Source organism: Echeneis naucrates, chromosome 13 (genome assembly GCF_900963305.1).
Source record: "Echeneis naucrates chromosome 13, fEcheNa1.1, whole genome shotgun sequence".
Taxonomy (NCBI): domain Eukaryota; kingdom Metazoa; phylum Chordata; class Actinopteri; order Carangiformes; family Echeneidae; genus Echeneis; species Echeneis naucrates.
The window spans coordinates 21,717,836-21,825,923 of NC_042523.1; the positions used below are offsets into that span (position 1 = coordinate 21,717,836).

Consider the following 108,088-nt stretch of genomic DNA (forward strand, 5'->3'; position numbering starts at 1 on the left):
TGCCCTTGCTGTGAACTCGACAAGTCTGCAAGGGATGTGGCTAGTAAGGACTGGTCAGACTGATGCGTTACGAACTGAAATCCAGTTGCATTCGATTCAATTGTTTGCCAGATATGACTATGACTTGGATGAATAAGAATATGAACAGACACAAATGTATGTTGTTTTCTTGTAGCTAAGGAGGCACAACAAGGTTCTGTGCTCTGGCCGTTATGATTTACTTTCAACATAAACGGGAGTATCACTGCAGACGTTTCATGTCGATGACATAATTTGGCTCTCCTTCAGCTGAAGACACAGTTTGTCTGGATTACAGCCTGCTTTAAACATGTCGTGCATGTCTGCATAACCTCAGACTGGTAAAACATGCCGCTAAAAATAAAAAGCCTACAAATCTACAGTACCTACAAAGATCTAAAGAAGTGGCACAGAATCTGACATCTTACATCTCTAATATCAGAATAAAGTAACCAGTTTGCATGTGTTTGATTTTTTTAGTCACAGTTATAGAAAACTTGAAGCAATAATTCAAAATCCGAAGATGTTAAATGCATTTTACACATCAGACAACAAATGACAGCAAATCTTTACCAATGGGAACCTGGAAGTAGGTCACGATTGATGATTTTATCTAAATCAAACGAAAATAATAACTAAATTATTAACATAGTCCTCTAAAGTGACCATAGGAAACTTTTTACTGAGCTGATTAAAAAACATTATGTACACACAGTATGTGTTTTTGTAGACACTATAGAGGTCACTTTTCACAAGACCATTAAGGCTGAATTAAAAATGTATAAATATAAACAGATATATGAAGATATAAATACGGGGAATCAAAGCCCATGTTAACAACATGAATCAACGTCCCATGAATAATACAGTAAGGGGAATTTCACAGCTTTTGATCTGAAAAATGAATTTTATTAAGGGGGTTGGTATGAAAAATAAAAGGCAGTTTAAACCTGACAGACAAAGATGGATTGGTTTAGAACTGTTTCCACTTAAAGCTGCATGCAGAATACTAAACTTTTTAAAATGAGAGCCATCAGAATAATTTATGATGAATGTCAGTGGAGGGAAGACACACATGAAGACCCACAAACCCCAACCTGTGCACTCACACACAAACACACACATTCAATATACGTTTTCCAGGAACTGCATAAGGAGGATAGTACTGACAAAGATTTGGTATTCTGGTCCAGTAAGCCATCCATCCCCTGATCAATTCATTCATTCCTGCTGCCACTCACTCGTTACTCCTTACAGTGATCCACGTGTTCATTCAGCCAAGCCTTCAGTAATGTAATTTTCTCACGTTCACACAGACCACATCTCCTTCTCCCTTCTGCCTCATCTTTCCTTCCATTTGTCAGTCCCTCGAACTAAAACCCAAACTGTGATATTTGTACAAATACAAATCGTCACAGTTTTGTTCATGTTGGTCGCTGTTGCTTCTCGAGGACTCATCACTAATCTGGTATACCAAAATTCTTTCTTTGTCTCACTATCCATGCGTGAGCCACGATCTCATTTGCTCATTGCTCGTGTGAGCAGGCGTGAGCTGTTGGTCACACTACCTTTGAGGTCTATGCATGTGTGTGTGTGTGTGTAATAGTGACAGTAGGGTGTGGTGCTGGTATGCTTGTTTTTTCAGTGACACATCTGTCAGACGAGGGGTGTTTCAAGCTGTCTTCTCTCCTAGCAGTATTAAAAAGAAAATCCCCAGGCGATATCGACCTGTGTGGGCTTGCAAAGACTACATATATGAACAGCTGCAGGCTACCAGCTCGAGACAACTGATTCGCTGAGTACATTTTTCTTTTTACACCAAGCAGAATAAGTCCGTATAAATCTGTAATGTTAGCTTTGTCATTTTTGTGTGTACTTGGAGTGTGATTTTCAGGTCCAACGTAAATGATATCCCACTGTGCTCCAACAAACAGGCTGCCAGTTGCTGGATTTGCTCACCTTCATTTCTCTAAATGGACATTTTTCCAATAAAATCATGTGGCTGTGTTTTAATCCTTTCTCCTGATGTGACCTTCCACCTCTGCCTCACAGGGAAGACCTTATGCCAATAACTACAGCGAGCTGAAAAAGATCCTGCACAAATGTACCACAATCAAATTTTTTTTACTGATTGTCCCCTTGTAATAACAACAGATCCATTACATTTCCTTTAATCCAGCCTCGGCAGCAGCAGAGAGGCTCCCTCTGTCGCTGCTTTGTGCTGCAGGAACCTCTGTGGTAGACACTTTGTCCGTTTTGTGTTTATGTTTGTGAGTCCTCCTCTGAAGGTCACCTGGCCAAATAAGGCGCGTTCACGCAGCGCCACCGCGCGGCGGACACTGACGATCAGCAACGAAATGGGAGCGCGAACGCGCAACGTTTGTCCCTCACGACACCCCGTAGGTCCGCTCCATCATGTCGGCCCCCTTGACGGTAAATTACCCTTCAAATCCCGACTCGTTGTTACGATGATTACTCAGGTAAAAACACCGAATGGGTATTTTTTACTTGCTGTTTGATCGGCTTGTTCTCCCTCAGATTTTGAGTTAATTGGTAATATTGTTGTTTGTATTTTGCTAACAGACTGACGACATGCTGGATGGAGCTAAAGCTAGCTGTAACAGCCATTAACTTTGAGTGTTTGTACATAAATTATCCTGAATTCCTTCTTTTTAAAGCTTTAATTTAGTTTCTTCTGTCACATTAAAGTCAGCCTTTTTGGGGTGAATGTCTTTATTGTCTACCCGTAATGTGCTGTTGGTTCTTTAATAGCTTTATTTACAAAATGCAGATTACAACAGGTCACAAAGAGAAGTCGTTATAGAGGTAGTTCAAATTTTACAAGAAATAACACACTTCATCACACAAGGCACCACTTTTCGGATTTGTGCATAATTTTAGTGAGTCCAGATAAGAGGGGAGGTAGTAAATTTGTAAATTTGCTGCCATCTATCTGGAACTGAGGTTGGTAACATACATTTTTGCCAACATTAAGCCTAAGTTAAATCAATTTATTTTTTAATTTACAATGAAGATCCAATTTGGGTTAAGCTCAGACAATTTTTGTCTGACAGCTTTTTAGGTCATCGACAAATTGCATCTTTTCTGTTTCATAATTCAGACTTAACCTCGCAAGATTTGAATGTCCAGCAGTCACTGTTTTCTTTGTGTTTTTTGTGTTTTTAGTTTCTACAGAGATATTTCCGGCGGTCAGCGCTCCTCCTTGTTGCTAGACGACCATGGAGCTCCAGCTCACAGTCCTCGCTGCCTCCTTTTCACACGAGACTCCTCCTCTACCTCACCCAGCGGTTTTATGATGTGGAGATGCTCCTGAGCTGGAGGTCCAAGTTGAAGAGGAGAGGAGTTCAGAAGAAGAACGCGTAAGAGACTTTAGGTTGATGATCCATGCCAGCGCCAGCTTTTTGGTGTGATTGAGTTCTGTTCAAAGCTGCCGACAATATACATCATCACAACACACCATAAAATCTATCCTAATTTTAAGATTTCTCCCTGGTAAATTTACAAAATGAAAATGAATGGGTTATTGCCATAAAGAGCCAATACTTTTGGCTTAGAAAAAATGAATTTACTGTCATGACAAAGTGCTTCAAACCCATTTCACCATTGGCTTTTCCTCTCTTTCACAGTTATTACAGCTACACTGAGAGGTTTTATGGCTCAAACCTGGCAACAGCATATTTTATCCTGAATCTAAAAGGAGGATTTAGGTAAGTACCTCGTTCCCCAGGCCTTTACGTTGTTAGTTTTTGCAGTCTTGACATGTTTTATATGGTCAAACTCACACAGAACACAGTGAAATTAAATATCTTATGTGGAAATCAAACAAACCAAAACTTACAGCAGCAGCTGAGCTCAGAGAGTCTGGGCAGCTGTGAAGTGTACTGGCTCCTACTTAATACATCACTATATATTTATTTTATGTTTTTGGATGTCAAGTCCCAGCAGACTCACCAGATGCTTTATTTGGATTTGATCTCTTCAACTGAATTAAAATTCAAGGAACACACCCATGAATCTGGCGGTTATATACTTAACATACATTATTAATATACAACTTTAGTGTGATTTAGTGTCATGCCCAAAATGTGCTGCTGTGATCCACTTTTCATGTGGCCATCTGTCTTGTGTCCTTAGGTATGCTGGTCAGCCCGACTGGTTTAGGGCTGACAGGAAGGGCCGGTTCAGTTGGGATTTCATGAATCACAAAGACACACCCATAGAGGATGTAGACATGAGCTACACTGTGTTCAATTACACAGGACTAAACAACCTGGGTACTAAACTTCAGCTTTTCCACTTTCTTTTTCTCTCTTTCTTAATCCAATTTCTTCTGCTTTAACCTAGTTTTATATGTCTTACTCTGTCTAGCATATGAACTGATAATTCATTTTTCATCTGATTTGCCTTCCCTCAGAGGGGCAACAATCCTTGAGGACTTTGTCGTTACGAGGATGTCCTGAAGTGGATGACTGGTTCCTTGCCAGACTCCATATGTTCCAGGACTCTCTGGAGGAACTGGACATCTCTCACTGTCCACGTATCACCACCGGTGGCCTGGCTGCACTGAGGAACCTCAAGTAATAACCCAACAACATGTACTAGATATTTGATAGCTTTTCTGTATTTAAGACATAATTTTTGTGTACTGTGTGCATTTTTCAGGGGACTTAAGCGTCTGGACATGTCATCCCTTCCCAGAATTTCGACTCCTGGGTTGGTCATCATCCTGCTGGAGGAAATGTTACCACAGTGCAAAATTACCGCTACTGGCTACGACCACAGCCTGAGGGAGGAGGGAGGAGAGGAGGAGCAAAAGAACCACCTGCAAGGACAGCGGTAGTGGTTGGACAGGGACATAAATCAGGTAAAATAAGTGTTACAATGCAGAAAGGAAGAAGATGGGCTGGAGCCAATCCTGGCTCACTCTGGGCGAGGGCAGGGTACACTCTGGACAGGTCGCCAGTTGCTACACAACCATCAGGCTTATTTTTACCATCACACCAAGTTTAGGTCGATCACAGAGAGAATGTTGAATGCTACAGCTGACACGAGAGTTGATGGAACTGAAAGGATCATCACCGTATGGACTCAAATAGGAATTGACCAACACATCATATAATTGGATGTAACGTGTCTCTGTCAATTTGTGCTGTGTCTGCAAAGGTGGCAATGATTGTTGGTTAAATGTAAATACTGTAAATGTAATTAATAAAAATATTATGTATGATAAACTTTGCCTGTGTATTTCATATAGCACATTTAACAGACTGTGAAAACCACACGGCTGCATGTCGGAGTGGATTTCTAATCTTCCCTGTGCAAGCAAGGGTGTGGAAACTAAAGCCCATAATCCACACTGAGCCCTGTATCTGCAGCGGCATCAGACCTCACAGAGGGCTGAAGAAGACAGAAGGTGGAGTGGAAGAAGATGGTGAATTTGGGATGAAGAAGTCATTGGTAGCACATCTGCACCGATTTGGTCGCCAGGTTTGAGGTGTAAAGGTCTTATACAAGCGACTTCTCACTACATGTACAGAAACATGTCCTGCTTTAAAGATGGATAGAATGTGTCTTCATATCACATGTTACATGTGTTTATTAACTATTTTGTGTTGAGTATATAGAAGTATGGCTGACATTTAACGGAACATACGACAATTAGATATTAGGTAGGAACCTAAAAATCGACGGAAGCGCGTCACAAGAAGCCCGGACCACAACAGGACGGACCAGCTGATCGTTAGCAGTGTAGTGAAACTGTCACAATTTTGTTAAAATTTGGGCTGTAAATAAATTGTCATTCGTAACCTCGTGGTTAGAAGGTCTCAGCAGACGGATAAATGTCTGATGCTTCAGGTAGGATTTTCACCTGATGTTAAAATTTGTAGTAAAAATGAGTAGTTCCGCCGCGCTAGTTTAGTTAGCTTTGCGTGCTAACATCTTAGCATTTAAACGGAGAAATGCTCGCTGATGTTTACTTCGATTCACTTGGCATTTAATTTCCTTTTTGCAGAACTTCCCGAAAGAAAAGAAGAGGGGGAGGTTTCACCTGAAGCAGAGGTAATAGCAGCACAGTCTTTGCGCGGTGTCTGCTTTAGCTAGCGGATGCTAGCAGGCGTCAGCTTTTGTAAAAACCAAACAAAAATCCGTAAAAAGCAAAAAAAACAAAGCAAATCATGTGAATATCCTTTTATCGTTTGTAGGAACAATCTGACGACAGCAGCGAGGACGAGGCAGCAGGAGAGACAGACAGTATGTAAACAAGAAGATAATATATTATATTATATTATAGTATAATGTGGCATGTTTTGCATAGCTAAATATTCCCAGTTGAGAGCCATGTCAACAAACATATCTATTTAAATAAATGTTGCCTGCTGTGTTATATTGAGTTTAATCCAGTTTTCCTTCAACACACATTTGTTGTTCCTCTGTTTGCATTGATTGCCTTCATATGATTCTCCTCTGTGTTCTTTTCAGTGGACTTCTTGCGTAACCTCTTCTCCAGCACTTTAGGCCTCGGCTCGGCAGAAAAAGTCCTGGATGAGCTAACTCTGGATGGTGTGGCACAATACATAAAGAGTGGCAAATGTGAGTCCCTTTTTCCGTTAAGGGTGACCACAGTGGAGCGATGTGTAGCTTACAAGTCTGAAATCACAGTGCAATTTGTGGTTGGTTTGTTTTTTGTTTTTTTTAAACCTCAACAAACATTGTTCTTCATCCATGCAGGTAAAAACATCATCTGTATGGTGGGAGCAGGAATATCCACATGTGAGTATCTCAGCTCTAATCTTACAGAATAAGCATTCCGTAACATGAATAATATACTAATCATTGTTTACACACACACACCATTGTTTTCTGAGGATCCTTTTTAGACAAAATGATTGCTGTGGTCCATCATCCTCATCTTAACTATCATAAGTCAAATCCTAACAGCCAGGTGATGCTATTTGGTGTCCACAAAGCTGTTAGACCCCAGAAGTACAGGCCCTTTGAGTATAGTCTAATATAATAACTCCCGCCCGCACACACACACAGGCATGTATAAATGTCTGTAACACGCTTTCTCTGCAGCGGCTGGAATCCCTGATTTTCGTTCACCAGGAACAGGCCTGTACGCAAACCTGCAGAAATACAACCTGCCTTACCCCGAAGCCATCTTCCAGATTGATTACTTTAAGGTGCGTTATCGATCACGTTGCACAATGTTGAGGCATTGTGCAGTACAGTGCACAATAACAGGGCTTAGTTTTTGAATCCTGAGCAATTTTGATTTCAATATCAGTTTAAACTACTTGCCTACCAAGGCGAGTTGCTCATTATATCCTCATCTGATAACAATTACACAAACAAAAAGAAATGATTATATTTTTTTAATTGAGAAATTCCTTCAACAACTGTCTCTTCTTTTAGTATAATAAAATTCAATGTTTGTCACTAATTTGTGTCTCAGAAACATCCAGAGCCCTTCTTTGCTTTGGCCAAAGAGCTTTACCCAGGACAGTTCAAGGTACACCGCACTTCCTGCTGCAAATCCACTGATGCTACATCCCTTTGTTATTTAGAAAACTGCGAACTGCCTCATATCCATTTCTTCCATTCTGTTTAGCCAACAATCTGTCACTACTTCATGAAGATGCTGAAGGACAAGGGGCTGCTCAAACGCTGCTACACACAGGTAGGAAAACACACTCATCTTAACGTCAGTGAAGCCCCCGCCCCCCTTTTTTTTTTTTTTTAATGTACTGACATTTATTGTGTGTGTTCATTCAGAATATCGACACTCTGGAACGAGTTGCCGGGCTTGAAGGAGACGATCTGATTGAAGCTCATGGAACTTTTTACACATCCCACTGTGTCAGCTTTTGTTGCCGCAAAGAGTACAACCTAGACTGGATGAAAGGTATCTTTGGTTTTCCTTTACATAAATCAATAAATATCCAAAGACTTACTGTATGAGCGGTGTTTTGAAGGACATGTGGAATTTTTAACTTCTGTTTCTGCCTTGTAGAAAAAATCTTTTCTGATGATATTCCCAGATGTGACAAGTGCAGCAGTTTGGTTAAGCCAGGTCAGTTGATCTTTGTCCCCATTTCTTTTTTATTTTTGAATTGTTGATTTTAATTGAAGCATATTTCTTATGTGTATAGTTTAAATCTTCATTCCTCACAATGAAAGCCATTGACAGTCTTTCTCAATCTTAAAGAATGATGACGGTGTCATCATATATCTCAGTATCTCATCATTCCTTTTTGTTTCTCTTCACTCAGATATAGTATTCTTTGGTGAGAATCTCCCTGTCCGGTTCTTCACTTCAATGAAAATGGTAAGGACACAGTGGCGGTGGTGGTTGCAAAGTCTGCACACATTGTTTGGAGAGGATGTGAAGTAATGTCTCTTCAGGAGTAAACAGTGTCTTATTTTATTAATGCTGTCTTTATTTACCTGTTAGGACTTTCCTCGCTGCGATCTTCTGATTGTCATGGGAACATCCTTACAGGTCCAACCTTTTGCAGGTCTCGTCAGCAGGTACAACAGATCAGGTTTCCAGTTACTGGAATAAAGTGCAGAATGCAGACACAGCTTCAGTAATAGGCTTGCACTACAATGTTAGACTGTCCTGCAGCATTAAAGATGAAGGGCAATGCAGAGCCTTCATTCTCTTAGTTTACTGCAGATTTTTCTGTTTGCCAAAATACTTTATGACAGAAAGTTGTTGTTTGTCCCCTTTTTTATGCATGCATCTTTCTGTCTTCATTCAGGGTTTCAAAAAGTTGCCCCAGACTGCTCATTAACATGGAGAAGGCAGGGCAGGTTAGCCACAACACCACTATTAATTCTTTTCTGCTTTTTATGTGCATCTTATTTCTCCTTTAAGTGTGTTTCATGGACACTTTATGCATTCTTTATGTTTCTCTGTGCAGGCCGACCCTCTGTTAGGATTGCTTGGTTTTGGAGGAGGGATGGACTTTGACTCAGACAAGGCTTACAGGTTATACAGAGATGGTGCAACTTCACTCCAACTATTTCACTGTATTAGCTTCGTCCCTCCACTGCAATGTAGATCGGAGCAGATCTGATGGGAACGGATACAATAATGACGAGTCAGAGCAGCTTACAGAATAGGATGATGAGAAGTCTTTCAATTGAATCAACTGGGCCAAAAGGATTTACAGTCATCTTTATAAAACAGACATTCATTTTGCATATCAGTTAAATAGGACATCTTTATGTTTGCACCACCAGAGGGTACTAAATGGTCAAAAGTGATGATGGCATGATGAGACACTTTGTCTTAATCAACGTTTGAAAACATTTTTACACCTCACTTAATCTAGCTACTCAGTAATTAGCCAGTTGCTTGTAGCAGCCATAAATATTTTAAATTTGTTGTTGACATAACTACATACATTTTAATTGACTCAGAAACTATCTAGTAATTTCTTACAGAGAGTTGGCAAAATCTGAAAAATCTATTTACCTGCAGCAGTCGTGCTAGTTTTAGCACCTTTGCTGTTCAGTAGTAGAATAGAATATGTATTCACTACAGTAAATGAACTAGAAAGTAAAGCTGCAGAATGTTGCATTCAAGTCCAACAGCACACACAGGACAGCAATGATGAAAAATAATCAAATCAGTAATGAATCACATTTTTAAATGCCTATTTATTGTAGTGTGTGTGAGACGGATTTATCTACAGCTGAGCAAATTTTAAAGACTAAAATAGGATTTGTATTTATTTTTTTGATATCCAGTGTTGTTATATTGGTGAAGTGCATCAGTGCTGGATATAAAGGAGGGGTTTGGATGCTGGTCCACTTTCTAATAATGACCTTTCCCATTCCCTCCAGAGACGTAGCTCACATCAGTACATGCGATGACGGCTGTTTAGCTCTGGCTGACCTGCTGGGATGGAAGGCAAGTACAGCATGTGCAGCAGTTCCTGTGCTCATTTAGGGTTACACTTTTTGTTTCAGCACCAGCCTTTTACCACAGACCAATGACACATGAATGTAAGGTAAAAATAGCGTTAGCCTGTAGTATGATTAATACTCTACTCCAGTCTTGAGATAATTAGGTCAATGTATTATCTCCAGTTTCCCTCTTAGGGATAATTAAACTTTAAAGCAGTCTCATCAACTTCAGAAGAGCAAAAAGAGTTGGCGCTTTCATAATGTGGAGGTAGCCTATTTATGATGTTCCTGTGTAATATTGTGGTTGAAAGCTCTGACTGTGAAAGGACTTCTCGCTAAACGGAAAGCAAGCGAGTTGTCGCTGTGTCTGGTTCTTCTGCATCACATGAAGTCACTGCTCCGTCCTCTGTGTCTTCACACATTACATCTTGATTAACTTAAGGTTTCGTTTCTCACCAGGCACAGCTAGAAGAACTGGTGAAGCAGGAGCACACCAGGATTGACAGTCAGGACAAAAAGTCCAGTGAGAAGAGCGAGGCCTCAGCCAAGGCGAGCTCTGCATCGGTGGCACCAGAAACTAAAAAGGAAGAATAATTCAGAAGTTCCCTTTTTATTGAAGCAACTGTAGTGATGTCACAGTTCAGAGTTGATCCTTGAAGGCAGATTACGAGACCAGGATTTCTATTTGAAAGGGAGTTTTATGAGAGCCTGTCACCCTTTGGGTTTTAATCTGCCGACATTCAATCCCTCACATCTCATCCGACATCCCTGTAGTTTACGCTTTTTACGTTTTTATATCTGCTATTTGCACTTCACTTACATGAATAATATTTTCCAGTTCTTTTTGCATCAGCTCACTAGTCTTGCATGTATATATTTTTTTTTTAGGCAGGTGATTCTATGCACTTTATTGCAATAGACAGTGGCATTGTTGCAAAATGCCTACATTTGATTAATAGGTGGTTGATAATCTCTAACTGCTCACAGCTGATCTATGAAAAAGCTTAAACGGTGTGCCCAGACCAACTGCTTTAACGTTACTGATTAACTAATTTGGGCCACAATACCAACTCTCTTCACAGTTTTTAGTCAGTAATTCCTCAAAAGGCATTGTGTGTTTTATCTGCCATCTTTTTGCCACAGCCCAAAGTGACTTTATACACTGTGCATTAGGAATGTTTTCAGCCCCTTCACTTTTTCAACCTTTAATTATGTTTCAGCTTATTTAAATTATTATTATTATTATTATTAGAAGTAGTAGTAATATGATTATTAGTATTATTTTACTTCAACAAACATTAAAATGTTTGAATAATAATTTAAAAAAGACACAGAAATATCACACAGACAGGCAGAAAGTGAGCACGAGGAGAAGCACTTAAAGTTTTGCACATATCTGAATTTGGAGATTTTCTACCATTTTCTAATGATTATCTAACGATCTGTCAGCTTGAATTCATTTTTTCAAGTCTGAGGAACATTTAAGTGCTACAACTTTCATGTCTTTCACTGAGGAGAAGTTTCAGTCTGGGCACTCTGCCGTAAAGTCCAGCTTAGTGGTGTCCTGCAGGGATGGTTGTCCTCCAGGAAGTTTCTCCCATCTCCACCCAGGATCTCTGGACTGACCATCAGTCGCCTCCACCAGGTCTGAGCCTTGACACAAACTTACATTGCTGAGTGAAATTAAATTAAATGATTTAAAATGAAATGTGGCCCAATGTGGAAAAGGTGAAAGGGTCTGAACACTTTCTGAATATCATCTATATCTGAAGAAAAACTTCTTGAAAGACTATCTGAGGAAGTTTGATCTAAGACAGCAGTTATCCTGGTTATGTGGAACTTTAATGTCCGTTTAACTAACAAGCTTTTCATTATAACCATCTGCGCCTGAAATGATTTCTGTGATATGTTTTAGCATAGTGTTTTCAGACATCAATTTAAAACTGCAAACTGTGCACGATGCACATAATATAATCATAACTCTTAGCTGACTTTGCCTTTTAAATCTTTGGAGATAAATGAAGTGCAACAGAAAAACAAAAACAGATAGTTTCAGGTGATTCTCTGGGTTAGCTTTAAGAGCATGAGATTTTGCATCATGAAATGTAAAAAAACAAATAAATAAAAAATGGACAAAACAACATGAACATCTCTACAATATCATGGAAGCAATACAAAATTCCCCAATAAAAATTACCTTTGTAATGCTGATCATGTTATTTTTTGTTGTGTGTCAAACGAGTATTTTCAAAAATGAGATCTTTTTTTTTTTTTTTTTGTCTTTAGTTAGTTAAATTGCTATAAATAATCATGACCTAATAAGCATTCATAAAAGATGACGTTTGCAAAAAAAACTACACACATAGGCCATTATTCATTTAATTGCTGGTCTAGTTTTACCACACAGTGACCTAGAAACACGCATGCAACTGACTCATTTTGATTCACATGTTCATTCAGAAATCGAGTACTTAACGTCTCTCAGAGCCCCCAAAGATTTATGGAGATTTATTTATTTTAATTTATTTATTTTTTTACAGATCGTGATTGGGGCAGGTGGGGTGGTCTGAACACGGTCTGACTGTGTTGCACGGAAATAATGACCAGTAAGCAACACCTTTGGTTTCCTTCAGCAGCACCAAAGAAATGCTTGAACCCCCCCCCCCGCCCCCATGTCAACTCAAGAGAACTCATATCTGACTGCATGTGTCTTTCACACATGCAAGATTAAATCTGAAACATTGAAGAATGCAGATCCTCTGAGACCTGTGGGGAAGTATTGTCAGACCCGTCTGTTCTCCTCTTTCAAGCTTTTATCATCTACTGCACATAAGCAGAAGTCAGACTGTTGTGAAGAGCAAAAAATAGACAGTTGCTGCTTCTTAGAGACTTTCTATCATCTTTTTAATGTTCGGGCTGTGCGCGGAGCTGGGTTAACCACATGCTGGCTTGTAGGAAGGGGAGGGCTAAACCGGTGCAGCCATTTTCGTACAAAAACTGAAAGTTTGTTCATTAAACGCCGTCATGGGCTGAGTGCCGAAAAAGGCAAATGTGCCAGATGTACAACGGTTATTGGAACTTTGAAAGACAAACTATCTCAGCACATTCTAGCAGGAAGCTTCTTGAGGATCTATTTTGGAGGCACATCCAAGCCCATGTTACTATTTTGATCTCTTAAGCAACATCTCTGCGGTGTGTAAAAAGGAAGAGCTCAAGACTGAAGGTTTCAACATGTGGAGAAATTCGCAATAGTGCAGAGGAGAGTGAGTACATGAACTAACTGAACCAGCCCAAAACATGTAAGTATAAACATTTTCTTTCCTTAAAATCTTTTTTTGTACTCATTTTCCATTGGAGAGCTTAGACGTAAATCAAAACTGGAAAAATCAACCTAATTTTGCTGCAATCTCAGAGCAAGATGGCTCTTCAGTAGATTTATTGTACGCTGCTGGGGTTAACCCCAACGCTAACCCTCACCCAGCTCTGATCTGTCCCCAGTCCACGCAGTCCACGTGGTTAGAAACCTGCTTATGCTTATGTCCAGGGCAGTTCACAGTCAAGTTAACGGGACGACAGCCATCCCGTGGAGGAGCAGCAGGAGGAGGCTGTCGCTGCTGGAGCAGCTGAAGGGCTGTCAGGAGGCCTGGTGTCCCGGGGCACCCTGGGACAGAGAGGGGGCCCACGCCGCTATCTGTGGGGCACCTGCCGGGGTGAGCTGCCCATCCTATTTAATACAAAAACCAACGAATCAATCAGTTTTCAATAGGATGTTCGACCAGCACAGAGAAATTCTTAACTTTTCCAATATTTTAAAAAGTCCTTGACACTTCAAACACAGATTTACTTGTTAGAGGAATACAGATCTTGCGTTTACGTTAATATATTCTCACACACGTGAGGGCATTTGGTCGAGAGCAACCATTGAATGAAATATGAAGTGGTTGTTGTTTTACCATCATTAAACAAAGTCACAGATTTTGGGTCTGAAATTTACAATATCATGAGAAAATTTCAAAATGTAGATCATCTGAGTTGATTGAAATTAGCTTTTTGTTTATTCTGTTCTCTCTGGTCATCTTACCCGTCTCATACTTTGCCCATCACTGCATGCCCCTTTCAAGATCCTCTCCTGTCTTTCCTCTCATTGTTTCCCTCATCTGCATGTACTTTAACTGACATCATCCTGTCGGCTCTGGCTTTGTTTTCCTGCTCATGTCTTCTAAAAACAAGTAGCTTTGAGACTCAAACAAGCAAGCCAAACATATTGTGAGGAGCCTGTAATTTTCTCTAACAGCAGACGTGTTCTTAACCACCTTGAACGCTGACATGCACCCCTCAGTAAGAGAAATGTAGTTCCTTTTTTTTTTCCTATTTGTGTAATATCCGATAGCATATCAAACAGCGTTTTGGGGCTCAGTGCAGAAGTACAGTGTCTACACTTCAGGGGAAATGACTGTATAAATGGATTTTTCTGCTGAAATGTGAGTAAAACAAATTAATGTGATGTGTTTTTCTTTTGAAACAAGACAAGCAAATAATTTCTCAGAAGTGTAAAACTCAAACTGGCAGTTGCAATTAATTGACTGTTTGATTGTTTTGTGCTTTGGAGGATATGCATATGTAAATTTTTTTTCCCCTGCTTTAAGTGGAAAATTAACCCTTACCCTTTCAGAGATTAGTAAACAAAAGTGCCATAATGTGAAACTTTGCATGTCATGGGGATTATATTCCAACCAGTTCTGTGACGTTCATCCGTTAATCTTTGCTCGACGGGTTTCATGAATGACTAATAGTTGCTGTTCTGCATCAACACAGACTTATTTATTCAAATAATATCTGCTTGTCTGTGTGTTCAAAGTTGGTGACTTCTCATAACCTTTTCTTTTTCTCAATTCTTATGCACACTGAACATGAAAGCCACTTCCTCTGTGTGTCTCTGTGTGCTGCTGTATGAGAGCATCTCTGAGTTTAGTTGTGGTGTCTCTTGTTCGTTGTAACGGGGATTGCATGTGCATGTGTTTGCCCAAGTAATTATTTCTCAACCAGCAGCTTTGCTCTGTTCTAGTCAAAAACAGTCAGTGTGTTTCTTTTTTCTCTCTACATTAGAATTTCTATGCTGACAAAACTAAGCCAGTTTTAGTTGTTTATATGGTGTTGTGGTGTTTTCACATTTTTCAAACTGAAACCTGTCAATGCAAACACTACAGGCAAGAAACCTTTAACAACTTGTCATCATTATCATTGCTAATTCAAGATTAAATCAATCTAATCCTGTTATAGAAAACCTGACATGATTTTTTTTTTTCTTTTCCACCCTCAGTTATGCTTTTTTTGAAGTCCATGTGCTTGTGTGTCCTTTTCCACTGATCTCTCCTTTCTGCGTTGTTGCCATGTAGCTCAGTAAACTTTTAAAAGCAGACGTCTACCTGTTCAGCAGCCTTCCTAAACACACCACTTAAATGAGTCACCACGTGCGTGCATGCTTCTGTGTGTGTGTGTATTTATGTGTGGGTGGGTGTCCTTCCCTCCAGAGTTTCCTGGTTGTGCGGGACTCCGTGACATCGCAGCCCAGTGTGTTGTGTGTTTCTGCCGGAGAGGAGAATGGAGCCATTGTTGATTACACCATCAAGAGCACCGGCAAAGGTATGGACCAACAAGTACCTTTTTTTTTTTTTTTTGGAGGGTGTGTGTGTGTGTATGCGTGTGTGTGTGCGTGCATGCGTGCCTGCCCGCCCGCCTGCCCGTCTTCTACTTCCCTGTGTGCTACGAAGTGGTAATTTCATGACTCATTACTTCTGCTAAAACTGAACAGTTTCAGTTGCACAATGAAGTAATTTATGGGGCACTTAGATTTAATATTATTGACTTACAGGTGAGAGCAGGACATACTCTGTCACACCCTCAAACTGCAAATTCTGGTTTTTTAAAACTATTAACTTCATTAACGAGCCGATCAGACTCACACCCATCTGTGCTACTTTATGCCACTGCTGCATATTCATGTTGTATATCTAAAAATAAAAGCAACACATCCTGCAGCAACCCTGCTCAACATTAGACAGTAATACCATTTATGGCCAAGTGATGAAGCTGCCACACCAGCTCATCTTCACTTGCTTTGTTAGTTCCCAGGAATGTGTTTAGGTGTTTTTGTTTTTTTTGTCAAAACATTTCTGAATGATTCTAATACAACCCCCCTTGTCTGTCTCTATTTAAGCGTTCCAGTTGTCTGAGTCTCGTCTCTCCTTCTCTGACTTGGCTCAGCTGGTGTTCTTCTACTCACTGACCAGGTAAGAACCTGCTCTGTCAGCACATCCTTTTAATATCTGTTGTGTGTTTAAACTTGGGCTGTGTGACATTTTATTGCTGCTGTGCATCCTGGCACGGCTCTGCTAAAAATCATCTGTGCATTCCTTTGTCTTAAAGATTCACTGATGCATCATAACACTTTTGCAAGTTTTTAGCTCCGAGTTCAGTTAAAAAAAGCTGAATCCACGGTCCGTTCAGGTGCAACCTTAAGAGAGGGGGCCCATTTTAACAAATGTCTCGTGCTGGTGTCACTTGTTCGTCTGAATCAGGGATGTGCTGGCTGTTTGTCTGTCAATTCCCCGGTGGATCTACGGTGTAACTGACAAGAACAAAGATCGTCTGTCTCAACTTGAACCCAGTGAGTCCTTTCTTGGGAATTTCTGTCACATCCTTCCCCAGAAGACAAATAACAAAAGAGCAAAGTATTTTTTAATCAGTACACCTTTTTTGCCAACAGTAAAGAAATGACAGCTAAGCATTTCTGGGAAGAATGTCAGACAACGGAATTTGTGATATATTTTTTTTGACACCTCCTAATACAGAAACTTGGCTCTGCTCATCAGCCGACCAATGCACTGACGAAATGACCCAAAGGGAGCCAGAAACCGTCATGTGCTCCATACAGGTATGTGTCTATTACTGTATTATCATTCAGGCTTGTATTGTGTGTACAGAGGATATTATGTGGGAATGTACTCGGAAGTCAAACTGCTTCCCCATTTACTTGTTTGCAAATGAGGCAAGCCATATCAACACTTTAAAGCAGCATGAGTCAATATTTTCACAGCGTAGTCTGTTGTCGTGAGTGTTTTCAGACGTAGCTTTGTTCGGGGAAAATGCCCACCACACCAGCTGGTGAACATAATGAAGCATTTAGAGTCATTCTGCTATTGTTGCTCTACGTCTGTCTGATGTTTAAATAAAGAACCTAGGCAGAGGGTATCAAACAGTTGCTTTCTTTTAAACCTAAGTTGTGGTATTCAACATGTCACACCACGTCTTCACAGTTTGTGTGTGTGTGTATTTCTGTGTCTCCAGCTGACATCCACTAACGGGGCCCTGTGCATCATAAATCCGCTCTACCTTCATGAGCACGGAGATGATTGGCTTACCCAGAGGGTGAGCATGGCACCGGCTGCAAAACAGCCAACAAATTACAGGCGAGAGCGACGCCTCAGCACCACACGAACATGGGCCGGCTCTGGGCTGACGAAACGGGCCGTCTCATTGGACCAGGAACCCTCTGCTACCCTCATGGAGAGTTCTGGTGAGGACCTGCGTACTGTGTGTTAATTTGGAAACTGGCTGCTCTCACTTCAGAGGCAAAATATAAAAAATATACTGTGGTAATGTTTGACCATACCCAGGTTTTAAGATTGGGTTATTTGATGGGAGGTTGTGTGAGGTAGTAATGTATGCTATTTGAAAAATATTTAAGATGTCTGCAATCTCCATTTAAATGTGCGTGTACAATATTTCCAGCTTTTAAAAATAGCTCTCTCTGACTCACTCAGCCATAAGCCATGAGCCATAAGTGTGTTTGTGTGTAGGAGCCCAGTCAGTTAGTGGTGGAAAAACATCGCAATATCAAAGGAAAGTGCGGTTTTTATGATAGATCTCTGGTTAGACAGGATCACTTCAAGACGTTAATTAGATGAGGTCACTGCAGGGCAGTTTCATAATCCAGCTCTCCTTGTCCAGGTCTAACCAGAGCCAAGTCAGCTGATTCACCACATTGCCCCCAAATCCCGTTAACAGCAGATACCCCAGGCGGGGTGGTCCTCAGGAGGCCCAGCCAAGATTCTGCCATTAGTTTGCCACACAGGGGAAGCACCGGGAGTCTGCCACCATCTACTCCCACCACCCCCAGAAACTCACTTGGTGCAGCTCTTGATCTGCAGCGCCAAGGCAGCCCCGTGCCTCAGTCTCCTCACAGGGTTTCCTGGATTGAAGATGGAGTCTGGCTGCCCCCACCCAGGCCCTCCTCCTTGCTCCAACCCCCGTCTCTGGAGCTTGACTCATTGTCGATCAGCAGCATAGAGGAAGAGCAGGAGTCCCAAATGCCAAGTCCCTCACCCCACCACCCGTCAGCACACCGCTTGGCCGACAAAGTCAAGAATCGTCTCTCGGCGGTCAGCCAGGCGCTCGGAGGCCTGGTGTGTCAGAAGAAACGGCTGACCAATCGTGTGCAAGAGCTGAGCGACCGGAAAGGAGGCTTGTTTGCAGAGGCCGTGAAAGGTTTTGTGGAGATGACGCTGAAGAGGGGAGCTGATCCTGATGGGGTCACGGGGTCAGAGTTCTTACAGGAAGTGAGAGCATTACTTACATCACTGAGGGAGACACTGCTGGACTTTCCAGAAATCCAGATGCTGCTTGACAGCATCACTGACCTAAGTGACGCAGAGATCGGTGAGTGTGTTGACGAATAGACTTACCACTGATGATGTACGTTTCAGCACTGTTTGTTAATATAACTCACGTGACCTGTGACCTTCCTGTAGACTCATTGGTGGAGCTCTCCCTCCACAAGGTGGCGCTGAAGCCCGTCTCTGTCCATATTTACTCCTGCATCCGCACCTCCCGGACCAATGATGGCACCTTCAAGCGTCTCCAGAGCAACCTGAGTTTGCTGGAGAAAAACGGCATGGAGGAGCTGGGGGGGTCAGCAGGAGTAGGAATTCCTGACAGCGCCAGCCTGGAGCGGATCCAGCAGAGGTGGACTACAATGCACGAAGCTTATTCCCCCAACAAGAAGGTCCAGATCTTGCTCAAAGTCTGCAAGAGCATCTATCACAGCATGACTGCTAATGCTAGCTCAGGTAACCTGGTATTCTGATCATTACCGCTTCTCGAGCTCTAGCTCCATCTGAACCCCTTAAAATTCCCGTTCTCCTCTCGTCTGCTGCAGGTCAAATATTTGGAGCAGATGATTTTCTGCCCTGCCTGACGTGGGTGCTGCTTCGTAGTGACGTGTTGACTTTACAGTTGGACACAGATTACATGATGGAGCTGCTGGACCCCACACAGCTCCAGGGGGAGGGTAAGGCAGATGTCACCTTTTCACGCTTTAAATTCCCACGACGGCACCGCAGACTGTCGTGGACAAGCTATCTGACTCTCAGCTTTCTGTGTTTCCTTCACTTCAACAGAGATTAGTGATCACAATTCAAACTTCTGTCAGACAAAAATGTACACATCACTGATAGGTTTCGTTTTTTTAATCCCAGCTTTAATGTGATAACCTTTGGCCACAGCTTGTGATGCCACAGTGATTATTAATACAACACACACACTGATATTTAAGCATTTCCTCATAGTGATTAAATTTTATTAAAAGTGCAGGTTTAATTCAAACTCATCTGGTAGATGGTTTCACTCCGGAAAATTACAAACTAAAGTCACTGATTGTCTTCCTTTGCATATTCTCCACATCAACAGGTGGCTACTATCTTACGACTCTATATGCTGCTCTGTACTACATCAGCAGCTTCCAACCACGGCTGGCGGCCCGTCAGCTCAGTGTGGAAGCCCAACACTCCCTTAACCAATGGCACCGCAGGCGCACCCTGCACTGCAACCAATCCCGTCGCAGCATGCATCGGCGGACCATCCGCAGGCAGACGTGTCGGGAGAGGGGGCCGCAGAACTCCGAGACAGAGACTGAAAACAAAGGAGAAAGTGGAAGAGAAACTGATCCTGATGAGTCACAGCAGCAGACCGAGAGCAGCAGCTCAGAGGCTCTGCAGCCGCTGAGAGAGGAGATGGAGAGGGAACAAGAAGGCGAGCACCAATCAGAGACGGCTCACCAGGAAGAGGTAATGAGGAACGAACAGGCAGACAGACAAACTCTGTGTAGAGCTGAAGAAGAGGATAAAAGAGGATTGGAATGGATAAAAGAGGAATAAAAAGCCTGAAGTTAACAAACATGTCTCCTCCTGGTCAAAATCCTCTTCTGAAGAAGTCACTGTAAGCTTTTATTATTAACACACGTGGTGTCAAGAAATTTCACACGTTGCCAAGCTGGGATGTGGGCCACCGCTGGTGGGTATCGCAACAGATCTGAAGGGTCAAAATATGATTAAAGGGATAAAGTGTTATTTTTATACAACATTTTAGCACTTTTCTTCCAAAACACTGGACACCAAGGTCTTCAAGCTTTAAACCGATATAACATTTTTGTTGAATTGGCCTAAATGAATCCTAGTTTGTCTTGTAAAGAAGAAAATCAACACAATCAGCTGATACTTCTTATTTATATTGGATTACTGATTTGAATTCATTATAATTTGTTACGTAGCAGCACGTAGAAGTATGTTAAACATACACCAGTGGAGGTTGTATTTGTCCCACACTTTATCGTTTCATTCATGTTTGAAGCTATTAAATGTTGTCAGGTGCCACAATATTTGGAAATATTTTATATTTTGTTAATTTAAGTTAATGCCATTTTAAATGTGTAAATACATTAATATAAAAATAGGACTTTGCTGAAAAGTGCTATTGTTGTACATCTTTTCAAAACTATTTCCGGCAGCCTTTTTTTTCTGGCCTCCGGTCAGTGCTTTCCATTTATTACAGACACAGAAGCTGCTTAAAGTTAATATTCAACTTGATTGAGTTCAGATAAATATTTAAAAATCACCTTCCTTACATGGAGTGCGTTACACCTTCATACTGCTCTATACGTTTTGTCTGTTTCTACCTATTGTGAGTCTCTTTCCAAAAATCCTTTTTCTCACCTTTACACTTTATATTGGGTTTAATTTTCGACAAGACAAGAAAAACAGCTGTTGAATCACAACACAAAAGAGTCAGCTCAAAGTGAACCCTGAGCAGAGGTGTGTTTTAGGACCACGAGAGGGCAGCATTTGACCTACGGTGACTCTAACAGCTCTTTGAATTTGATTAATTTACACAAGTCTGATCTTTAATTTGGATTAAAAATAAATGTAATTAATGACAGTATTGTTATTAGGGAATATCTTACACAGAGGAAAATATGGATTAGTTTTCAAAAACCCTGAGAAACCATATCAGTGCATGTGCTGATATTGTCCAGCTGCTGAGACAGAGCAGGTTGGTCTGCTCTGACCCATGAAGCCTAAACACAAACACATTCACAAGGACATTATTTTTTTTAAAAATCATAACCTAAAGTGCAGCACGTGTCTTGAGGAGACATTTCAAATATCAGCATCACAGTGACTGAACAGGTTAAAGCACCAAAATGAGCTGAAGCAGCCAGAAAGTGGCAAGTTAAAGCCTCAACAGGGTTACATGTAGGAGAAGCAGAGGAAGAGCTGGAAGAAGTAGAACTGGCAGGTGAAAATGAATCTAAAAGATGAAGCGCTGGAAGAGGAAGTCAATACTGACAGAAGTTTAACAGCTGAACAGTAAAAATAAAAATAAAAAGGAGGTGTCAGAGTAAAACTTTCAAAAGTGCTAATTAAGGCAAGTAGCTGAAGTCAAAACATTTTAAATGGTTTGAGTTTCACTTTTTTTATTTTAACTCTGCACATCAGCTGCACAACTCACATTGCTGCCTTTTCAGAGTCAGAGCTAATTTATTATCCTCCAGGGGAAATTTGGCTGACCAGCATTCATGCATTCAAATGGTTTTCTGCAGCGGATGAAGGCGACAGAAAATAATGAGCACTTTAAAGTAGCTGAAGCTGAGGTTCAAGAAACTGAAGCGCCTGTTGGAGTTGAGATTGAACCGCCAAAACTGCTATTTTAAACTGTTAGTGATAGAGCGACACAAATCACACAAAACAGATGTTCACAGTTGTTTGTGCCTAAGTGAGCTGAACAGCACTAAAGTTACAGGAAAAACTGTTAAAAAAAAAAAAAAAAAAAAAAAGGAAATGAAAGAATTTGGCCAAAAAAAAAAAGTTGAAGCGGTTGTGGCAAATAAAGCAGCATCATCTCCCCTTTTCATTTGTTTTACCTGATTACTTTTTCTTCTGGTAATTCCTAATACCTTTTTTGTTATTGATTTTTTTTTTTTTTTTTCATCGATTGAAATATTCAGATATTACCGGAATAGTTAATGGATGCACATACATTGAGCATGTCCACATGTAAATAGTTATACAGGGGGGCCTCTTATGTAAATGTACACACACATATGGAACCGTCTCATCGCTGCATCCTAAATGACCGAGCCAATCAAATTTGCCTAATGAGACATCTGGCATTCTGCCTGCATGTGGATGTCAAGCCTAGAAACAGCTGGGGCCATCACACACACACACACACACACACACACACACACACACACACACTCCCTTTCTCTTCTCACAGTTTATCAGTGCTGTCAGATCAGGTGAGACAAAGAAACACAGTGCAACACACTGAATCTCACACACACACACACACAGCAAAGTTTAGGAAGTGTGGAGGAATGAGTTGTGTTCAGGACCATACTGGCCACTGAACAGTGTCACCAACTCTCTCTGCTACACACAGTTTCTTCACACATGTGATATATTATGCATACATGAGTGTGTGTAACGCTCTCACCACGGCCATAAATTAGATATATAGCAGGGAGTGGTGGCTGTGTGGGTTGGGGGAAGGAGGGGGGGGGGGGTACAAGGAAAGAGAGGAGAGGAGTGTGGTTGTGTGTGTGTGTGTGTGTGTGGGTGGGTGTGTTTGGGGGGGCACAGATGGCCATGGCCTGAGGCATTCGAAGTACTGCAGCTAAACACAGAGACTGCAACACACACGCACATACACAAGGAAGATTAAATGGGTGTGTGTGTGTGTGTGTGTGCGTGTGTGTGTTGGGGAGGGTGCTCATATATACAAACTCTTAAACATACACTGTATAGATGGAGGAATCAGAGACAAAGAGCCGCGTGTAGAACAAACACACTGCGGCGGTATTTCATTGGTGCCCAAGAAATCCTTTGAACATTCATGACTGACATATATAAATCTAAAAGAAAGGGCCACAGTATTTATATTCTGGTTAAAAAAAATATCTGCGAAAGTTTAAAATATTAGAAAAATAGATTTTTGATAAACGCCTCTACGTTTACTCAATCACCTGAGCACAAACTTGAGGTTTTGCTCTCCAGTTATGTTATAATTCACCACCATTCAGATAAATACCGTGTTTTTTGTCATAACAATGATTTAACAGAAACTGCAGCACAATCAGACCATGTAAACACTTTCCGTTCTTCATTTGTGTGTCAGCTGTATTTATTTCCAAATGACCCCACTGAGGGACTAATACAAGATTATCTTACCTTATTTTATTTAAGGAAAGCATTTTTTTAATGAAGAATGAAGCTTACTGCAGAAAACTCAATGGAAATGAGTGAGCACATTATATTAATATTATGGTATTAATTATGGTAAGAGATGAGAAACAATCAATACCTCAGCTCATGGTCCAAAAATACAGACAGTGCGGCACAAAGTAGCACAACAATACTGCTGAGTTTGCATTGACATTTGTGTTAAAATGTCAAAGGACCTTGTAGAGTTATAAATTCATTAAAATCTTCGTCCACGGTGAACAATATTGATATTCACTGTGCCTGCAGATGCCCTGCGTTGCTCAGTGATTGTCTTCAGTTTACTGTCCTGTCCTGCCTTGTCCTCATCTGCCACTTGTCCCCTGTAATGCATGTATGTGTCATTGTGTTGGCTGCGGCCTTTCAGTGCCTGTCACAATCAAACAGCTTCATTCTGTCGCGGCTCGTTCACACACCCACAATAAAACTTTCCCTCTTTCTCCGCACGACCATGCTGGAGCTTTTTCCTTCCCTCTGTGTCATTCAGCCCCCTTTTCTGCTCTTCCTCCTTTTCCCCCCACTGCATTCCACCCCCCCACCCCCCTTTATGCCCTCCCCACCCCTCTTTTACCCCCCTCTCCCTCCCACTTGTCTGAACTCTGACAGGTGTGTAATTGAATGATTAATGACTGCTAGACTAACCCCCCCAACACTCCCACACATGGACGCACACTTTATGTTAAAATGAAACTGTACATATTTATGCACACACATATTCATGCACTCACTCACACACACACACACACACACACACACACACACACAGCCAAAAACATTTGCACATTACACACGTGCATTCAGTTTGCTTCAACAGGGCAAATGCTCAAATTCAAACCAGTAGGAGGAATGATGGAAACGTTGTAGGGAATGTAGCAGCACACTCGGTTCATGTGAAACATCCTGCACATGACGGCCAACCCTGTGTGAGCTCATGACAACCACGCCGCTGTCGTTTCAACGACACATCTCAACTTTCTCGTATCTCAACTCCACCATCAAAGATTTGTTTGTTTCGCCTCATTCAAGCCTTCAAATTTCAGTGAAATCCCTGATTTGTGGAGCTCCGTGGCTAAATGAGCGGCCGCAGAGCAACACACACCACCCTCTCCATAGCATGCAAGCCGCACACTGGAACACAAACACATCCAAGCACTTTCTCTCTGCCGCCTCCTTTCCATTTGTCAACATAAAGGCAGATTTTATGCAGTGTAATTCACACCATCTAATGGAGCCGGTGTTGGAGAGGGACAGGGGCAGCCAGTCACAATCTGAGGCTATGACTGTGAATTACGTTGTGTGACTGAAGGCCGTACACTGATATATGAGTAAATATTGTGAATATGTGCTCTTTTCTGGTTGTGATATGGAAGGGTTTATGCATTTCATAATACTTTTTTTTTTTTTTTTTTTTTTGTAAATAGCTGGAGAGAAAAAAAAATCCAGAAGGTTGATATTAATACATAATGAATAGAGTCTGCAGTTGTACAATAGATTGACACATTCAGTGGCTGCAGGATAGAACACGCACATTTCATAGCTGGAAAAAAATAGTCCAACATTTTCTGCAGCACAACTAACATTTTAGCCCGTATCTGTGAAAATATAACGATTACAATAATTCCAACTGGCACACGTAAAACTTCTTAGGTACAAATTAAATGGGATATTTTTTGGTTTCTGCTAATTTACTTCTAGACTGGTGTGTAAGTCTTTAATAGTGTTAATTCTGGGTATGTGGAAGTAGCAGAACTTAGTTCCCTTTAAAAAAAAACAACAAAGGTATAAACTATTTTTTGCCTGACAACAAGACACATAATGGAAAACTGGACTAATTTAGGACACATTTAGCTTAACATAAAAATTAGACGCAGTTCGCTGCACTGTATTGGCAGTAAAATGTTGTGTTGTCCCACAGAGAGGTTTGTAGGTTTTCAGATGTTAAAACACGTTACAGTTCATCTGAAGCTCCAGCTGCCAGCTGGCACAAGAGAGAAAACAGCTTTGTAAATCTGCAAAGATGAAAAGATTCTACCAATTAACATTTAACTATTTATTGATTGTCTGAAGTGTGGAGACAACTCTTGATGAATACAGGAACTACATTTGATGCTAATTATGTCTGTCAGACTGGTAGCTGTAGTGTTTGTAAGCTATGCAGCAGCAAATAGCTCCTTTTATAAAACATCTAAGTTTAATTGATTTACAGGCGTCTGTATCGCTCGTCTCACAAACACACCTCGACAGTGAAGAATCACTTTGGGAAATGCCAATTTGTCGTCCGTAGTGACCATGAAGCTGAGCCAGGAGACAGTTAGCTTAGCAGAAAAATACAGCCGTATACATGGCAAGCTCACTATCTGGATGGCAGATTTGGTGTAATGCACCCAAATGGCCCCACACGGAGGTTTGTGGTAAACCGGAGCTCGCTGTCGAAACAGTTCAGATGGAAACAAAAAATGGTTTTAAGTGACAGTTTGAGAACAGCGAGCCGGCGGGGAGGTGAAAGAGTAAAAGTGAAGAGCTTGTCCTGAACCACATGGCTGAGGACGGACAAAGACAAATGAAAAGTGGAGGGGTGCTGAGGTCAGGACCTGGGTGCCAGGGACAACAGCCATTTCCTGTTGACCTCTGTCTGAACTCTGGCCCCTGACCCTCCCCCCTGCCCTGGGCTAAATGGGGGCAGGGAGAGGAGAGGGGGGTATTCTGTGTTTGTTGTGCGTTTGGGGGTGTAGGGTGGCGAAAAGCTGGAATTTTGTATGAATGTTTGCCGGATGAAAGGACGTAGAGTAGAAGAGGGGTGAAGGTTATGGATGGGAAAAGTTCAGGGTGACGACGCAGAGGTTTGTTTAAGTTTTGGGTGTTTGTAACTGGGTGACACATTATCCTTAATTCAGGTGATAAACAAGCAGAAAAGAAGAAAGCGAGGGCTGAAAAAGATCTACAGAAGGCCACACAGAGGTCTGGTCAGAACTATAAAACACTGAAAGACGTGGAACTTCTTCGCTCTCTGTGAAAATCCGGTCCGTGTGACAGATCGCTGCAGCTGCAGCCTGAGGCCTCCGTCAGAGTTAAACAGATAGTCAGAGGAAGGGACAGAGTGACGTGACTTATGGTTGGAAAAGAGCAGGAAGATTGCACTATTTTTCAAGAACATGTCCTGTGACAGTGTAGGTGGTTTATTGTGAGTGTGTTGAACATTAGTATAAATCAGGAACACATGAGCGGCTTGGGCTTTGTTTAAAATTTGTGCAGCGTGTTTTTAACTTTGCTTCGGAAATCAACAAAAAAAAAAAAAAAAAAAAAAAAGGAGAGTGCTTAAATTACACATCTGTACACCATTTATATTTTATTGGTGTTTATTCGATTAAAATAAGTTGAATAAATCCAACATTAAGAGACTGTGAATAAAAAAGCTCAGCGTAATGACTGCATCCAGAGCTGTTGGATTTATGAAATGTTCTTTTTGTTTGGCAGAAAAGTGCAAATCTGCAAAATGACGTGGGGTTTTTTTTTTTTATGAGCTGTTTTTGAACTGAACTGACTTTATAGGTTATAAGGTTTCAGCAAACATGTTTGGTGTGTCCTCATTACATACTGAATACTGAACAGTACAAAACGCCGAAATGAACAAGCTTGCATTTATTTTGGTCATTAATTCTTCAAGTTTACTGAAAGTCTGGCTTGTTTGAGGTGTTAAAAGATGTCAGCAGAAGAAATTTGTCTTCAGGAGGTTGTTAAAGGTAGAGAAGGATCGCTGACATTGATAAACAATATTCTTCGGAGAAACGCGGCCTTGGACCGGTCAGTCCAAGTAGACGAGCGGAGAAATAATCTTGATTTTCTACAACTGATGTAGTTTTTATTTATCAAAAACAGGTTACAGGCCAATAATTATTGTATATGAGGAAATGTTCATGTCCATGTTTGGTGCAAACCCAAATTACATTACAAACACATTTCATGAACACAGCAGTGTAAAGCTTTAGATGGAACCAAAAGTCAGAACACATTGCAGGTTCAATGCTTCCCAGTGAGGGAAAACAAATTTGATTCAAGTGATTTAAAGACGAAGCTTTTTTGATACAAAAGTGATATTTTCTTGAAGGTCCATTACTAACAAACTGTTATACTGTTGATGTTTTTGCAGTTAGTCAATAACAAATTACTGCTCTGACTGACCTGCAGTTTCACCTTTTCGGTTTTTAATACTGGCCCACTATCTCTGATTACAACCTGTGTATTTAAAAATAAATTGTCCAGAAGTGGAATCAAAATCACACCACACACACAGAAACAGATGACCAAGACCAAGTCATAGAAAAAAAACAACATTTTAATACTTTTAATACTAATAACGATATTTGCCATCATCATTCAAAACAGAAATGTTTCAGCGGGCCGAGCGGGCGGAGAGCGAGCTGAATGTTTAAAGAGTCCTTTGGCTGCAGCTCCTCTCACACACCGTCGGCTGTGACACAAACATGTACTAGAAATGCTTACAGAAGTTTGTTTGTGTATGTATGTGTATGTTTATCTGTGTGTATAAATGGCTTTCGGTGTAGTGTGTGTGTGTGTGCGCGCGTGTGTTGTTCATGTGTGTAGGAAGAGATCCTAAGGTAACGGACGCCGGCGTGTTGGCGCCTTAAGGAGGTCAGTGGTACGAGAGCGAGGCAGACTGGAAGTCATTCATAGTGTTTAGCTTCATGCTGAGGAAGAGCACTAACATTTCAACAAGCTCATGTGAAGCTGCGTCTGCCTGGAGTGGCACACATAAATAGAAAAATAGAATAAGAAAAAACTCAAAACAGCTTTAAATAAAGTACGTGTGATGTTGTGAGTCTGTAAGTGTGTGTGTGTGTTTGTATCTTTGACAGTCAACGAGTGCAGGAAGACAGGGAGTAGTGAAGGCGTGTTTACGGGATCAGGTCCCAGCCAGTAATGTCTGTGTGCTGTGTTAAAAAGTCTGGATATGAATATTCAGCTGTCTCTATGATCCAACCGAGTGTCAGCAGGCATGATGGGAAGTGTAGTTTAAAGCATGTGTCTAACCCACAGGACACAGTGGAAACATTTGGAGAGGAGGAAGCACTTCTACTCTGAAAGAGGTATGGCTTAAACCTGTGGGTCCAGACTGTGTGTGTGTGTGTGTGTGTGTGTGTGTGTGTGTGTGTGTGTGTGTGTGTGTGCGCGCGTGTGTGTAATGTTTATGTCTATGTGTGTGTTAGCGCGTGGAACAGCTACATTGAGGTCAGTGTCTTTCAGTGGGGAATGTAAACTTTCGGAGCAATGTGTCTTTTTTCTTTAAATAGTGTACTGTGTGCGTCATTACACTTACGCAGCCACACACACACACACACACACGCACACGCACACATATCTCATCACACACACACTGGTATGCACATTCGTACAGTAAATTTCCATCACACACACACACCCCAACGACTCCTGCAGCTAATGTGCATGGATGTCCAGTCCCTGCGCCAGAAGCGGCTCTGCGGGATGTGCGTGCGGCGGCGGGTGGAGCAGCATGGCGGGGTGGGGGTGTGGGCCCGGGTACGGGTGGAGGGAAGGTCCCGGGTGGGGAGGGTAGCCTGGCTGGGACAGGAGGGCACTGGGATAGTCACCCTGCAGAGAAGACATCCCCTGGAGACCTGGCGGGGGCAGAAACGGCGTTGAAATGTGAATTTAATGGAATCAGCTTTAGGATTTGGCTCCATTAATGTGGAGGAGGTCCATTTTTAAAAAGTTTAAATGACTTCTCCTCAGTCAAGTGAGTTAGTAACAGTGGCAGAGGGCATTTTTGATTCTTAAATCAGTAACTGCTCCGCAGTGCAGAGCAGGAACTGACGACAACATAACTCTCAATAAGCGGAGGCTGCTGTGGAGGTAGATAATAAACACTAACACATCACAAAATACTACTGTGCATGTAAATATTCAAATTCATAGCATCTAAAGAAAAAGCACAAGAAGTCAAAATATTAATATTAAAATATGAATTCACCAAATCTTTTAAAAAGACCAACAGCAGCTTAAACAGGCTAAATAAAATACGAATGCTTTTAAAAAAAAAAAAAAACAAAAACAGTTTGATGTGCCTGTGCACGTGTTGGGGACTATTTGCAGTGGCGGATTAATTACACGTTTGGCACTCCAGTGAGCGTCATGTGTGGGGTTAAGTGTGTGTTTTTGAAGGCTGGTTCATGTTTGCTCCTTACAGGCTGCCGTACCTGCCGTCCGAAGACCGAGATGGGCCTGTCCTTCAAGCCCGTAGCCTCCAAGCGCTGCTCCTTCTGGGCTGTAGGGTCCACCCTGACCTGTGAGACAACGCATGCTATGAGATACAAATACACACACACACTTTGCTTTACACACTGAGAGCTTGAAAACACCAAACCTGAGCGATTTGACTGGTCGATCATCGGCTGGACTATTCTCCTCCTGGCGTTGATAAACCTTTAGAAGGGTGGGAAACATAAAGAAAGGGTGTGTTTGGGCAGAGAGAGAGAGGGAGAGAGAGAGAGAGAGAGAGAGAGAGTTCACCAGTTAATGGAGAAGAAGGCTGACCGGGAGACCGCTAACCTTTTCCCTTTTACAACCACTTAACCCTTCCAGAGGTCGGAGTAAATCAGCGTTAGGCCAGAGCAGCTATCGATCGCCCCTGTGATAACTGATTGATCTGCATTGATTGCAGTACTTGGTGTACGTGTGTGTGTGTGTGTGTGTGTGTGTGTGTGTGTGTGTGTGCTGTAGCAGTGGTACAAATACAAACAAGCAATTTATCCGATTACACAATATAAAATTTGGCCTGTAATACAGATTCTTTCAAATTAGAGCCTATGTGTGTTTATTTGTAACTGAGGAGGATCGAGCATGAAGAAAGAGCTAATTGATCAGCAGCATGGAAACGCTCCGTATCAGTTTTTATATGTGTTTTTGGCCTCCGAGGAAATGAGCATGAGGAGTGAAAAGGGAATGGGGGAGCTGCAAATCATCCGATTATTGGATATTGATTTGCGATCCGGTTTTATGAACATGAAGCTAGTAGATTTTACGGCGCTGCAGCTTCAGAAAAATGCTTAGCGGGACATTTCTCCTTCTGTTACAAGCTTTTCTCTAATAAAGTAGATTACAGTCTTCTGTATAAGCCTTGTAACGGTGTTACCTTTTATTTAGTTAACATTTATTAACGCAACACTTCCACAATAAAGAATCACAGAGCGAACAGACGCGACTTCAGAGAGTGATAACGTTTCATTTCTGTCGCGCCAACGTGTAATCGACGCAGTAACGGCCACGTAGTCAAATTGAAAGTTGATGCTTTCCATTTAAACGGGACAGTTTAACTGATTATTGATAGGCCGTAGGGTGAGAGTTAGTGTATTGATTTGTTGTGCACTGACCAGTTGTTGACCTGTAAGATGGTCAGCCCCGTGTCCTGCGACAGCTGCTTCTTCTGCTCCTCAGAGGGGTATGGGTGCTGGGGAGGGACACACAGAACAAGGGTTAAAGAAATCCAATGTGATGTGATGATGGACTTTCTTGCTACGTGAATAAACACATGTGGCTCGACAGCAGTACGAGGCCGAGATGGAGAATAAAATGTGAACTCTCACAGTGAATATTAGCGAACTTCCATCTGAGTTCGCGTCCTCCTCGCCCTCAATCTCTGTCCCTATCGCTCCCCCACACACACATACTGTCATTTTTGGAGTAGAGCAGCATTTGGCCTGCCTCATTTAATAGCTAATTACTAACCTAAGCACCTCACCAACAATTATTCACTCCATTTCTACGACTTCCACAATTATTCACTAGTGAGTATTTGCATAATCGCTTAATCCCCTGATTTTTCATTTAATTTAATTGACCTCCATTATACAGTCGCCTCACCTCTCATTCCGTTCATGCCTGTGACGTTTCTTCCTCTAAATCCTCTCATTCTGCAATAATTCTCTCATCTGGAGCTGCTTTGTCTCGGCTGCACAGGGCAGTTTTAATCATCGTCAGAATTGAATATTTCCTCTCACCGACAGGTGCTGGAAGAGCCACGCTCTCATGATGTTCGTGGCCACTTTGGGGAAGATCCCTCTCTTTTTGTTGTTCCTCCTGTCTCTGTCAGACTCATCCTCCTCTCCTGTACTGGGGGAGGCCACGCCGCCATCCAGACCATCACCTGCAGGGAGACCGTGGGCGCACTCTGTTAGAGCCCAGCTGATTAAAGCGCTCACTGTCATTTGATATGTGCTAAAATATGTTTTTCATCACATCTGACCCTTTTAAAGCCAAATCATCTCCGTATTCCCAAACCAATGCAACGGTGATCATAAAAAAAAGAGGTTCCATGACTTGTGTCCTCGTACTCGGTGCATGTGTGCGAGTGGTGTTGCAGATGTGGCATTTGTGTACGTGCACGATTGTATTCCTCTGCAGTGTTTTTCTCTTGCATGCAGTATTTCAACTTTGTGTGTGTCTGTGTGTACCTGTGTCGCTGCAGTTGTCTGCTGTGCTGTGTGAAGGCAGGCCACAGGTGCCTGGTGTCCCCAGAGGAGTAGAGGCACATTCATCTGGCTCCCGAAGCCATGATGCATTCTGCAGAGAGAGAGAGAGAGATGCTGAGTTGGAGCCGGAGTGATGGGAAGTTGGGGAATTTCCAGCGAGAGCAGCGGCGGCCATTAATCATGCCGGTGGATGCAGCTGGACAGGTGAGCAGTGTGTTCCTGTTCAACAAGGGGCGTCTCACCTGCTCTGACAGACTGGTGCAGGATCCGGTGAAGTCCTCCATGTCGGACTTGGAGCCGCCCTCTCGCTCATCCAGGACCAGGTCTGTGGGCATTTTGCCCTTCAGACAGGTGATGTAGCGATGGCAGAAGTTGTCACACAGGTCGTGCACCTTTAGAAACAGGATTGCAGTTGTTAACAGCGCACGCTGTGAAAATCACGTGTCTTCAAACAATATGCACACGTTTATGTCAGGCTGATGTGAACTTATCCTCACATGCTTGGTTTCATTATTCAAATGCAAAAATGTCTTCAAATTCCTCAACATCAGGTATTAAGACCCCCTCGATTTATTATTTTTGCTATGTTGCAGCCTCGTGCTAAAAGCATAATTTTTCTCTCATCAATCAACGTTCAACATCCTCAAGGACAACGCAGAAGGATTTTTGCTCATTGATTTAAAAGGGCAAACTAAATTATCACACTGACATTAATATTCAGCTCTATTGATGACTCATTCTCTGGATCATCTTTGACATGTTTTGACACCTTGACTGGATTAATTAACTTTGAAACTGTTTATTTCCTTTCATGACAGTGTGATTAATTTTAGTGTTGTTTTGTAATTGAAATATAAATCCTGGATGTCTGATTTTCCCACAGGCAAATTAACATAATCCCCCTTCATCAAAAAAGTCTAGAAATATAAAAATAACCAAAATGAAACCACCAACCTTCTCTAACTCCAGTAAATGAAAGCGGAGCACCTGTATGGCCTGAATCATCTGTGTGGAGGACACTGCAGGTTAATTACTGATACATAATCCACAATGTGTTTGTGAAAATGTGCATTTCATTTTAGTGCGACGTCTGCGTGTGTCCTACCAAGTTGTCCAGCTCTGGATTGGATGAGAATATGGGTTTCTCCGAACGAATCTGCAACACAGATGTTCAACAAATCATCAGAAAAACTGAAGAGTCAGAGACGTTATTTGGCATCTGGTCTGCGATTGGCTCCCTCAGCTGCGGCTCACCTGCTTCGCAAAGGCGGCGATGTCATCGTTGAAGGATTCGGAGGAGCAGACGTCGCTGTGGTTGGTCATGCCGGGTAGGTGGGAGGTGGCTGAGAGGGAGGCGGAGTCTCGAGGCGAGCAGGTGGCCAGTTCGCACTTCTCAAACACTAAGGCCAGCAGTGGAAACAGTGGGTGACTGCACACACACACACACACACACACAGACATATCGACAGTTAACATACTGTACTGTACATAAACACAGTAACAGTTGACACAGTATAGACATGATACATTCACAGAAGGTGTGACAGGGAACTCAGTATTTATGAAACAGACGCCCGTTAACGCCTCACATGTATTTTCACATTCAGGACACAAATATGTCCTGCATGTTAATCTGCTCGGCCGTGCATGTGTAGTTTAGACCGTTTCTTTGGCCACTGACAGGAAACATAAATCACGGTTTCCACCACATCTTGGGTTTCAAACAGACTCACACCCACACATTTATACTCACCCATAGATCTGGTCTTTGTGGTGTTTGAGGGAGTCGGGGATGGTGGGTCCGTACTGTGGGGGAGGAAGCGGCCTGACATCATCCCCGTACCCCCCCACCGACATGCCCTCCGACCCTGAGTAGTGCACCAGCTCTTCATACTGAAACACAATTAGACGGAAAGACAGAAAACATGAGACACATTCGACATCTGCGGCCGCCTGACATCAAATCTTATTGTGATTTTATTATGTGGCTGAGCTGTCAGGCAGCTTCAGGGCCGCAGCTTACTGGACCAGCCCTGGTTAGAAGAGCTGATTCGGTCTGAACGGCTGCAGATATATTTGCTATAATATCAGAATTTACTGCATTGTCGTTCATTTACATAATCTGGCTGTGTATTTTTGAAAACTTCTTTTTCACTAGTGAATAACCAGATGATCGTTTTTCGTGATTAATGGACTAATAAATGCCCAAACAGACAAATTAATTTTACTTATTTTATCTGACTAACAGCTCAGCACCCAAAAAGCTTCAGTTTACTGCCGTGAAAGATTAAGAAAACGAGTTTGGACCAGTTCATCTTGAACATGAAAAAAAATATCTGCAATATCAAAATTGTTGCGAATGAATTCTCTGTTGATCAGTTAAGAGGACTAATTGTGTTAGTTTTTATGCGTGCACATGCAAATGTATTCGTTCGATTTAGTGATAGATGGAGTGCAGTTGGCAAACGGGAATAAATCGGTCGACTTCATCCAGAAATTAATCATTAAATAAGAAAAAAAATAACACAGATATGAACAAAATCTGAGAGTCTAACGCCCTTTTACTTCTGTTTAATACTTCCAATCATATACTGTGATGTGTGTGTGTGTGTGTTTGTCTGTGTATATCCGTAACGATCTGCGGTGAAGGTTACATGCTGCTGAATATTCTCCCTCTCTCAGGAGTGTGAATAAGAGCTTCCTAAAGCAGTTGGATAACCTTAAAAATGCAGAGCAAGTCAGGATGAAACAGCTGCTTTTTCTTTTTTTTTTTTTTTGGGGTGGTGGGGGGGGTTCTTAAATAGTGTAGTGTCTGGTGTTTAAAGGGAAAGACAGAGAAAGAGAGATGAGCTCCCAGGAGCCTGGAGTTCTTTCTATCGTCTCCTGCCTCCTTTGACTGGAGACCAGACGGGAGCCGTGCTGAGACGTCCCTCACGACCTGCTGTGACAGCCTCACTGGGCCCAGCCTGACGCACACTGACATGGGATGGATCAGACACACATATGGCACGCTCGCACACACACACAGATCCAGTACACGCCGCCTCACATACGTGTCTGGCTGCCTTCTTTCCTCCCCAGTCTCTCTCTGTTATGTGGAGCTAATTTGTGCTTCACTGCAGCTTCTGCCTCTGAGGCGACGTTGCTGTGGTCAGCAGATCTGCCTCTGTTTCTCCTGCTGCTGGATTAAAAGGGACTCCCGGTTCAGTCCCACGGGGGCCACAGGGATCACAGGGGGTCAGCACCTGCTCTGTGATCTGGCCCCGAACACCTTTCACTCCTGTGCTATTTTAACCGAGCCATAAAAATGATCATTTGCTTAGCCTCGGTTGTTTTTTGTCTTGTGGGCACGACTCACCAGGCAGGCAACCACGAGATGTTATAATTTACCCCAGAGGTGTCTGACATCAGTTCAGTTTCTTCTTCTCTCAGATTAAAAGTCATTCCTGCTTATTTGTATCACCATCAGGGCTCCTTTAAAGAGACTTTCCCCCAAAGTGTCCAATTTGGGATGTTTTTGTTGCTATTTGCAGAAAGGAGAGAGCCCAACAGTGAAAGCTGACACAATTATTCATTCGTATCTCCTCTATCTCGACCTCTGGGAATTAAATAAAAGATAAATGAAATTATTCCTCTTCATGTGCCAACGCTGCCCTCCAGGAAACCCTTCTGCAGGACCCCTGGAGGTCTCTGGACCCCTCTTTGGGAACCACTGTCCTAAATGCCTTATCAAATTATTGTATGTCAGAGTCCCATATGGCCATCGGGATCACAGAAAGCACCTGCTCAGAGGCCCTGGCCCGGGACACCTTCTAGTTTTTATGGAGGCTGGCTATTAACACAATCACCGATATCGGATTGCGCGTCTCTCTTTACGCACGGCGCATATCGAGTTTCCCCGCGTCAGGCGGATCAAAGCGCACAAGTCGAGATGACAAATTCCGCGAATTTTCACTTTTAACAGTCACGGAGGTGGTCAACAGGCTTCAGATGGCAGGACAGCGTCTCCACGGCAACTTTTCATAGTGTTACTCCAACAGAAAAGTTATCAGTCATGTTTGGGTTACTTCGGTCAAACCCCAGGGCGTCAAAAAAAAAAAAAAAAGAGAAAAGAAATAATAAATAAATTAATTTAAAAAAATCACGAACGACAGGGGTATCATAGAATAGTTTGGAAGAACTGGAATTAAATTGTCTCAGATACATAGAAAGAGTCTGAAATTAGGCCCCTAATTAGGTTTGGTCACATTTTTCAGACGTACTAAAAAGTCACAACTCAATTAATAAACCTCCATTACAGTTAAGAATGACGAGTCTCTTTTAGCTTTGTAAACATTTAAATTGTAATATAATATAATATAATGGTTAATATATAAAAAGAGGTTAATTTAACTGAACTGGATTGAAAATAGTAATGCAGTAATAAAAATCAAATCTAATATTTTCTTTTCTCAGTGCAACAATTCAGCTAAAAGTGAATTTGTTTGAGATTTATTTTATGCTGAGAAATTCTTGAAGTATCCAAAAACACTTTGATGGATTTGATGGTGAGTTCTTCTGCATTTTTTAATAAACTAGGCATTCAAATTTAGGGATACAAAGACATAGCCAAATTGTTGATTTGTTTGAGTTGCCCTAATAATAGTCAGGCAGATTTCGAAAAAAGAACCACAACAGTATTTTTAGCAGGTGAAACAACAAAACGAAACAGCTGCTGCAAATCCAGCTTCTGCCTGAACATCAGAAACTTTTTGAAACACACATTTTTTTTTTTTTATAAATTAACACTTTGTCTGCCTTTTATTCATGCAAGAAAGTCATCGTTGTAAAGAAACTGAACACAACAATATATGTTAGTTAATTCCTCTCTTCAGTACACAAGTCCATCTTATTCAGGAAGTGAATGACTATAATTCATTTTGAATAACTTTATTGCAACTTTATTTTAAGCGGCTGTTGCACTTTAGTTGTGGTGTGTGTGTGTGTGTGAGCTGTCTGTTTTCATACAACAGTGATTTTCTGTCTTCACACTGTACAACCCTAATTGCTCTCTTCCACTCAAGTCTCAATCCGCCTGCTGCCCGTCAGCCTCTGTCTGCCTCTCCTCCACCACCACCATGCCTCTGAATCACTGTAGCAAAAACACTGACCTACTTACCGAGTTGAAGAGCTGCATCTCCTCCTTTTTCTGCCTCTTAATGACCTACACTTCTCTCTAACCCTCATGTCCCATTATAACGCCTGAGTGGCATCACACAACAATAAATCCACACTATCTAAAGGAGGACGTGAATATCAGACCCGAATCAACAGAGTGTTTTAGGATATTGCTGACATCTGCTTTTGTAAGTTGTAAATAACCTGCCAGTGAACTGCATTTCACCTTTTCAATAGGGGATTATTGGAGGGAGGAGGGGAGGGAGTGTGTGTGTGTGTGTGTGTGTGTGTGGGGGGGGGGGGGGGGGGGGGGGGGGTAAAAGTTGTTTGTCACTGTTTCTCTGCAGCATCATGCTGAAAAACCATTATGTTAGTTACTTCTCTGCTGGCACATTTCTCTGCTGTTTTCCCCTAAACACTCAGCCCATGCCAGCACAGTCCACCAGGCTGTTTCCAAAGGGCCTCCTGTTTTTTGTGCGTGATTACTAAACCCGAGCAGAGACTGGCCAGTGCAAAGAGGATTCCCAACCATATGCTCCCATTATGCTTTTCTCATTTCCCTAATTAACTCTTCCTCCCCAGTAGTAAATAAATCTGCTCTGGTCTGAGCCATTCACATAGTTAAGGATGAATAATAATAATAAGAAGAAGAAAGGAAAAGAAAGGGAAAGAGAGAGGGAAATAAAAAGACCTACCCTCTTCTCCATGCGACTCGACAGCCAGTCCCACACCGGAGATGATGATGCGCTGCTCGGCTAGTCCAGCGAGCTTTGCTCCCTTCCTTCCTTCTGTCCCTGGAGTCCTGGAAATAAAAGTGCATGTGTTTTGTTTGGGGTTTTTTTTTTTTTTTTTGTTCTTGTTGTTTGTTTGTTTGTTTGTTTTCTTTCCTTATTTTTGTTGTTGTTGTTGCTGTTTTTTTTATGTGCATTAGCAAGTTGTAAACAAAATTATCACGAAGCACAAACGACCTTTGAGGTCTCAACAACAACAACAACAACAACAAAAACAACGACAGCAGCAGCAGGACCTGTGTGTGTCTGTATGTGTGTGTGTGTGTGTCTGTGTGTGTGTTTACTCCAAGCCCATCTCGGTTTATATTACAACATGATGGGACTGGAGATTTTATAGCTGTCTGATATCCTGATGCCGTCTTGCCCCCGTCAGCTTAATGCTTCATAACGCGGAGAGAGGCAGCCTAATAAACGCTCCAGTAAAGCTCGCAGCCTATTAAAAGCTATTGGAAACGCTGTTTCACTGCTGATTATGTTGAGTAGTAGACGGCTCCGGTAAACGGTGTGAAATGTCCCACCGAGACGTAAAATACGCTGCCGGATCCAGTCCAGTCCTGCCCGGGGCCGGGTCCGGGTCCGGGTCCGGTGTAGTCCAAGAAAGCGCAGCGGCGTAGAAAAAAAAAAAAAAAATTCACAAAAAAGAAAAAGGAGGAAGGAGGAGAGAGAGAGAGAGAGAGAGAGAGAGAGAGAGACAGAGAGAGCAGCGGCTTCCTGCAGCGCCTCGTCTCCGACTGGTGCGCCTCTTCTCCGGCTGGCAGAGCCTCGGGATGCTCGGTGCTGCTGGAGGTGGGGGGTGGTGGGGGGGGTGGTGGTGGTTGGAGGAGGGAGGTAAGGGGGGAGGAGAGGGAGAGGGAGGGGGGGTCAGAAAGCGTCTCTTTCCCTTTTTGGCTCCTTGTGCTCGCTGTCCGCGCAGCACACGGCGACAGGCTGGAAAATGTCACGGCTGGGAATGAGCGATGGTGTTTTCAGACTCCAGAGGAGCGAAGAAGAAGAAGAAGGAGGAGGAGGAGGAGGAGGAGGAGGAGGAAGAGGAGGAGGAGGAGGAGTGATGGTGCTGTTGGTTGTGGCCGTGTGTGGGGAGGCTTCGGAGGGTCAAAACGCGACGGGGTTCTTGCCCCCCTCCCTCCCTCCTCCTCTTCCTCTTTTACTCCTCCTCCTCCTCCTCCTCCTCCTTATCACCAACACAAACGCCAGAGCAGCAGAAGAAGAAGAAGCCGGAGAAGAAGAAGAGGACCCCCTCTCGGTCGTTTTATCTCTGCTCTGTGAGCTGATATCACTCCTCCGTCACCCACCCACCCTTCCTTCCTTCCTTCCTTCCTTCCTTCCTTCCCTCCTTCCTCCCCTCCTTCCCTCCTCGTCCTCGCTGCAGCTGCGCTGTTCTCATCCCGGGATGGACAGTTTCGGTCTCAGCGCCGACCTGGACGGTTAAAAAAGTCTGAATAATAAAGACAGTGGCCCGCAAAACAGCTTCCTCTTAAAGTGAACTTGAATTGAATCAAAAGTCGACACAGTCAGATAACAAACGCAGCTAATGTTGTATATTATAAGATAATTAAAATAAATCAAAGTTTCGGCTCATTTCAGTTAAAAAAAAAAAAAAAAAAAAAAAAGAATAATAATTAGTTTCCCTTCACGCAGGATCATAAATAAGTTAGAAGCGTGCTCGATGACAAAGAATCTACAGGCTGATAATGGCTTTCAAAGTGTTTTATTGTCTTTGTCAGGCTTTTAGAAGCAGCATAAATACCGCCCTTTGGCCCCCTTTTTGTTGGCTGACTCAAGTGAGAAAAACAAAAAACAAAACAAAAACCCCAAAACCATTATAGTGAGAAAGTTTAATTTTAACCAGAGAGAAAGAAAACTTTCACATGTGGGTGCAGGAGCCCCCACACACACTCCCAGTCTTGTGTTGTAAATGACACCGGAGTAACATAATAATTATTCCAAACGCTCCTCTCCCTCCGGCCCCGCTGAGAGGGGGCCAACAGGCGGCCGCACTTCAATCAGCTGCGGCTTTGCGGGGAGCAGCAGGCCGGGGCAGGCGTCTCCGTGGGCGGCACGGCGTTTGACCGTAGGGCCGGGCCGTGAGGGCCCCGCACCGGCCGAGCAGCTACAGGGGTCTTTCAACTCCGCAGGGCGCCGGTTCCCCTGCTGGGGGTGATCACAGTGTCCCCCCCCCCCCCCCCCCCCCCCCCCCCTCCATCCTCCTCCTCCTCCTCCTCAGACACTGAGCCGGTGGTTCGGCCGTGCAGCGCTGTCAATGGGCTGCAAACGGCGACCCCAGGCTTGTTTTCACTTTGTTAACAGGCTGAATGAAAAGGATTAAGGTTTAAAGTGAGCATCATCTGAGGAATTCATGTTCACAGAGGTTTAGTTTCTTTTTATCTCCTCATGACCCCCCCCCACCCACCCCCTCACAAAAAAAAGGCTCCACTTTAATGTTGGCTTCTTAACTCCAGCACACTTTGACCATCGGTCCATAAATCTTCAACTTTCTGCGACATTTATCTAACAGACTATTATCTTAACTCGTAGATTACACTCATTTACATTACAGACACTAAAGGATGTGTCGTTTTTAACACTTTGTGTCTGCGGGCCTGACACCTGCTTTTAAGGTAATTTATGTGTTAACACAACACATGTTGTTCAGTTGCTGCTGAAAGGTAGCTTCATTGTGTTGACTGCTCCCAGAGACACACAGACTTTACAGTAGTACTGATCGTGATCTAAGACATAAGATGAAGAATGAAACAGTTTAAAAAAGCCTCAATTATCAGAAAATCAGATCAACGGGTATCATAAAATCATTGAGTTAACCCTTTTTTTGTGTTGTTTTAAGGAGACATTAGTGTTTAACGACTTAAAACACAAAGTAACTTTGTTTTATCAGTTTAACAGTTCTGCTTTTTTCTTTAAATATTTTCTTACATATATCATTTTTAATTGGAGATGTGTTGGAGGCCATGCTGCATGATTTTTGTTGTCATTATTTGTTGTAATAACTCTTTGTGGTCGTTTCTGTTTATCAGCCGTTGGTGTCTCGGGTGTTGCTTAATTTCTCTACAATCAAAGCTTTAATAAGGTCAGAGGCCTTTTACAGTTAATATTATTGTTGTTATGGATTTTGCACGTCCAGCGGTGGGAGCAGTAGCAGGAAGTCGAGTCAATGAAACACTAAATTTCAGTTACGTGCAGCAGAATATTTTCCTCTCGACTCTTTAACGTTGTCAGTGTAATTATTGGAAATCTAAAAGTTTGACCGTGGTGTCATGCTTCAGGGGAAACTTGTTTTCAACGTGTACAGAAAATATACATGTTGAAAGGATCAATGTGTTTGTGATGGTTGATTGAAAAATTGCATGTTTCTTCCTGTTGCAGCTCTCCTGCACCACAGAGTCAGGCATTCTGCATGTCAGTGCTGCTGCAGTTATTTGTCACTGACTGTCGGAGCCGAAGTGCTCCCTCCTCTGCACTCAACAAAGCCTGTTGAGTGTATACACGCGTGTGTGTGTGTGTGTATGCTTGTTAGTTTGTGTGCATTCTGGAGGTGTCAGTGTCAAGGTGCTCCCCCTTGTAAGTGCTGCCTGAGTGCAGGTGCTGCCCACAGCTAGAAAACAGGAAGGTGTGTTTCTGAGAGGATGTGCGTGGAGCTGTGGCAGTTTACCTGCGGGACGGCACGTGGCTGGTGTCTTTGCATCCTTCTGTAAGGCGTGAGAAACACAGACGGTCACTCTCTGCTCATTAAAGTCCGAATAATCTGCAAACAGACGATGTCAGACTTTACTCCACTGCAGTTTTTCTTTCTGACCCCAACGTGCCGCAGTTACTGCAAAACAAAATATAATTCATCATCTGCAAGGTGAAAAGCAGCAACCTGCAGTGACTGCTGCTGCCTTCACCTTGCCACTAAAGTCACATTTACTTGACTTGGCCAAGGAGAGAGAGACAGAGGTTAGGCTGGAGGGCCGCCCAGCCTCGTTGACTCCAGTGACTCTGCCATTAAGAAAATATGGCTGTTGCTGTGACCTCTGGTAACCACACACAAGCAGCCAAAACATCAGAGAGCTGGGAGCCTCCACCGCCCCGCAAGAGGGAGGAAGAGAGGGAGCGTAGAGATGGAGGGAAGTTAAGGAAGAAAGAGAGGATGAAGGAAAGAAAGCAAAGGGTAAAAGTAGAGGTGGGGGGGCGGGGGGGGTGCAGAGTGAATTTTTATGAGCCTGTGCCTCTCCAGTTTCTGGGTCGTCTGGTTACATACACATAAATCCCCCCCCCCACCACCACCACCACCTCCTCCCTTCCCCCATCTCTCCTATTTTCTTCTGGCACACTCTCCAAGCAAATCCACCCTTATCGACCTGCTCTTGCTGCCTGTTTGCAAACTTTGCCTCCAGTTTCGCTTGTTGTGTCCCACCTGGGTCATTCCTCTTCCTTTATACTCCCACCGTTTCCACCCATCTGAGCTCTCACCATCCTTCCCTCCTTCCTTCCATCTCCCCTCCCCTCTCTCCATCTCTTTTTGTTTAAAATAAGCCAGCACTACCTCTATCCCTTCTGTTATTCTCTCCCTCGCCTTCTTCATCCATCCATCCCTCCCTCCCCCCTCCCTTCCTCTCCCCTCCCCTCCTCCCCCATATAGATGGAGATTAACTGTGGAGCGCAGCACCATCCGTCCTCGTGACTGTTTGTTGTTAAGGAGATGGATGGAGGCTCCCTCTGCCAGCCCCACGCAGCCACAATTACACCAGCCGCCATGATGGATGGAGGGGAGGGAAAGGAGGGGAGATGGAGAGAGGGAGATACAGAGAGGGGCATCTATCACGCCCCTTAATCTACCTGTCACTGCAGCGGCTCGGATGGAGGAGGGGGTTGGCAGCTTTACCTTGACTGGTGGTCAAAGGTTTATTTTCTTTAAAGTGAATTTGTGTTTCGGTTTCTTCTTTTTTGGGGGGGATAATTGGGCCTGTGAGGACTGGACTCATTAAATGTCTTGATCTTTCCAATTGATTTCCCAGAGGTTATTGGATTCTGTTAAACATGTTCTGTACGTGTGTGCGCGTTTGACAGGCATCAACAGGTGATGACATACAGTTACTATTGGCCTTTTGCAGATACGCAGGCTTTGCATAAGTTCAGATGTTTTTGTTTTTTTTTTTTTTGCACAGGCTCCATTACGGCAGACCTACACTATCAAGCACTACATAAACATGCAAACAACGCTCACGGCACTCGCGCACTGCCATGTACAGTTGTTTATCATCATTTGTGGCTATTGCCTCTGCACCTCACCAACCCGCACACACTCACTCATGCAGAATCCTCAGTTCATCCTGATACCTGTTGAAGGAATCAACACGGTGACCTATCATCCAGTGAATCTGCATATATTACCCATAATATCACTCCATTTTCCCCACAATGCTACAGAAATATTATGGAAAGTAATCTGAGGTCGCCGAGCCTCTTGCCCTCCTCCCCCTCTTCCCCAAACCCCATCTCCCTCCTCCATCTCCTCATCTGTCCAGAGGAGTGAGAGATGGCAAGGAGGGATTAATACTCTTCCGCCCAAGCCAACCCTGGGAATGATGGATGGACAGATGCAGGAAGGGAGCGGTGGAGGAGAGAGGGAGAGATTAAAGGAGAGAAGTCTGAGGGTTCATAAATCCAAAGTGGGAGACCTGGTCCGCATCACACACTAACAAGATCTGCAAGAAATCCATGATGAGGCAGAGAGAGAGAGGGAGAGGGAGGTTGAGCGAGAGATGGGAGCGGTGTAATAGCATTAGATGTAATCCAATCATGGCAATAAGATGTGAATGGATGAGGGTGAGCATGGTGATTATGCAGAAGAGGGATGGTGGTGTGTTGATGAAGCTTTGAGGCGTGAGGACAGGCCTCGTTATTGGACAACAGATCAACAGGGCTATAGTTGTCACGGTGGAGCAGCAAAGTCTCCATAAAAGAGCACAGTTTGGGAGTTTCTCTGAAACCGAAACCGAGTGAAGTCGATGGCGACGCAGCAGGGATGTTAAATGTCTCAGTTTGAAGTAAATGAGATCGGGACAAAGGAGGCCGATTAAATTCATGTGTTCTGCATCTATCAATATAAAACATGCACCTGTGCACGCGTGATGTTCAGAATGAACTGTAAAAAGTGTATAGCTGTGATCAGCCTTGGATCAGATCGAGTGCTCTTTCACCTCCGTGACCCTGCCACCAGCCTCCCGCCCCCAACTAATGTCCCCAGCCTCCCCTCCATCCACCAGGCCACATTTTTCATGGTCCAGCTGTCGGAGGGCCGTGATTGGTTGGCCCGGCAGACAGATAGCCGATAGGTTCTGATTAATAGTTGAGGCCCAAGACCTTCCTCATTGATCAACAGGACAGGAGGAGGAGGAGGGGAGGAGAGAGAAAAAGCATGCCCTGTCGCTCTGCAAATGCTTCGCTGATAACCATGATAGTGGCTTTTCAGAGTGTGTGTGTGTGTGTGTGTGTGTGTGTGTCTGTCTCTGTGTCTATATGTGGGTTGTTTACTACAGTAAAGAAACAAAGGGGGCTGTTAGATTCAAAAAATGGAGGCAGTCTGGTGAAAAAGTGCTCAGGGTTCACACACTTTCTCTCTCTCTCTCTCTCTCTCTCTCCCTCTCTCTCCTTGTGTGTGTGTGTGATAACATCTGTGAGTTTCAATGAATGAGAAAGGATGTATGTTATCAAACAAAACACACATGGCCTATTTAGCCAACAGCAAATGTCTCAGAAGGCTGTATGCATGTAACCTAGTGTGCATGTGTGTGTGTGTGTGTGTGTGTGTGTGTGTGTGTGGTGGGGGAGGTCAGCCGGTCTTTGATATTTAGATGTCATCAGCTCCCCACGAGATAAATTTCTATTCCTTTTTTATTCCATTCTGCTCATGATGTGTTTGATTAATGTGGTCTTTAATGCATGTTACAGTCCGAGTGTGTGTGTGTGTGTGTCACAGTGTGTGTGTGTCTCACTGTGTGTGTTACAGTATCTATCTAGGTATGTGTGCTGGTGTGTGTCCCCTCCTGCTGCTCTGTCCAGCCTCCAGTTGATTGATGATCTCCCACTCCCACAGGGTCATGGGGTCATGACCTCCCACTTTTGACCCCCCTACTGAGAAGGTCTCGCACACACACACACACACACACACACACACACACACACACACACACACACGCGCACACACACACAGCCCATACAGAAACAGATGGCCTCAGGACAACTGGTGCTTCCTCACCTTTCATTATTTACAACAATTCAACACATTCACTTATTCACTGCGACACCACACAACACAACACAACACAAGCACACAAACAACCAGCCCCTTAATGACAAAAAATAAATCTGTGCTAAAAGATATTTACATCTACAGATTAATGCCAGTGTGGCAAACTGTACTGAGGATGAAGAGCAACAAATGAGTCTGATCACATGTAACAACAGCACGTCCTAGTGGTGTGATGAGGTTATTAAAACCGATGAATAATGTAAAAAAAAAAGCAAAACAAAACACCACTAAATAAATCAGACAAGACATAAGACTATATTTTACCAGCCACACACAAAAAAACTAATAAATGGGAAACAGCCGTGGAGTCAACACACAAACTTATAAGTAAACCTTCAACATCTACATAAATATCATATTGAAGAAAAAGAAAAAAATCTAAATCATCATCCCTCTGGCTGCTGCATTAAAAGCTCATCTAAAAAAGAATCTGCAATGGAGCACAGTCTGCAGAAAAATAAAACACAAAGCCCAAAAAAACGCACACATGAAGCACACGGCTGAGCGAGATGGTTACAGATGGAGTGTGAGGAGGTGGAGGACAGGACACAGGAAATGGAGGATGAGGAGGATGAGGCCGAGCAGGCGGGCACAGCGGCTTATTAACTGCTTCTTATCACTTTCAGGGGACGGCGATAAGAGCTGATCAGGTTATAATGTGATGTGATCAGCCTCCTCTTTTCTCCATCTTTTCCTGGGCGGCCGTCTTCAGCCAGCCGGCCACATGCTTCTCAATCTCCTGAGGTGGCGAGGAGGAAGAACAACAACAAGTTAAAGGTCATCAGGACAACGATGAGGAATGTGAAGTATTCAGACTGAGACACACTCTGAGCGGATCTGTTATTGGATGGAAATAGTTTTTTCATTTAAAATAACCTGAATTTTACTGTCATGTTTTTTTTCAAGTGCATCCTAAAAAACAGATGCAGATTTTAATAGTTGTTCCTGCTCTTCCCAACGTGATCCCCGTGTAATAACAGTTATTGGTGTTTCCAGCTGCAGCTAATGTGAGTTTGAATTCTTATCAGATGATAAAAACTGACTGAATAGTTGGTGACAGTTTATAAAATTTAATCCGATTATCTTCCATTGCAAAAATCACAAGGTTGACAATTCTGCTATTTCTGTAACACTTCCAATATTTTTGGTGAAATGAAAAGCATCATATTAACTCTGAGTTCATTTTTAATTAGCATTTTTTGAGGGTGTAAGATTTTTCCTTAAACTGAAGTGGATTGAACAGACGATCGCTGGCTTTTATACCATCAGGATCCGTTTGAGACAGATGTGGCCTAAAGTTAGTGTGAAAAACAAAACTGACTGATGTCAGATCACATCAGTCACATCAGGATGGAACTTGAGGAAAATGGCCATCCGTGGACGGATCGTGTTCAGGTAAATGTACGAACCCCTCCTGGTCTGTGTTCTACAGATGAATAATTCACAGAGGTGCAACTACCTTCCTTGCTTTCTTGAGTGAGCAGCGGTCTGTGACTCTTCTGCTCATCATGTCAGCGCAGTGAGCGGTGTCTTCAATGAAAATGGTGCCAGCCTCCCCGTCTTCCGCCAGAGTCTTATCCGAGACCACTGACAGCTCCTGCCACGGGTCAATTCCACCTGTAGAAATGACGATATGGATTTTTCTGAGGCGTCGCCTCACTACACTGTTCCCTTACTGGAGTTTACTCTTTCAGTCATTAGTTCTTTTTTCTGTCTGGTGTCTGGTGGAACCAATCTCACCGTTGATGTAAAGAACCCTGTGTGTGTGAGCTTTGGCTCCTCCATAGTAGGCATTGGTAAAGGCGACGCGTGCAGGCAGGGAATGCTGGGAAATGCCAAACAGCAGGGGACAAAGCTGAGTATCATCCTGCAGGGTCAGCATCCCGGAGAACGGACAAGTGGCGTCCTCACAAGTCTGGTCTGCACACACATGAAAAAAGTGGTTCAGGAGAGGGAGAGAGTGATTTCATGCGTATTGTGTGTGTGCGTTTGTGTGTGTGTGTTGTACAGAAGCCGAACTCGGTGCAGGTCTGGTAGGTCCACTGTCTCGCTGCTCTCCTGCCTGAACGGAGGGACGTGTCCATCAGATCCTTCACTGCTTTCTCATGGGAGACCTCCAGACAGGGCTCTTCGTTAGTGGAGCGGTAAATCTGCACACACACACACACACACACGTGTAAACAAACAAACAAACAAACACAAAGGAAACTCAGGAATCAGAAAACAGCTGTTTGGACTTCCTGATTCCTTCTCTTTCATGAAAGATCCGCAAATATAGTGCAACAGTGACATCTGGAGGTTCAACACTGTGTGTGACGGTCTTTGTACCTGTGTGAGTTTAACGAGGCGGCTGTAGGCCTCCATCTCCGCCCCACAGGCCTCGCTGGTGTTGGTCATGAAACCGCACAGCTCAGCGATGGACATGAGGACGCCCTCCTCATTGTACTGTACAGCTCCCATGAAGATGTCAGCCAGGTTTTGCATCAGCTCGATCTGCAGACAAGATGACGGGTTAAAAAAAGAAAAAGAAAAGTTTTCCACTCAGAGGCATTTAGAGGCAGAGTTTGAAAAAAATTTCATTTGAGGAGATTAGGAAGTAATGATTGCATTTTAATATATATTGTGTTCGCTGTGACATATATCAGAGTTGGGGATGAGTGAAAATCACATTCATCCATGGCTGAAACTGTCAAAATCAATGAAATAATTATTTGAAAGTAAGTATCATAAAGCTGGGATAGTTCTAAAGGTGATGGATGGGTGAAATAGTTAAATGTGACACCTTAATGCTTGAAAAGTGACATCTGCAGCAGGGGTTGTTTTACAGCTACGCCACCTCCAGCTCAGGGAACGGCCGACAACCTGCTCCACCACCTGAGCCGCAACTCCACCAGCAATATTTCCAACTCACATCACTTTTAAACACATTTTAACAGTTGGCGTTAATAAAGAGGATGAATTGATGGGACTCTCGAGGTCCGGCTGAAGAACAAGCACATCCCCCCCCCCCCAACAAAAAGAACAGGAATAGTCGAACAAAAGTGGACAGATGGTTTTCTGCCCCCCTTTGTCAGACCTCACAGCCACGGACTAAAGCATCAAAGCGGTCACCTGATCATCGGGATCCTTGGGGATCTGACAGCAGCCAAAGTCTGCAGCCACCTGGCTGGTATTGCCGCCCATCAGCGCAGCCTCCACGGTGGAAAAGGCGTCCCGGACGGCTGCCAGACACTGCAGGAAGAGGCCGAGCGTGAGTTTAACACACCGATGTAATGTCTGTCACATGCTTCACTTCAGACAGCTGTCTGCCTTCACACCTTGGCTGAACCGCCGACTGCTTCGTTCATGAGACTCAAGCCGACGACCTGAAACGAAGAAAGTGACAGATGTGAGTGTGTGAATGTGGTTGTTTTAAATGAGGCATGTTTAACCAGGCTAATTAGTGATAATTAGCATTTCTGTTGCTGCAGCACAAAGGGCCGTGGTATAATTCAGGACTGAGGCCTTTGAGGAAATTTGGAGGAGGTTGAAGACCTTAAGTTTGAACTCTTTGAATACAAAACAGCCTAATTACAATGAGAATACATTCTCCACCGCAATATCACATGGAGACAGATTTAAATCAGCATTAGGTCCATTGTATGGGAAATTAACCCCTTCCTCCCGTGTATTAGACAGCTCCCGTCTACAGCCCTGATGATGTGTCAGCTTACATCATTGTAGGCAGAAAAGTCCAGCTTCGCCTTCACAGGAGCCGAGGAGGCCACGGCTGCGTACACTAGATGGGGAAACTGCAAGAGATTCAGAGAGAGAGACAACAACAAATTAAGATATAGGTCACTGCATTCGTGCATTCTGTAGTGTTTTATCTATAGTGCTCCGTTTCTCTATATTTATATCTCAAAGGGCCCGTCTGATAAAGTGAGTGAAGAATCTGTCCGCGCTCAGAAAGCCCAGTTTATCTTGTTCCTCTGCACCATGTCAGAATCTAATGAATCACTGAATCTTTAATTAATGGTTCTGTCACTCACACACGCACATTTATGCTGGAAATAATCTAATGTTGCATCCTGACGTTAAGGAGCACTAATGCTACCTTACCAAAGTTTTGGTTTGAAAGATTTACTCCCCGAGACAACATGGACATAAGGAGGTGGACAGCCAGTCACGACTGTTATTGTTAGAGATGGCGCTGAATAAATCCTAAAATCCATTTCAGTAATTATAAGATGTGCTCATCAATCTTACACTAAAGTCAGATCAGACAATAAATTGTCAAAACACCAGAGCAGAATACAGGAAATGATATTTACTCTGTTTGAAATGTCCCCCAGTTAGATTTTCCCACGCAGATTGTGAACATGAGGAGGATGTTATATTTGAGTCTGAATTCACTAAAGAGCAGGACAGGAGCTTCAGTACAGACTCACTTATCTCTTTTAGGCCAAATATTAACCTTATCATATATGAATCATTTCCTCTCCATCCATCTACAGAAATTTTCACTGTGTTTTCATGAGAAAGACTCAGGTTTGCAGTGTTTCTGTGAAAGGACACAGAACTACAGTAAGAGAAATGTCTTCCTACGTGTTCTCATCATGATGGCTGTGACTCAAAACGCTCTCTGCTTTCACGTCAAGGAGCTCAGAGAAGATTTATGCGTCAGGTTCATATCCATGACCGGTCCTTCACCTTTCCTCTGAACCAGGCGGACAGAGCTCCAGAGTAAGAGCCTCCAAAGCTGATCCAGATGTTCCTGCAGCTCAGGTTGAAGCTTTGCTGGATGTACTGGTGGAATACAGCCAAGTCAGCCAGGCTGGACCAAAGACACAGAAATACAGCCGTTCAGCATTCGCCTTCACAGAAATGTGAGGATACAAACAAAGACACGCTTAAGTGAAGACACGGAGTGCAGAGAGACAGATTTGCGTGTTTCATGGAAACGATAACCGTCCTGGTTTTCCCTTCAGTGTCCTTATTTTTGATTATTTGTCCTTAAAAAATGCTTTTTGACGATTTTCCAGACAGAAAAATTCTGTCTTCTTAAAATTTGATCTATTTTTAAAGAGCGCTGGCCCGTTAGTGAGAAGGATACTGAAGTCTGACTGGAAAACACTTGATCCAGGAGTATGACTGTTATTCTGCTTTTATCATTTTGACATTAGAGTACGTTACAGCCAACCAAATACACACAAACAGAAACGTACCCACCGACCGATGAGGAGTGGAGGGAAAACTAAACAAACATAAATAACCTAAAAAGAGACATATGCACATACATATGCAATGAAGTGGAGGGTGTGAGGAAGACACCAGGGTGCAGCGCACACATGCACATACGAATACAAAACGGCAGGGACCCGACACTAACGCCTGCTGGCTGCTCAGGTCTGCCAGGTTCTCAGTTTCAAGGCCGTCAGGGTTGATGCTGTCGCCATAGAAACGGTGCTCCACAGCCAATAGCAGAGCCCCGTGCTCTCCGGCCATGTCGACGTGGTGACCTGGGAAAACGTGGACGAAGCAGAAAAGGTTCGATGTGTCGCAAATGTTTAACTGTAACTAAAGCAAAGGAGGGGTTTTAAAGTTAAACGCTTTAACTAACAGGTGTAATCTGTACAGTAAAACGTTTACGTACGTTCATATTCGTTATATTCAAAGTATTTTTGAAATCATCGTGTCGACTGTACCTGCCAAAACATCAAACTTGTAGATGGGCCCTTCGCCCCCGATGAAGAGGAACACCGGGCCATCGGGACGCTGCCAGTAGGCCTCATTCACAAAGAACCTCTGGAAGAAGGACAGACAGACAAAAGGGATGTGCAACAAAAAGGAGAATTTTATTTAACTTCGCCCAAACCAGCAGCAGAGCTCATTCAGGGCCTCAGTGTGATAATCCTTTACTTTACGCTGCAGTGGACAAATTTGCACATTGGCAGCCTCAAATGGCAGCGACGGCTAAATGAAGCTGTACATTTCAATTCAGGTTGTCAGAAAACATCGTCTTTAGTGTTGAGGAGGTGAAAAGGTTCGACTTCTTTGTGCGGAGAGCTCACTCATCGCTGCGTCACAGCTTCTATTGGATTGGAGTTCAGCTAGAGCAGCAATTCTCAGAAATTCAGGAGACTCTTTTGTCTGTTCTATCAGAAATACATCCTGTGAAATAAGTATATTATATTATTTTCGATTTTTAGACAGGTCAAGTCAAGTGCACAGCTGCTTTTTATGTCTCAAATGTCAGACCTTGTGATGTGATCAATACCTGAAACTGAAATCTAAATAAAGCACAGTTTGATCTCGCTCTACCTGAGCGAAGGTCCCAACGCGCCGTCGGTTGAAGTGGTCCAGCGGCTGGCGAAGCCGCCCCTCCCTCACATGCCGGAGGGGCTGATGGCCACCGACTGAGTCCATCAGGAGACGCTGTTTGGCTTTCTGCAGCTGGAGATCACGCACCCGCTCCTTGATCTCCCTCAGGACTCGTCCTGCCATTCAAAAAGACACAAAGAGGTGCAGTCAGGGAAACTAAATAACGCTGATTGGGTCGAGTCTGTCTCTTAGACTTCCACACTCAGCCTTGAGTGGGGAGGGCCTTTTTTTGCAGCAGCAGCTTCCCTGACCTGCTGGTCTCCCACTTGATCCAGCTTGAAGGCTCCTGGCTGATAAAAATAAACTGAATAAACTGAGAGAATGGTGGACAAACATCTATGTTCTATTTTAGAATCAGTCGCCATCCAACAGCAGCTTCTCGGGGGATTCATCACCAGCACTAGTGCGGTTTGTCTTTTCTTTTGCTTCAATCTTGACAGCTACAAACATTTAAAAGAGTCCCGTCAGCCCAGCAGAGCTCACACCCAGAGGAGGATTTAACCAAGGGGATCAATAAGTCACTGATTCATGGATAAAAACATCAGAAAAAAATAATGCTTTGTGAAAAGATTTGTCAACGCCTGAAATGAAGTATAAAGTCCAGCCGCTGCCGTGGAAATCAGTCTATATCTTAAGAGCTGAGAGCAACTTTAGTTTAGTTTTAGGATGAATACGTCTTGATCAGGTCGTTGATCAACTTACCACCGTCAGCACAGTTCAGGAGGAGTGGAAGGATGAGAAAACGGACTAATGGCAAAAGCATCTTCATTGCTGAATCACTGCGTTTAAAACGAACCGGCCGGACTCAGGGTCTGCTCCCCTTTTATTCCCTGGAAGAGGCTGCAGTGATCTGACCTGTGCATTGTTATGACGGAAATCTGATCTGTGGCGATAAACGCGTGTGTGTGTATCATATATGAACCGCTCAGCAAAACAGAGCGTCAGCTTGATGATGTAATGTGATCTTTCTGCCCTGTAATGGCTTTTTTTTTTTTTTTTTTTTTTTGGATGGTTGAGTTACAGGAGCAGTTTTGGCCTTTTTCCTCTTCCTGGTGTGCCACATCTGTGTATGTAAGCAGTGACACACACACACACACACACTTTTTTTTAATTATTTAAAGGGCATATTGCAGGTTAAAGACCACTTTGGATCAATGTTTCTTTTTTTTCAAAATATATTAGTAAACACATTAATTAGGCTTCTAGAGTTGTTTTATTGTCACAGACATATATAGATAGACGTCACACTGGGCTGAGCTGTACGTCAACGTTGCTGCCATAGTGGAAGAGTCCAGAGTGAATGAATAAAGAGGCATTAAGGTAAAATTTCTTTGTGAAAAGGCGCTTTATGAAATTAAGTCTATTTGCTTCTATTAGTTTACAGCGCAGCTTTGACTCATGACGTCGGCTGCACCATGCGGCGACTTCCGCATCTGAAAAAGCTAAAGCGGAAGTGACGTAGGCAGAGGGAGAGCAGTGGAGCCCGATCTCCGTTTTGACACAGAGGATTTGTAGAATTACACACAAGACGGACGAGCCTGTTATCCACCACAGAGAGCAGAGAGAGAGGAGAGCGGGGCAGGTGGCGTTAGCTTATGTAATATTGTGTTCACCTCATAATATTGCAGATTGCCATAATATGTCCGGCAATAGCAAAATTATTAATGGTCATCTAGTACAGGCAGGAGTGTTGATGCTTAACAAATAATCAAAATGAATTATCTTGATGTAGTGTGTCATACTCGTCATATCCATCAACACTAGCGAGGTTTAGCGCTGCACCACTGCTCGGCCATGACCACAGCCGAGGAGAGGCAGATGCCTCCTGGGCCTGAGTGGAGGATGTCCCCCCCCCAGGCTCCAAGTGCAGGGCTTCACACAGCACCCGGATTTGATGGTTGTTGTCTGAATCCCTCCGTGCCTCTGACGGCTTTTTTATGTACTCAATAAAGTACATAAAAAAGCAGAATGTTCAGCAGATTTGTAAAACTACATTTTTCATGTTGAACTCCATCAGATGGCTTGGTTGATAATCCTCCGGTCTAAACGGTCGCTTGTCATCGCTGATGCAGCCGTGAAGTCTCTTCAGCTGCACAAAACGCACCCATGCACGGAGGATAGCGGCCTTTTCTTCCTGTTAGGAAACCTGTGGACTCGACGTCCTGACAGGCTGGAGTTTGTCCAACTCCACAAACACAATAATTTGCCATGATAACGATAAATGAATTCACTACTGATAACTACCTCCTCCCACGCTGACTGATGGCAGTTTAGCATTTAGCTCCCTCTGCTCCCTCTGCCTACGTCATGTGACACGGTGTCAAAAAAAAAGAGCCTTTTTAGAGGCTTAGCTCAAAAAATACATAATAATCAATAATACATGTTAATATAATGCCATTGAGCTTAATATAAAACCACAGCCAGCAGGTTATCAGCTACAGGTCGGACAGGCAGAACATCATGGGGCCACAAATCTCTGCAGAAACTCAGTGCAAGCTGTGCAGCTTCAAAATGTTTTACATTTGGGAATTTTTGGGGCTTCATGAAATGAGTTGCTCTTTGTTGTCTACACAGAAAAGAAATACTGAGTCGAGCAAAAAAGGAACTCAGAGCTCACAGCCACAGCCACACAGTTATGATGTGCAGTTGGTACATTGGCTATCTGGGATAAGTAGAAACAGACGGCCCAAACAGTCCAACAATCCAATTTACATAAATTATACAAGCAGAAAATGAGCTTTTTTTTTTCCTGAGTGAATAAAACTGAAGCCTGGAAAAGGAGGAAACAGTAAGGAAGTTTCTGCACTCAGAGAAAAACAATCCTGGTTTTTACATTTGTGTTTCTTGTACAGATTAAATTTAAACGTGCACTGGATGCAGATTTTTCAGCTTTGAATTACTTTTTCACGTCTTTATGTGAAGCTTACTGTTTCCTGACTGTTTCGTTTAGTGAACAGAGAGCCAAAGTGACGATGCCTCTGTTTAATAACACCTTGAGAACTCTTCTTCTGTGCCTCCACTTTTATATTCAAGCACAAACAATTTTAACTAAAATAGTGAACACAGAAAAGCTCCAGCCGGTGCAGGTTAGTCTGCTTCATTTCACAACAGGCCATAACCATCACTTCAATAAAATCTAACACTCTGCATGAGATTTATTAAGTCCATCCAAAGTACTGATACCTTTTTACACATTCTACATAAATGGGATTTTTTTTATTCATATATTGGCATAAATCCTCGATCACAATAAAACAATAGAAAATTAAATTCAAATGAAAATAAAATTCATAAGCCGCAGCAGAATTATCCTCATCATTATCCTTTACTTTATCTTTATATTTATGCATAAAATATATTTACAAAATCAATCAATATGTTAATTTCAACTTCCAAATCATTTAATGTGAAAATTAGATACACACAAGCTCCAGTGATCATGAACGTTGCAGTAACCACAGTGAGCTTCCTGTCACGTTCTTTTTATCAGCTTTCAGCATCCATAAGACATTTTTTGAAGCAAGTGTGATGTGTCACGCTGATAAAAGACAGAAGGAGGACCTAATGTGTCATTTGCCTCGCTGCTGTATTAACAACAGCATTTCTCTTCTCATTATACAGCCATGAACAACACTCCTGAGGGAAAAGTGGAGCCACATCCGTTTTATGCCGCGACCTTTGGCTGCATTTTGCTGCTGGGCCTGCCTCTGAACGCCGTGTCGCTGTGGATTCTGCTCCGCCGCCACAGCCTCAAATCCCCCAGCGCCGTCTTCATGGTCAACCTGGCCCTCTCAGACATGCTGCTCGCCACCTCCCTGCCCATGAGGGTCTATTTTTATGCCACGGGCACCTGGCCGCTGGGCATCAAGGCCTGCAACTGTATCACGATGTTCTTTCGCAACAACATCCGCTCCAGCTCCATCTTCATCACCTTCATCAGCGTGGACCGGCTGCTGGCTGTGGTCTATCCTCTGAGGTCGCGCCACGTACGGACCTCGGCCAACGCCTGGAGAGCTGCCGTGCTCGTCTGGTTGATTTTGTTGGCGGTGAACGTCCCAGAGAGCATGAACTTTTCGAAGCGCTTACACAACTACAACAAATCCCTCTGCTTTGAATTTGCTCAAGCTGGTCCTGCTCCTTCAGTCCCCGTCATTTGCTTTCAGGCTGTGTTATGGTTGGTCCTGCTGGTAGTCCTCATCGTGTGCACTGCTGTTGTGTCGTGGACTCTACACAAACACCTGAACCAAACCACAAGAATCAGCAACAGGATGAATGTGATGCTGATCTTCGTCCTGAACTTGGCCATGTTCGCCGTATGCTTCACGCCTCTGACCATCAGCGCCTTTACCACTCATCCAGAATCTGTGAAGAGAGCTTTGATTTGTCTTGCAACTGCTAACTGCTGCCTGGATCCGCTGTTGTATTACTTTTCTATGGACGCCTTCTGGAAGAAAAAACAAGATGTGGATCCTACAAAAGAAGAGTCACCTGACCAACAATGATTGTATCTTCAGCGAAATGTTTGTGAAACTGTAGCAAAGTGTATTTTTGTACTTTTACCTGCAACGAAGAGTTGAAGCTGTTTTAGGAGAAATCGTAAATCTTTGGGAAATAGTTTGACATCTGACCTCTTACACTTCTTCACGTTTAGTTAGAGGAGGAACACAGTCAGCAGTGAGATTCACAAAACCAGAATCTAAAAATAACAGAAATCGTTTAGCGTTTTGAGTGCAATTTTATTTTTATTTTTAATTTTTTTTTTTGGATGGTTAGATGGTAAGACAAACACCAGTATGAGAGCATCTTTGAGGTGAGATGCAGCCAGGAAGTGGTAACATAAAGAAGGCAACTTTCAGGAAACAGTTTGATTCAAAATCAAAACCACAAATTCATACTTGTTACATTTTTATTTGTATGCATATTATTCTTCTGTTATTTAAAACTTTCCCTCCTTATACTGGCCTTTTTTAAAACATGGGTTAACCACCCTCAGCTGTATCTGGGTTAAAAAAAAAAAAAAAAGTCAATGTTCTTGATAAATACAAGTACTTTGTGGCTGACTGAAACATGTTTGCCTGCCAATTAAACACAATGTGATGCTTCCATATGCTTTAGGTAAAAAAAGAGACTTTTACATGGCATCGTCTGTTTCCTCTCACGTCTTTTTATGCTGCATGTTCCACAGTATAAATCCTTTTCAGTCACTCAGGCTTTTGTCATAGTTGAGTGTCTCAGAAGTGGAGACAGCAGATGTCCAGTCCTATCCCCAGCAGATTGAAGGGCGTCTGTAAGGATCTAGATTACCTCATCTGCAGATATAAAAGATCCAAAAGTAATCACTGCTAACGTGACTGGGCACGGAGCTCGGACATAACGGCCCATTTCTGACTGGCTTTATATTAACCTAATAATACCACTCCTAGGCTAATATCTCCTCCGTTATTTATAATGATTGATGTTGTCGTTGCCATAAAACGTCAAATAAGGTAACTGGTGTTATGTTGGGCAGATAATAAAGATGGAAATCATCCACCTTTATTATCTGTCCAACATCACACAGTAGCAATGTTGAAAGAGGAAATGTTCAGATGACGCCCTTACCACTTTCAACCAGAATAGATGGTTGTGGTAATGTTGGCTCATGTGTTGACTGCATCAGCTTGTAGCAGAAACAAAATGTACAAACAAACATTTATATAAAAGACCCACTTTAATGAATTAGTGCTACAAGTGTGCGGCTCATCCTGCAGATTATAATGTATAATGTACAGATGAAAGTATCATTGAAGGCAGCTGTACTATTTTACAGATGCTTCCTATAATGTTATACTAGTGAATAATGTATCTTGAGTCTTCTCTGCATTTCCTACTCTTAACTGTCACACAACCATTGAATGTATTTTGATATCAAATACATTTTCAGGCTGTTCTTTTAAAAAAAAAAAAAAAAAAAGCTGGTGTTGTGTTGCATTCACTGTCTTCCTTATTTATTTATTCATACATGTCTCAAGCTACTGGACACCCGAATGTCCCCGAGGGGATGAATAAATTATCTATCCTTCTTATATTTAAGAATATTAATATACAAAGTGATGGCATCTCCTTGCAGAATCATGCTGTCTGGTTCTTTGATTAAATAACACATTAATGGCTGCTACATTTTTAATGACTTTATTCACAGACAGATTTCATTGGCAGACAAAATATACAGATCGGAGTTGTTGTTTTTTTGTTTTTTTTTTAAACTAACATATCACACTATAGGCTCCCTCTCAGGTGTATTGACTTTAGTCCCGTCTCTGACTCCGGACTAAGGCTTTAAACGTTGGTCTACAAAACATTCTAACAGTGCTGTTTTTCTCTTATAGATAAACACATGCGAGGAAAAACGAAGACATTACTGTGAAGTGATTCACAAATGCAGCGATAAGGAGCTTTTGAAGATATTAAAAAAAAAAAAAAAAAAAAAAAAACGACATCAAAAATATATATGGGTCTCCACCAGTTGCAATTATGATGGAATAGAAGAGCAGTCTTAACACTCAATGTGACTTTCTCTGCTATGAACTGATGCTTTTTAAGAAGGAAATGAAAAGCAGGAAGGAAGCAACAGGCAAGAGGATTAAGATGCAAGCGACTAGTCATCAACAGTTACATGTTCACATTTCTGAGAATGATAAAAAAGAAAACAAAACAACAAGAAACAAAAACAGATTAGATCTGAAAGTACGGTTTGGGGTTCTGCAGAGATGACTGTGTTTGTAGACGTGAGAGGCACAAACTCACCTCAAGGAAAGAAAAGAAAGCACAGTCACCTCCCCCCAAACAACAACAACCATCATGCAAATCCCAAAAGAGCGAGAGGTCTTGAAAGAATAATTGATTACTGGCTTAAGGACTTTGCTACATGGAAAATCCTGTGATGGAACCAACAGCTTAGTATTGCATCACGCTTCAGCGCAACTACTACCTATGGGATATATAAAAAAAAATAAAAAGACAAAACAGGCAGGTATTGAAATTCAAAAGGAAAAACAAAGATCATCAAACCGAAAATCACAAGTAAAGTGCAACTCAGACATGATCTGATCCACCGGAGGGTGCTACAGCGGCTGGAGAACTGACTGGAGACGGAGCTTTGGGTGGGCGGGATGGCGTTGCGTTTACGCTTCATCGCAGATAACAGTCTCCACCACAAATGTATTCTCAAAGTGACGGATGTGGTGGCAGTCCTTCGCCTCGCGCTTGTTGATGCCTGTGGGAAGAACAGGATGAGACGGGGAACAATGTGACTTTGTTAAGTGTGCTGAACTTCACATCTAATCACAGACGTTTAAAACAATGAAGCTCGGCATCAGATGACTAAGAGCTTTTATTTATTTTTTTTTTCTTCATTAACTCTAACTCACGTCTGTGGGTGACTCTGCGATTGAGGCGGTACGTGTCCTTCCCGTTGCAGAGGCGGTAAATGAAGGGTCCCAGCTGACGCATGTTGTGCACTTTTCCAGACACCACCATGTCCTCGTGGATGATGTAGGTCTGGGGCAAGTATGTTCCTTTCTGCAAGGCAAGAAGAGGCAAGTGCAGCATAAAAACAATGACAACAAGCTCACTGGGATAATGTTTTCCAACACTGACGGGTCATTGGAAAAAAAACAAAAAAAAACAAAAAAAAAAAAACGCTGTGTCCGTGTTCTCACACACTCCTCAGCTTTAATGGCTTGTCACACTTGCAGCTAAAAACAGCATCGCTCTGCAGTGAAGTGGAATCGCAGCGATGAAGGGAATTTACTGCTGGGAGTTAGTTTAATAAATCTCAGGGCAAGTCCAGATTTGCAATTTGACACAGGAATTTGCACCAATGCTCAGCAGCCAGCCGGCTCGACAGAGCTGACCTTTAAGGTGCTGAGGCCCAGAGAATCCATAAAGAACAATATTGTGCTGCAGCTTATTGGCTCTGTGGCACCATCTGCCTTTTTGTTGTTGTTGTTGTTGTTGTTCAATGAAATCAAATAAGGGATGAAGTTTGATCTTAAACTCACAACATTTTTCCAAGGCTGGTAAGTAAACAGATGCTAATACCAATGCTAAAACTTACAAATGGCTTCTTTAACATCCTCTGATGGAGGAAAAGTCTCAAGATAGGAGCCAATGGCGCTTATATGTCTTAAATTAGAGAATTAAACCACCAAATTCACAGGCGAGCTCACAGGGATTCTTTTCCCCCCTCAAGCATTAAAATGGAGTGTCTAGACATTTTTTGTTTTGTATCCCATATTTTTGTTTTTAAATTTAGGTTTAGTTTTGTAGCTTCTTTTTTTTTACCTTGACGTTGATAAGAAGTTCCCACAGGTTGCGTGGAGGCATCACAATGGTGGTGTTGAGTTCGATCACGTAGCACTTGTCCAGAGCAATGTCATGGTAGGCGGTCAGTCCCTGGAAAAGAGAGCCGGCTCTTGAGGACAAACTAAAGACTGTTACTGGTTTGCAGTTCCTGTCAAGTCAACACAAACTGCAAACTACTGATTGCAATTAAAACCTTGTATTTTCCCCAAAGGAGGAATTGTAACAGCTTGGGTAATCGTCCGGCTTTTCCTCCAGCATCCTAATGAAGTGTCCAATATTTGACTTTTGATGAGTATCTGAAAATCAAATGCCAACGCTGATGTTGTGCTCTTCAGTAAAGTTTGAGACTTTGAGCATGGTGAACATTATAGCTACTTAAAAATCTGCATGTTAGCATTGTTTTGGCAATTATGTTCAGATCTGTGTCTATGTGTCTCCCACTTGTGTTTCATAGTCTGTCTTTTCACATTCTTTTTCTGTGATTTGTTTAATGTGAGCTACTAAAAAAAAAAAAAAAAAAAAGCTGAGAGGCCAGTTACTGTGGTTGGGGTTTAACTGTGCTCATCCGTACTCAGATTATGTGAATTAAGTGAAATACGTGTGCGTTTGTCCTCACTCTGTGGAAGTCGTGGATTATGTCGGCAGGATCGCTGCCTCCAAAATGAGGCACGGGAACGGAGATCTTCTCATAGTTGTCAGCCAAGTAGATGCCGACATTTTCCTCCAACTCCTGACGCCCACGCAGCGGGGCGTACACGGAGTCTTCATAAAGCACCCGGCAGTGGAACAGGTTGTCCTCGGGGATCTACACAAACACACAAATCAGCACCTATTTCAACACGCCAGCTGGGACATTCGGAGATGAGTCAGGCAGCAAGAATGGCCTTCTAGTACAGCAATGAAAGGCAACACTTCATTCATGAATTTGTGTGTTTGATGCAAAGCCCAACCTGACTGACACACAGGTCTTACATGAGGTATGAAGTAGTAGCGGTAGACATAGATGGAGGCAAGAACCAGACCGGCCATGAACACAACCAGGCCAAAAGTCAGGCAGCACAGGCCGTTGAGGAGAGACTTCTTGGGCCGCAGCGGCAGGACCAGCTCCTCCTCATCCTGGAAAACACACACACACTTATTAAAACTTCAAAGGGGCACAGAATAGGCTTTCTAGGCAATTTCATCCCAACTTTCAGCTTACTCATCATCACCGTGACGAGAGGCAGAAAATGACCCGAACTGACCGAATTTTAAAATAAGGAAGCTCGTGAAAATGGCAACGCTGCCTTCCCAGCAGGAATCAGCAGGCACGATGGAGTGCTTGGTAATGAAAACTTGACAGAGATGGTGAGTAATCCATCCAGACGCCTCCAGTCTCACAGCCCATCTGCTGGGGCCACGCGCCCAACCTGCGTTGGCAGGGTGGCACTACAACAGAAGATAGTATATCCACTCACTGCACGGTGCCGTTTACAACGATAACGAGGCGGCTCATACTTGCTGTAGCTGCAAGTCCATGTGCTTATGAGAAGTAAAGAACAAAAAAAAAAAAAAAAAAAAAAAAGGTCCTATTCTTAGCCAGAGCTGTTATAGAAAGAGAAAAATAATGATTAAAAAAAGAAAAGATTGTGTGCAAAGGAAATGGCTCTCAGGAGAAACTTCAGAGAAAAACAATGACAATCATTTCAAAAAGGCAATTACACAAACAGCTTGAAAGCAGTCGTTTGCATGTTCGTGTTTGCAGCTCGGTGTCTGTGCAGAATTGTGTTCTTCAGTTCAGTGTGCTGTTGCTTGAGGAAACATTTGGAGACAGAGGGTGCAGAAGTACAAGGCGACAATTGTGCGAACACACAGTGCAGTGAGACTGAGTTCTTTGTGTTCTCCCTCCCCACTGAGAAAGATAGAGGCTCTTTAACACCAGCTAAGTGTGAGACACACCAGGAGGCCTGTCTCCGTCCTGTCCAGTGCATTCGGATGAGCACATCTCAAAGTCAAACAGCAACTTCACTCCTGCACTCCTGCAATATTCCCTTTATGTGCCCGCCGAACGTCGCACACAGATTCCACGACGCCTCACCAATGTAAATGTAATGGAGCCTGAGCTGAAGCCGCACTTGGATGCACCTACAGCAAAGTTGAGGACTCTCTTGCTCTGTCTCCTCAAGAGCAGTTAAAATGATCTTGCATGTGCTGCAAGCCAAGAAGGGAAAAAAAAAAAAAAAAAAACATCTGCCATTTTGTCAGCTAAAGCTTTTGCATTTCATGCACTCTCTCTTCTTTTTTTTTTCCCCACACAGAGCTGGGGAGTTGTTCCTCCCTAAAAGCCCCAGTGGCAGCTCTGTCACTTAGAAATTAAAATCCCATACAAGAGCTCCTTTGTTTTAACAGCCTTTTATTTTGTGTGTGTGTGTGTGTGTGGGGGGGGGGGGGGGGGGGGGGGGGGTTATAATCATCTATATATTCCCAAACAAAGAGCGTTTGCACATTATGGTAACAACTTGCAACGAAGCCTGCAATGAGCGCACTGGCGCAGCGGAAACCATCACAGCAATGACATGATTTTATTTCCAACCGAATGGCGGTGCATGCTGCCCAATAAAAAAATAAAATAAAATAAAAAAAAAAAAAATAGATGTGCAGGTGCAGCCGCAGCAGCGTGAGGACAACAATGACAGGCAGTAATGACAAGAATGACAATAAACAGGACGCGACGCTCACCATCGGATGAGGGATGAGGATCTCGGTCTTGTCGCCATCGTTCTCCTTTTCCACTTTCTGTCCGGCGACAGACTGGAAGCTGATCTTCACCATGTCTCGGTGTTTTCTGGAGGGATCCGGACTCTCTCTGAAACTCGTCAGCTCGACGGGCCGCCCCTCTTCTCACCGCTGAGCTGCTTCTCCGTCCGTTTTTGTCTTTATCCACCGGAAGTGAGCCTTTTTTTTAATTTTTTTTTTTTAAATATTTATATATTTATTATTTTAAACCTGCCCTTAAAGGAACAGTCTGTCGTTCTCTCCCTGCAGCAGACGACCTCCATTCAAAAACTGGTTCTTTTAGAAAAGACACCAGTCCATCAAATATTATTGATGAAACAACTTCCTCTTCCTCTTCCTGAATTTTTTTAAATGCCGATGAATAATTTGCTCTGATCACATACCAAATACAAAACAAGTGAATAAATAAAAATAAATAAACTTTAATAAGGAGCTGCTGCAACATAACCTCTCCCTTCTGATATCTATTGGAGGTGCAGTTCATTCATATGTTTAATGTATATACTTTTTTTTTTGATAGATTTTTGATTTTGAGGCAGCTTTGATTAATATTTTTTCTACAGCAGTTACATGTTTTTTTATTTATTTACTGATTTATTTTTTGACAGTGTGGTGCTGTCCCTGTTGTTTCCTAAAAGCTGAACTGCAGGTACCCAAAGATGGCCTAGTGCGAGCTTTTCCGTGACTTCATTTTCTTATTCTCATAAAAAGCAATTGTTGCCATTAACTCTCAATGAGAAATGTCACAGAAGACGGTGAAAGGGGTTTCAAAGGCCTCCATAATAAAACGCACTTGGTCCAATGGTCTGTAAAATTAGCTATTGGCATCACTGTTGTGAATGTGTCTGCTGGGAGAGGAGACGAGGTGAATTAGATATTCAGCAGACTGTATTACTATACAACTGCTAGCTGCTAATGACTTTTTTTAATGTACCACACAAACAAGAAGGAAAGGAAAGGAAAAATGACCACAGCTTTATTTTATTCCAAATGTGTTATTTTTTTCCTTTATTTCCATTGTAGGGCCCAGGCCTTTGACACTTCTGAAAGCACCCACACACTCTATGCTGAAACTGGAGTCAAAGTCGGCATCGAGCCACACAGCCAAGAGTTCAATGCTAAATATCTGGAAAAAAGAAACAATTCCAGTACAACATCTTTAGTACAGCATCATGCACAGCCAGTGGAGGAACATGCATGTTCAATGCGCATGGAGGAAGTGTGGGCTGTCTGAGTCGTGGTGCTGGTTTGTCTTTTTCAAGATGTAAATATGTCTCATTGCACACAGCGAGTCAACAAAGCTGTGTTTTCATCAGTTTTGGTCAGCACCTTGAGCACAATCAAACATGCCCAAAGTACTCCGCTACCCACAATGCTTTACACTTATAATTGTACTGGAATTATAAACCCTTTGAAAGAGGATGGCTCAAAATGAGGTGAAGGGGTAAAAAAAAAAAAAAATACGTTTGCCAGTGTCCTGATGAGCTCACCCTCTGAAACGCACTCACTGTGGGGCCACACAGCACTCCCAGGCCACCAGCCAAGTGGTGAGAATGAAAAAAAAAACAAAAACAGGTTAATGAAAACTGAGGGGAGGGGGAGGGGGGTGTCCAGTCCTCGACTTGTTGGGTGATCTTGATCGCTCAGCACCCCACAAAGTGCACAAACACACAGGCTTTAATTTTTCAGTTAATACTCTCCGAATTCCCTCCCTCCCTCCCCTCCTGCAGTCTGAGACACTCAAAGTGTAGATGGAGAATAAAAAGAGGATTAACAGATCCAGAGCTAATACCATGACATTCCTCCGCTGTACAAATTGTTAATATCCTATAGGTTAGCTAAATGTGAGCTGGCCCTTTAAGTTATTTACAAGAAACCCACCAGCAACCATTTCAGCAGTAAAATGAAATGCAAAAAACAATGTCACTTAACTTGTTTGTTGTTTCTTTTATGGTTTAGAAAGTAATTTGATTACAATTAACCAAAAACATGATGTTTAAGGTAATATATATATAATATATATTCATATGTCAAGGTTAAGCAAAAATCTACAAAGCAAAAAAAAGGCATATGTACATGTTCACCCTGTCCCAGAAAACAATAAAGAGTCCCAACTCTCAGGCTCTGACAAACTCATACCTTGCACCCCTCCCTCCTTTCGTCACGTGCTTCAAGTGCTGTGTCACAACAAAGCGCACGGGAGGTAAATGGTTCTGTGTGATGGCATCTGAGAGCTCGTTCCCCACGAATTGGTAAAATGAGCCGCTGTTGCTTTATCGGATGAAGGCATAGATGCGAACTGCAGCGGTTGCTGAGATGCATGTGTGTTTCCGAGTCTGTGGCACTAAACATGGGAGCCAGACTGGGCAGGCCATCACAGAGCTGACGCCGGGTACAGCCTTGGATCTGTTACATTTCAAGGCATGCAACAAACACACCAATGTTCAACTTGCTCGTACCATTTGTGTCACAAGGTTTTAGCTGATATTCTTGCAGTATGTGTGTATGCATGTTTTTCTTTAATGTAATACATATATGCGTGTAAACTTGTCTATTTTGATCCTTGGTGTCAATCAGGAAGTCTGCCTTACTTTAAATGCACCGACATTTTCTGTCACTATGTTTGATGGACTGTTGTTTCATTATAATATACTTTAAATGTCTCAATGTGCAAGAAAGCAGCAGCATCTATTATTTTCTCTTATTTCATTGAAGAAGAAAGACTGAAAAGGGAAAAAAAAAAATTAATCAAAAGTTCTGAGGAGCAGAGGAGCTGGCGACTTCCTGATATGGATACGTTTGCATTTCGTTGGTTTTTCAATTGTTTCCTCGATTTTTGTTCAGAAACCAGAACAGCGGCTGCTGATGGCTCCATTAAGCAGGCGTTGTCTGGATGCGTTCCAGACATGGTCCTGGTGGCTCCTCCCCCCCACCTCTGCACTTCCCTCAGGCTTCCTGCGGGGCAGGCCTCTTGAGGTCCCTGATCTGTTTGACCAGGTAAGTCTTTTCGTCATTGAACTGTTCGTCCTCTGTTCTGTCGTTCTGGAACTTGCTGAGAAACTCGATGAGTTTCGTCTGGTTTTTCAGCAGGATGTCCAGGATGGGCTGAGTCTTGTTGGGGTTGGCCACAAAGACCTGGTTGTGGAGGACGAGGACAAGAAGATCAACACGTGAAGACAATGTGCCCTATTTTTAATGCCAAAGACATGTTTGGTACAACTGCAAGGATGCCTGTCAACTAGACATCTGCGTTAAGTAGATTTACAGTCGTTGCATCAGCTTTTCATGAAATTGCACTCAAATGCTGTTAAAATTACTTGTTCTTTTGCTTGCTCCATTAATCATCATTTATAAATTTAACCATATATATCATCATCATATGAACAGAAACTGAGCTATGATTTCTTTATTTTACCTTAAAAACATGGAAAGCCTCAAACTGGATGTTGCGGCTTTTGTCCCGTAGCAGATTCATCATTAGTTTGAGATTCTCTGGCTTGCTGATGTATTTCGTCATTATGGTGAAATTGTGCCGATCAAGAAGCAACTCCCCCAGTAACTGGATCATTTCAGAGAGAAATAGGAATGTTTAGTTAATTAATTACTTGAATCAAAAGTTATTTTTCAAAATTTACAAAGTGCTTCCAAATTTAAAGCTATAATATAGCTTATATCCACATTAAAGTCTACTTTGATGGATAATTCTGTATCATAATTGACGATAAAGACCCGTTCTCAAAGTAAAACAGAACATCAGAAAAAACAAACAACTGACAGTTTGAAAGTGTGGAAGGTTTCAATCTTTGGTACCAATTTGTGACACCAGGAGAGCTCTTAACATCAGAGGTTCAATTATGCACCAGTCTAAACCTGAGGCAGAATTTAGGGCATCATTTTTTTCCCTTCCTGCCACTAGATGGCAGTCATGACAAGTTGATGAGGACAGACGATGCAGAGAAACCCAACTCTGACAAGACCAATCTTTAAATAGCTCCCTGAAGGCAGTTTTACTACTCGATGGGGCCTATTTGCAGGCACAAATCGGGGTCCTTACCTTGAGGGACTGCCTTTTAGTCACGTAGTTTTCTGAGTGGAGTAACTTCTCATATTCACTAAAGAACTACAGAGACAAAGAGGGAAAGAGGTAGTGAGAGAGGAGAAGACAGTAAAAATAGATGCAGTTGGGTATAAGGGGGGAGATGGTCATCTGATTTGCTGTCTATTGTGGTTTTCTTTTTTTCTTTTTTTTAATCTGTGTTGTATCAAAACAGAGTGACAGGAAAATTTGAGATTTTCACACACGTTTTAACTGTTGTTAGGAGAAGCACTGAAAACATGTCAAACACGCTGATTGCTACAGTTTTAATATGATTGTAACAGTCAAAAGGAAGCAGGCTGGTTCCGCTGAAGATTTTAGAAAAACTCATCTCAGACTTGTTGAATTCCAGAAAAAAGATTGCACAAAAGCTGCAGATAAACAGCTTTTAGGTTAAGACTGATTTATGAAAAATCTTTTCACCGGCCATTTTTCATGATGAACTCTATACTGATACCTATTTTTGTAAAAATAAAAATGTTGATCTCACTTTGGGTAAATCCCTTCCCCAGTACATTCAGTGTGGACTTACTCTGTCATAATGTTGCTCCAGAAACTCTGCACTCAGTAGCTTGTGTCTTGTGAGGAGGTCCTAGAAATAGACAATGTTGAAAATTAGAAATTGATTCGGACAAATGGTTTTGACTTTTTCCGTCCCATTTGTCTATTTGGAAAAGGCAAGAACAAACTCAGATGAAGATATAATCTTTAGAAATGCATTGTAATTAATAATAATAAATAAAAAAAAAACAAAAAGACATCTAATCCCATAATTGCACAGAAAAATTGCTTTGGGTCAGTGTGATTAGTGATATTTCTGGACTTAATCCTTTTCAAAGACATAAGAACACTGCTTCATCTGGGGCAAATGAATCCTTTTTTTGTATGGAGCAAAAATCCTCTGTATTAAAAGAAATCCTGCCTTAATGCATGGGATTATAATCTGACCACTGGCATTCATTTAGCAGTGTTTAGTTTGTTAGAAAAGCCTTAAATTACGGTTTAAACTAACCCCCTTTTGATAGAAGCCTCAATCAGCAAACCAACACCGTTTTAAAACATCACTGTGATTAAAAACAAACTTTTAATTCATCTAAACCGTACATGAATTTAAACCAGACTTTACAACATTGTCTTCTGTTTGTACTCTAAATCAGAAACTAAATTTAAGCATAATATTTCAGAGAGTTTTCACACAGGCCACTTTGACTTTCTGGTTTGAAACTTAAGAGGCCAATTCACGACAGTTAAAGGGGTTTGTTCAACATCTCAAAATCATAACTGAAAATTATGTTTTCCAGTTTAACTGTTCCAATTGACTTTCTCCAAGACCTTGTGTCAAAGTGTTGTTTTAAATGCAATATCATCAGTAGCAGCAGCTGCTACTTGCCAGCAGCTCATCAAACATGCCGTGTGAGCTGTCAAATCAGTTATAATGTTTCAAATGATATAATGTACAAACCCCCACTAACTTACTTTGAAAGTGGCAAACGCGTCTGAAGCGATGTCAAACGTGGACATCTCCACATATCTGAAGAAGTCATAGAACTGCTCTGACCAAAGCGTGATTTTGGCCAACGGTTCATGTCTGATGCACTCCCTCAACATGATACCGCAGTTTAGGGCGATCTCTGGAGACTCATACCTGGGTGGAACAGTGACACAAGCACATTAATCCATGAATCAGTAAACCGAAACAAGTTGTGCATGAGGTGTTAATGACACATACACACATCAGCAGTTGTACAAATTAGGTCACGAACAAAGTAATAAATTACTTTGTAAATATAATATTCCTGGAAACACGTGTTTGTCAATGTGTCTCAGGACAGTAGTGCAATAGCACATTAACATTTGCCAAATATATGTTTTGCATTGTAAGGTTTTCTTTCCATTAAAAATGGATTAGGGATGTTTGGGGAAGACTTGTGCAGCACAGGAACAACTGGTAAAAAATGATGAACAATGGTTGGCACTTTTATCATGCAAAGCTTTGCACAAACATTTGAGTCCACTTTCATTCTTCTTTAGGCACAAGCAGACCGTTTGAAAACATGCTCTTGTTTCATTTTATGCTGGGAAGTTGTTTAGGAAGTTGCTCTGACAAAAACTGAACTAACCAAGGCAACATGACATGTGCGTGTGTGTCTTTACCCTTTAAGTAACATAAAGAGGATATTCTGCTGGGTGCAGAGGTATTCAACTGTGGGCGTCCGAGTACCAATCTGACGCCTCAGGATGTTGTTGAAGATCTGAGCAACATCTTTCTTTCCCTGTAGGTAACAAATAAGTAAACAACAAAAGGTTTGATGGAGCTCAAGTTAATGCATAAGATACAGAAAACAACACAGAGACCAGGTCAGGGTATTTAACCATAGAAGAAGATCTCTTACAAAAACAAGATATCAGTGACAAAAAGTCAGCAGACACTGGGTGACTGATGACATTTTCTTGAATATCTTTTGATTCAAATTTATACATTCAGCCATGTCTTTTTTGCACTCGTTACCTTCTTCAGTGCTTTGTTATTTTAAACAGGGAGTAAGGATGAGAGGATAAAAGAGGAAGAGAGAGAGAATACACAACACAATGAGTCATGTGGTGATAAAAAGAGTCAGGGAAGCCTGCAGCAGCAGTTACCACACAACACCAGTCTGACACGTTGCAGAGACGCGAGTTCACACACATCAACATAAGCAGCACTGCCACATATATCCAACTGTCGTCACAACTCGAGGATACACCATTAAAATACATGCATCCCTTTTTCTAATAAGATGTATTCTTGCTGTGTGTTCATACCTTCGTTAAACTAATGCAACTTTACTGCAAACCCTTAGTATTAAATCTTTAATAATTTGTTTCTCACTCTTTCGCCATCATTTACTCAATATTTCCTTCCTTCTTTTGTTTTATTCCTACAAAGGACATATTAAGTCTCACCTCAAAGTCAATGAGCTGCAGGTCAGCTATGAGGGTGCTAAGTAAGCCACTGTTGTAGAGCTCCTGGGCTAGTTGGGCCACTGCTTCTGTCTGGGGCTCTTTTTCATTAGTCCCATATAGGATCTCTTTCATGGCGACCAGACTCTTTGACACCTCTTCTGTGGCCTGAATAAGTATAAATACACATACACACAGATATATACATACTATCAAGCAGACAACATAATTTCAAGCTTTAACAGGATATATGGCATTTCACAGGTGATGAATCCCAAAAGTGAAGTTAATGTGAAAGTTGCCATACCTTCTCTGCCTTTTTGTCAGAGATGTCATGCTTCTCAAGCACTGTCATGCTGTCCTTAAGGTGTTTGACGATGTCCGCCGGCGACTTGTGGGACTTGCCAAAGGGGAAAGGCATGGTGGAAAGTTACCACGAGCAACCAGGCAGCGGACTGTCCACCTGCGGAAAGAAATGTAAAACAGAGTCAGAGCCCAGTTGAGGACCTATGGCAATGGTGCTCAAGCTAGTCCTAGAGAAGTACAGAATGGGAGGTGTGTTAGGTGGGGAAATTGATTAAGAATATAAAGCCTGTGACTAACAAATGATTTGGAAGTCACAGTCAAGCAGACAACGTCACCATGCAAGTCTGGACAAATTGAACAAGAGATCACCAAGATTGTGACAGTAGATTCGGGCCAACTATATGTGCAGTTTTGTTTATATGAACTTCATACACAGATGGGAGTTATGTCAGGTCAGAGTGAAGTATCATTTACGTGACAACATAAAAATAGAGCTGCTTTGACATTGTATTCAGACAACATAAATTAGCCAAACTTATCTGTTAAAACATTACATTACATAACTGGATCCTGAGTTAAACTATCACTGCTCATGGGGTGAGACAAGTCATCTCTATTGCATTATAATATTACACCATCTTTTGCAAGATGTTATTTATAAATCAGAACCAGTGCTGTGTGCCTTTCTTGTCTTCCTGTTGTTTTCAGTCTTTTCAACTAAGTCTGAACATCTAGACAATCAAAATCATTCCAACCATTTCTTAGACTCTGTAACCTGAAAACTTAACGAAAAGAGAAACAAGTGTACTGTCAGAGGCCAAAGTCCAGTTTCAACAACTTGTGTACAGTTGTTGCCCTGGTGTGGCCATCTGAAGCAAGAAGAGCTACATTCCAAGTATCCCAATGAAAAGTACCACTAGCTCCCACTGTAAAAACATACTATATTGGCAGGTAGCCCTGATGTCAAACTGTGAATGAAATCTCATCAACGTCCCATTGCTGGTGTTTATTACTAAGAGAATTTCAAAACAGCCAAATATTTAAATTTCTAGCACAGTGGATTGATTTGTGTGTTTGGCACAGGTGAACATCATATCTAGAACTGACTACTAATGTGTTCTTGTAAAGCAGCAGTCATCTGGATCTTCTGGTTCTTTGATCTTTACAGAGATACAGGCCTCACTATAACCAACCTGGATTCAGACCTTTGTATTACTCACTCCCTGTACAGAGCTTAGTATATCTAAGTAAACACATTACTAAACAGAATGCTCTTCAGCATGTCTCACTAAAAAAGTCTGAATTAAAATTAACCATGTGACTAAAACTAGGGCAATGACGTGGGCGATGCAGCTGGCAGACATGACAACGATATCTCACTGCTGCTATTATTTAACCGAGTTACTTAACAAGGACCTTTATCTACTCAACTCACTGACACACCCAACCACCTAGCATACACTACAGGGTAAAAGCTGAAGTTTTCTGAACAGATAAGAAATGAGCTGAGAAAGCCTGGGCTACCACAAGAAGTAATTAGCAACACAGCAGTTTACAAGTGCTTCTTTGCAAATGGACTGGGTCACAGGAGATGGCTACCTATTTATTCTGAGTGAAGACGAACAAACCCATCAGTAAAACTTAACCCCAGTCCAAAGATCATTTGAACTAAAAAGATTCATATTGAGCATACTGCACTGTCAGACATTAATTTCCAGTACAATATTAAAGTGTACCACAGTACATAAACACAATTTCTTAGAGGTGCAAATCTAATACCAAGTATAGTATGAAACCAACCTGTTGTCCTCCCGGGATCCTCTAAGCTCTAAACACAAACCCTCCAACAGTCACATGCTTAGGTCTTGGCAGGGAATCCACATTTAGAAAGCAACGCTGAGGCCAAGAATATAAACCAAGCAGCACCGAAGTGGGAGGTGCAGGTCACCATTCATATATGATGTGTCATGAGTGACTTGGCTGAAATAGTACACCAGTTCCCAGTTTCACCGGTGAAACAAGCACTTAAGTTTAGCTTGCTAACATCTTTTTTAATCTAGACACACCTCAGCTTTGCCAGGTGGCCAAATCCTTCTTTCGTACAGGTTAATGCTGGTTAATGTAGGCAGTAGAGCCGGCCCTCTGCTCCATGACCTGCTTCACCAACAGTGACGCAAATAGGGAGGCCACACATATGGCAGGTTCACAATCAGCTGATCACAGTGAACCCACAAAACCTTCTTAACTAAACAGGTAATGTGTGCAAACGTCAGGCTGCACACATTACCACGCACATTGACCCAACATGGCCCTGCAGGCGGAAACCGGTCCAAATACCTGCCGTACTATATTAATGAGAAAACCGTCTCACCGTCGTGTTAGCCACACCAGGCCTTAAATATCAACCATTAGCTCCACTCGACATGTGGTTAGCCAAACAGAAAACCAATAAAAGGGTATTAAACAAAAGACTCCTCAAAAGTCAAAGTCACTCTCAGCCTTCAGTCCAAACAGCAGCAGATGCTCTGCTATCATCAAAGCTAGCGAGCAGCTAGCTAATGCTAACCCAGTCATCTAGCTAAATTATTTACATGTGTCGCTCAGATATTTCTGTTTTTCTTACTATCTAATGTTAAAAAAAAATAATAATAATTGTCACACTTGCAAACCTACTGCCCTGTAAACTGGGGCAACACGAACCTGACAGTGAGCACCGCCCATCTGTGTTGTCCATGCCCGGTTTGTGATGGTGTAAAGACTGCCAACTTTGCGCAATGCTAACAAAATGGACACTTTGATCATTGAGTAATTCTATGTTTAGCAGATGCATAACTGACGCAGATCCGTATGCACACACACACGTGTGTGTGTGTGTGTGCGTGTGTGTGTAATTATACTGCGTTTACTCTTTACTGCACAGCTTTCTGTATGTTTGCAGGCTAACGTGGCCTATAATATTTCAATCACTGTTCACCCAACAACAGTGCAGCTGCTTTTCTTGTGAAAGTGTGTGTGTAAATTGTCGACACACACGAAGTTCCCACGACAGGCCTGTAGCTTAAAAACCCCTTATATATCTGCTTTTGCTTTATTTACGTGGAAATAGAAAGCGCAGGGCAAGTTCACGATAGTCGTTTAAAAAAAACGGAATATCCGTAGCGTTAGCTAGCTAGCTTAGCATATCCTTAGCCAGGCCTGCCAGCGGCTCCTCGCCTCGGTGCCATCAAGCCCATGCCTGCCTTTAGCTGCAGCCCTGTCCAGCAAGCTAGCGTTAGCAAGTGCGGCTAACCAGCTAACCTGATAAGGCAGACGTTGGAGCTAAAGAAGCCCCACACTTCGGAGGGTATCCTGCATTTATAACAATAGACATCGTACCTTTCGTAGCGGCGCTTCCACTAATTCCTCCTTCCTTTTCCCCCCCACCTCCGCCGGGTTTGTCAAGACAGCAGCAGGCGGCTCCGGGGGTGCACCTCGGAACAAAAAACAAAAGTGCTTTGTTTCCCTCGTTCGTCGCCTCCTCTTGTTTGTGCTGTCGTTAATTGTGCGGCCTCTCGTCTCCTGGTTCTTTCTCCGTCGGACTGGGAACGGGAACCGGAGCGGAGCGGCGCGGCGATCACGGCGTCTACCGCCTCCTCTGGCCGTCCGATGTCATGGCAACAGCGGCCGTTGGCCTGCGCGAGGACGGGCAGGTGATCGGAGGAGGGCGCGCGCACTCCGAATGTGACGAATGTTTGTTTTTGTGTATAAAGCTTTATTGAGAAACACAACTTTACAACCACACACACGCACACACGCAACAAAAAAGGAAGCTGCGGGAGTCAATACGTGACAAACTCGGATTCATTTATTCGACATCTTAATGACTCTGAAAATTCATCTTGGGTTCATCAAACTTAAGGTTTATTACACACAGCTGTGGAGACATTGGTACAGTTGTCTCTTTGTGGGACACTGATTCAGAAAATAGTTTAGGACAGAATTGTTTATTATGTCTTTGCATGTTATTTATTTTTACGCAATGTCTTGTCTTTTATTTGTACCTTGAGTCTGGATCAAAGTTTGTTTGATTGATTGGATTTGATTTGGTTGATTAATAGATTGATTGGAAGCTAGAAGAAAAAAGAGGTATTTCCGCACGTAAATGCATTTCTACAGCTATACATATCTCCATAACAGATATTTGAAGACAATGGCCAAGACTCAGCTGCATTATAGCTGCTTAAAGGGTTCATTATATATTATAGTATTTTTTTAAATTCTCTTCTTTGTGTGAATAAGCTTGAAGGACTTGAAATACTCTTTCAAGTCACATAGCAAAGCAGTGAATTAGATAAATAAACACTTTGCCGTTCTCCACTATGTCTGTGGAATTTAACATACAAAATAAAGAAGTAAACAAATAATTTAAACTATCAACTAAACTAATAGTAAGCTAACAATTAAAGGTTAAAATATGTAATGCCACTTTTACATTCAATTTAAATAGTTTTGTTAGTTTCAAACGGAATAGAATCTTTTATTTGGGACCAGAAAGTGAGTGAATATGTATAATCGTCAAATAAATGCGGCAGGTTTGTGTTGGGAGCTGCGGGTGGTAGATGCCAGTGTAGATTACTTCTTTAAATTGATGAGATGTCAGGTTGGGAAATATTTAGGTGAACGCTGAAACCTTCTGCCAGAAGTTGCAGGTTCAGGCTCCGTCTTAAGCTTACAGACAGCACTTTCAGATAGAATTTGAGTCAAAGATCTTACCCCATCAATGTGGCTAAATCTGGAAGCTGCTGATGTAATGTTGCAGTTGCTAGTTGGCAAAGTCTGTAAGTGCAACTGTATGCTGAAATTGCACCGACTGCCTACACAGAAGTGCAGCAGACTGACAGAAGTTAATGGCTGATGCACCATTTTTAGAGGCTGAGCTGCAGGATGCACAGAGTCCTTCATTCTCTTATTTTGTTTCCCCTTAAATGCTGAAATTGAGTCAACACTTTGTCTAGCAGCTGCTTCAAAATGACGCAGCAAGACCTCACTTCATTCTTTATCAAGGAACTTTATTCATTTTTAAAGTGCTGAATAGGCTGGCACTGGGTCACATTTATGAACTGCTCAGCTTTTTCCCACCTCCAAAACAATAATGGCTCTCCATTCCAGATCCACTTGTTTCCTCTTACTGTGGAATATTTTTCAACCAACAACTAAATGAAGCATTCAACTTGCAATGCTGAATCACTCATTTCACCGGATAGGTGAAGAGAACCATTTCTGGGTCACATATTAGTTAATTATGGCAATTTCCCTTAATCATTCAAAGACACTGATGTCGCACATTTTCATTCACCCAATCCGGCACAACTAACTTTGCATATTTCTCCTAGATGTCTTTTGGTTTGCTACTTATACAGGAGCCAGGCTATGACAATGTGGGCCTTGTTCAGGTTCCCATTTCTTACAGCCCTCCTCTATTTATTTCTAAAAGTTTTATTAAACCAAACAAAGACGTAGATTGGAGGGATCTGTAAAATCTGCCATCTTATGCTCCATCCCATAGTAGTGATAGAACTCCATTCGTCTGGAGACACCATTACAGCACAATGACCGAGCAGAGGAGCCATGGCAGCCTCATCTACCATATGGTTTCTTTACAAGTGTGGCTTTACAACTAGACTTTAATTTTCTGGTCCATTGCATTTTTCGTCTATTCGTTCTTATTTTTGACTTTCAAACACTAAATCATTTTCGTAGTTGTCAAGTAAAACTAAAGCTATGCTTGCATGTTGCATGTCATTGATTGACCCGTGAGACTTTAATATTTACATTCACAGAAAAGAAATAATATTTCTGACTACTCCACTCTGGTGTTGACTGTGCAACTTGTTATGATGGCAGTTAAGTGTCTGGTTTTTTTCTTGATTTAGTCCCAAAAACCTGATATTAAAGATACTGACAGTGGACTCCAGCAGTTTCTAAAGGAGCCACTGCCCACACACTTCCTCGTTTCACGCTTTTGATGATGTCATAATTACGTAATGGGTCATACCATGACTGTGGAGGTGGTCATAAATTTAATATACATTGTTAAAAAGTATTATCTCATTTGGAGTGATTATAAAGTTATTGGGGTTTTTTTTGTTTTTGTTTTTGTTTTTTTTTTACAAATGCTGTTTGTTTTTATATTGTTTAATGATAAAAAAAATATATCATGTTTTTTCTAAATTATTTATTTAGGTCATTTGGAATAACACCCCCCATGGGTGGAGTTTGGTTCAGTCCAGGCTGATTGTGCAGGAGAGAGTCAAACTTTAAAAGCAGCTGCACTTTCTTACAAAGCAGAGAAGGATATTAAATCTAACTCCTGATATTATTTATTTGCTCTTGGCTTATGTGAGATATTCCTCAATATTTTCATACACATGGCTGGTTCCATTGGTTCTAAAAAAAAAAAAAAAAAAAAAAAACTGTTAAGAAAACCTTGGAGCACTTTCAAATTGCAGGAATTATCTTATAGAGGGTTAAAATAAACTTGCTTTACTTTCACCTTGGCATTGAAACTTAGTGAGCAGTAGAAATAGGCCTGATTAACGCGTTAATTAAATGCTGATTGGTTCATTTCGCTTTAATTGTCGTAGTATGCTTGGTTGGTTGGGCACACTATCCATTACACCCAAGGCCCTGCTCATTCCCCTGGTCACCTGCCTCCTCCTCCTCCTCCGGACAGGACAGGAGGTTATTACTCTCTTCATGCTGATTAGGTTCGGATGAATAGCTGCCTTTGTTTGGCTCCGGTTCCCACGACCCGGCATTCGCCTGGTAGTCGCGTGTCTCCAGCCCCCACCCACCTCCAACCATAATGGACCAAAGGTGAAGGGACATCTGGTCAATCTGACATCTGCTCGCCGACAATTAACAGCCAATTTGAAAACAGGGAGTGTGATCAAGACGGCCTCAATGCGGGACAAGTTATTTTCACCGTGGCTCCAATTAGTCTGATAACACAACCAGCACTATTAAAGATGACACAGCCACATATGAGCAGGTATTTCCTCTGGTGATTTGTCGGTCCGTTGTACCCCCCCCTGAGGTCTGAGGAAACAGGTCTGGCTGTTTTTTTTTTGTTTTTTTTTTTTTTGTTTTGCAGGTAGTGTAATGTTGCCCTTGAGAAGAATGGGCGAGGGGCTCCCTGGAGCAAAGCTGGGTAACTGCACACTCTTGTTCATCCCTGGGAGAAGCGGAAAGTGCAGCTTTTTTGTTGTTGGTGGGGTGGGAGAGGGGGTGGTGCATGGTTTCAGGCTAGACATCTGTCGCTTTTGAGTTTTGTTTTGTTTTGGAGTTTTTTTTTTTTTTTTTTTCTAGGCCGGGTCTCTGAGTTATTGAATGGAGCCAGTGACCTGTCAGTCTTGACTGATGGGACCCCGTGTGTGGGAAAATCCCGCAGCCAAAGAGCTGGAGCATTCACATGCTAATGGGGCCCTATAAATACCAGGGCCGTGCCGCGCCGAGGGCCCTAGAGACGCGCCGAGATTCAGAGGAGGAGAGCCCCCGAGAAATAAACATGACTGCTTCGGCTCTGGCGAACAACGTGGGGAAACATCCGAGCGCCAAAGAGGAGAGAAAGGTATTTTACACTTGGAGATACTAAAGCCCAGTCTGCCAGAAGGATTTTACCACCGAGCTGGTCTCTAACCGACTCTGCTTCTTTACCTCCCTGCAGCTGAGGAAGCCGCTCATTGAGAGGAAACGACGCGAGAGGATAAATAATTGTCTAAACCAGCTGAAAGAAACTGTGATCGGAGCCTTCAGACTCGATGTGAGTATTTTCCTCATGCAGTCCAAAATAACGAATAGACAGCTGAGGCCGAATCGAGTTGACTCAAGGGCTGCTTATTTCTCAACAGCAATCCAAGCTGGAGAAGGCTGATATTCTTGAGATGACGGTGAAGCATTTGCAGAACATCCAGAGCAATAAATTCAACGGTGAGGCGCATGCGCACTTGTATTTTGGGATGGGTTTGGTGTTGGTGTTTATTGATCCCTGTGAAGCTTCCTGATATGTGACCCCTGAGGGTGAAGCTGGCTGCCTTTTCAATGAAACCTCTTGACTTCGTTGACATTAGGCAGCAGGGGGCAGCACCAGCACACGCAACGCCTGGTGCTGCAGGCTGCATCTGCTCAGAGTGAACCCGTTGAGCTGTGAGGTGACAGTTCACCTGAGCAGTGTTTACACAGTTAAATGGGTGTGTGGGTCAGCTGGGTAAACGCTGAGGAGCAGTGGTCCAAGCTGATTTACTGGACACAAGCGTGTCTCCACCACCAGGGGGTGATCTAACCTCTGTCCCATTTTTCCTAATGCAGACCCCACAGCAGGCCTGGAGGCCCAGCAGAAATACAGCACCGGGTACATCCAGTGCATGCACGAGGTCCACAACATGCTCCTCACTTGCGACTGGATGGACAAAACTCTGGGCTCGCGCCTCCTCAACCACCTCCTCAAGTCCCTGCCCAGGTCCACCAACGAGCACCCCGCCTCCCAGCCCACATCCACGCACGGCGTCCTTCCTGCCGCCGGCCAAGGAAACCCCGGTACTCCCCTCAGAGGAGAACCCCTGCCTGGGAGGCAGCTCCAGAGAGAGGGACCGTCCTGCCACCTAGCTGGACATCAGGAGAGAGCCGCCCTACACAACTCTCACCTGGGGATGCTGGAGATGTGGAGGCCCTGGTGAACTGGTGGATTAATGATCTTGGTTCTCCATTTTGTTAGCCCATCCTCTGTTATGTATCTTATAGATATGCTGCTCAGAAGACAAACGTGGGGCAGTTTTGTTCCAGTGACTATTATTGTAGGTGTGCTATAATGATTCTATACAGACCTTTTCTCAGTACTTCCCTTCAGAAGTTGACTTCTTGTAGCCTGCATTATAGAAGGCTCTTATTAATCTTTCATGTATTTATTGTATTAACAGCTTTATTTATTTGATATTATAAGACATGACTTTGCTTCTTAGACTTTGTTTGCCATTGCATAGATTTTCATGTCTTCCTCTATTGCTGTATAATTAACCTAAACATTAATAATAATAAAACATATCACATTTTATTAACCTTTATGAATGATAATGTTCATGTGTTTGAACATTACCCTGATGCATCACAGCTTACTTTATTTTTATCAGGTTATTTCAGACAATAATCATAAAAATATCTATGGAAATGTTATGGAAATTACTTGAATATATATTCATCCTCAATTTTGACCATCAAAGGATTAAGATTAGTGTGAACATTTCAAAAGCAGCATTGATCAATATCTGTATACATTTCAAACCAAATATCACAAAGTCACCGTGAACTTGTCGCTTTCATTGACTGCAGAGTTTGTCAAACATAACAAGATGTTTTCAGTAAATATGCTCACGCAAACACATACAGTAACCCGCCCAGCAACAAGTGTCAGCCACCAGCTGTTGAATTTCCTTAGGGATGAATAAAATATCTATCTTGGCATGAAAAGCTAACATGTTATCACTACAAAACAAACCTCCATGAAGGTTTGAAGAATAAACTCTACATAATGATAATGATGATAACCGTAAGACTACAAAGTTAAAGTGGATCTATTTTAATGTGCAAGATAAAGATGGAAAGTAAACCCCACTGAGTAACAACTGAGGCTTGTCTTACATCTACAGAATTTATAGATTTTGCAGAGAACTTCCAGGGAACGTTACAGGATCCGTAAAAACCATCACAGTCTTTAAAGTGGCTGGAGCAGGAAGTCAGTGCAGGGAATCTAAACTAACTAAGGTGTTCTCTCCTCTTGGTTCTCAGCTGAGCTGCACAGTTTTGAAGTTTTCTCAGTATTCTGTGAAAAATGTGTATAATACAAACGAAGTTCTTTAACTTACAACACTCTTTAGTCTAAAATTGAAAATGATGTTTCTCTCATCTTGATGTCCAACTTGTATGTTAGACTCTTGAATCTGAACCCAAGACAAACCCGGACCTGAAACCTCAGATTTAAAGGTCCAGACATTTTAGATCCACTTTCATGAACTGAATAAAAGATGCGTTTGAGAGGGACTGGATTGTTTATGTTTCTCCGGTGGAGATACTGATAATCTGTATAAGGACTGCAGGTTTCATTTGGCATCTGGCAGATTACCAAAATGTTTAAAACATGGAACATTTATGTTCAAGAGCCTTTTAAAGCATCAGTCACCCCCATCTGTGCGCACTAAGATACAGTGGCTCTGGTCAAAGCGGGCGTCTCGGTACATTCACGCTACGTTTTACATAAAGATGTAATTCATCCTTTGTGAAACAGCAAGTAGAGAAGTGCATATGGCCAACTCTCCAGCTATTATTGCCGTTATGATTGGTCGCCACATGGCGCCAGTCGGCGGGTTGGGAAGAGGGGGAGCCGGTCCCTCAGCGAGCTCTCCAACAAAAGCGAGCCAAGACAGCTGCTCTCTCCACAGTCCACACCATTAGAGATCTGGAACTGGGATCTGGGGGTGGCGAGGTGCCAAAAAATCCTCCACTTCAAAGGTCTGAAACTCTTCCTTTATTTGGGGCACTAGAGTTTAGTGGTGCTTTCTGAGGCAACACGGTGCGTAAAAGAGAGTCCAAAGGCAGGAGAAGTCTTTGCGTCTACCTGGAAGGTGGCTCAGATGCCTGCACGGCCCGTTTTTGGAGCAGACAGAGCTGCTCTATTGTACATGTGATTTGCATGATAACACCACGTACAAAACACGTAGAATAACAGAATAACCAGGCCAGAGGGCTGAGCTCTCTCATTAGACATAAACAAATAGACATTGTGCGCAAAGGACTGAACCAGCACATCCCACCAATACTGATACTGATATCACAGACCAGCATCAATTCACTGGATTAAAGCCTCTTTGTTGTGAAAGATACCTCCATCGAAATAAAAATAACATGCACAACTATAAGTTGTCCACAAGTCCTCATCTAAATATGATCGACTCTCGCAGCAGAGCAAGCGACGTGAGAATGCAGTTGCACACAAATCAGAAGTCACAAAACAACGGGCAGAACAAACGAGGCGACACAGGGCAACACCTGTCGCTTTCTTTGGAGAAGGGCCCTTAATTCCCCCTGGCTGATTCAGTTCGGGTCGAGGGGCCGCCAGCAGCAGCTGCCAACTGAAGGCATCGCGTTACATCCGCCAAACAGCCGGGTAGATCTGCTGAGGACCGGACACAAAGGCAGGCAGAAAGAGGAAGAGGTCGGGCAGAGAGTGTGGAGGAAAAGTTTGGATGGAAGAGATCAGGAAATAGCATGGCAGGGAATTTACAGAAGACAGGTTATAAAATATAAATGAAAGGACCCCGATCAGAAATCCCTTCTGAGTTATAATAGTTATATTCTAATAGATATAGAAAAAAAAATATTTCGGTGATAATGAATTTTAAAGTGCAGCTGAATGGAAGTGCACGCAGCTCATTAGTACCAATGGAGGGGGGGTGGTGGTGGTGGTGGTGGTGGGGGGGCAGCGGGGTTGCCCCCCCTCTAACAAACCGTCTGATTAAAGCCCGTCCGGCCCTGCCAGGCGCAGACCGGGGCCGGCCGGAGACAAAAGCGGAGGACGCTCATTGGCTCAGGCCGTGTGCGCTCTGTTGTCCCTCCGCAGGAGCAGCTCGGCCCCCATTCACATGCTAATCAGCCCCTATAAATACTAACAACAGCCACTCAGCGCCAGCAGCACGTCTCAATAGGATTGCACAATAAACACAGGGCGCCTCGCCTCGGCTGCGAGTTTGTTGATTTTTTTTTTTTTTTTTTTTTTTTTTCTCCTGTAACCGGTTCCGTTTGCCAGCTGCTCCTCTCTGAAGACGCCCGGAGAGGAAGAACCAGCAGCGGGGAGAAGCCACAGCAGCGGCCATCCGACAAAACATGGCTCCCTCGGCTCGGCCCAGCAGCACCGGACTCGGGTTGGAAGAAGATGAGTCCTACTATGGGATCCAGAAAGCGGACAGGAAGGTATAGACACACCGGGGGGGGGGTTGAAGGAGTGAGGAGGTGGAGGTGGATACACCTGACAATGACCTGGTTTTTTAAGTTTCCTGCACAAAGAGGGATTTACTGATTCATAAATACCCCTCTAACCTTATACCCCCCCCCCCCTCCCGTAGTGTCGATTTTTCTCTCTCTTACTGAAGTGGGATCTTTGTGCCCCCGCAGATCAGGAAACCTCTGGTGGAGAAGAAGAGGAGAGCTCGCATCAATGAGAGCTTGCAGGAGCTGCGGACTCTGCTGGCGGACTCAGATGTGAGTACTGCACCGGAGGCACGGAGGAGCTGAGGGGTGGGGGTGGGGGGGCACACATGCACCTGAGAGGAGGTAGACTCAGACTCTGGTTGTTTCCACAGCTTCACTCCAAAATGGAGAACGCAGAGGTGCTGGAGATGACGGTGAAGAAGGTGGAGGACATCCTGAAGAACCGAAGCCAAGGTATGTACACATTTGGTCCAACTGTTCACTCTGAGACAGGAGAGCTGAGCAGGCGATTATTTTACTGGGTCAGGATTCAAAGTGGACTTTAGGTCCTCTTTGACCTCAGTGATCTGTCCAAGAACCAAACAGAACCAACATGTTCACTCTTGTCGTAGCATATCCCTCTATAGGCCACAGGTAACATCCTAATATTATATTTTAGTGATAACTATTCGCTGTTAAAAATATATTTTGGAACAAACACAAGATGTTCAGAGGCCAACAGAGTCAGAGACTTTGAACTCTTCGATTGATGAACTAAAAGCTTGCACAACGCCCACTTTGATATTATAATGATGTATCAGCCTGAGGCTTACTGGAAGAAACTACAAACTACAAATGAAACCCATGCAGGGTAAAAACTTGAAGAAGTGAGATTCGGAGCCATCAGTGGTGAGGAGCAAGCATTAAGATGTTATCTTAAAGCACCAACGGACAAAGTTAACGTAAAAGGACTCCTGTGTTGTGTTTAAACCGTCACAACTGTAACCAACTAAAAGTTCTTAACGTGTACGACACACTAATGTAGGCTGGACTTTAAAATATGTTGTATGAGTGCGTTATTATTAATGCTGACTAAGTTACGTTTTAACCATGTAGTATGTGTATCCAGTGTTGTGTAGTGTAGTGACTTTTTCCATCGATAGCATTGCATCTTGTTTTAGGAGATGATGATGAATTTCAACTCTCAAATGTTTGTAGTGCAATAAAAACTCCAATATTTCCACCAGAAATGAAGCGCGACAGCACGAAATGCAAAGTTTTCTGTGATTGCGTTGTTGTGGACAGTCGGTGGTTTCACATCTTTCTGTCTCCTCCTGCAGAAACAGACGCACTCAACCGAGAAGCCAGTGAGAGGTATGCAGCCGGCTACATCCAGTGCATGCACGAGGTCCACATGTTTGTGTCCAGTTGTCCGGGGATCGATGCCACGGTGGCGGCGGAGCTCCTCAACCACCTCCTGGAGTGCATGCCCCTGAATGAGGACCACCTCCAGGACGTGCTGATGGATCTAATCACAGACACTTCTGGGAGCAACGGCAGCACTTGGCACGGAGGCGGCGAGGCGCTCTGCGCGAGCCTGGGCTCTCCGGGGGGAAGGAGCCTGTCCCCGGGCTCGTCCTCGGCCCTCTCCCCGGCGCCTTCCGCCACGTCCAGCGAGGACCTGTGCTCCGACCTGGACGAGACCGACAGCGAGCACAACCAGAGCTCCACAGAGGGCATAGAGAACAGGGAGGCCCTGAGCATGCCCACCTTGACCTATCCCCGGTCCATGTGGAGACCCTGGTAGGTCCACCCTGTGAACAGATCACCTCCCCCTGCGGACAGCTGTCCACGTGCATGGATTTTTCTCCTGGACTCAATAATCAAATGTGTTCAATAAGACACAAAGAGACCGATTACAGTCCTGACAGCAGCTTCGCTCGACCGACATATAAAGCAACCGAGGACTTTGCGTTTGGAGGGACCATGACTGCGGCTTTTCTCTTCACTCCTGACTGGTGCACCGCGTTTACAGTCGTTATCTGGAACCCTGGGAAATGTAGGAAACCACTAATCCAAGCAGGAAAAAAAATATAGTGCAAGCTAAAGAAACAGCATTTCATCAGGAAAAGAATCCTTTTGGACATCACGGAAAAATGTGTAAATCTAAGTGTTAAAAAGTGGAGTTCGTCTCATCAGAGGGGCCTCAGTAGTGACACCATGGCTTGTGATCCCCCCCCCCCCCAAAAAAAAAAAAAAAAAAAAAACACCTGATGAAACCCAACACTTAAAACCAAACAAAGGGCAGAAAAGGAACAGTTCACGCTTCTTCTTTTGTCAATAACTCTGTATATAGAGGGATTTGTATGAGGAAAAAAGCTCTTTTTTTTTTTTAGAAGATTGGCAATGCCTCTGATTAATATAAATATTTCTATTGTATGTCATAAAGGTGTGTAGTTTATTGGACCAGTAGCCTCTTTCAGAATGACCACTTTATGTTGTGATGATGTTTAGAAATGTTTTGCCAGTAATAATGTCTGAATTTGACAAATAAAGTAATGTAACTGTGAAAATCTTTTTCGGTCTGATGTGAATCAGTGCTGCGGATGATTGAAACAGGCAACAGAACAAAACGTGAGAGCTAATATTCAGGACTTAATAATAATAATCAATAATCACCCTGAGCAGAGGTGTCCTCCTGCCGGCGTCCCACCTCCACGCCGCGAGGACGCGCGCGCGCGTGCACAGATGAAAGAGTCGCACCTCGGATACGTCGGGCTGATTCACAAAAGGCTGTTAGATCCTGTCTGGACTGTCTGGACCGGCGGCGGCTCCTTCTTCCTGCTGTAAGATGGAATAATTACCCCCCACACACCCAATTTAAAGAAAGAAAGAAGGAAAAAGAATCAAGATAATACGCTTTTCTCTGGTTTCATCACATTTGTGGGACTGTTAGAAAATCGTTAATTGTCTGCTGTCAAATGATTGTGGAGGAATCATAAACACGGCCGGGTGGAGGAGGAGGTGGAGGAGGAGGAGGAGGAGGGTGATGAAGGTGTGAACGTCGGAGGAAACGCATTGAAATGGGAGCGGAGGAGACAAGCTGATCAAAGCTTCAGCCATTTGACAGAGACGCGTCAAAGCCCGCAGAGTTGAAAAGACACCACAAGAGGATACAAGCGGGCTCGGATTCTTCAAAGGGGCCATCCAGCACACACCTAGACACACACACAAACACACAAACACACACACACACACACACACACACATCAAGTTCTGAGTGAAATCTGCAGCTTCAGAGTAAAACTGATGGCTCCTGTCAGAGCAGGATATTAAAAATGTGTTCTACAACCTGGCAACCCAATTTAACTCCTTTAATCCAAAGCTCCGCTTTCATTTTAACCACGTTGTACTGACTTTAATGTCTAATAATGTTCCAAAAGCAAACTACCAGGCCTGTTGGCCACCACACACACACACACACACACACACACACACATCCTGGAGGTTTCCCTGATTGAAATGATCAGTTTTGGGTAATTATTCCCATCAGCTGTTGCCAAGTTTCACCAGTGCGGGCCCAGAGTTTTAACTTTTCCACGTGACGCGACAGCTGTCTTTTACTGGAACAATTACTTTTTTCAGTAGCTCTGCCATTGTTTCGGTGCCAAGACCTGCTTCAAACAGAGTAAATCAAATTACAGTCTTTAAAGTGCTTAAACACAGGCCTGGACTCAAACACAGCGCTCATTGTGCAGAGTGGATGTTTAGGTATATGAGAGGAAGCAGGCGGCTGACTGGGTGGGATGTAGGTTTTTAAGGACCACAGGCCAAATTAAATTACAGTCACACCCTCGTCTGTCTGGCCAGCGCAACACAAAAAACGTATTCTTTCCTGAGAGCTTATATGCACACATGCACGCACGCACGCACAAACGTATCTACATATATGTATACACAAAAACTAGGAGTAATGACTGTGGGAATAGTTCCTGCGTGCCACCACAATCTGCTACCCGGAAATGACATATGACAGACCGACCACATCAGCACATTCAGTTTCAGGAGGGAACAAAAAGAGAGAAAGAGTACAGCATCCAGATACATCAGCTGTGTGTTTGTGACCGCGCGTATGAATTCTGAGGTTAAAGGTCACTGAAATGCAACAGTTGGCGTGAGAGAGATTCAACGGCGGAGGCGAGCATATGGCGCTGAAATAGATCCCCCCCCCCCCCCCCCCCCCCCCCGCTGCCATCCCTGACTGCCTCTCAACTGTCTTTGACTGTGAGGGAACAATCGCATTGTATTAACCGGCGGCAGCAGCAGCAGGTCAGATCTGCTGCACGCACAAATAAATACACAACGTCACACCCAGAGGACTGACTGGAGTTAGAGCGAAACAAGAGATTTACTGTTACGTTGTTATTAGGAAAGTAAAGGCTTTTTTTTTTTTTTTTTTGCTGTGTGGAAACAGTTCAATAACTGACTGTGAAATAAGAAAATAAGTGATTTGACGGTTCAGACATCACAGCAAGTGTTATCCAGACAGAGAAGCTCAAACAGTAAGATGCTGTTTATGTCGCTCTAATTTTCAGCTCAGCATTGACAGGACGCTGGATTACAAAGCAGCACTTCATGTTCCTGTGAGTTTTTGTGTCGAAATCAAAGGTCAAATCAATTCCTTTACATTCTTTATCTAGTTCATCCTAATTTTCTGTCTTCAGTTATTTACGGTTTAATGTTTGAACAAGTGCAGAACTCACTTGGCCAAGTGTCCCCCTCGAACCGCTTACAAAAACAAAACGTCCTGTCTGACGGAGACTCGTGGAGACACGATGGCCTTTGGTCCAGGGCGGAGGGGCCCTGCCAATCCGAGGCATTCACTCCAACACTGAAACATAATGGGACAGTTTCCTTCACAGTCACAAACTGCTGTCATGATATCGGAGCGCTTTGATTCATTTGCATTCTTTTTCACACTTTGTGGCGAATTGTGTTACATCAGAAGTATTTACACTTTTCTGCACTGTGTAAGGAAGCAGGGTTTAACAGAATGGATGGATGTAAATAGAATTAAGTTTTCATTTAGAATGCGACTGCTTCAAGAATTTACGAAGAGAACAGGTGACTTGATGGGTGAAGTGTCCGGCAGAGTCTCCTGAAGTGATGAGCAGGTAAACAAACGAGTCACGCTGGTTATATTTCTGTAGTTTTATATCAACTTTTCTCAAACACAACATAACTACAAAAATGCACACAACTGTGCTAGTTTAATACACCATAAACTCAGACAGTTGCAAATTTAACAAATTTACATGATCACGCACACAACATCAGCGCTGTATGTATACATCGACAGGTCAGGGTGCTTTCAACAGCCCACCAGTGTTGCATTTAAAATGAAAATGTCTCCCCCTCGTTGTGAGGCCTCGGAGGGGAGGGGGTGGGGGGCACAAGAGGTCAAAGCACCAGTTCGGAAACGACTGCTGTGCGACTGTCGGCATTCATGACAGTTTATTTCCAAGTTGTGACATCAATAAATGACGTTTTTTTGTTCAGGACAGAGATACCCTGCAGTCGATAAAGGTGGTGACAGGTGCATTCATTCAGCCAGGCAGAGACTTTGTCCTTGTCCACCACGCACCAGAACCACACTGGTATCTAACCTTTCTGTCCGCTGCGCTTTGCCGACTTGCATACAACGTGCTGCGTTCTGCTTAGAGTCACATGACCTGGGATTTATTAGAGGTAGGGTCCGTTCCCAATAAAGCGCAGAAACTCATTCCTTTGTTAAACAGATAAAACACCCAGGAGAGAAATAAAAACATAGAAAAATAGAACAATAAAAAATGTTTTGACATGTGAGCAGGAAATACTGATAAAAAAAAAGAAAAAAAGAAAATGATGAACAAACAAACAAACCCAAATGCTCTTGGTCCAGTCTGTGTTGCGTTCACAAGCCCCAACCCAGCAGTTTCAGCACCATAGTTGTTCCGAGTTCTCATACTGTTTGCATCAAATACAAGAGGATCACAGTTTTTTAAATACTTCATGTCAAATGAAGGCGAGGGGCTGACACAGCTGCTATTACACCACCATTATTTCCTGTGTGAACCCCCCCACCCCCAAACAAATTTCTTCAGAAGCTGACTGACATGGTCCCCCTTACTTGCTACAATTGTGAAAATGTTTTTCCCATCAAACTGCAGATTTTGAGGAAACTGTACACAAACCTGCAGAGTGACAGGTGGAACCTGGACGGTGCCAGCATTGTTTTTTTTTTGTTTTTTTTTTGTTTTTTTTTTTTGTTATATGATTGAAAAGCAGTTCAGGGAGCGCTTGTTTCTATTTTTGATGTTTGAGAAAATGAAATGACTGACATATCTCTAAAAAGAAAAAAAAAGGAGGTAATGAGATTTTGCATAATGTATAAATCCATAAAATTCTAGTCATTTGTCCAAAATGTGACATTTTGGATTAGAGATGCACCATCCTGACAGGAAAAAAAAAAAAAAAATTAATAACTTCATTTACTCAGCTTTCATTTGCAGCCTTGACCTCCCTTTCAGTCTCCTGATGCTGATTGTTTTCTTGCAACAAAAATTATTGTGCAGCCTCAGCAACCGCGATGTCTCCCACCCGTCCTATTTTAATAAATACCCCATAGTGTTACCAACACTTGTAAACTGTCACTATGAGCACTGTGTTTTAGCTGAATGGATTTGGCTTGTGCTTATAAAAACTATGCAATATATATTATCTGAGAGGAAATAAATAAGCTACATGAACATCAAGCGTTTGATGATCACTGCTGGGGAAAGTTGGGTGCTACAACTGATGTGCCGTTCACCAGCAATATTTCAAATACTCAGGTCTGAGTAAAAAAAAAAAAAACAAACAAACACACCCCAGCGAACATGAAAATGGCAGTCGCCAACCTTTGACCCGGCCTACATCATCTAATGAGTACCACAGTCAGTCTACAGAGCTCCTGATGGAGAGCAGAGCGGATCTTGGGAATTGTGGGGCTTAATGTCTGGCAGTAATTTAACAGCACTACTGGGCTGGTTGTTAATGACACTTTAAAAAAGTTAAATGATTTTGTCAAAATATCATTTTTAAATCACAAATATTTATAATTTATGATATTTATACTCCAAAGAAGTCCATTAACCTTTAAATGCAGTTTAATAATTACTCCTTCTGTTACCTCCGACGAAAAGGAGGACAAACAATTAAATTAAAAAAATATCTCAGACGCTAAATGTCACTGACTACACGGGCTGGATCATCTCAGAGTGTGTGTCTGTGTGTGTGGGTATGAGAGAGAGAGAGCTGGCCACAGTGCTTTAAGGAGTTAAAGCCCCAAAACACAAAGCTGCTCAATAAAGCACTACTTCCCCCGTGTGGAGGCATTAAGAACTGCACCACAACAGCAGCCCCATATCTAACACACACTAAGACACGCACATGACGCAAAAACTCATCAGTGTCGTTTGTTGAGTGTGTGTTTGTGAGGATAGTCAGGCATAAAAACTGTTCATCTGACATTCAGAATAAGTGCATACTTGTGCATGACTGCATGCATCATGGCGATCCACAGCTGGTCAAGTCGAGTCGATGCCTGTGTGTGTCAGTCACTGTGTGGCTGTGTGCGTTCAAGAACCGGATTCTGGCTGAGGTTGAGAGTCCTGGGATTGGCTCTGGGTGTTCTGGCCCTCCTGGCCCAGCTCCTCACCCAGCTCACCCATGTCCATGTCCGGCAGGTCCTCCTCGATCGGCGCCACTGCTGCATCCTCGCAGTACACACACTCCTGCGCACACATACACAAAGTCAACACAACCATTAAACGACAGTCTAAAACACGAGGACCATCTCATGATTACTAATGAGGTTTCTTGGAGAGAACACCAGCTGCTGGTTTGTTATCACAAAGACTGGAAACAGAGAGAAAGTGATGATGGCTCAAGAACAACATGAGTCTTCATGGACATAATGTGTCTAAAGCCACCTTTTTTTTTCTTAATAAATGGAATGAGTGAGCCGACTGAGTAAAGTCCTCACAGGCTGATGGGTAAGATAACCAAAGCTAAGTAGCTGGTCAGACTTTTCCCAGATGCATTTTAAATTGAAGTAAACTTTAAATTTTGTTGTGAGAGAAAGACGTGATGGGGTGTATTTGATTTGAAAGCAAATAAATTATTTTAATGCCGGTTGGATTTTCAGTGGTTTATGTTTACTTGATTATCGAATACTTTTTTCTAGCTTTGAACTGTTTCATGCTGATGTGTCCAGGGTTTCGGTAAAAACAAAGAGAAATTTAAGTTCATGGCCCTGACCTTTACATTGATGGCAGCAGGCAGACCCCCCCTCCTCATCCAAGGATGTTCCTCCACCAACTCTCGTCGCTGGTCTGAGGAGAAGTGAGGTTGGCTCTTCTGCATCTGCCTCAGTTTCTCTTTGTCTTCCCGCAGAACCTTCTGGATGTCCCTGGTTGTTTGGAAAAACAAAGTGATTAGTACGGAGACATATTCGTCAGGTCTTCAGTAGGAAAACGCTTAACGGAGTTATGGCCTCACCTGGATGGCATCTGATACGTCATCATGACTTTGTCGTCAGCGTTGGCCATCAGCAGCCAGAGGGGCTCCTGGAGAACATATTTGATGAAATGCTCTCCCTCCCCTTGGCTTGAGACCTTGGCCTGGGACTGCCCTCCTTCTGAGCATCCTTTGCCCCGCATCTTGGCTTTGGCTTTTGCTTTTTCCTTGGAGTCACGATCGAGGGAGTCAACACTGCCGAAGTATTTGCTGGTGTTGCTGCTCCCTGTTGAGGTGGAGAGGGAAAAAAAAAAACAGACCTTAAAACATTTAGCAGTTGTAGGACATGCTAGATGTTTGTAAGAGTGGATCAGAAACCTGCGCTGACCTGTTCTGCTGCCAGAAGCTCCACTAGCTGAGGTACCACAGCCGTTGCAGCCTGAGCCTGAACCCGAACCCGATCCAGAGCCTGATCCTGAGCCCATAGAACCGGAGGTGGCCGATCCAGTGCCGGAGTGGGAGTCCTCCTGCTCGCGCATTAAGATGTCCAGCAAGTCGCAGGATGAGGAGTTACCATCGCTATGGGCACCGTCTCCAAGAAACTCCACCTAAAACGAGGACAACCACCATCAACAAACTTCACTGATGTGCCACAAGGGGGCTCATGAGGAAGTGCTGCAGTGAGCATTGGTGACTGAAGCTTGTACAAAACAGACCTGTTGGTGGCTTTCAGTCTTCATTGTGCCGCTGTTCTTCTCCCCTCCAGACGCTGCTGCTGAGCTGCTGCCTGGACCTCCGGCGGAGAGCACCGTGCTGTCCTGGCGCTCCACTGAGCGCTGGCCCTCCTCCATGCTGAGCAGGTTGAGCTGCAGCGGCGAGCTGCAGCGAGACTCAAACAGCGGCGGTGACGTCGCCGGCTCCCGCGTCCCAGAGGCCGGAGTGGAGGAGCGCGATGCTGCCCCTTCTCGGGTCTCCGCGGCTTTGGGGGGCTCAGCGGTAAGGCTATAGGGGAATGGCTGCGCGGGATATGGAGCTTGAGCAACAAACTGAGTCTGCACTGGGAAAGATGGCTGAGCAGCAAAGGGCTGCTGGGAATTGTAAGCATTCTGAGGGGCCTGGAAAGGCTGCGGGGCAGTGTAGCTGGTCTGTGTGGCTTGGAATGGCTGCTGGGGGGTAAATGCCGTCTGCACAGGGAATGGCTGTTGGTTGGTGAAGGGAGGCTGCGTCTGTATGTTGTAAGCCGGCTGTGGGGGCTGAAAGGGCTGCTGGGTAGTGAAACCTTGCTGTGTCTGGGTCTGGTCGAGGAAAAAAGCTGGACTAGTCGTTGCCCCCAGCTGCCCTATCTGCCCCAACTGTCCTACTTGGGGAAAGAGGTAATTCGGCAGCACCAGAGCCACCACTGGGGTAACAATAGGTGCGGGGAACGGAGCAGCTGTAGGTGTAGCTTGAGTGCTCTGCCCTTCTCCAAAGCCCGCGGAGAGGGAAGGGTCAAGGCGAGGGGGCTGAGCCGGGGCGGCAGGTCCTGGGGGGTAGAGCTGGTACGCAGGCACCATGGTGGGGTAGGAGACGTTAAATGCTGACTGCGAGGCTTCTGACGGGGACCAGGAGGTCTGGTTGAGACCCTGGAGAGGGGGCCGGGGTTTACGGTTCGACACGGCGCTGTCCGACGAATCAGGATGCTTCATTCGTGGCTTCTTGGACTTCCTGTTGCGGTTGCCCTTCTTGGCCGTCATCTCGGGCCTGGCGGTGCCCTGTCTGGCAGCACCTCGTGGTCCAGACAATTCTGAGATCATACATGGAGAAATCAGATGGGTGTTTGTGATCTGGAGACCAGCATCACCAGTGAGGCAAAGATCCTAACTTGTTGGGTTATTTTTAAATAATGGGATATTTACTATAAAGAATATTGAAATATAAAAACGATTCTATCTTGGCTTCTGGTTTTTAATCACATACAGCTTCACCCAGAGACGGCTTCTTTACATGTTTTTCAGGTCATTAAATCTAACTGGAGAGCGTAGACAGCCCTATTTCATTACACTAATGAGACATTAAGTCACTCAGATCAGGTCATCCGCAAATTAGAAGGTGGGTGAAATTATCCTTAAATCCTCCTGCGGGACTGAGTCTACATTGTAAATCACTTTGAATGGTAACAATGAACCAAGACACCATCTGTACCTTCGGATTGGACTGGACCTCGGTGCCTGTTCAGATATTTTGAACAGTCCTTCTGGAGGCTCCTGGAGTTGCAGAGTTCTCGGCAGCGGTTGAGGAAGGCCTGCTCTTCTTTCTGGGTGTGTGCTGCCAGCACCTGTTTGGTCAGTCCCAGCCTCTTGTAGGCCTCCTTCTCTTGGCTGGGCGGGGACACCATGCTGACAGGCAGAGCCGGGGGCGCTGGGCTCTCTGCAACATCTTCAATTATCTCTGTAGGAGGAATGGGCCATAATTATTCTTTATTCAACAGCTGCAGTTACACGTCTGCGTGTTTGGGCTCTACTTTAATGGATGAAAACACCCACCCGACTCTGGCTGAGGTTTCTTGTCTCCCACGTGCACGATGGTGCTGCTGTAGCTGCACTGTGAGGTGATGGACACCACACTCTCAGCCTTGCTGGGTAGAGTGAGCGGTGCCAGGGGGCCTCCGACCACCGCAGCTGCTGCAGGAGGTTTCTTAGGCGCCTTCATGTTTGACAGGCCTGGCTGGGCATCAAGCATCAGAGGATCTGGACGGGGAGAAAGAAAGACAAAGTCTTCTGTTAATGTCAAGCCAAAAATTATTATAGCCAAGATTGGTGGTACCTAAAGACAGAAAGGCAAAAACAAATTATAAATATTAGGAAATCAAGTACAAATCATGGTTTCAAAAGTTTTAAAATAAAATGAACCATCAAAAGACTGAAACACTGATTGTACTGATAGTATTAAGGACTATCTTTGCATCCAGACCACTTATTAATTAATATCTCAGTCTGACAGTGTGTTAAAATAATGGCGAGAAATGTAATTTCAAAAGAGAAAACTTGTGAACAAAATGAGGAGTTGGTGAATCGTGATGTCATTAACTTCCTCTTTTTTCAGCTCAGGCCTTAATATTCCATCATCATAATTTATTCAGGACGAGATGGGGGCCTATAATGTGTGCACTTGCCTGAGTTTGTGTCCTGAGCTACGTGGCAGCCATCTTTAGAGCCCTTCTTGCCATCATCTGAGTTGGAGGAGGTGGTGTTTGAGGAGAACTGGTACTTCCTCTTCACTGTGATGGGAATGTTACAACTCTCCAGATACCTGAGGAACAAATCAGAAAAGGTTAGTTTCACACATGCAAATACTAAAAACAAGCAAAGAGAAAAAAAAAAACAAAGCACATACACACACACACCGTCTTTTATGAACACAAACTCATCTTACCTGATGACACTGTCGAGGCAGCTGATCTGCTGGTAGGAGCACACAGTCTGGTCTTTGCAGGTGAAGTCTTCCATGGTGGCTGCAGAATTGTCTCTGACCTGCAGAGGAGGGGCCGAGTCCTTCAGACGCACTGTTGGACTCTTCTGGGCTGCTGAAGCTACAGAGGGAGGAAGACGGTGAGGGAGGGATGTCAGATAAATAACGAAACGCACAAATACATGCTTTTTCTGCATTTGTTTTTCTTAACCAATTGATATAAGGTGAGTAAAGGTGATTGAGGCGATATTAAATTGAACTCACTATCTGTCGTCTTCTTCTGCTCAGGTTTAGACGGCAACGGTGTGGGCAAAGAGGAGTGCAGGCAGACCTGGGAGTCCTGATTCTTCTGCATGTGGACCCCCATACAAATTTCCTGGAAGGTCCTGGGAGGCTTGGCCTTCCCTGTCTCCTCTGCTGCGACGCCGTTCCCGTTGCTCTCGCTGGACGAGCTGATGCTCACTAGCTGCTCGTGGGAGCCGTTGCTGCCGTAACCGCTGGAGCCCACGTTATGGACCGGCTGAGCAGAGAAAAATGGTTGTCACACAAACTGACAGATGACTGAATGAAAATGTGTAAAAGTCTGTATGTTTGTGTACATACTTGGAGCAGCAGCCTGTGGATTTGCTCACTGATTTCCTGGATGTCTGAGTCCACAATTTTCCCGCCGTGGAAAGCCGGTGCTGCAAACACGTCTTCGTTCACAGGACCCCTAAAACAAGCACACACACACTCCTCTGTCACGGTCTGTTTACACCGAAACATGTTCCAACATCCCACTGCTGGCGCCAAAAACCTGCGACTGAAATGGTACTCACATGCGCACTTTGTGCCTGCCTATGACGAAGGAGACCTTTCGGCTCCAGGGGTTGACGAAGCTGGACCAGCTGGTGTCTAGAGTGATGTACTCGCCGTTCCTTGCACAGAAACGGATGGAGGAATGGTCGAAGGGCTGACCAGCATATTGAAGAACTGTGAGAGAGGATGTGTGGGAAAGAGTCAGAGAGCTCCTTTCTCCTCGTCAAACATCAGGTGCATGAAAGGGGGTTCTTACTCTTGCGATGAACAGCCAGCATTAAGGGTCGGTCGCTCGGGTGCAGATTGAGCAGCACAGGTGTCCCAATCAGGTCCTGAGGGAGGTAACCCAGCAGAGGGACAGCCCTGATGGAGAAACAGCAACAATTACTGACTGAACAGGAAACAGAACAAAAACACCACAGCATCACACACAAACACATTATTTACTCTGTGCTGATTAAATGTGCTGCCTCACTCACCTCTCATCCACATCCTGGAAAACACAGTTCGGAGTGTGTGTGGTGGTGAAGATTCGCTTGTCAGGAGGGATTCTGGGAGCTGGGGAGAGATGATTAAGAGAGATTAATTAGCCATGAATACAACGATTACTACATGTTTTTCTGTTTGAATCTTTTCACAATCTGATTAAGGATTAAAAAATTGTGTCAGTGTGTAGCAGGACAAAATATAAAACTGTGTGTGGAGCTGGATGTTTGTGTTTGTCTTTGCTCTTGGGACTCGCCTTCGTATCCAGAGTGCACCCTCTCGGCCAGCAGGAGGCAGCAGAACTGTTCCTCCGACAGCTCGGCGTCCTGGACTTTCATCAGGTACGGAGTCATACGGAAAGGATAGTACTGCAGATCCCCTTCACGCTCCTTACCGCCACTGCAACACACACATAACACGCACACCGTTAGAGCAACATTTGCTTTAGGAGCTCACAGCTGCTGACTTCCTGTCCGCTCACTGGACCTGCGCTGACTCAGAGAGGAAACTATGAATCAAAGATCAGCTGCTGTCACTCACCTGATGCGGCAAAAGAAGGATTTCTCCTGCATGCACTCCGTGGGTGATGATTCTGAATAAGTGACAAAAGGACAAAGTGGGATGAATATATCACCGAATGCATCGACAGTTTCAAAACAACCCATCAATTAGTTATCAGCATTCAGCACAGTTTTATCTTTTCTCCAAGTACACAAAGGTTTTGGGTTTGAAGCCCGGGCCCCTGTTGCACGTTTCTCTCCTATGCCTACATGAGTTCCCTCCATGTACTACTCGTTTACAAGATTTAGGATCATATGCTGGTACCTGCTCCGGTGCACATGCTCCACGAGGGCAGCCGGTACGGCGTGGTGAAGCTGTAGAACACGCTGACGTCCTGAGGCGTTAAGAACTCCACGAACTTGGCATTGTCGAACACTTCCCGCTTGCAATTCAGGATGGATGCCGCCTGGTCCGAGATGTAAACAATCTTCCCAGTGATGAGCGAGACGGCCACAGCAAATATATCCTGCAGGTGGAAGGTAAAAAAACAACATTAAAACCAGAACTGCCGCCTCGCAACTGGCAATGGCTACAGTGCAAGATATGTGGACAGATTAATTATTTACATTGCAGTCATAATAATCACCACTGAAATTAGATTTTTTGGAACATTACTTGATTCCTTCTATGTTGTGATGTAGAGACTTGAGGTACTTACAGTGTTTTTGAGGGTGTATTCAGATGTAATGCGGTTGATTTCCTCAATGGTATAGGATGATACATCAAACCCCGGTGGCTGACTGTCATTAATCATCAGCATCTGGTAGTATTCCTCATTTGCTGTTGAACAAAGTGGACACAGATCAATGCAAGCACTCTTCTAAGCTTTATCTCATTAACGGCAAGGGGCTTTTATTTTGACAAAACAAAGAAACTTTGATTCAGAATCAAAAATCAAGGAGATGTCGACAAAATGTCAGCTCTTACCTTTCACCTGCTTGACGCAGCGCAGTGCATATTTGAGCGTGTTGACAGTGCTGGACTTGCCCTTGCTCCTTTTTTCTGAGGGTAAGTGCATCTTCAGTTCCTTCAGGGTCTTGAAGAGCTCTTTCTGAGTCTTTGCTTTAGCAGACTGTTCGCTGCTGCAGGGACGAACATGAGACAGATACATGTGTGTCAAAATAACATAATAATAAGTACTGTCAGACCACGAGCAGCATGCACAGCACAACCCGGAGAAGGGGCGCGGCTGATGACAGAGACACTTCTTCCAAAAGGGACGGCTCATGAGGGGACTTTTGCTGTCGCGTACAGTCACACTGGAAGAAAGAGGACGTTTCAGGAGCAGACTAACCTGCAGCCGCTGGTTGATGGGTTGTCCTGCTCTGAGCTCACCAGGCTGAAGGCGTTGGAGCTGCTTGGCGGGGACGGGCTGTGAGAGTTTGAGCTGAAACCATAAACAGCATGTCTTGTTATTGAAGACGTTGTACATGAAGCACAAGGAGCAGAGCATTATCGAAAGAACAGTGAGAGCAGCATAACATCAGTCTAAACACACAAAGTGAGTCAAGGACACGGTGTTGCAGAATGTACCCAGGGTGCCAAAAATACACAATCTGCATTCTCTGTGTAAAAAAGTCACTCGGCTGGATTTGAAATGTGAACGTACAACATGAAATGCGAAACAAGGACATCTGATTCCACAGCTAAAACACACCCATTACCTCCGCATGTCTGTCATTTCAGAGTGAATCTGCTCAAAAGTATTATGTTCATTCCCATTTGAACTAATATTTGAGACCACAAAGTCATAAATAATATGTCATAACGACAAGGACAGAAAGGGAAGCCATGAAATGACACTTTGAAGATGAAAAAGAAGTGTCAGCGGGGTCATTCAAGCCCCAGGCGATGTTTGATAAAAATCTCAAGCAGAGGAGGCTTTTGAAGAGACCTCCTTTTATTCTTTTAAGGTAAGTCCTCTGAAATATGTTCAGTTTCTGGTGACGACTTCATAGCTGGATCAGCTGATCATGCGAGTTTGCTTTGTGATGCCCTTTGTTCCTGCCTGAATACCAATGCAAAGCCTCCATGCACAACAAACCGATTTAAGACAATTTAAGTTGGTTCAGACTGAATGAACATGACCTTAACTACTGTCGGGATTTTCATGCTGCTTTAACCGAACTGGCTGCAACTTGTTATTATAAAACTATCCGTAACAGCACGCACTTTCTAAGGTCGCACCTTCTCCCCCAAAAATAATGAATAAATAAATAAATACAAAAACAAACAAATAAAATAACGGGGAACTGCGCTAACTGTGATTAGTCAACTCAGGCTTCCTGACATGTCAGTTTCTGTGGCAACATGTGGTTGTTTATCATGATAACAACAAACGAATCCAGAAAATGCGTAGTAGTGCGTATAATTAATCTTCTCATCAGTAACACTTTGATCTGAGTCCAGCGATGCTGCAATCACTCCTCATGTCACATTTGACGCCAGCTTAAAATTAATTCTCCAAATTACAGACATTATCAATCTCTGGTCAGCAGAGATGCCAAACTCATGCTGAAGCAATTTCCATTGAAGAAACTGAAATTCTCTGAATCTGAGCCTGAAGCTTGATGTCGGCCAATTAATCACAAGAAATGCCAAAAGATTTGTCTTCAAACTGTGACAACATCTGAAGTTTATTTTCACCTGTAGAAATGGCCTCAGTTTCATTCTTGGTGACAACTTAAGAAAATTTCCTCCTCGTCTCACTTATCAACCTCAAAATGGACAACAAGTTCTCCAAATTCCTCAGGTGTGTGTTTAAGTCCTGAACTAATTCTGTCAGCACATTCCCATGTGTAACATCTTCTGTCAGAAGTTACGCAGAGACTGAGCGGAGGCCAACTCTGGCTCACTGGCATTAAATGTGGATGAAAATGGACATTACTGTAACAGAAATGGTTCAGGAGGTATCATGAGTCGATAACATGTCATCTTCAAATCAACAGAACTGTATTCTGAAAAGATTTTTCTTTTCTTTCCCCCGTCCACTCCATGGATATAACTGGAGGCGGAGAAAACATTAACGCTTGGTTACATAAATGCAGAATAGCAGTGGGTGTGCTGTTTCATTCAGTCAAGAGCTGAAAGTGACACGCAACCGGATGTGTGTCTGTGTGTGTGTGTTATTTAAAGCCTGAACCCTCCGAATCACATAGACATAGATCACATAGCATCTAAATCCAGACCTCTTATCAATGTCATGTAATTCTTATCTCCAGTGAGCTCGGTATCTGACACCAGCTGATTCCTCTTTGGTTAATTTGAAAAATCCAAATTATATAAATTCTTCCTGGAAACAAATGGTTCTTTTTTCTTCAGTAAAACTCATTGTCCTTTTTTTTGTCTGTCTTTTCAGAATAAGACTGAGTCAGCCACTACTAAACTACACAAGTGACCAACAAGTCATTCAAGAAAGAAATGGTTTGTCCACTTCATTTATGAACTTCACTTCAGTGACCCAGTTGGGCTGCCGCCTCCCCATTGTGTTGGGTAAATACATTTATGACACGGTGTTTTGGATGTGTCCTCACCTCTTGTTGCTCCCTGAAGACTCCAAGAGAGCCGAGTCTTTCCCGTTGCCATTGGAGCTGCCCACGGATTCGTTGCCATGAGACTCATTTCCGTGTGACTCGTTACCATGAGATTCTGTCCCGCTCCCACTCGAGCCGCTGCCGCCCATCTCTACGTCTTCGTGCAATGGCGGGCGCGTCCTCTTCCTGTCCTCGTGCAAGGAGCTCAGCGAGGCCGGGTGCTCGTGGCTGCTGTCGCTTCCCTCAGAGGCCAGTCCCAGCTCCGGTTCCAGCTCGACCCCATCCCGCCCACCACAACCCGCGTTGTACCCGGTGGCCATGCAGTGAAGTTGACTGATGGAGCCGCAGGGAGAGCCTTCTTCTTCCTCCACTTGGAAGCCGATCCTTTCCAGGGTCCCTTCAGGCCTGTCCAGGGCCGGGTACAGGTAGTGTTTTGGATCGCTGTCCTCAGACATGGGACGGGCCAAAGGGCAAAGGATGAGCACCTAAGTTACTTTCCACATGACAATGCCATGAAGTGCATGGCACTGGGAGCTAAATGAAGTAGATGGTTCTGGAGTCAAGATGTAGTCTAAAGGAGGAAAACAAAACAGGTGAAATTACTCAATCCCTTTCAGACACTTCAATAGACAGAAGATAAAAGTAAGGAAAAGCAATCCGATATTTTAAGTGTGGATTTGAAGAATACCCATCAGAAATGCTGTGACCATTCCTTTGATCAGATCCGCCAGTGCAGCTTTGGATCTCACAGTTTTGAAAGTCAATCATAAAGAAAAGGGCACGGCAGCACAGCGAGTGATTACTGCACACACACAGGTTCCTACCATCCATCCTTCAAAAGACCTGCACAGCAAACAGTCGTTTGGCCTCTCTGGGGGGAACTTAAGCCCTCGACCACCGTGATCCACTTCAAGCATTTTCACAAGAAAGGTGAGTCCACAGAGATGAAAGTGCAGCTCAGAAGACAGAACAAACACTAAAACTGCTGCTCCACAAATACAATCATGACCAATATGATTGTCAGAAAGCCAAATTGCTTTGAAATTATACATCTTGTACTCTCTTCCTGCAGCAGATATCATCACAAATTAAATAATACACAGGTAGGAGAAAAAGCTGATGACCAGCTGAGAAGGGAGCTCTGCCTCGCATAATTCAGTATTATCGCTGATGCCAAGGATATGAAACCAGCAGATGATAAACAGGTGTGTTGGAGCATTGTCCATGTTCACTTTAGTCTCATTGAGATAAAGGCACTCTTATGTAACACAGCGCATTGCCTCTGAATCAATGAGCAATATCAAAAAGATGAGGACAGTCCCCACTGTAACATTCACTGAGCATCATGAGCCATTACTGACCATGTAAACCTTTGACATTAGCACCAACACTATGATTGCAGGTAAACTAGGTAGGTTACATTTGTTCAAATGACTGTAAATGCATCAACCCAATTAAAATACACTGGCAGCAGTTTCACAATAGCAAAATGCTCCAGCCTATTTGCAAAAAGTGCTCAGAGGGAATATTGGCAACAGGTAACAGGAACCAAATCCAAAATATTACCGTTTTCCTGCCGCCCACGATCAGGTTTCAGCTATTTATATAAGTGTTCACATTCAGCAACAAGTGTATTCTTCACTCTTTACATAAGCAGTTTTACATAACTTCCTCAAATTTAAAGGCAGGTTTTGCTCAATGTTTCAGATATCTACTAAACGCCCAGACTTTCCAGCCACCCACACATACACTGCTGGAAATGACCCACTCTTGAGTTTCACTGAGACAGCGTCCAAGTGCTCACAGGGGACTTCCCATTGGTTGCTGCAAGTGACCAATGAGGAGAGGGCAAGGAGTGATTACAGGTTACAATGATGTCAGCCAAACACGGAAAAGTTGATTTCAGGTTTTAACTATGTCAGACCTACAGACTTATTATTTCAATCTGGAAAGAGAAAACTGATGAAAACCCCAAGAATAGAAAGTTTAGGCTCATGACACAGCACATAACACACAAAATCACAATAAACCATGTTTTAAGACAAGGATATCTATCAATGGTGGCCTGGTTTACACAAAACAGCCTTGAACAGCCCACAGTGGATACTACAAAAGAATCCAAAACAGCTTCAAAGCACAAAATATACACTTATCTGCAGCATGAAGAGGTCTTTCTGTGTGCTGTTTTTCATGTTTGCATTATCAGTTTTCGTGTAAAACTGCTGCACAGTCATGAAAACATTCATCAGCAGTAGAAAACAATTAGCAGAACAGCCAAACTTCATGCTTTTTCCATATCCATGGCTGTTTTAAACCCTCCAGAGAACATACATACAATACAGCAAACAACACAATAATAGGCTAAAAAACCACTGAGATATGTACGCACAACAATGCAACTAAAAAAAAAAAAAAGAGAGCGCGAGAGAGAGAGAGAGAGAGAGCTGAATAATGACATAATGACACAACTCTAGCTTCTGCTGGAAAGCTGATACACCCAACACACTAGCACAGATCTGAGGCATTATACAACTGCTGCTCCAGTCACATGGATTTAGCTTTAGCCCAGCACAAAGTAGTAGTAGCCTTGTTTCATAAACCCACATGTTTTCACTTGTATCCAGCTACTCTCTGATGAATCCTTTGATGAAATTTGAGACATGCATTACATGAGCACAGCTGAAAATGCCGGACATCAATCATTTACATAATCCAGATAAACACAAGGCAAAAAATATGTGATGTGTTTTCTTAGAAAGACATAAGAGGACTGGAAATGTCATATAGTCATGCTGGTATATGCTATAAGTGTTATTTTTATCTGAAATCAAGTTGAATCTAATATTATTGTGTTAAAATGACAAACAGATATGTGCCACTGCTCTCCTCAATCTGTTAGACCTGTAGATTTTATGAAAATGCTCTCAACATGTTGATAAAACTGTAGAAATCACATTTATAAGACTCCTCCTGAAGTTTTTCTGAGACTATTGTAAACATTGTCAGTAAGAGAAACTCGTTCTTCTGTTTTACAGTAAAGTTCACAGGCAGCTCTCTGTGCTCTTAGGGGGGCAACATTTTGCCCCAAGCAAGGGTCAAAATCATTTCAAGGTCTGCCCAGACGGTAACCAATACAGGTCCAACACATTAATCCAAATCACTCAGATCTTGGCAGCATTAGTGATTTGATTATCATGTCGACCTAATATCCACAGGTACAGAGAAGCAGAGGCAGTTTTCAGAGATTGTGTTTGCACAGCAGGCCTCTATGAGGACCTTCAGTGGGAATAAGCCAGAAATAAACTCACTATGTTAATCGGTTAAAAATAATAAAAATTTAAAATTTCTTTAACAACGATGTAAAATTAGTAAAATGTGACAGCTGTGATTAGATACATTGATTTTTAAAGGGAACAAACAACCTTTCCTCCATCTAACTCCCACTGACCTGCTATTCAAAATCCACACACACGTTGACCTGCAATCCACTGCACGGTACACTGACACAGTTATGTAAAAGTAACCACAACCGCAAAAACACGCAACAAAACAGCCGACAATCGCCCACAGCGGATCCAGCTCGCGCGAAAAGACGATTTTCTTTCCTTACGAGCCAAAAAACACCGTAAACCGGCGTTTTTTAGGTTATAAAAGTAGAATAAGTAGAGCAACCAGAAGGGTGGCGCATGCGCAGATCGGATCTAGTTATGCAACTTATTTTTTTGCGCTCGGGGTTTTTCGTTTTTTCTTTGTTTCTCTCCGGTCGTTCTTCTTAAAAACAGAAAGGTGGAAATGAAGAATAAAAGCCAGACCGACCTGTGCTTCAGGAGGCTGAGAGGTCCGCGTTCCGCAGCAGAGGCTGGATGAGTACAAGCCCGGACGGCGGATAGGAAGCGCTCCTCAGCGGGAGTCGGAGCAGACGAGCTGACACACTGGCCGCCGGTTCCTCCCCCCGCCGACCAATCAGCGAGCCCCGTGCGCGACCTCAATTCGGACTCCGCCCTCGCCGCGCCGCGATTGGCCCAAATCTACGGGTTTCCATGGAGAGCGTGACGGCATCGCGGCGCGGCGCGCCCATTGGCCCTCGCCGCTGTCCGTCGTTTTATATAAACAAGCGGGCCGCCGCACGTGGACCTCCATGTTATGAGGACCGTGCGGCCGAGCTGCTGACTGCCGAGCCGCAGAGGCGACCCATCCCGGGCAGGAATTACATAAAGCACAGATAAGTGACGGAAAACGTTCACCGTCAATTCATTCGTCCTGGTTCCCAACGTGTCCCGAAATGTCTTTTACTGCACATTTATCGGTTAAATCAGCTCATGACTCTTTAAAAAAAAAAAAAAAAACGACTGGGCCTTCAAAAACGAAGAGTGAAACACTTCAGTTTGTTTTTCAGTAGTTACCTGCCTCACGCCGGAATTATATATTTATATTTTTGCTGCTTTTTTCATTATTAATGCCGTCTTGCACTCTTTCCTTCGCTGTTTTTCTTCATTTTGTTTTTGTGCCTCGATGTTTTCTTGTTGAGGGAAGGATGTATGTATCTGAGCAGCGCGCTGCTGAATTTCCCTCAGGATACATAAAGTATCGACCCATTTAGGGTGATTCTGATTCCGATATATTTAAATATATGGTGTAGTTGCATCATCTGTAGTAACACACGAGAGGGATGAAGGTCAGCCTTGTTCTGGGCAGCAGGCTTTATAATGATGAATGAGACGCTGAGCCAGGATTGGCTCACAGCACTCGAAGACAGACTGGATTGTTTTCACATGCTGGCATTGCAGCCACAACACCATATTTCTTCTCCCCAAGCCAAGATTCTCCAGAGAGCGGCTCACTGCAGAAAGCTGGACCAAGGTGCCAGCCTGATGTCTCACCCGCTCACCCTGCCAGGACTCATTCATGAAATGCCTTGTGATATCACGCTGAGGCTTGAGTTTTCCAACATTTCCCAGGAGAGCAGCTTCAGGTGAGGGGAGGAAGCCTGATGGATTCAGGTGAGTGTACGCTCCAGGTATTGACGCTCCCTCCACCGCTCCTTCTCATTTTATCACAAACACATTTAATTTGCTGCCGGTGGCAGAAAAGTTGGATATCCTGCAGGTGGGCGGAATTCCCTCCACAATGTGTGAGTCATGATGTGGGCGGCTCTAAACCGTCTGACTGGTGATCATGACTTCCATGATTACCTAACCAGAAATCCTCTATATTTAAAAAGGCTATATACACACTCTTCCAGCACTGTATTAATACAGTGATTATTAGTACACCTATTTATTCATGGGATTATTCAGTCAGCCAGCCAGACAGCAGTAGTGCAATACATCCTTTGGATGCAGGTCAGGACCTTTAATGCTCTCATCAGACACCAGAAATTACCATTTTATTTATAGAGAACCTTTAAAATCACAGCTACAAAGGATTTTATAGCTCAGCCAAGGGAATGTAGTAGTAAATGTAGTAAAAATAACTATAATTACGGTAATAATAGCAAAATATGTATTTTTTTGATTTCACTGATATGATTAATTAAATCCTCAGACGCTGAGCTCCACAGCTGAGGACACTTCTGAACATTTCTGACAAATTGAAATTATGGAACCACATCAAGTAAGGACCTGTGGTACGAGGGATATGGAAATTAACATGAGTTGGGGGTGTAGCTTCATTTCCTTGCCACTGTCGCCAAGTGCTTGCTCATCGGGGGATCTGTTGGGTCTCTTTAAATAATTTTAGAAAGAGTTTGGTCTAGACCTGCTCTATATGTAAAGTGCCTTGATGTAACTTTGTTATGATTTGGCGCTATACAAATAAATCTGATTTGATTTGATTTGATTCTGATTTGAAGTTCTCGTCCTGTGAGCCAAAAACATAGTCTGACTCTGAGGAACAACAGAAACGTAGTTCATACATTCGGACTAAATGGTTTTATAATGTAGGGGATGTACTCTTGACTCACAATTAACAAATCTGCATTTGGTCTCTGAGCATGGTCTTCTTTTTATGGTCACCATCTTCCAGTGGCTACTCTCTGATAATGCTCCATGCCACAGAGATAAAGTGGTCTCAAACTGACATCATGAGCGTGGCGGGGCATTCATTGGCCTCCTCCATCTTCTGGTCTGAATCCAATAAAGCACCTTTTGGGACCTGGTGGATCAGAGGATGTGCAGCCAGCACATCTCCAAAAACTGTTTGATGCAGTTTGACAAGGAGGGAAAATATCAAAGAAATGTTTGTGGAATCGATGACATTAATTGATGCTTCATTGACAGAAAACAGAAGCCTTAATGGCCTCTCATTAACATTTAATGTTACAAATGTTTGTTTTCTGTAGTCTTTGATATTTCATGTCTTTTGCTTACACCGTCCATAAACCATATCTGCCGCTGTGTCTGCACTCCAAGTCAACAAGCCTTTTACGTAACTACAGTGAACAACTGCACAAATACAGCAGATGATTCACACTGAGCAATGATTGTGGCTTCAAGTAATAGAGAATCAATAAGCAATGATCACTGAGAGCAGATACTTTGTTCCCCTAAGAGTAAAAAGAAATACATTTCCTGACTCATGCAAACAGTAATCAATAAAAAAAAAAAAGGTGAGCCGCTGACACGAAAGGGAGCTCCATGATGAGGAGGCTGGCATTTGGAAAGATCTCTTGAATATCCTTTAATTCTAACCTGAGACAGGCAGCCACCAGTGGCAAGGTTTACACATACCAAGTGTGGGAACACCCATGCACAAAGACAGAAGACTCAGATCCCACAAACTAAACTACCCACGATCATTTCCAACACTAAACAGTTGGTGTTTCGGACATTTGGACACTGGGACACTTGAGCAGAATGGAGATAACGTGTCCTTTTCCTGATGCGACGCGTCAAAACGCCTGCTGTGGAAAAGACAAAATGTCACATCTTTATCACACGTCAAGGAAAAGTGCAGAATATGCAACCAAGAAACAAACGCCACATTTCATGCTGAGGTGATGAAAATAACGAGTAATCGATCTATATTACATTCTTGTGATCCAACTACACCGATGTATGCTCGGTAAACTGCCATTCTGGACGACATATATCGATTAAAAATCCATTTGAAGTGGTGAAGAATTGATGGCATAGTGGTTAGCGCGCATTAAGGTGTGCACGTTTCGATTCCTGGTGTGGGCAGATAGTTAACTGGTGAGGAGTGACTGGACCAGAGGAATTCATTTAAGTTGTTGGAGACTTTCCAACAAAGAAATTGTCTGTAAATTTAGTACTCCACCGTTTCAGACAACAACACAGGAGGACTGGGACGTTACTCATTGTTAATGTTTTTGTGTGTGTGTGCAGAAAGACAGACCTGTATTCAGCTGTGAGTGATGAGGAGATGGACTGTGTTGTCAGTGATGTCCACAGAAGACATCCAAACGTTTTGTTTTTTTTTTGTTGTTTTTTTTAAATCGCAGTCCAACAACACTCGCCGGAGTACTTTAAGCCCTGTTCTTTACAAGATACAACAGGGATCTCTGAAACTTGAGCTGCACTGTCCAGTATCCAGGTATTTATTTCTGTCACACTGGTTGAATTTTTTGGCTAAAAAGTTACTGAATCGATTCCAAGTCACTGTGTGGATTGAATATCGAATTGTTCTAAATAAACAAAGATGGTCCTTGAACTGCGATTCAAACCGAATTGTAGTGAAAGTGACTTGTTACTGCCCATCTTTTTGCAGCTACAGAAACTCATGACTCAATAAAATACTCAAACTAGCCCCACGATGACAGTAGAGAGCTGCTTACTCATTAGTCTTGTGGTCTGGTTGCGGTGGTGGAGAATGGAATCTGATTATTTGGTGATGACTGAAGTGAGACCTGCGAAATCAACAACATCATGATAATGTTTGGCGAAAGTCTTCGCTGCAGAAATGTGCATCCTGTGTCTGAGCTGCTGTGACCTGAAACAACCGGACAGATGACAACATCCAATGTGACCTCATGTTACCTCTTATCACTGAAGTTAAGCATTACGCCCACCTAAGTTCTGATAGTTTTAAAAGTAAAGTGCAACTTTCAAATACTCAGTAAGATCAGGTCTATGTTTATGTCAACGTTACTTTCTTAACTTGCGCTCTCAGGCAAAAATAAATCTGAATATATTTCTGGTCTGAAATCAATAAGAACTCAACATAGCTCTCCAATAAAACACCCACTCCAGATCTGCAGTAGTGCACTGAGTAGGAGCACAATCCACACCTCCAGCAGAGAATCAACCACGAGTGAAAGTTCAGCACGGTGGAAAATAACTTTAATAAAATTCCTATGAAAAAAAAAAACAAACAAACAAACAAACAAAAAAAAAAAATCAGCAAAACAATAAAAGCCTGTACATTAAACAATATCCAGTGTCTGAGACATTTGAAGGCCAGTGGTGCAATACACAGCTGCATCACACATAAACCAACAGCCAAAACCATTTCTAGGCTTAAGCCTGCGCACCAGCTTTAACACAATAAGACATGGTTCATATACTTGGATATTGCACGAAGATCAAATACAAGATGCAGATACTGGAT

The 108,088-nt window shown here is 43.2% G+C and overlaps 11 protein-coding genes across 17 annotated transcripts; 6 read left to right on the forward strand and 5 right to left on the reverse strand.

Annotated features, from left to right (window-relative positions):
- The first annotated feature begins 2,338 nt into the window (after nt 1–2,338).
- dmac2 (distal membrane arm assembly component 2) lies at nt 2,339–5,247 on the forward strand. The gene is made up of 6 exons (XM_029518157.1): nt 2,339–2,451; nt 3,205–3,398; nt 3,666–3,746; nt 4,174–4,313; nt 4,454–4,616; nt 4,702–5,247. Exons 1-6 carry the CDS (start codon nt 2,434–2,436, stop codon nt 4,877–4,879), a joined length of 774 nt encoding a protein of 257 aa, XP_029374017.1. The 5' UTR covers nt 2,339–2,433; the 3' UTR covers nt 4,880–5,247.
- A 216-nt stretch (nt 5,248–5,463) lies between these two features.
- On the forward strand, nt 5,464–12,161 carry sirt2 (sirtuin 2 (silent mating type information regulation 2, homolog) 2 (S. cerevisiae)). The gene is made up of 16 exons (XM_029517245.1): nt 5,464–5,895; nt 6,053–6,099; nt 6,243–6,291; nt 6,520–6,630; nt 6,769–6,810; nt 7,117–7,223; nt 7,496–7,552; nt 7,652–7,720; nt 7,816–7,945; nt 8,054–8,113; nt 8,313–8,368; nt 8,495–8,571; nt 8,805–8,856; nt 8,967–9,034; nt 9,895–9,961; nt 10,417–12,161. The coding sequence occupies exons 1-16, from the start codon at nt 5,880–5,882 to the stop codon at nt 10,549–10,551; spliced, it is 1,143 nt and encodes a 380-aa protein (XP_029373105.1). The 5' UTR covers nt 5,464–5,879; the 3' UTR covers nt 10,552–12,161.
- Nucleotides 12,162–12,584: 423 nt separating this feature from the next.
- Nucleotides 12,585–28,678, forward strand: rinl (Ras and Rab interactor-like). 3 transcript variants are annotated; one of them, XM_029517861.1, is made up of 12 exons: nt 12,585–13,256; nt 13,502–13,667; nt 15,489–15,600; nt 16,175–16,247; nt 16,536–16,624; nt 16,809–16,891; nt 17,305–17,533; nt 17,968–18,675; nt 18,768–19,085; nt 19,175–19,306; nt 19,705–20,081; nt 28,629–28,678. In XM_029517861.1, coding segments are annotated over exons 1-12 (2,334 nt in total). In that variant the 5' UTR covers nt 12,585–13,254; the 3' UTR covers nt 28,674–28,678. The 3 variants fall into 3 exon arrangements, with proteins under 3 accessions (XP_029373721.1, XP_029373720.1, XP_029373719.1); XM_029517860.1 differs by lacking the exon at nt 28,629–28,678 and having other exon boundaries at nt 12,592–13,256; nt 19,705–22,131; XM_029517859.1 differs by lacking the exons at nt 12,585–13,256; nt 28,629–28,678 and having other exon boundaries at nt 13,283–13,667; nt 19,705–22,131.
- A 349-nt stretch (nt 28,679–29,027) lies between these two features.
- On the reverse strand, nt 29,028–38,062 carry meis3 (myeloid ecotropic viral integration site 3). Its single transcript, XM_029517862.1, has 12 exons — nt 37,930–38,062; nt 33,831–33,970; nt 33,332–33,506; nt 33,183–33,233; nt 33,032–33,082; nt 32,320–32,469; nt 32,060–32,168; nt 31,607–31,752; nt 30,980–31,056; nt 29,974–30,032; nt 29,807–29,893; nt 29,028–29,227 (listed from the first exon to the last, which is right to left on the reverse strand). The coding sequence occupies exons 1-12, from the start codon at nt 37,939–37,941 to the stop codon at nt 29,028–29,030; spliced, it is 1,257 nt and encodes a 418-aa protein (XP_029373722.1). The 5' UTR covers nt 37,942–38,062.
- A 7,942-nt stretch (nt 38,063–46,004) lies between these two features.
- prss16 (serine protease 16) lies at nt 46,005–52,463 on the reverse strand. The gene is made up of 13 exons (XM_029516680.1): nt 52,403–52,463; nt 51,641–51,816; nt 51,025–51,124; nt 50,709–50,838; nt 50,030–50,153; nt 49,051–49,128; nt 48,655–48,702; nt 48,449–48,568; nt 47,666–47,830; nt 47,346–47,487; nt 47,078–47,257; nt 46,797–46,954; nt 46,005–46,076 (listed from the first exon to the last, which is right to left on the reverse strand). Exons 1-13 carry the CDS (start codon nt 52,461–52,463, stop codon nt 46,005–46,007), a joined length of 1,554 nt encoding a protein of 517 aa, XP_029372540.1.
- A 299-nt stretch (nt 52,464–52,762) lies between these two features.
- On the forward strand, nt 52,763–56,776 carry LOC115053415 (lysophosphatidic acid receptor 6-like). Its single transcript, XM_029518083.1, has 2 exons — nt 52,763–52,767; nt 55,322–56,776. The coding sequence occupies exon 2, from the start codon at nt 55,324–55,326 to the stop codon at nt 56,200–56,202; it is 879 nt and encodes a 292-aa protein (XP_029373943.1). The 5' UTR covers nt 52,763–52,767; nt 55,322–55,323; the 3' UTR covers nt 56,203–56,776.
- A 1,094-nt stretch (nt 56,777–57,870) lies between these two features.
- On the reverse strand, nt 57,871–63,062 carry LOC115052926 (integral membrane protein 2C-like). Of its 5 annotated transcripts, none has more exons than XM_029517411.1 (6): nt 62,759–63,062; nt 61,019–61,153; nt 60,663–60,851; nt 60,026–60,136; nt 59,110–59,260; nt 57,871–58,955 (listed from the first exon to the last, which is right to left on the reverse strand). In XM_029517411.1, exons 1-6 carry the CDS (start codon nt 62,855–62,857, stop codon nt 58,864–58,866), a joined length of 777 nt encoding a protein of 258 aa, XP_029373271.1. In that variant the 5' UTR covers nt 62,858–63,062; the 3' UTR covers nt 57,871–58,863. The 5 variants fall into 5 exon arrangements, with proteins under 5 accessions (XP_029373271.1, XP_029373270.1, XP_029373269.1 ...); XM_029517410.1 differs by having other exon boundaries at nt 61,019–61,156; XM_029517409.1 differs by having other exon boundaries at nt 61,019–61,162.
- A 724-nt stretch (nt 63,063–63,786) lies between these two features.
- Nucleotides 63,787–73,800, reverse strand: cab39 (calcium binding protein 39). The gene is made up of 9 exons (XM_029517168.1): nt 73,539–73,800; nt 70,165–70,320; nt 69,861–70,025; nt 69,072–69,190; nt 68,394–68,562; nt 67,450–67,509; nt 66,876–66,941; nt 66,237–66,380; nt 63,787–65,956 (listed from the first exon to the last, which is right to left on the reverse strand). The coding sequence occupies exons 2-9, from the start codon at nt 70,276–70,278 to the stop codon at nt 65,768–65,770; spliced, it is 1,026 nt and encodes a 341-aa protein (XP_029373028.1). The 5' UTR covers nt 70,279–70,320; nt 73,539–73,800; the 3' UTR covers nt 63,787–65,767.
- A 3,903-nt stretch (nt 73,801–77,703) lies between these two features.
- her8.2 (hairy-related 8.2) lies at nt 77,704–78,877 on the forward strand. Its single transcript, XM_029518023.1, has 4 exons — nt 77,704–77,772; nt 77,869–77,964; nt 78,053–78,131; nt 78,510–78,877. Exons 1-4 carry the CDS (start codon nt 77,710–77,712, stop codon nt 78,875–78,877), a joined length of 606 nt encoding a protein of 201 aa, XP_029373883.1. The 5' UTR covers nt 77,704–77,709.
- A 3,092-nt stretch (nt 78,878–81,969) lies between these two features.
- her13 (hairy-related 13) lies at nt 81,970–84,402 on the forward strand. Its single transcript, XM_029517726.1, has 4 exons — nt 81,970–82,160; nt 82,362–82,448; nt 82,550–82,631; nt 83,498–84,402. The coding sequence occupies exons 1-4, from the start codon at nt 82,074–82,076 to the stop codon at nt 83,962–83,964; spliced, it is 723 nt and encodes a 240-aa protein (XP_029373586.1). The 5' UTR covers nt 81,970–82,073; the 3' UTR covers nt 83,965–84,402.
- Nucleotides 84,403–88,404: 4,002 nt separating this feature from the next.
- LOC115052620 (period circadian protein homolog 2-like) lies at nt 88,405–103,469 on the reverse strand. Its single transcript, XM_029516842.1, has 22 exons — nt 103,337–103,469; nt 99,521–100,091; nt 97,282–97,374; nt 96,915–97,069; nt 96,646–96,767; nt 96,252–96,453; nt 95,967–96,018; nt 95,683–95,825; nt 95,420–95,498; nt 95,197–95,303; nt 94,961–95,114; nt 94,746–94,854; nt 94,407–94,662; nt 94,107–94,263; nt 93,847–93,983; nt 93,218–93,421; nt 92,877–93,122; nt 91,412–92,478; nt 91,084–91,303; nt 90,738–90,981; nt 90,498–90,648; nt 88,405–89,971 (listed from the first exon to the last, which is right to left on the reverse strand). Exons 2-22 carry the CDS (start codon nt 99,973–99,975, stop codon nt 89,816–89,818), a joined length of 4,509 nt encoding a protein of 1,502 aa, XP_029372702.1. The 5' UTR covers nt 99,976–100,091; nt 103,337–103,469; the 3' UTR covers nt 88,405–89,815.
- Between the last annotated feature and the right edge of the window lie 4,619 nt (nt 103,470–108,088).

Bases quoted from the DNA above. Each gene is read 5' to 3' on its own strand.
- cab39 (XM_029517168.1), bottom strand. From the start codon at position 70,278: ATGCCTTTCCCCTTTGGCAAGTCCCACAAGTCGCCGGCGGACATCGTC. The intron at 67,510-68,393 runs GTAAGTTAGTGG...GTCTATTTCTAG, and splicing joins ACGCGTTTGCCACTTTCAAA to GACCTCCTCACAAGACACAA. The intron at 66,942-67,449 runs GTAAGTCCACAC...TTGTCTCTGTAG, and splicing joins TGGAGCAACATTATGACAGA to TTCTTTAGTGAATATGAGAA.
- her13 (XM_029517726.1), top strand. From the start codon at position 82,074: ATGGCTCCCTCGGCTCGGCCCAGCAGCACCGGACTCGGGTTGGAAGAA. The intron at 82,161-82,361 runs GTATAGACACAC...GTGCCCCCGCAG, and splicing joins TCCAGAAAGCGGACAGGAAG to ATCAGGAAACCTCTGGTGGA. The intron at 82,632-83,497 runs GTATGTACACAT...CTCCTCCTGCAG, and splicing joins CCTGAAGAACCGAAGCCAAG to AAACAGACGCACTCAACCGA.
- LOC115053415 (XM_029518083.1), top strand. From the start codon at position 55,324: ATGAACAACACTCCTGAGGGAAAAGTGGAGCCACATCCGTTTTATGCC.
- prss16 (XM_029516680.1), bottom strand. From the start codon at position 52,463: ATGCTTTTGCCATTAGTCCGTTTTCTCATCCTTCCACTCCTCCTGAAC. The intron at 51,125-51,640 runs GTAGAGCGAGAT...TCCTTCTTCCAG, and splicing joins GCGTTGGGACCTTCGCTCAG to AGGTTCTTTGTGAATGAGGC. The intron at 50,839-51,024 runs GTACAGTCGACA...ACGTTTTCCCAG, and splicing joins CAAGTTTGATGTTTTGGCAG to GTCACCACGTCGACATGGCC.
- LOC115052926 (XM_029517409.1), bottom strand. From the start codon at position 62,857: ATGGTGAAGATCAGCTTCCAGTCTGTCGCCGGACAGAAAGTGGAAAAG. The intron at 60,852-61,018 runs GTAAGACCTGTG...GTGTTTGTGTAG, and splicing joins GCTACTACTTCATACCTCAT to ATCCCCGAGGACAACCTGTT. The intron at 59,261-60,025 runs GTAAAAAAAAAG...CTTGCCTTGCAG, and splicing joins AACTTCTTATCAACGTCAAG to AAAGGAACATACTTGCCCCA.
- her8.2 (XM_029518023.1), top strand. From the start codon at position 77,710: ATGACTGCTTCGGCTCTGGCGAACAACGTGGGGAAACATCCGAGCGCC. The intron at 77,773-77,868 runs GTATTTTACACT...ACCTCCCTGCAG, and splicing joins GCGCCAAAGAGGAGAGAAAG to CTGAGGAAGCCGCTCATTGA. The intron at 77,965-78,052 runs GTGAGTATTTTC...ATTTCTCAACAG, and splicing joins TCGGAGCCTTCAGACTCGAT to CAATCCAAGCTGGAGAAGGC.
- LOC115052620 (XM_029516842.1), bottom strand. From the start codon at position 99,975: ATGTCTGAGGACAGCGATCCAAAACACTACCTGTACCCGGCCCTGGAC. The intron at 96,019-96,251 runs GTACCAGCATAT...TCACTTATTCAG, and splicing joins GAGCATGTGCACCGGAGCAG to AATCATCACCCACGGAGTGC. The intron at 95,826-95,966 runs GTGAGTGACAGC...TGTGTGTTGCAG, and splicing joins TCCTTCTTTTGCCGCATCAG to TGGCGGTAAGGAGCGTGAAG.
- rinl (XM_029517859.1), top strand. From the start codon at position 13,488: ATGCTTATGTCCAGGGCAGTTCACAGTCAAGTTAACGGGACGACAGCC. The intron at 16,248-16,535 runs GTAAGAACCTGC...CGTCTGAATCAG, and splicing joins TTCTTCTACTCACTGACCAG to GGATGTGCTGGCTGTTTGTC. The intron at 17,534-17,967 runs GTGAGGACCTGC...CTCCTTGTCCAG, and splicing joins TACCCTCATGGAGAGTTCTG to GTCTAACCAGAGCCAAGTCA.
- sirt2 (XM_029517245.1), top strand. The intron at 8,572-8,804 runs GTACAACAGATC...GTCTTCATTCAG, and splicing joins TTTGCAGGTCTCGTCAGCAG to GGTTTCAAAAAGTTGCCCCA. The intron at 9,962-10,416 runs GCAAGTACAGCA...GTTTCTCACCAG, and splicing joins CTGACCTGCTGGGATGGAAG to GCACAGCTAGAAGAACTGGT.
- dmac2 (XM_029518157.1), top strand. The intron at 3,399-3,665 runs GTAAGAGACTTT...TCTCTTTCACAG, and splicing joins GGAGTTCAGAAGAAGAACGC to TTATTACAGCTACACTGAGA. The intron at 4,314-4,453 runs GTACTAAACTTC...GCCTTCCCTCAG, and splicing joins CACAGGACTAAACAACCTGG to AGGGGCAACAATCCTTGAGG.
- meis3 (XM_029517862.1), bottom strand. The intron at 33,507-33,830 runs GTGAGTATAAAT...GTGTGTGTGCAG, and splicing joins CACAAAGACCAGATCTATGG to TCACCCACTGTTTCCACTGC. The intron at 29,228-29,806 runs GTACGGCAGCCT...TGCCCCCGCCAG, and splicing joins TCTCGGTCTTCGGACGGCAG to GTCTCCAGGGGATGTCTTCT.